Below are 144,179 nucleotides of genomic sequence, written 5' to 3' on the forward strand. Positions count from 1 at the left end.
ACTAATATTGTAAATTTATTCATTCATTGTATTCTAATCTAGATAGACCGATGTGGATCATTCATTTCGCGCCAGGCCAGATATAAACTAATTGACTTTGGACATGACTGATTTGAAATACTTAAAGAGGATTACAGGTACACGAGATGCTCTCGTATTGCTTTAGCCAACAATATACCAGCCTGAGTTACAGCAGTTTAGTGCTTTTCGTTCGTCATTGTAAGTGATTATGTGTTGAAGAAGAACTGTGACTTTAAATTATCGCTTAATATTCTCCGAAGAAAATCTAAAAGTAATCTCGAACAGTGCAGGGCGTTTATTCCTTGGGCATAAAATAAAGGGCATTCAAATGAAAGCGAAACAGTGGCAAAACAATGAGTAAACTTTCTATTATTTCAAAATTAAACAAAATGGTTCAAATCGCTCTGAGCACTATGGGACTTAACTACTGTGGTCATCAGTCCCCTAGAACTTAGAACTACTTAAACCTAACTAACCTAAGGACAACACACACATCCATGCTCGAGGCAGGATTCGAACCTGCGACCGTAGCAGTCGCGCGGTTCCGGACTGCGCGCCTAGTCAAAATTAAACGCCATAGCTGTTAAAACATATATCCCACTGCGAAACAAGGTGGTCATTGCCCTCATGGAAAAATTTTTGCTGCCGGCCTTTGTGACCGAGCGGTTCAAGGCGCTTCACTCCGGAACCACGCTGCTGCTACGGTCGCAGGTTCGAATCCTGCCTCGGGCATGGTTGTGTGTGCTGTCCTTAGGTTAGTTAGGTTTAAGTAATTCTAAGTCTAGGGGACTGGTGACCTCAGATGTTATGTTCCATAGTGCTCAGAGCCATTTTAAACCATTTTTTGAAATATGTTTACAGTTGCCAACGAAACCCCGTTTGTACCCAGGGGTACATCTTTTCGTTCAAAGCAAAGGCAGGAATATCTTTTCTACAGCTTTCCAAAAACGTGGAAATCGCCTGGGGAGAGATCGGGACAGGATAGAGGCAGCCTAACATGTTTCCAAGGTTTTTTCGACTATGCTGCGGAAGTTTCACTAGGAACCCCGGAGCCCTTACTCACACTGCATACAGTTTTGATCTGCCCCCTTTCGATTTCCAGAGTTTGGGAGCCCTGAAGAAAGACATTCGTGACCGTCGATTTGCTTAGAACGAGATAATGCACGTCTGTGTACAATCATGGTGTCGTAGCGAACCACAAACAGTTTTCTATGCAGACATTGACGGTCCTTTCTCACAGTGAGACAGATGTATTAACAGTTATGTGGATGAGACACCTGCACCTTATACCTTACATTCTTTCCATATTTCACATTTTTGTTTCGCTAATCCTTGTATTACGTCCAAGGAATGAACGTCTTGCACTGTGCGCACGAATGAACATTAATTTTTACGTAATCAGGTGAACATTTTACTTAGGGTCTACATCTTAACTGACCATTACGCATTAATTGGGATTTTTGGACCCCACTGCTAGTGGCTGGACTTAATATTCCTTGTGTGTCAAGGATGTAGTAGGTGTGTAGGTAGATGGACTCTGTAACACCAGTCATCACCTTCCAAGACTCAGAATTCAACACGGTCGAGGCCCACGCGCTTACCTACATACATCGTCCGATTACTAGCTGACAGCGTCAAGAAGGGGTTGGAAGGGGGGGGGGGGCGGGGAGTGGCCGGTGCCTCGAAATCCAGATCTCGGCTATTTGCTGGGCTGTCTAACAGCGAAAGCAAGCACCGCAAATTGGCGCAGCACTGCGTCGACGAACCACTATGTGCGTCTTGCCACACGTTGACGTAACATGTGTAGTGTTTACTACGTCGGCTGCGTCATCAACCGCGTATCTTCGGAACGATAACTGGAACACTGTTTCCTAAATTACCTTGACGCCTTGGTCGTCCTCTGCACCGCAACGCGCACTGAAATCCAGTCAGCCTTCTCCAAATTACATTTTGATACTACGGTATTACGTTCTTTGACAGAAAACAACGCTATACGAAAGAATTATCCGAATGGGACTAAATCGGTAGATGTACAGACAAACAAATGATTACAATTTCAGAAAAATTGGATGATTCATTCAAGGGAAAGAGCTTCACAAATTGAGCAACTCAGTAAAGTGTTGGTTCACTTTTGGCCCACGGCGCTGATCGATGAGTAGGTGAGTGTCCTCGTGAGAGATCCAGTCCCAAATTCTGTCCAACTGGCGCGTTAGATCGTCAAAATCCCGAGCTGGTTGGACAGCCTTGCTCATAACGCTCCAAACATTTTTGGTTGTGGAGGGATCTGGCGATCTTGCTGACCAAGGTAGGGTTTCGCAAGCACGAACACAAGCAGTAGAAACTCTCGCCGTATGCGGCGGGTACAATTTTGTTGAAATGTAAGCCAAGGATGGCTTGCCATGAAGCGCAATAAAACGAAGTGTAGAATATCTTCGATGTAGGGCAGTGTTGTAAGCTTTCCGCGAATGACCACCAAAATGTCATATGGCGAGCGACAATCAGGCTGGTATCCCACCGCTCTCCGGGGCGTTCCAGTCACATCTTCGCACGGCATCGGGGCTCACTTCGAAGCGGCAATCATAACTGAAGATAATTGTACTCCAGATTGCAGGCCGAAGACGTGTCTGGAGACTTGAGCACAGCGGCGGGATAGCACCCAGTCAATGAGATTCCAGGCCGGAGACGTGTCTGGAGACTTCCGGACAGCGGCGGGATTCCAGCTTGACTGTCACTCGCCCAACGGTCCTCCAACCATAATTGAAAATTTGGGGTGCCATTTATTTTCGTAGCAGCAACCCTCTGTTTGTCAACCACGGCACAACACTTACAATACTACGGTACGTCGACGATATTCTAGGCTCCGTTTTGTTGCCCTTCATGGCAAGCTGTTCCAGTCTTACATTGCAGCAGATAATGCCTTCCCGCGCACGGCGAGAGTTTCTACCGCTTGTGTTCGCGCTTGCCAAGCCCTACCATGGCCATTAAGGTGGCCAGGTCTCTTCAGAATTGAGAACGTTTGGAGCATTATGTACAGAACCCTCCAAGCGGCTGGGGGTTTTGGCGATCTGACGCATCAGTTGGAGAACGTCTGGGATGATAACCATCAGAAGGAAATCCAACAACTCTACCAATCACTGCCAAGTTGAATAATTGCTTCCATAAGGGCCAGAGGTGGACCAACACGTTTCTGATTTGCTCAATTTGCGAATCTCTTTCTCTTGAAAAAATCACCCAGTGTTTCTAAAACTGTAATCATTTGTTTCTTTCTACATCTACATCACATCTAGCGATTTCCGTCCGATTCGGATAACACCTTTCTTGTCCGTCGGTTTTTTGATTTAGATTGTTTTTGCCATTTACACTCATGCTCATAAATTAAGGATAATGCTAGTACGTGGTGAAACAACGCTCTGGTGGACGTTTGCGGGTTTAAATCACCTTAGTGTATGGCCATGCGGTGAATCTGACCTGTGGTCGTCGCACGGTGGCACTGGCAGCAGTCCACATACGCAGAGGTTTGTTGGTGCATGGCAGAGGACCGTGCAATGAGTAAGTGTGCAGACGTTCTCAGATATGCTAATGATGAATGTGTGTTCAAAATGGCTCAAAGAACACATATTGATGGCATTATGAGGGTTAGAATACTAGGGCGACTAGAGGCTGGTCAAACAGCAGGTCATAGTACAGGCCCTCCATGTGCCACAAAGTGTGACCTCAAGATTACGGCAACGATTCCAGCAGGCAGAAAACGTGTCCAGGCGCCACAGTACGGGACGTCCACAGTGTACAACACCACAAGAAGACCGATATCTCATCATCAGTGCCCACAGACGGCCCCGGAGTACTGCAGGTAGCGTTGCTCAGGACATTACTGCACCCACTGGAACAGTTGTCTCCAGACACATAGTCTATAGACGACTAAACAGACGGTTTATTCTCCTGGAGACCTGCAAGGTGCATTCCACTAACCCCTGGTCACAGGAGAGCCCATAAAGCCTGGTGTCAAGAACACAGTACATGGTCAATGGAACAGTGGTCCCAGGTTATGTTCACGGACGAGTCCAGGTGTAGTCAGAACAGTGATTCTTGCTGGGTTTTCATCTGGCGTGAACCAGGAACCAGATACCAACCCCTTAATGTTCTTGAAAGGGACCTATATGGAGGTCGTGGTTTGATGGTGTGGGGTGGGATTATGATTGGTGCATGTACACCCCTGCATGTCTTTCACAGAGGAACCGTAACAGATCAGGTGTGTCGGGATGTCACTTTGCACCAGTATGTCCGCCTTTTCAGGGGTGCAGTGGGTCCCACTCTCCTCCTCATGTATGACAGCGCACGGTACCACCGAGCTGCCATCGTGGAGGCATACCTTGAAACAGAAGATATCAGGCGAATGGAGTGGCCTGCCTGTTCTCCAGACCTAAGCCCCATCGAGCACGTCTGGGATGCTCGGTCGACGTATCACTGCACATCTTCATACCCATAGGACACTTGAGGAGCTCCGACAGGCACTGGTACAAGAATGGGGGGGGGGGGGGCTATACCCCAGTAGCAGCTCGACCACCTGATCCAGAGTATGCCAACCCGTTGTGAAGCCTGTGTACGTGTGCATGGTGATCATATCTCTAATTGTTGTCGCGGTACATGCGCAGGAAACAGTGGCGTTTTGTAGCACATGTGTTTTGGGACGGTTTTCTCAATTTATCACCAATACAGTGGTCTTACAGATCTGTGTCGTGTATGTTCCCTATGTGCCTATGCTATTAGCGCCAGTTTTGTGTAGTGCCACGTTGTGTGGCACCACATTCTGCAATTATCCTTAATTTATGAGCATGAGTGTAGTAAAAAGAAGCGGTTAGAGAAGGAAACCGGAAATTTCATTGCATCTCTGTCTGAATGAAGCGGCTACTTATAACTCTTTTTCTTTATAGACTATAACAAAAATTTCTAGCCACAGATTCGACATACGGAAGTTCAAACATGGCTGATGGATAAGATCCTCACATGACATTTCTACTTATTTAAGCTATAGCTGCGATATTGCTGCAAATACGGTCTACTCTTGTTGCCAGAAGAGAGGTTACTGGCCTCTGATCACGGAACACTTTATGGGGTTGGTCAGTATGTGGGAGACAAGCCACAGACAATTTGCTCACTGCGTGAGGAGTCGATGTTGGACAGCTCTCGCCATTGTTCAGTTCCAATGTAACTTGTAGTTCACAGTTGGTGTGTTCTCCTTCTATATGCAGCCCGAAATTGTCTTATCATTCAAAATAACTGTGAATTAGGATGGGGTGGAGTTCTGTGTTGTTGTATACACACAGGCGTAATCGCCCGTTGACTGTAAATAGTGACTATCGTTACCCGTTAAGACAACATTATTCTTGCTTATTTAACATTGTTGCACTGATGCAATAAATGAAAATATTATTCTAAAAATCGCCTGAGATTCACCAGACAGAGCTGCTGGATGAATATGTTCAATGTAGAACAATCCAAAAATTATCATAGGGTCCTCCAGACCGAAATGATCTGGTGTACACAACATCTCTGGAATTTTCTTTGGATATGAATCGGAGAGGAAAGGAACATGTGGAAAACACTGATAAGGAGAAGGGGCAGGATGATAGGACATCTGTTAAGATATGAGTGAATGACTTCCATGGTACTAGAGGGAGCTGTAGAGGGCAAGAACTGTAGAGGAAGACAGAGATTGGATTACGTTCAGCAAATAATCGAGGACGTAGGTTGTGATGAAGAGGTTAGCACAGGAAAGGAATTCGTGGCGGGTTGCATCAAACCAGTCAGAAGACTGATGACAAAAAAAAGTATTACTGCCCGCAGTGAGTAGCGGTTTCTGGGCTCATGAAATAAGTGTAATCTTCCTGACGCGATACATTCGTGCCTCTTACTAACTATCCAAGTTGTAGTCTACGTAAATTTGCCTACGTCTGACTACACTGGATAAACTGAACTGTAGGCTGCATTCGGTTGTTCTATGATAGCTGGAAGCGAGACCTTATTACTCCGTACCTCCTACAGATGTCTTGTTTTCCCCATTGGAGTTCTTCTCCGTTGGTCGCCGCTTCTGACATCGCTACAGTAAGTGTGATCATTGGGATCGCTACTTATTCCATTACTATGACGTTTAAATTTTGTTGATTTAATGAAAATAGATGCAACGTTATTGTTTATCTAGTTATCTGAAATAAGGAACTTGTGCCTGCTTCGGTGACCGAGTGGTTCTAGGCGCTTCAGTCCGGAACCGCGGGACTGTTACGGTCGCAGATTCGAATCCTGGAAGTGTGTGATGTCCTTAGGTTAGTTAGGTTTAAGTAGTTCTAAGTTCTAGGGGACTGATGACCTCAGATGTTAAGTCCCATAGTGCTCAGAGCCATTTGAATTTAAGAAACCTGTATTTGGCAATACGGTACCGGATCAGTAACTACAACAGGCTCTGATGTGATTATCGAGAGGCACCGAGGTAATGCGTACTGTCGTCATTCTTGAAAGAGATGTTGGAATCAGAACCGGTCTCCACAGTTTCTTTCTTTCTAGTGCATTTGCCACAGCCTTGGTCACAGGCACAGCTTACTTGCTCTCTTGCTTTGGGCCTATCCTTTTTTGTTTGGAGGCTCTTCTTTCCAGCAATGAGTTACTGCTCGAGGTGTGCTCATCCTCGGCTGTCTTCCTGGCGTACGGGAAGGGCGGCAACTCGCTGTACACCGCTATCTGGCTGATAGCTCGCCATCAGGGGACGGGCTATCATGTTTAAGAATGACCTGTATCATATTTTGGAACGCAGCGAATAACATTTAAAGGTTATACTCACTGCTTGCTAATTATCTCAATGTAACAAATGTATCAATAATGAGTAACTCAAGAGATGCCACACAATTTTTTGTGAGTAACATAAATTTAGTAGGCATATAGTTAACTTTTAGCGTAAATGTGGCAAGCGTCCTGGAAATACGTATACGTTTATTTTCAGTCTGATAGCGAAGTTTTCCAAAAGTTTATGTTACCGCCAAAGTGAATTTCTAATAGAAAAACAAATTATCACCAACTTCTCTTACACAATGACAGCATAGCTAATAGAAAATTTGTGATAGGTGGTTTCTTACGAACAGATTGGATATATGATTTCTGGACTGTTTTGGCTGTATCAGTTTTAAGACGACTGACTTTTCTTGGGAATCATTTGACATCAATCTAACGTTTGACAACAAAACTATAACTCGTTCGTTAATCACCACCAAGCACTGAGCTAGACTGTTTAATGGCCACACTTAAAGAGTTGCTCACTTACCCTCACGTGTGGCATCTCCACCGGCATCTGCCAGCTCTGCCTAGATTCGTCACGCTAATTTTTGATTATCTTCCAAAAGTTCTTTTCAATCTGTAGTATTTCAGACAGGAAACGCCAAACTGAGTAAGTATTCAGGTATGGACAGATTTGTTTTTTAATAATTTTTTTTATAAATTATCATCAATTGAATCTCTGCATATGGCCACAATTTTTGCATGGAAGTTTCTACGTTCTGTCCTAACTCAAGGACAAAGTCTCCTATGCCGGCCGCGGTGGTCTCGCGGTTCTAGGCGCGCAGTCCGGAACCGTGCGACTGCTACGGTCGCAGGTTCGAATCCTGCCTCGGGCATGGATGTGTGTGATGTCCTTAGGTTAGTTAGGTTTAAGTAGTTTTAAGTTCTAGGGGACTGATGACCACAGCAGTTGAGTCCCATAGTGCTCAGAGCCATTTGAACCATTTTGAAAGTCTACTACGACTCAAAATGCACCATACACCAGGTTCCTTGGCCATCTGTTGTACCGGAGCAGGTAACCAGCTGGCCTTCTGTGACACAGACAGCCGTTGTAGTGAACGTAAATCCGTATCGAAAATAGATTATGATGTGGAAATTAGATTATGACTGCAATGTGGCATAAACGTCACTAGTTCTCCCTCGCCAAAATCTCTCCTCGTCCTCGTCTTTCCGTAAGTACTTCAGACATCTACGCCAAAAATGCTACTCAAAACTGACACACTGACTTCGTGAATGTTCTAAAATCGAATACTAATACTTTGTCACCAGATGTGTTTTCGTGTCTTCATATACGTTGACGATTTTTAGTGGATGGCTGCATATCTTTTTTTTCTAATCTCCGGTAAGGTATATTAGGCATGAATAGTGGTGTAGATCATTATGAAGTTTTAAATTTACCTTTTAAAAATCATTCAGTCGGAAGGCTCAAACAGACGTACCACAAGTGAAAAGCCGCACAGACGCCCGTACGGAGCACATAGAAATAGGCACCCCTGGCGGTGAGAAGCAAGAAGCAACTGAAAGAGTTCTAAAGAAAAAGGTCACGTGGTCCGGATGGAAATCCAGTTCAGTTGTACGGAGAGTACTCTTCGGTACTGGCTCATTACTTAGCTTGCATCTACCGCGAGTTTCTCGCTTAGCACGAGTTCCAGAGCGACTAGAAAGAAGTTCGGACGAGTACTGCATATAATCAGAGTAAAAGAACTGATTTGCAAAATTACAATCCAATACCCTTAACACTGATCTGCCGTAGGCTCTTGAAGGTAGCCTAAGTTCGAATATAATACGTTCCCTTGGGACAGAAAAGCTTCTGTGCACAAATCAGCACTGATTTGGAAAGCACCGCTCGTGCGGATCTCATCCTGCCCATTTCCCAAATGATTTCATGCGAACTATGGATGAATGACAACAGGCAGGTTCCATATTCCTAGACATAGTGTGCTAGAACATCGCAGAATAACATTGATAGTTTCCCAAATCCAGAGATAACATGATTAAATATATAGGTATATGTGTAGTAGAAAAGAACTCCTTGTTCTCTTTTTAGCTATATTTAGTTTAAAGACCAAATCTTATGCCTTAGCAACTGCTACATTCCTCTCCTGGAACTCCTCCTAAGTGCACATTACGCAAAAGGTGATCTCATTTTTTGTTCTCTATCTTATGTAAATGACAAATACTTGTGTACTACAGTTAACACGATTGCACATCAAATATCTAAAAGGTAACTGCGTAACTTTCATTCTTTAAGATCAAGTGGACGCTCTCAATATCGAAACAACGGCAACGGATCACAAAGAGTGTTTCCTGCATTATAGATAACGTTGGGCACATATAAAATGTAACGGAAACTTTTGTTTTTCTAAATAACTTCTATTTATCCAACAACACCAACCATTTCCCGTTCAACGTAATCATCCTCAGATGTAATACACTTGTGCCACAGCTTCTTCCAACACTGCAAGCACTTATGGAACTCACTTTTCGTTATGGTGTTCAGCTCCTTCTGCGGTTCTGCTTTCATCTCATCGATGGCGGGAAAAACGACGTCAATTCATGGTTGTCTTCAGCCTCCAAAATACAAAGCACTCGCAGTGGGCCATACCCGGCGATTACGTTAGCCGTCACAGATCGACGGTTTTGTTTTTTGTCAGAAGATTGACGAACAACCATTATCATGTCAGCGGGAGCATTATGGTGACGCAATTTTCACGAGAGGCTTTGCCACAATTCTGGCCGTTTCCTCTGGACTGCTTCACGCAACGGTGCCTAACTTCCAGGTGGAATTCGTTATTGACGTACGACCACAAGCCAGGAATTCATGATGCACTTTCCCACCGTAATCGAAGAACACAGTGTGAAGAACCTCCACATCTGACTGACCTAGTCGAAATTTTTCGGTCTTTGCTCTTCCTGCGGTTTCCATTGGGACAATTGGGATTTGGTTCCAACATAATATCCGTAGACCTATGTTTCGTCACCTGTTATAACCTTCTTTAGAAGTTCTGGGTTGCTGTCGACTTCATACAGCAATTCCTGAGCGATATCTGCGCGACGTGGTTTTTGGTCGAAATTCAAGGATTTCGGAACAAACTTTGCTCAAAAAATGAGAAATTCTTGCGTCGCATGAGTCAACGAATATGCCGACGTTCTCAGTAACCTCTCTGATGGTGACTCGATCATTTTTCAGAACCATTTTCTTTACTTCTCACACACTGTCGTCAGTAATTGATGCGCTATGGCGTCCTGGGCGGTCGCCGCCTTCAACGTTTTCTCGACCCGATTTGAAACATTTATAACACTCGTAAACTCTTGTCATACTCATAGAAGATTTGCCTAAAGCTATAGTCAACATTCCAAATGCTGCACTGCACATTGTTTCATTTTTCAAGCAAATTTTGAGGCAAATTCTTCGATTCATTTTTTCGTAAGTAAATTTTATCCGACCATTCAAAACACGAATAACGTTTTCGACTGTCAATAATAGACTAAACATTCAAAACAGCTGAAAATTCGAACAAACATCAGGAACATGTGTAATAACAAGATGATAAATTTGAAAATCTGATGTATTGTTGTTGTTGTTGTGGTCTTTTCATTCCAGAGACTGGTTTGATGCAGCTCTCCTTGCTACTCTATATTGTGCAAGCTTCTTCATCTCGAAGTAACTACTGCAACCTACATCCTTTTGAATCTGTTCAGTGTATTCATCTTTTGGTATCCCTCTACGATTTTTGCCCTCCGCGCTTTCCTCCAAAACTAAATTGATGATGCCTTGATGCCTCAGAACGTGTCCTACCAACCGATCCGTTCTTTTAGTCAAGTTATGCTACAAACTCCTCTTCTCCCCAGTTCTGTTCAGTACCTCCTCATTAGTTACATGATTTACCCATCTAATCTTCAGCATTCTTCTGTGGCGCCACATTTCGAAAGCTTCTATTCTCTTTTTGTCTAAACTATTTATTGTCCATGTTTCATTTCCATACATGGCTACGCTACACTTCTTTGCTTAGAACTGGTGTTCCATCGGAGCTCTTATATTCATACAAGTGGTCCTTAATTTAAAGAATGGCACAATAAATCATAAAACTCTGTTGAAGCCAAACTTAAATTTCTCTTATTAAACCGCACTCCACTTCACTCTCTAATGTAAGACAAATATGGTTTGTTGTTATTTTTGTCATAGATTTACGTATTTCCACTGTTGTATTACTAGAGTTTGATGAGAAGCAGTGAAAACACTGCCGTAGCATGAAGGATGTGCGTCTGATGGTCTGCACGCTGTCTATATGTCATAGGAGAATGTCAGCTGAAGTAGTGTAGCGAGCGGCGACGGCTGTGTTTGAGTCAGTTGCAGTGAATAGTGACTGAAAAGTGTGTTGTGCCAGTTCAGGCGCCCTAACATTATGTTTAGGAAACACGAACAACTTGCACGAATAAAGACTAAAGTGGTTCGTGGTCGGATAGCACAATAATGTTTTCCTGGACGGCACCTTCTGGCACTGCAATCCATCATCCTTCATTACAATGCAGGATCTCGCCAGGCGAACCCTGTTCTGCAGCGAAGATGAACAAGTGCTCATAGCTATCAAGGTATGCATTTTGTGCCCTATGTTTACTGGACATTTTTTTCTTGTTTCTGTTGCACCCCCCCAAAATAAGAAAGCAATGAGCTCGCAGTAGATGAAATTTGTTTCATAGCATCCAAGCTAACATGTGTCCATAGCACTTAATGTATGGTTTTATGAGCCCATGATTCCTAGACTTTTTCCTCTTTTTACGTGAGGAATCCATTCCTCAAGTTTTGCCATTGAAAACCATGGATTCCAACCTGCGATGTTCCGTACTATTTTATCCTCTGCAGCTCCTTCGAGAACCGTCGAAACTATTTCTACACGTGATAGTACCATGTGTTTTCCGCGTACGTTCCTCCCCTTCGTCGTTTCTGTGGAGTATAACATTGCTCCTTGTTTCAGCACTCCACCTAATTCATCATCCTTTCTATAGCATCACATCTCAAACGCTTCGATTTTCTGCATTTCCGGTTTTCCCGCAGTCCATGATCAACACAATGCCGTGCACGTAACTTATTTCTCAGTAATGTCGTAATCAAATTGAGGCCGATGTTTGACATCAGTAGATTTCTTTTGGCCAGGAATTTTCTCCGTGCCTGTGCTAGTCTGCCATTAATGTGTTCCTTACCTCGTCCGTCAAGTGTTACTTTGTTTCCAATGCACCTGAATGCATTCATTTCATCTCGTCATCCACTGTCTTGATGTTAAATTTGTCGGTAATCACATTTATGCAATTCCTCATTACATTCCACTTTCTTCGCTTTACTTTCTGTTCGTATTTTGTATTCATTAGACTGTTCTTTCCACCCAACTTGTGCTGCAATTCTTTTCACTGACGACAATAATATCATCCTCAAAAATTATCATAAATACTGAAGTGTGTGTTTCTGTGCGTATGTGTACGAAAGCAAATACTATTCTCATAGGTAGTGACAAAAAAATTCACCATATTTTAGAGATATGCAGGGCGTATATTTTTAATACCCAAAAGAACAAATTCAGTAATCCGTTCTGACTCTAAAGTAAGAAGAAAATTTGTCACACAGTACGCACAGAAACACAGCGCAACGAAAGGAAGTGATGGCCTGCATATCTAATACGTATAAGTGGCACATACATGAATAACTTTGTGAATGCAGTAGATTACTTTGAACATCTATTAGGTTTCCGTTTATAGTGCAGTGGGACTTTCCTTCCCTCTGTGTACATAAATGCAGCATGAATTTTGTAAGTAGGTTGTTTATGTGTTTGTATGTTGGCAGCGCTATGTAGCGCTCTGCATTAATAAATCTGACAGCGCTGTGTGCACACTGTAAGAGACTCTGTGGCTGGTCGTATTAGCATAGGCGTGTGCCTATAAGTAGCAGTTAGAATCTTTTATTTAGCTGACAGTATCGGCGCTTGTATCGCTGTAATTCATGTAATAAAGATTTTCTGTGAGGTAAGTGACTTATGTATGGGTTACTGTTAGGATTTCTTCTTATCCAGGGCCGTTCTTTGTATTAATTATTTGAAGTCGGGTTATCATTTTTGAGCAGCCGAACTACGTTACGCTAGAATATTGTGGGTCAGTGTTGAAATGATGAGAATAAGTAAAGAGAAAGAAGGCTCTATATGTTCAGTTTCACTCAGCAGTTTCAGAATTAAACAACGTATAAGTTTCACCTTCCCAGTTGTTTGAGTCCAAGTAAGAACATAATTAAGACGTTTCAATTTTCAATGAGATCAACGGCAATCCTAGTTCGCTTAGAACATAATATTTCGTTAGACAAATTAGACGACACAACGCGATGACTCCTAGCAGCAGCCAGCTACCGAGCGTACGACGACCTTCCTCATATCACCTCCTGAAACACGTCTAGCAAACAGAGAGATTCTGTTTATTATTATTTATAATGCTCAGTGCCAACACTGTCGCCGAGTGGTGATTCGACACAATGGTTATGAATTGCTTATTTAACTATCACAATACAACATGGCGGCTTGTCAGCCTGTCACATCCAGTTAGATCAAATACATAGAATGATATGGCGTGAGTTTAACAAAAAAAGTATTGACCTTAAGGACAACAGAAAACTTTACAGCCCCTTACGGGTATTGCAAACTAAATTGAGCCTTACAAACTCAAGCATCATACTCTAAAATACGTAATGCTGGCTCATTGAGAAATTAATCTTACACTCCATGAAAAGTTAAATTCGATGAGTTTACGCTAACACTGGACAGTATAAAGCAAGAAGCAATAAAATAAGCAGCTTCCCAGCAGTTCGTGATAGCAACCTTGGAACGCCAGTTCATGTGCGGAGCCACGCGGGTCGGCTACCTACACGCGCAATAATCCAAACAAGCATTCCCAAACTATTCTTGTTTCATGAAGCTAATTTTCAACTCAGGAAGTTGGTCCCAAACAACCCTTATGCACTGCATCGTCTGCTCAATGGCGTGGACCTCGACGAGACTAAAGCGGGTGTCTTCCCAAAAGCAGAAACATAGCACATAGGGCCTCTGTACCATATCAGGTCCAGACAAGAAATGGCCAAAAGTTATGGCGAACTATTTTCAAACAAGCAAGACTATAAGTCCATCACATGCAAATGGATGCTATTGGTCGAGACAAAACCCACTCGCCAATGACACGTTAGCCTCTGTGACCAAACAAAGAGGTGAATAAAGAGCTAGTACCTACCTATATAACTGTTCAGAGGAAGCTCTCCTAGACTACAGCAGAAATAAGCATCATCATACACAAACAGACAAAATGTAGTGTGAGGAAATGAAAGTGCTCACTAAAAGGCACCTTTCAAAACCCTTTCTCCCTGCATTTTAATACCACACCTGAGCCTTTATTTGATTTTCATCATTGCTGATAGCATATTTCAATTTTCTTATACCTGCTCTAGTCGAATCACTTCGTTTTTGGTGTTTTGTTCTTATTGTTTCCTTTTTATTCTTGTACAAACTGTACGTTACCCACATTTCCCTATAGCTTGAAATGTGGTAAGCCCTTGAGATAACCACTCTTCATTTTTTCCACCTATAACTACAAATGAAGGAGAGCTGAATTAGTTTAGTGTGATTCGTGATATGACAGTGATTGTATAAACAGATTTCACATCCTCTAGTAGTATAACATGGTTCTGTATACATTTATTTCCTCTGTGAACTAACTTTGGAAGTGAGGAACGCCCTGAGTATGAGACAAGCGACGCGTTTAGATTGGAAGATCTCGGGGAAACACAAAGAGGGTTTCACTCTCCAAGGGTGCAGGTCGAATACAGGAACAACGTAGGCAGAAGAGCCTTCGATAAGACTGCCGTAAATAGTAGTAGCTTGTTGAGAAAGTACTAGAGCTCCAAGCGCCAATAGAAACCATTGTTGCAAATCGTTATCGGCACTGAAAGCTTGCCGGCAGCTGTGGCCGAGAGGTTCTAGGTGCTTCAGCCAGGAACCGCGCTGCTGCTACGGTCGCAGATTCTAATCCTGCCTCGGGCACGGATGTGTGTGGTGTCCTTAGGTTACTTCGGTTTAAGTAGTTCTAAGTCTAGGGGACTGATGACATCAGATGTTAAGTCCCATAGTGCTTACAGACATTTGAAACATTTGAACTCAAAGATGGCTAAAGCCTGAGATCAGTTCAGCTGAAATTTTTACAAAGGAGCTAACGGTGTTCAGTAAGGGTAGACTAAACACATTTGGCTGTGACGTGTTTGTTGATGTTAGAAGTACTTTATCTTGTACCGAAATAGAAATAGATAGTTTCTGTTAGTATGGGTAGAGGTCATTCTTGGCAAACGGAATAAAACAGTAGTTGGATACTTTTACCGACATCCCAACTCAGATGACAGAACTGCTGAAAGGTTCAAAGAAAACTTGAGTCTAATTTCAAACACGTACCTGACTCATACAATTATAGTTGATGATGACTTCAATTTACCCTCTATATGTTGGCGAAAATACATGTTTAAATCCGTAGGTACACATAATATATCACTCGAAACTGTGCTAAACACAATCTTTGAAAATTATTTCTAGCAATTACTTCTTGAGCCCACTCCAATAATAAATGTTTTGAAAACACACTTGACCTCTTAGCAACAGATAATCCTGAGCTAATAACGAGCATCAAAACGAATACAGAGTTTGCGAACACCGGGCTGTCGTAGCGAGATTGAACGCCGTAACGCCAAATCTACCAAAATTAAACGAAAAATATGTCCATTCAAAAAAGATAAACGAAAAATATATCCACTCAAAAAAGCAGATAAAAATTCGCTTGACGCCTTCCTGAGAGACAATCTCCACTCCTTCCATATTGTAATAAATTTCCTTTACTTTAAATCTATGGTCACAAATTATTTCGTCACCAGGCTACAGGTTTAGGTCTATAACAATCATGTTCAGATCTGCATCAAAATATGAGAAAACCTAAATATACTAGGAGATTATCTACAGCTTAAAACAATAAAATAGACCATAATGAAAAGCACACTGACATAAATGTACATTTGTCCCATTTAAGTATGAAGAGTCATACTTGTTCTATGAAAAAATGCCATAATGTACAGCAGCTATAGTGGCATTGGCGTCAGCGCGAACAGATGGCGCTTGTTATGTGCTGCAGTCTGTTTTCTTTCATTGTGACTTATTTAGCTATTTGTTTTATAGTTTTTATGTTATTCTGTGCACTCTGAAAGCTATTATTTATGTCACTATCTATAATATTGGCACTTGAGCATATGCCAATTACTGTCTATTTACTCTTCCACTTTCTAACTTTCTGACTTTTGCGTGTTTTATTTCATCGCTTTTTGTTACTGTGATACCTCTTATACCTTATAAGCCCAATACAGACTTTACCGATCGTATCCCCCTTTATTTTAAGTTGTTCAATTAATTATTGAAGAATATGTGTATGCCTACAGTAGCGACACCTCGTGAACTTGCAACAACAAACATCTTGTGGCTACTGTACGACAGTTTGTTTTGAACAGTAGTGCTGCTGACAAGATGACTATTGCATACGCTGTTATTTATATATATTTGACGATCCTGGTGATAATTTGGTGTTTAACATTTGACGATGCCATTAGGGCTGCAGTATATTAGGAGATGTTTTTATAGAACAGGTATGCCTCTTCACATGTAAAGCGTAAAAATGTACATTTATGTCAATGTACTTTCCTTTATGGTCTATTTTTTTGTTTAAGCTGTAGACAATTTGCTAGTGTATTTCTGTTTTCCCATATTTTGTTGCAGATCTGAAGATGGTCATTACAGAGCTAAACCGGTAGTCTAACAACCAAATAACTTGTGAGCACAGACGTAAAGTAAATGAAATTTAATGTATATTCGGGTCGCAGTTTTATTCGCGACCATGTCGCAAACTGTGAATGTAATTATAGGCCGGCCGGAGTGGCCGTGCCGTTCTAGGCGCTACAGTCTGGATCCGAGCGACCGCTACGGTTGCAGGTTCGAATCCTGCCTCGGGCATGGATGTGTGTGATGTCCTTAGGTTAGTTAGGTTTAATTAGTTCTAAGTTCTAGGCGCCTGATGACCTCAGAAGTTAAGTCGCATAGTGCTCAGAGCCATTTGAACCATTTTTTTTGTAATTATAGACCAGATGTGGCTTGGATTCAAAGAAATAGCATCGACAACAATTGAGTGATTTATACCAACTAATTTAACAAATGACGGAGCTGATCACCTATGATATACTAAACATGTCAGAAAACTGTTGCAGAAACAACGAAAAAAGCGTGCCAAATTTAAATGAACTCAAAATCCCCATGGTTGGCTATCTTTTCTAGAAACCTGAAATTCAGCATGGACTTCAATGCGAGATGCTCGTTATAGTTTGCAGAACGAAACTTTGTCACTACTCCTGGCAGAAAACCAGAAGTGATTCTGGTCGTATTTAAAGTATGTTAGCAGCAATGCGCGATAGCAATGGAAATGCTATCGATGACACTGCTGCTAAAGCAGCGTTACTAAGTACAGCATTCTGAAATTCCTTCACCAAAGAAGACGGAACAAATATTCCAAAATTCGAATCAAGAGCAGCTGTCAACATGAGAAACTTAGAATTAGATATCCTCGGAGTTGTGTAGCAGCTCAAATCACCCAATAAGACCAAGTCCGCCGGTAAAAATTGTATACTACTCAGCTTTCTTTCAGAGTATGCTGATGCAATAGCTCCATAGTTAACAACCGCATACAACCGCTCGATTGCCGAAAGTTGCATGGGACACACCAATAATCAAGCAAGACGAAAGGAGTAATCCAGTAAATTACAGGCCATATCATTAACGTCGAAGTGTAGCAGCATTTCTGAACGTATATTGTGTTTGAACATTATGAATTACATCGAAGGGAACAGTCTATTGATGTATAGTTAACAAGGATTAACAAAACATCGTTTTTGTGAAACACAATTCACTCCTTATCACACGAATTGTTGTATGCTACCGACAAGGGATTTCAAATTGATTCCATATTTCTAGATTTCCTGAAGGCTTTTGACACCGTGCCTCACAAGCGATTGTAACCAAACTGCCTGCTACTGGAATATCGTTTCATTTACGCGACTGGCTTCGTGATATCCTATCAGTGAGGTCACAGTTCTTAGTAACTGATGGAAAGCTATCGAATAAAACAGAAGCGATTTCTGGCGATTTCCCAAAGGTAGTGTTATAAGCTCTATGAAGTTCTTTATCTATATAAACGATCTAGGTGACAATCTGAGTGGCTGTGTTACCTAAAAATTACAATTACAGACTACTTAATTTCGAAAGAACACACAGAAAATGTTGTAGGGAAAGCGTTTTAATGGCAGAACACATAGAAGGTGCAACACATCTACTAAAGAAATTGCCTGCACCATGCTCGTCCGTCTCCTTACGGTGTAGTTCTGCACAGTGTGGGATCGTCACCAGATAGGATTAACAGAGTACGTCGAGGAAGTTCAAAGATGGGTTGCACGTTCTGTATGTCTATAAATGTCGGAGTGAGTGTCACAGACATGATACAATATTTGGGATGGATATCATCAAAATGTTTTCTTCGATGTCGAGGAATGTTCTCACGAAATTTCAATCATCAGCTTTCTCCTCCAACTGCGAAAGTATTTTGTTGTCACCGACCTACACAGGGAGACGATAATCATAATAAAAAACTGATATCAGAACTCGCTCGGAAAGATATAGGTGTTCGTTTTTTTCCACATGCTGTTCGAGGGAGAAATAATAGATAATTTTTGTGAAGATGGTTTGATGAACCCTCTGCCAGGCTCTCAAGTGTGATTTGCAGAGTAGCCATGTGGACGCAGATGTAGCTGAGCCATGGGGACCGTTGTCATGCTGATCTACACAGAAACAGAGAGAGATGTAATTGCAAGTAGCATGCCCAGCTACTTGCCAGTGACGGAAGTAGCTTTGCAAAATAGAGCAGGTGGACAGGCTCTTGTCCATTTATAGGGCCGTCTATTGGCAGCCGAGATAAAAAGAAGCAACAATATTGATGGATGGAAGGCACTGGGAGACTTTTACTGCTGTACGTGGGCAGATAAACATCTCCTAACTATCCTAAAAACCTGAGAAAACAGCGCTCGCCTATTTAACGTTGGACGCTGGAGCAGATTCGGTTGCTAGCCTCGTAGCAAATTTTTTAACATTTCACGGGAAGGTAGTTGGTGGCTGAATGAGCACCTATGGGAGTGTTAATAGTGACGCCATGGGGATGTAACATACCCTGTGAAACTTGTTAGAAAAGATGGAAAGAAATACGATTCATTGCGTTGCTGACATTTCACCGTTACTGGGCTTTAGGTATTGTCAGAGAAACAATTACGCCATTGGCGGGCTGTAACAATTTTTAAGAGGATTGGTGGTAGCGTTCTGTTGGTGAGATGACAGCAGAAAGCTACTGGCAGGAGACTTAAAAAATATGAGTTCCATATAGTCACTGAGGGTGAAGAGATGCAGAAGTTGAAGGAGTCTTGAGCAGAAGTTACGGATAGGTGATGGGGGTTAAGTTGCAGCTGTACTCTCAAGCTGCAGAGTCACTATGTTTCCAACCTGTTCACAATGCACTGGAAAGTGTGATAAGAATCACTTACACTTCCAGCATACTAGGGTACGCAAGAGTATTGTAGTTCAGTTTCAGGATAGCTATCATTGGCTCATATTTGTCAGGGCTTCCGTAGATATTTAGAATTCTTGGTTGTTGGTTCCAAACAAATAGACATTCTGATCGACTTAATCAGCTTACTGTATCTAATTCACAGAATTGGATCCGATATTTTATCCGTCTTCATGTTATCCAGTAAATTTGCTAACTCGGAGCTTTAGTTTGCTGATCTCGAAGTAAGATACATATTTGTAATGTTCCTGTCCACCCAACTGGTTTTGTTGCATTATTATCCATGTGTCTTTTATATTAATCCATAGTATTGTTTAAACCTGAGTTTATTATCTCAACCATTTCTTTTACATGGTTAATTTTATGTCAGTTTCCACCTACAGATTCACAGTTCTGGCCAATAAATTGAATCGTTAATAAATCTATTGTCTACATTTAATTCAGAGTTGGATGTCAAGGGTATGCCTGATTCTTGATTAATTTCAGATTCAGAAAGAGTCCACACTTTCACAAACATGTAGTTTTGCAACCTCACACCAATTTTGCTGACTATTTCCAATATCTTGCACTACTTTACATTGTCAAAAGCCTTTTCAGCAAATGATATTAAAGGCTCTTGATTTTTCTTAAGTCGTGCTTCGAACCGCAACTTCAGCACTATCTATTTTGTGCCTTATTTACTTTACTTATCATAAATGCAATGTGATCGTCATCTTACAAATAAATTTTCCTTTTCCTTCTTCGGTACATTATTCTTGTCAGCAACTTGATGCATGAAATGTTAAGCTAATTGTGGCATACTTCTACTGCTTATATGGTTTTGAATTTTTTGGGACTGTGTAGATGTTTTATGAAAAGTCTAATAGAATGATATCTACGTATTATGACTTATTTTATCACAGGTCCTCCAGAGCTCTGTAAAACTCATCATACAGCCCCTCCACGTTGTAGAGGTCTTCAATGTACCCTTTTACGTGGCCGCTCTCTCCTCTGGGGTTAACGGCGGGTACCTTGTTACGGATTTACTTTTGACTCCTTTGCTTTTGATTTCATCGAATTGTGTGTTCACTTTTTAAATATTCAGTCAGTCCTTCCGATGGACACTTGTTTTTGAATTTCTTCGCGTTTTTGCTGCAGGTATTTAACTTGGCTTCGCCGGCCGGTGTGGCCGAGCGGTTCTAGGCGCGTCGGTCTGGAACCGCGCGACCGCTACGGTCGCAGGTTCGGATCCTGCCTCGGGCATGGATGTGTGTGATGTCCTTAGGTTAGTTAGGTTTAAGTAGTTCTAAGTTCTAGGGGACTGATGACCTCAGATGTTAAGTCCCATAGTGCTCAGAGCCATTTGAGCCATTTAACTTGGCTTCAATACACTTAAAAGTATTTAATTCCCAAGTGAAATGTGTTTGTGTATTCCTGTCTTTCCTGCACATTTTTGTACACTCTTCATTCATCAGTCAGTTGAAGTAATTATCCTATTGTCCTAGATTACTTACCTTCCTTGCATCTGTATCCGTCAGGCCAATATCCCTGGTTGCCCTGTTTAGAGATGTCCATTTCCTGTAGTTACAGCGTCAGAGAACTTCAAACGCATAGTACTTCAGTAGTTCCCTGTCCTTCTTCTCACGCTGATTCCTCCAACGGATGCTCTTGAACCTTTGCTTTCATCATTACTAAATTGTGACCTTAGTCTCTATCTGCTCTTTTGTATGCCTTACAATCCACTGTCTCTAATCATTATGAAATCTAGGTTGAATCTTGTCATTTCTGTAGACCTTTTCCAAGCATCTATCCTCCTTTGGTGATACTTGAGGAGTGGAGTCACTTTTACGTCCTGGAATTTATTGCAGAACTCATTTCTAGTACAGAACCTCCGTTCTACAGTAACTTTACCTCCAATTCCCTCCCTTACTACAACCCCCTTATCACCCATGACAGTTAAATTTTATTCTCAGTTTAAAGGTACTAAATTACAAGCACAGTATCCTCATTCGCTTACTCTACCTCTTCGTCTTGTGACGTTAGCTTGCATACTTGAGCTATTGCTGTCGGCGTTGGTTTATTGTCAGTTTCGATGAGAAAACCATGAACCGTTGACAGTAACGTATCGTCCGCCCTACCTACCCATTCATGATGAAAGCTACAGCCATTAAACCATTGGCTGCTGCTGTTGGTATTATTCTATATTTTGCTGACCAGAAAGCTACTCCCATTACATCATTTTCTGCTGCTGTTCATATTACCCTTTTTTTCTGTTTCACTTCACTCACCCCCTCTACATCTAGACTGAGCACTTCCAGTGTCCTTTTCCAATCTTATAGCTTCCATAACGCCTTCATTCTTCTAATATTGGATGTTCTGACCCGTGGAACGTTACTCTTTCGTTGCTTATTCAATCTTTGTCTCATGTTCACCTCCCTCTTTGCCGTCCCACTGGAGATACGAATGGGAGATTAATTTGGAATCTTCCTCCAAGTGAGAGACCAGAATGACACTTTTTCCACACGCTTCTGGATACGTATCTTTAAATCACTACTTTCTATTCCCGTCAACCTCATGCCATTGATCATTGCTGATTGTTCCTCATTTTAGGGAAAGTGAACGACCACAACAGCAAGAAGTTGTCCCCGTCTTACCCCGTCTGCCAATGTCTTCAACAAAATGTGGGTGACTCCCTCTGTCTGAACTCTTCAGTTGCGGTTGCTGAGGATTTTTGAGCAGTGGTTAGTTTTTGATTACTTGTCGTACATGCTAACCCTTGACCACGGTGGCTAGTTGTGTAAGATCTAGACAGCGAAGATATGCTGTAAAGTGTGACAGATTGCGATAAAAATCAAGACGAAGAAATTAATGTTTTGTAAGTTACTTGTTTGCATTCCTTGTCGTGCGAACATTTATACAAGTGAGGGAAAATCAGATACGCCTCCGACTTTTAGTGGGGGCATTTGATGCTCTATAAGCTGGAACAAAATGTTACAATAACTTTCAATGTAAGGAAGACTGCCAGTGTGTTACAAAGAGATAAAATCATTTAGGGCTTGTGAAAATTTACCCTAAGAGGAAAGCTGCAGTGGACTACGCGGACCGTCCATAGACAGGAAAAACTGACAGTTGAGTTCGGTTATTAATTCTGACAACGTAGTTTCGTATTTAGGGACGTAGTCACCGATTCGTTACTTGTTTTATCTCAGCACTATGCCTCATGCACAGAAATCATTTAATAACTCGTGAAATAGGGTCAGTCAGTCTCTTCACGGCACGCAGATTTTGAATCAGTATTCACAAATACAATGTGAGCAATCGGCGTCTGGGTGAAGTTTTGATTGCTGACAGTAAATCCCACTGGAAATGGGACTTGTAAACTAAAATATGAGAATATCTTGACCAGATTGGTAATAATTATATGCCGTGAACGGACAGATGTTTTTCGTTTTAATACTGACGTTCCTACGCGTATTTCTCTCATAAGGTGACTGTTTAAGATGGACTCACGGTTACCAACATAAACAATAATTTACGACTGATACAAAATTATTGTACAAATAAAATCTTCAGTTGTTAAGATATGAAAACCTATAGAAAGTGTCCCTGGAGAAATGGTCAGTATTTAGGGAGAGAAGCGATCATTCGAAGCTAAACGTGTGGTAAACATGGGCTCTAGAATTCATACCTTAACAGTGATGAACACTTATTCATCATCTAAACTGTGAAACAAATCTCTTCTACCGCAAGCTCTTTGGTTTCCATATTTTTAGAGGTGGTAATATAGATCAAAACAAAAAGTGTCCGCTCAACATTGCCTGTGAAGTGCGTACCTTAAGAGCTATGAGTACTTCTTCATCTTCGCTACAGTAACACTTCTCTTCTACCGAATAAGGGCTGGTAATACTTAGTACATTCAATAGGCTTGTTCATAAATAACTCATCTGCTACCAGTCACGATTTTCTTTATTTTATTTTTCGCACGACGCGTTTCGGGAAATGATTCCCATTTTCAAGTGCGTTTTTTGTGTTCTTTATGTCATACCTATGTGAAGTTGTCGATGTGTGATATTGTGCTTCATTTTGTTGACTTTACTGAAATGTGTAAGAAAACACGCGATTTTTAGTTGGTTGTCGATCTTTCTGTGAAGTTAGTGACGAAATTTAGAAGAATTTGTACTTCAAGTTTCCTTATGGTCCATTTGTACAGAGTCTCAGACACCCTAAACATCACACACAACTTGTTGTAACTTTTAAACATCGAAAACATTTTTCATAAATAAAACAGTGACACAGATGTTCTAGCAAGTAGTCAACAGAAATGACATTATAGGTCTTCCACAGAGTATGATATGTTTTTGAACAGACGTTATTTACCTTAATAATTTGGACCATAATTTACTATTTCAAAATTAACCTTATTTATGTGTGTTACTACTTTTACTTATGTATTCTATCGAAACATCTGAAGAAATTCACTGATTCACTTTCAAATGTTTCATTTAATATTTTATCTTCATATTTCCTGTAATGTGAATATATCTTTAGTTCTTCTAGCAAATTCATTTTATGTCATTTATTTAGTAGATGGAGTAATTTAATATTTTGCTCTATTTTTCCAAATGCGTTTCCTGTATTAAGTACATGTGTTGCTATGGCTGATGTAGTGTGTCTGTTGTATGAGTAGGCTTTTATGATCTCCATGTACCTGGTGAAGAGATTTCGGCCTGTTTGTCCTAGGTAGAACATGGAGCATTCCTGGCATGTGACCTTGTATATTCCAGAGTCTGAGTATGGCTCATGCTTGCACTTCATATTGTGTATTAGTTTGTGTTGTAGTTTGTTACATATAGAAAACCCAATTTTTACTCTTGCCGTCTTCTGTGATACATTGCCTATGTATGGGATACTAGATATACATTTGTCTTTCCCTTTTTGTTGTTTGGTGCAGTTTGTACCTGGCTCTTTCTTCACTTTGTCTAGGATTGTGTCAACCATGGAAGCATTGTACACAATGGCAACTGCAATCTTTTTCACTGTGGTTATTTCTTGTTGCATGTTTTCTTGGTTCAATGGTATTTTAGTTGCTCTATGTAGCATTGACCTGTATGCTGCCTGCTTATGGATATTTGGGTGACATGAGGTTGCGGGGACTGTGATGTCAGTCATTGTGTTTTTCCTATGAATTTTGAATGTGCATGTGTTGTTGTGTCTTGTTATAATTAGGTCCAGAACGTTGATGCTTTTATTTTGCTCATGTTCCACTGTAAATTTAATTTTCTCGTGTAGATTATTGAAGTAACTTAGAATGTCTGTGATGTCTTTGGTATCCCCTTTTCACTAACAGTAGTGTGTCATCTACATATCTCCTATAAAATTCAATTTTCTTTAGGCAAGGTATTTGCCTATTAAATAATTTTTGTTCTAAGTGGTTTCTGTGTACGTCAGCCACTGCAACATATGTACATAATACAGGACACCCATTTGGAAAAATAGAGCAAAATGTCAAAGTACTCCATCGACTAAATAAATGACATAAAATGAGTTTGGTAGAAGAACTGGAGATATATTCACATTACAAAAAATATGATGATAAAATATTAAATGAAAAACTTGAAAGTGAATCAGTGAATTTCTTCAGATGTTTCGATAGTATACTTAAATAAAAATAGTAACACATAGAAATAAGCACAATTGTAAAATAGACATGAGTAAATTATGATTCACATTTTTAAGGTAAGTAACCTCTGTACAAAAACATATCATAACTGTGGAAGACCTATAATGTCATCTCTGTCAACTACTTGCAAGAACATCTGTGTCACTGTTTTATTATGAAAAATGTTTTCGATGTTTAAAAGTGTACAACAAGTTGTGTGTGATGTTTACTGTGTGTGTGTGACTCTGCACAAATGGAGCATAAGGAAACTATAAGTACAAATCCTTCTAAATTTCGCCACTAACTTCACAAAAAGATCGACAACCAGCTAAAAATCGCGTGTTTTCTTATATATTGCAGTGAAGTTGACATAATGAAGCAGAATATCACACATCGACAACATCACAAAGGAATCACATAACGTACACAAAAAACGCACTTGAAAATGGGAATCATTTTCCGAAACGTGTCGTGCGAAAAATAAAATAAAGAAAACAGTGACTGGTAACAGATGAGTTATTTATAAACAAACCTACTGTTTTCACAGTCGCAGGCTTTCAGAACCATTAGAAATGGATCAAAGCAGATTAGTACATTCATTTTAGAGCCTTAGTTTTCGTAATTGTTTTGTTCTTCTTTTGGTTCGTACACCTCCTCCCAAAATACGAGTACGTAATAGTAGATACTGCAGTAGAGGACATTTGTTTCACAGTATCGAAGATAAGTGTTTGTACCTCTTGAGGTATGTATTTTAGAGCCCATTTTTGCCAGATTTTTTTGGTTTTGAATGATCGTTCCTGTCTTAGCCATAAAGATTGTTCTTTCTCCCTGAGACACCTTGAAAATGAGGTTCAGATACAGAAGGTTATTGGAATCTGTGAAATAGAGCTACATTTCACCAAAATTCTAACACTCTCTTTCTAATATTTTCTCTCAAGTGTGGACTGATGACCTCAGCTGTTAAGTCCCATAGTGGTCAGAGCCACTTGAATCTCTCAAGTGTGAGGACAATATCTAGTGCTCATCACTCATTTAGCTACAGAAATTTATGAATGATGTCAGACCAACTGATCTGTATTTCAGCCACAAAGGTAGCGTTTTCTTACAGCTCATTTGATAGTGTTTTGCATAACAGGCTTTTGTTTAAATAATAAGAAATACAATTATGAGATCGCTTACGACGTTGTAGTGCTGTTTAATATATAGGTAAGGCTGTTCATTCCTCTCTTTTGAGTAGTGCACGTTAATGTCTATCGAGTAAATGCAGTCCATACAGACATACATTTTACTGTTTATCTTAATTCTTCCATGAAGGGATAGTTTGATAGCACTATAACATCAATCACAATAACTACGTAATTACATAATAACGTCTATGTCGTTATCCTGACGTCATTTATATAATCCATATTTTCCTAACTTTGCTCATAACTTCAAAGAACTTCCTGCAAAGAGCAGAATTCTACTTGATTCCTTTATTTTATTTCATAGTTGTCTGCAGTTTCTCTAATTAATGAATATTAGAGGTCGAAATTCTAGGTTGCATCTATCTTTTTAATTTATTGTGCAATAGGTTATGCTGAACGCAGAAATTCGACTGACATATTGAATGAATTGAGACACAACTTTGTTTAAAAATGAATTGATCCATTTGATTTGAATCTCTAACCATGTGTCGTATGCTGCTTTATCCCAACATGTGTCTTTGGTATCTAGTAGCACAGATGAACTTGCCTCCTCTGGTTTTTTTTCCTAATTAAATTGTGAATCATTTAAATTTTACAGTGACAATCATCTTGTAGTTTATATAGCAGCAGACGGAACTACTAAGAAGCCAAGCAACTACACTGCACCGTTCCCTGAACCACATTTATTTATTTTTTACGTAGGGAAAAATGGAAGAACACCCATTTTTGAGAATAGCGATACACATTTTTTATTGAACACGAATTTATGATTCGTTAACAAAACACCTGGCCGTTAAATATTTGTTTTACGAGCTCCTACCGCGCTGCGCTGTCGTTAGCAGCTTGTCCTTGTCACCATAAAAACCCGGGACATCCGGTCCAAATAAAAGTTCTAAACGGTATAATATACTGGAACTGTTGTAAAGATAAGCCCACTCACGGTGTACATTTTTGATTATGCGGTCTCGTGATGGCTATTTCCATAAATTCTAACGCATTTAAGGTAACGCTTTTTTACGCAATTACGCTTCTCCGATCGCTACAAAACAGATATATATGAACTATTGATTGCGATGAAAATTAAATGTTATTCCGCCACCCGATAACACTCACAGAGCTTAACGAGCAAATTCCTCCGAGCTAAGTACGTCATTAAATGTCATCCACAATTGTATTTTTAAAATGCTGTCCAGTGATAAAGAAACTAATTCACGTAGTACCAAGATAAACCTGCAGAATAATACAGGGCCTGACATAAAAAGGGAAGGACACAAAGCGGGGAAGGAAACAAAATTTCACGGGCTGAGAATGTGACTTGTTTCAGGGATAACAAAGTCGAGAAAAAATTGTAAATAAGTTTGGCAGTTTGAGCCTACTTATTAATGTGACATTGCTTCCTCTTCCGCCTGGATGAATAGACTGATTCGGTTGGAAAGGGACTTGTAATACTCTCATGAGGCAAGACGATTCGCAACTGGGACCATACCGGACACTATGATACCTCAACATCACGTAGATAGTTCATAGTCATAGAGACACGTATCATTTGTGGAAGAGCAATGTGCTCTTGAAAATGGCGCCACGGTACTTTTGCATCACAGGTAACTCATGAGGACGAACCAACTGCGCAAAATCATAATACAAACACCGCAAAAAATAATTTTCAATACTCCAAAAAAATATTTTTTTGTTACTGCAGAATTTAATTTTCAATATCGCTAAGTTAACCCTCGCCATACGAGGTGGGGGGTCATACTTTACGCCCGACGTTTGAAAACATTGTAGCCTGGTCATGCACTTCGCATTTTGAAAGTCTGAAAAATATTTGTTGTTTTTAATGATTTCTTATAGCAGATTCTGTAACTGTTATGAACTTTTCTGTAAAACGTAACCCAAAAATTCAGGTCTTTGTAGCTGACTTTTCGCAACAAGAGTCATTGATAACTTCAAGTTCAGAATCCCTTTTATACACCTGCATATATTCTAAAAGTACGCTGTGAATAAGATTCAACGACAATTAACGAAATCTGTATTTTGCAAAATTATTTACTGAAAGACATAAATTACTCTTTTCCTCTGTTTACACTCTACGGAAAATATGTTGCTGTTAGAGAGATCTTGCTAAAAGATATTTTCAGTTCCTGGACCATACTTATACGACCATACCTATTTAAAAATTATATTGCTAATAAAAGTTATTTATAATTAACGAAATTTGTTTACTTGTTTGTGGGAATGAAGTACCTCTACCCCCCACCACCACCACCACCTCCACTTGACCGTACGCGTTAAGTAAAATGCGTTGGTGTTGCTAGGGTCAAATTTCTTATTACATAGCACTTAAGTTTCACGACTCCATGCTTATCATATCCATATTGCACACACAACTATTGATACTTGTAGATGAATCTAGATCGAAGGTTTTACGTTGGTTCTATGGCCACAGACAAAAGTTACTTTAGATGGTACTATACGACGTAGAAGGCTATATGTTGTGCTTGGTGATGTGTTGGGTGTTTCTATGTGAATAGTCGAAAATTACTGCTTTAAAAGACAGTGAGAACTAAGTCTCTATAGTGATATCGAAATCACTTTAAGCGTTTGAAGAATGGACTTCATAAAAACTATTATAAATCGCGGAGTGGACTGTATTATTAAGGACAATTGCAAATACAGAAAGCAGCGTAATATGAGAACAGGTGACATTTTGTGGATGTGCACGGAGTTATGTTGTAACTTTACAGACTAATCAACGAAACAGTGTATTTAGAATGATCACGAAAACAAATGCGCTAGGGCTATAGAATCACGTGTTATATGAAAAAATCGCAAAAGAAAAGCGCATGACCGACTAACTTGGCAGTCCAGTAAAGCAGTACGAGCAAAATTTTCTCGGTCAATTAGCTATGAAATACAGGAAAAGGAAATAACTAATTTTCGTTTGGCAGTGTATAGAGCCAGAAGGCGGCACAGAAATTGTTTCCAAGCGTTACTTTTAAAGGCAGCTTATTAGTTCGTATCGATAAGTAATGGGTATACAGGCGGTTGCGCCTTAACTTGTTGCAGGCCGCGAGAGCGCGCTGTTGCTGATGTTCGGTGAAGAGACGTCGCGCAGCTGTGAGGAAGGAGATAAGGAGTCTGCTCCCTGAGAGAGATCGTAGATTTTGAGAGGCATAAATTTTACTGTTTGGAGGTTGCTACGCAGTGGGTAGCCACATTTAAGGTTGTCTCTCCTTTCGGCCATCTCCATGGCTGTTGTAGAACATTCGATGTGCTGGAGTCAGGTTTTAATTTCGCCACGAATGTACTGCACCCAAGTTTACTTACTGCGAGGCTGCGTGGCAGTCATCACCTTCATATGCCGGAAGTTAATGGTAAGCTCCTGTCTGCCGTATGTCTTCTTAATGGGGGAACAAATAGAATGATCTTAATGGTGAGATTCAGTGATGACATTGCTGACGGGGGTTCGGTTGCCTCAGCGCTTATGTGTTCCTTGTTCAATATTTCCAGTAACTGTATCTACGTCCTGTCTGGGTAGCACCTCACATTTGGGTGTTTTGGTGCTTAATCTTTTGTCCTGGCAGTCAGTTTATCTTGTTAAGTCATTTGCATTATTAATTGGAAAATGAAAATCGGGCAAAATTGATAACACATTTTAGATTACATCTATTTAAAATGCAGTTTTACCTATGTTAACCCTGTCACCTTTGTACTTTAAAACTCTATATTATAATACTATTCTACCCACGTAAATTGGTGGAGACAGCCTATGACTCCTGATGTGGAATGCAAATATGGGCTTCTGATCAAGTTTTCATGCCTAGCTAAGGCATTATTCGTCGGTAAATCCTCGATTGTAAATTAAACTATTGCCCCTGACAGGAGTTTTAAAATAAATTTTCTAAGTGCTCTAATCTGTTTCGAGTACAGTTGCTTGCCGTAGGGTGGCATTGAAGTTTAGGTTCTCCAACTTTTCTTCTTGCATTGTTACGTATTCTGCTTCTGTTATCAGGTTTTCTATGATTTTTTGTGACAGGTTTGCGTTTATGTTGCGTTTAGGCCCCTTTTCAAGTAATTCTCGCTTTTGTTTTGTTAAATCTATGTCATTTAAATTGACAAGTCTGTCATGGAACTGATGTTGGGCCCCTACTCAGTCTACATTATCTACTGTTCCTGTGTAAGGCCTTATTTCTTGAGTTATGTCGTCGAAATGGGTTTTTATTTCTAAGAGATTGGCTAATTCAAGGTGTATTTTGTACAGTTGAAGATTAAGCTGCTGTATTTTAGCATATTGGAAGCGAATTACTTCTTCTAACCAAACAATTTCTGCATTTCTTTTAGCTACTTGTGTTACAGGTGACTTGCTGTTTACATTGTCTTTTACAAAACGAGGGGTTATCTTATTAGTTAGAGAGATTTGGTTAAAGCTGATGTTGAGTATAGTTTTATGCAGTAGTATAGTTGTATTCATAAATTTCTTATAGAGTTTCGTGGGAAATGTTTCCCTTGGCGTTGAGATATTCATTTTACTAAAGTTTGAAGCAGAAATGTTTGTTTAGAAGAAGAAAGTCGTTTTCTGTATGCGAAAATACAGCAGCTTAATCATCAAATGTACATAAAACCCCTCGAATTGGCCAATCACTTAGAAATTAAAACCCTTTTTTATGACATAACTCAAGAAATAAGGTCTTACACAGGAACAATAGATAAAGAAGACTGAGTAGGGGCCCAACATCAGTTCCATGACAGACTTGTCAATTTAACTAACATAGATTTAACAAAACAAAAGCGAGCATTACTTGAAAAGGGGCCTAAACACAACATAAACACAAACCTGTCACAAAAAAATCATAGAAAACCTGATCACAGAAACAGAATACATAACAAAGCAAGAAGAAAAGTTGGAGAAACTAAATTTCAGTGCCAACTTAACACGGTAACTTGTAGCAGAATAGATAAACACATAATAATGGAGAACAGACCCACATCATCTCAAAAACAAACACAACAGAGTAAAATATATCTATAAAACTAAACAAAAACTCCAAGAATACAATGCAATCAACACCAGAGCAGACAAAGAGAATACTCTTGTACTGATGAATGAGGCAAAGTAAATCGAGAAAAGAGAAGAATTTACAGAACAGAACACTATCAAGTTAATCAATGATCCTACAAAGAGGTACCAAAGAAACTTTCAAAAACTCTTAAGAAGACTCACAGTCACCGTCACGGAAACTCAGGCCAAATACATGACACAAAAGAATCCTAAAGCACCCAGCCTGAATAGTTTACCACAGATTCACAAATATAACTGTCCAATCAGTCCTGTATCAATTTCAAAAATGCACCACCTTAACACCTAGCTAAACACTTACATACATTACTACAGAAATTATACACAATCGCAGACAACACAAACCAAAAAAATACCAGTCAACTAATAGAAAAGACAGAAGATATAAACATATTATCAACGAGAACCCTAGTATCTTTCGACATCAAATGGATGTACACAAATGTGCCAGTAGAAGAAACAATCAGCATTGTTAAGAAACAGCTACGGTATCAAGGGGACAAAACAAATACATACATAGAAGAATTAGAAGCCACCCTAAAGATTATATAACTGAACAGACCTCCTTACTTTCAAGCAACAGTTCTATCTGCAAAAAGATGGCCTACCAATGGGCTCATCCATCAGTGGTCTACTTGCAAACACATTTCTAAACCACACTGAAAACAAAATATTAAATGAAATCATACATCCAAAACAGTAGAAGATTATATACTGGTACTCATATGTAGATGACATCATTTGCTTTATTGATGAAACAGATACCCAAATAAAACAATTACACAGTGACATAAATACAGGTCACCCAAAAATAATATTTATCATTGAGACAGAAGAGGAAATGAAGTTTTATTTCTTAGTCATTACCATACACAGAATCAACAACAAACATAATTTTGGAATTTTCAGGATACCTGCAGCCACAAGTACAACCATTCACATCAACTCCAACCACCCACAAGCACACAAACTCTCAAGTTCCAGACACATACCACACAGGCTCAACAGAACTCCAATGGACAAACTCAACTAAACACAGGAACTAAAAACAATACACCAAACAGCCAGAGGGAATGGGTACAACACACAAATCATGATCAAACTGAACAATAAAATTAAAAAACAACTTAAATGGGAAAAATACCATCAATAAATCACCAGCCACAACAGAGAACCAAGAACACAATCTCCAGACAAACACAAGATACCAGGAACACCCTACAAATAGTATAGCATGGCACACACTAACATACAGTAACAAAAACGTAAACAGGGTGGGAAACATATTGAAGAAACAAGGGTTACAAATATCATTCCACACAAACAATACAGTACAGAAGAATTTAAGATCGAAGAACACCTCTGCTGACAAATTCTCCAAATCTAGAATATATCAGTTAACCTGCAGTTCATGCTAGTCAGTCTACATCGGTCACACATGCAGAAATTTCAAAACGAGACACTCTGTACACATCAGAGCCCTAAGAAGTGATTGTACACACTGCACTTCTGCAGACTATCTAATAGAAGAAAACCACCACCCAAAAAACATGGAGACTGATCTGAAGATCCTTAGAGAAAGCAACAGTTTCTAACAAAAACTCAGAATAGAGGAGAAGTACCACATACAAAAACCAATAATACACGGAAAGAGAGTCCTGAATGAAAATACAACACTGTGCAACAAAACTCTGTTTGCAACTCTCAATGAACTAAACAGAAATGACTACCCACAAAAACTATAAAAAAAACTTCAGTGTTCTTGGTTCTCATCCCACAACTCTTTCCTTCTCTCTCTCTCTCTCTGTCTCTATCTCTCTCTCTCTCTCTCTCTCTCTCTCTGTCTACCTATCTATCTCTCTCTCTCTCTGTCTCTCTCTCTCTCTCTCCCTCCCTCTCTCTCTCTCTTTCTCTCTCTCTCTCTCTCTCTCTCTCTCTCTCTCTCTCACACACACACACACACACACACACACACACACATTGAAAATCAGCGCCACAACAAACTCAAGGCCAACGATGAACAAGTGAGCAACGATAATAACATGACACCTTTCATTGAGTGTGTTGTCAGAAGTGTCTGTGCAGATCACATTTCGCCATACTTTGTGTAAGTGCATCTGAGTTGAAGTAGTGAGCGGAAATTTGTGATAAACTGAGTGAAAGCAATGCACTAAACAACAGCTGATTGAGACACCGACCAGGAACACGAATCAGGAGGCCGGGCGGTTCTAGGCGCTACAGTCTGGAACCGCGTGACCGCCACGGTCGCAGGTTCGAATCCTGCCTCGGGCATGGATGTGTGTGATGTCCTTAGGTTAGTTAGGTTCAAAATGGTTCAAATGGCTCTGAGCACTATGGGACTTAACATCTGTGGTCATCAGTCCCCTAGAACTTAGAGCTACTTAAACCTAACTAACCTAAGGACAGCACACACATCCATGCCCGAGGCAGGATTCGAACCAGCGACCGTAGCAGTCGCGCGGTTCCGGACTGAGCGCCTAGAACCGCTAGACCACCGCGGCCGGCGGTTAGTTAGGTTCATGTAGTTCTAAGTTCTAGGGGACTGATGACCTCAGATGTTAAGTCCCATAGTGCTCAGAGCCATTTGAACCATTTTGAACGAATCAGGACTGAAAATGTAAGTACAGAAACGTACGTAACCTCTACCCTCGAAACAGCTTTCCACAAATACGTAACAATTTTCTTCATGGCTAGTTTGCAGATGACGTGCTCTCAAATAATCAACGAAAACGAGCACTAAAATCGATGTATAATAATACAGTTCAGGTAGCGATGTAATTGTAAGGTGAGTGTCCAAACAAAACGAAGCAAATTCCAAATACTGTATTCCTTATGCCCACAGTAGTCAAATTATTACAAATGTGATATTGTACTTTACAGTAATAAAGATTTGTCCCACAGAAGATGACACATGGTGTCGATTCGTGTCTGGGAAAATATAAAAAATAAAGTAATTGTGTTTGATTAAGGGTGATTTCCAAGAGCAACAAGTCTTTAAAATCTTACTGAAATTACACATCGTGAAATCTCCACCACGTAGTATCAAAAAAGGCACACAATCTTAAAACTTAACCTAAAAGAAAAGTAGAAGAAATAAAACATGTACAAACGAGAAAAGTTCACACTAGCATTCCAGTTAATAGAAAAGCCAGACAACTGAATTTTAAACTTGGGATGGCTGGAGCAACGAACTTGCTACACCACGAAGCGAGGACAGGAATAAATTACTACCTACAGAAAAATATACTCTGAAAAATGCAATAATTCGACAATCGAACTTGAAAATGAACTAGCAGATCACACGCGTATATCTTTTGGAATAGCTGCACACCATCACACATTAACACACTCACCATCGCCAAGTCGCTCTTAAGAGTACCGTCTTCATTCACCAAAGGACCAGTCCCGAGTGCTGAGGGCGCGCTCTCCCTGCAACGAACTTCCACCAGGTAGCCTGAAGAGCCCAGAGTGGCCCTTTCTCCTACCAATTTAACTTCTGTCGAATGGAAAGGTTATAATCTCTTTCCGTTGATTGAGAAAGCTACGTTGGCTACAATTTTGCTACCACAGCAGACAGCCAGATGGTGTACTGCTTCCATGTATAAGACAAATTCAGCGCACACACTAACTCATTCATTCATACAGATGCTAAAGAGAGGAAGGAATTTTGGGAGCACAAAATGTAGGAAATGTACATAGGAATAAATACTTACTGGAGAAACTGGTACTTTAATGCGATTGTGCACCACTGAAAGAGGGCGAACACGAAGTACAAAGTTAAAGCTAACTGAGCGTGACAGCACGAAATGTAAGTTAAACAGTATGGAACGAATGTAATAGAATCGTTTCACTGTGTGGAAAAAATTTAGTAAATTACCAAGCCCACTGCTGGTTTGTTCAAAGGGCGCCTATTGGAAATACTAACCGAATATTGGGCAGTATTATGGTTACCTATTAGACTGCAGAAACAGGACGATGCGTTGCAAATTCAGCACCGGATTGTATTCCCGTTTATTCCGGTTTATTTATCCATTATCGGTCTGCCGAGTAAGGGCTAATGGCTGCAGTTCTTCAGACCGTTGGCTCGTAACGTGAACTCATTTACAGTGCAACTTTTCATGATCATTTAGAGCAAATCAGGCAAGTGTTAGGGCGCCTGAGGGTGGCGGGATTGACTGTTACGTTGTCGAAAGGTAATTTGTCCCATATCAAAATCTTTTATGGCATGCAGTGTCAGGCAGGAGAATTAGTATATACCACGCTCGTGCACGAGCTATTTACAAGTTCCCGTCACCGAAGAACAAAAAGGACTTCGCCTGATTCATCAACATGTTGAATTTTTTTAAAGAAATTTATCATAAATGTTGCCCAACTTGTGGCCCCGCTCAAACAGCTGTGTCGCAAAAATGAGAAATAGGAAAGGGGTGATACTCAGCAGGCAGCCTCTGATGCCCTGAAACATCGTTCGACAATGTTCCAGTTATTTCACCGTTTATTGTGGAAAGAGACGCATCCAGATTCGTTAATGTCAACGTTTTGTTACAAGAAGATAATGGAGAGCGGACGCCTTTGGCGTATTCTTCGAGAGCTTTGTCAGGTGTGTAAATAAATTACTGTGTTTACGAGCTGGAAGCTTTGGCCGTTCTTTTCGCCCTAAAAATGTTTAAGTACTACCTGGAGCGTAAGAGATTCAGATAACTCGGGGCTGATTTGGGTTCTTGGCAGCCCTCATGAGACCAGAAGCATTACGCAATGAGCGGTCTTAATATCAGCCTTCCAATCTGAAACAGTATGCGAACCATGAGTGACCCGACAGATGTTAATACGGTAAACGAATTCTTGCCATACCCGTCCCAGCATGGCCTCCTCGACTGTGGCAGTCGATTCCCGTATTCTTTCCCGGAGCTCTGCTACATGGTAGAGGCGGTACATACACCAGATTTTTAATGTGTCCCCACAGAAAAAAGTCACACGGAATGAGATCTGGTGATCGGGGAGTCCATTTCATGAAACAAGTGTCCCCTACCCTTCTGTAGCACGGCCGATCCATCGATGCGGCAGCTCCGTGTTCAGGTAACTACGAACTTCACGATGAAAATGGGGTGGAGCCCCGTCCTGCTGAAAGATGAACGGAGAGTCCGAATACATTTGAGGCATCATCCATTGCTGCAACATGTCCAAGTCTTTCGTACGCGCTCCACATTCACTTCACTCAGACTAGGACGTCCATTTCTCGTTTGCCAGGCACAAGCAACCCGTCGTAACGAATTTGTTGTTCTAGTGGTAAATGGCCTTCATTGTTGGTGGCTTGTTACATTACTTAGTTCCAAACTTCCGTTGCACAGCTGTAGTACACTTCTTTTTGTCGAAATCCAACACACAGAATGCTCACTCCGCACCTGAACTCGCCATATTTGCGACTACCTCTGGCTATCGGCAAATTACCAATCTACGCTGTGGCGGTGAACATGAAAACAAACTTTCAGGGGTTCTCTTCAAAATGACATATATATGATATCTGTAAAATGTTTGGTTCTTATGCAGTAAATAATTGAAAGTGTTCCCGGACTTTATGTACACCCTGTATATTAGGGGGCAAAAAACCAAGTCGTTGATGGGATTAGTCGCATGTTTCAGGAGAACGTCGTGGAACCTGAAGATGAAGCATACGGGCTGGGTTTTCTTGGTCCATGCAGCTGTTTGTTGATCTTAAGGAGAAACACCAATAAGATAATGAGTCGGATGAAATTCGGCGAAAACTGGAGGAGGGTTACTTGCCAGATGGCTATTCTTTGCTATATTACCGTGCACGTCAGGATAAGAAACGCCTGTCTCAGGCACTGTCGTTTTCGGTTATTTTCATTGTTTGTTGCTTGGAGGTGCATCTGACCTCTATAAAACCAGAATGAAAATTAGAGAAAAGCTGACTTGGAAATGCATGAACTCAGAAATTATGACGTTAGCTGGTCAACGTCAGGAATTAAAGACCGTTAAACCTAACACTAACACTTGAAAGATTTCTTGCAGTCCGCTAGAGAATATCAGCGTAATTGTAAGCTTTTTACTGATTACTTGGGGAACTTCCACGTACAAGTGGCAACAAGGATATTTTAGTGGTGGTTGACGCCTTTGCAATGTTCATATGGTTGATGTCTTGTAACGGAACGAGTGACTGCAGTTAGTTTGCAGCACTTCAGTGTTACATTCACAAGTCTTGAACCAGTCTTATAATTAACTGACAATGTTCCCGGGTTTACGTCAACTGAATTCAAAAAAAATTTTATGTAATAATGATATTTTTTCTGTCTCCGCTGTCTGTTCAAAATGTATGTGAAATATTATGGGACTTAACTGCTAAGGTCGTCAGTCCATAAGCTTACACACTACTTGACCTAAATTATCCTAAGGACAAACACGAACACTCATGCCCGGGGGAGGACTCGAACCTCCGCCGGGACTAGCCGTCTCCGCTGTCTTTTGCGGAAGACATTAAGAGGCAATTGAAATATGCCTGAATAATTTATCATTCGTAGAATCGTTGGGATAGTTCAGTGAATTGTCTTAGCCTTGCCTTTAATGCAATCTGCCATGAAGCACATAAGATAACGTCTGCCACATTAATTTTCACTTTCTCTCTTAATTCACCACTGAGAAATATGTGGTCGTTGAATGAGCTTCCACCGGAACGCATTGACCCTGAGAATGTACAATCGAGGGTGAAGAGTGACTTCAGTGACGGTGGGGGATATTGACTATCTGAAAATTTTCTGGAAATAAGGTAAAGGTTGAGGATCACAGGTGAAATGATGCCCCGATTTGGGGGCCATGTAAGGTCATTAAGAGTTTGTCCCCTATCAACGTCTTGGTACAATAACTCAAAAATCATAGGAAAATCACGGGATAGTTGAGTGTTCCCCAATTTTTAATATATGAGAGGCGGGATGGGGAGGGTGGAGGGGAACGAGCTTACTACGTTCCTGTCGACGATATATATTATATATATATCGACGATATATATATATATATATATAATAAATTAAATAATATAAACGGGCGGCAGTGCTTTATCTTGGAGGAATAGAGCGCTATTGCTGACGTTCCACGCAATTGCGGGAAAAAACAGGTGGGGTGGGCTATACAGGGGGACGAGTCTGCTAACAGCCAGCAAAACGTGAAGATGGCCCAGGACAGTGGAGACGGTAACGGAAGGCAGCAGCATTTCCTCTTTGGAGGTTGGTGCGTGGTGGGTAGCCACATGTAAAGTCTTTCGGCCACCTTCATGGCTGTTGTAGAACGTTCGATGTGCTGGAGCCAGGTTTTAATTCCGTGTCGAATGTACTTCACCAGAGTCTACCTACTGCGGGGATGAATTACAGTTACCACCTTCATATAACGAAAGTTAATGGTGAGCTGCCATCTGCCGTATTTGATCTTAGTCGGGGACCATACTGAACGAACTTAATTGCGAGATTCAGCGTTGACAGTGCAAGCAGGAGTTCGACTGCCTCAGCATTTAAGTGTTCCTTTGTTTAAAGTTTACGTAAGAGAGTGCAAGTGGTTGCTCGTGTGCGCCTCGGTGTTTCTAGTAACGCTAACTATGTATTACTTCTGCCGATAGTCAGAGGTGGTCGCAAATATGGCGAGTTCGGGTGCGGAGCGAGCATTCTGTGTGTTGGATTTCGACAAAAAGAAGTGTACTACAGCTGTGCAACGGATGTTTGGAACTAAGTACGGTAAGAAGCCACCAAGAACGAAGGCCATTTACCACTGGAACAACAAATTCGTTACGACGGGGTGCTTGTGGCTGGCAAAAGAGAAATGAGGTCTAATATTCTGTAGGTAAATATGCATGTGTAATTTTGTGATCGTGAAATACGATGTTTTGCGGTAAAGCTAGCCTGCATTGTGGAAATTCATTCTGTTGTCAGAGTCATTATCAGTGACTCCAGGAATAGCACAGCTTGGAATTATGGGACCTCTCCTCTCTGCCGTATCAAAAAATCGCGATTCATTGCTGAACAAAATGTGACACCCCACATTAGACCGTTTTTTCCCCTGGCGATCAGTCTTGTTTGATAAATCCATTTCCATTTTTAATAAATAAATGGAAAAAGGGAAAGAATTGGTATCTTATTTGAGATTATTTATTTAAGATGCAGTTTTAAGTATATTAACAACGTAACATGTCTGTTTAGAGCTCTAAAACCTAACTACAATCGAATCATGCAAATTGTTGAAGACTACCACTGGCTCCAGACTCCGGCCTCTGGCCAAATTTTCAGGCTGATCGTTGCCGTTCTTTGTTGGTAACCACCGGGTTGCATTTTAAAGTATTTTGCATTACTGAAGTTTTCAACTAATTTTTCTAAATAGTCTAATACGTTTTAGGCACCTTTAAATGTTGTTTGATATTGTCACTTATTCGCGCGTCTAAATTCTCATACTTTTCCTGTATTTTCAAAATAATTCTCGTAAATGGTTTAATTTCATTTGGTCGCCTTTAAAAGTTTTGATATTGTCGCATGTTGGCGTCTCTGAATTACCTTGCTTTTCTTGTCTTTTCAAAATTATTTTGCTAACGAAGGGAACACGGCAAGTGCCATAGTCTGATTTCCCAGAGACTTTGCTCAATGAAAGAGGGGTCAAAATGCGCCGACATGGGTCTCGCCTTATCCGTAGATACTCCACAGTTTCTGAGGAAACGACGGTCAAAGTATTCGACGTAATTGGTATGCCTTTCCGCGCGCGCTGAGCTCGACCGAAGTTTTCGTGTGGTGTGTAGTGATGCGGCCTGATACTTTTGGGTCCCGTGCTCGTGACCCGATTTTTTTTTACTTTCTTTTAGGTTTTCCTTTTATATACACAAGTGCGTAGAAATTTGCTACACCAACGTCTCTTATCACGTTAGGCGAAAGGGGGCGATATGTTATATGAAAAATTGCGATTGGGGTTCACAATACATGTCATAGTGTCTTTTTGTAATGTATATATGGTATTTTCACGTGTTTAAATTCTAATTATATTTTATTTCGTTCTTATATCAATACTTATATTTAATTCTGATGTTTTTATTCAAGAATATTTGCTGCATTCTCTTGAATGACACCATTATATAAACATTCGAAACATAGAAATTCCGAACGCTATGAGCACCGCGCGAAGGTGCGTTAGTCGCACTTACATTTCTTCGTATGAATCTCACTAGGGAAAGAAACACCGTTAACAATGCTGAAGAGTTCACGGTTTGGCAATTATTTCGTGGCAAATCACACATAACGGAGCATTTTCCAAAACTTTGCTGTACAAACAGGTTAAGCATCAATATATTAACTTTTATTGTGATATCCCTGAGCTTTCTGCATATTTCGGATGAAATGTTTCATTTGCCGGTAGAAGTAGCGTATACGTTACAGGTTGGACAGAACAGCGTACACATATGAGGACTTACTTTCAGGGAACGGGTTGGTATTACATCTTCATCGAAGAATTTCTAGTAGTGTGAACAAAGGAGCACTCCCAGAGATAAATGAAAAAAAGAAATAAAAACAACAACGAGGTTTCGAGCACGGAACAAGTATTAATCCGCGACGCTACCCGCTGTGCACCACTTCGCCTGAATTTTTTTAGGCGCTGAAAGGCATATAATAAAGCCTTGGAAAACGCTGACTGTTGTTTTCCCAGAAATAGTCGAATATCTAAAAAATGGTTCAAATGGCTCTGAGCACTAGAAGACTTAACATCTGAGGTCATCAGTTCCCTAGAACTTAGAACTACTTAAACCTAATTAACCTAAGGACATCACACACATCCATGCCCGAGGCAGGATTCGAACCTGCGACCGTACCAGTCGCGCAGTTCCAGACTGAAGCGCCTAGAACCGCTCGGCCACAGCAGCCGGCTCGAATATCTACCGATAAGCCGAGACATATGTTCGCTTATTTTGACCGCCATTCCACTGAGGAGAGTTGCTGGGAAATCGGATTTGGCACTCGCCGCCTACTCCTCGTAAGCGGTCAAATCTGCTTAGAACACATTTAAATGATTTTTGATATTGCCACTTTTGACGGCTCTGAAATATCTTGCATTTCTTGTGTTTTAAAATAATTTTGAAAAGTGGTCTAATGTGTTGGGTGCATTTAAATATTTCCTTACATTGTTCCTAAACGGCGCCTTTGTAGTATTTTGGCTTTGGACGCGTTACAATGGAGTTATTGCACTACTTTAATAAACGTTCTCAGGCTACCAGTGTGTATTTGACATACATATATGATACTGAAATAAAATTGTTTAATTTTTGTGCTGAGTCTGGGGATAGGAATTTACCACTCCCGGATTCCCGCCTCCCTTTATCAGTTCAACTGCAGTTTTTCACTTAGGTCAGGCATCGCTCCGAAAGACAATCGAACTTCGTTCTTTGAATACCAGTCGACAATCAAAAGTCGGGAAGTATGTGTAATATATGTTTGGTTTAAGATTTCTGCCTCCAGGCATGGTAGAGGATGCTTTCGACGAGATGGTAAATTTCCCCCTAATATATGAGCTAGTGTACCAACAGATGAAAGAACTACAGATGATGCGAAGTCGTTTCATCGTCATTTGAAACAACTGTTTTACAAACCCCATCCTTCTGTCCATGAGCTTATGCAAGTTTTAAAGCACCTGCAAAGAGAAACGTATCTGTGGTTTAATATACTACTTTATAAAAGAGAAAGAAACGTGACCTGAAAATCAACGTGTTGGTGATAAACTGCTGGACAAATATCAGTGTGGTGAATTATCTACACTGGAGTACTTAACAAGAACGGCACATATCATCCATCCTGCCGGCCGCGGTGGTCTCGCGGTTAAGGCGCTCAGTCCGGAACCGCGCGACTGCTACGGTCGCAGGTTCGAATCCTGCCTCGGGCATGGATGTGTGTGATGTCCTTAGGTTAGTTAGGTTTAGGTAGTTCTAAGTTCTAGGCGACTGATGACCACAGATATTAAGTCCCATTGTGCTCAGAGCCATTTCAACCATCCATCGTATCGCACTCTAGGATAAGTGTTTCAATTGGCTAAAAGCCACTGTACGCATTATATTTGCGTTAGTGATGTCTAATATTTTGTGGTAGATGTATGTGTGCAATTTTGTGATCGTGAAATACGATGTTTCGCGGTAAGGCTAGCTTGTATTGTGGAAATGCATTCTGTTGTCAGAGTCACTATTAGTGACGGCAGGAACAGCACCGCTTGGAATAATGGGGCCTCTTGTCTCCGCCATATCGGCCGGGATAGTGCAAAATAGCGATCTATCGCTGAACAAAATGTGACACCACTCATCAGCACGCTTTACTTCACTGTCACGAGACCACTCCAAAAACAGCCGTTTGTGTCGTGCTTTTAACGGCAGCCTACGCATGAGACGATAATTCCATTTTCTTGCTCTGCTAGTCTTCGACAACTCATGCAGGATGGTACAGAACGTTGCAGGGCGTTCGTTATTTGCTCTCGAATGGTGGGCGCAGATATAAAGGATTTACGATGTGATTGGTGCAAAATAAGGTGAGCCTGTTTTGTGTTGGTCAGGTGCGCTCGATGGAAGCCTTCAGGGGGAATGTTCCTGCCCCTCAGGTTCCCATGCAGGCCAAAGTGAGGCCGCTGTCACATTCGAATTCACTATGATCTGTATAATACACGATGAGTCCAGCAGGCCAAATGGACACTCACAATGAGGCTTGTTTCGAACTGCAGGTACTGATAACGCTATCTCCAACGAGTATTTCCTGCACGACGATCATTCACCTTTGAGGCTTTCGCTTTCATTCGAAACCCCAGTAGGCCTGGTAACAGCACCTATCACGGACACAGTAATGCACTCTGGTGACCGTTCTGCACATCACAAAGAATTTACGTTCTCGCCGATGGCGTGTACTAAATCATATTGACATCCGATCATGTCTTCCGGGTGTATAAATTTTTCTGTCTGACAGTTTATGAAGAGTTGACGATTGTAGTAACGATGTGGGAAATGCTTGCGCACTAACGATGTCACATTTCAGATAAGTGAAAACAATCTGCTTAGAAGATGACATCCCTAACATCCCTTCGTTATTCATTTGCATTATATATTTTAAAAACTGTAGATGATGCATTACGGTGGAAGTAGGGCGAACAATAATTTAAGCTTGACACTTCATTATCGAATTAGAAAACGTCCTCATATGGAAAACGTAGCAAATATTGTCGCCTGGCCCGTTTTCAACAATAGCTAGAAAATTACATATCGGTACTCCGAATTCCTCAAATTGTACCGCAGTAGTGTAATGAGAATATTCAAACAATTTCTTTCACCCAATAAAGCGATAATATTAACCGCCGTACTAAATATGAAGTAACTATGAAAAAAGAGTGTGGCACTTATGAGTCATATGACCGGAAATGTGTAAGGCACATTACATATTTTCGAGGTAAAACCAAAAGTGTAGATCTAACACCCGAACATCCATATATCAGACACTCAGATCTGTACCAAACGTTGTGTGTCGATAGAGTATCAACCAAAACTCCGATTTAGTTCCTACTACGTGCTGTCGTCCGAAAGGACGGCCCTTAACGTTAATTAAAAGTAACACAAGAACTACGAAGCGTAGGAAAACCATATCTGTGAGGAGTTGACATTAATGGCTGCTGTGGCTGAGCCGATAGAGCGTTAAGTCGTCTAACTAAGGATCCGCGGTTCAGATCTCTCCGACGACACAGCTGTTTACGCGTGGAACTGTTATATGGGAGAATATTTTCATGTCATGTAAAAAGCCTTTTCGATGTTCGTAGAAATGTTCTTTTGACAGCTTGCTTTCGCTTCGTTAGTTGAAAGTAGCAAACTTATAGCGTACATTTTTATAGATGGGTGTGGTGTTCTGTCGGACGTGTGCGACAGAACAGACACCACACGTGATGTTGCATAGCGACTGTTGTGTACTTACAACGGAAATAACTGAAGATGAGAGAAAGTGTGCAGCATTCCTACCGGACGCAATTGATCAGTGGAATGCGTCGAACGTCACAGAAGAGGAAACATCAGATATCGACAAGCGCACACGAGGTGGAGCGGAATCGTTCGCTTGTGATCAAGTGAACGGACTAGAATCGACATCTTTGATATCGTCGCCAAATGGGTCCTCAAGCGATGGAAATGAAGAGATACAGCAGAAGGAGAAAAGGGTAGTATTTTATTAAAGAAATGAGAAAATCGAAATGCTTAAATATTGGCTTAAAGTCAAAAAGCAACCGAAACCAACACAAACATTTGCAGATCACGTGATGTCTGCAACGAAAAACAGATTTCGCACTAGGTGTCCTGCACGGTGTATGTTGTATGAATCGAAAAGGCAGCGGCAATATGGATAAGTGGAAAAAAATAGTTCAAATGGCTCTGAGCACTTTGGGACTTAACATCTGAGGTCATCAGTCCGCTAGACTTAGAACTACTTAAACCTAACTAACCTAAGGACATCACACATATCCATGCCCGAGGCAGGATTCGAACCTGCGATCGTAGCAGCAGCGCGGTTCCAGACTGAAGCGCCTACAACCGCTCTGCTTTGCTGATAAGTGGAAAGTGAAAAAGAAGTACAAGCATATTACAATGCGTGTGATGCAGACCTTCAAACACCGCCGCCAGGAAGGTCGATGTGTTCACGATGGAGACATTAAATTGTTGGCGAAAACAAAAACGAGACAGTGACATTTCCTAGTATTTCACGCCAGTGGTAGTTGATTCTTGCGCTGGAAGAGTAAAAACAGTACTGTAAGCTGTAAAATCAAATCTTTTGTTAAGGTGATAATGCACCGTAACAGAAACGCCATCCAGAAGACAGTAGAGCACTGGCAACAAGTAACTCTTGTACTCGTGACAACCTACACACACCCAAATATACGCCGACGAAAGTGGATTCAACATGATGTCTGCGGCCCGCACTCTTGCAGCCAGATATTCTAAAGATATTGTCGGGGTTGTACAGTCTCTTCACGCGACACCACATACGTACACAGTTATTCCATTGCCTTCCAAGACGGGGAAACATGCTCCAAAGCAGTTTGTTGTCCTTCAAGACTCTCGTTCTTTGAGTATTCATACATGTAATCGTCCTCTCTCACTCCTCCGGCAAAATGACTAAACAACTGTCCAGGAAATTTCTAAAGGAGGCTGTAGTGGAACAAATCAGGGGAGAGATACTTCTGCTAATACTGGATTCTTACGGGCCCCACAAAGACGCTAGTGATCAATAAACAACCAGAGGACAAAATCACAGTTCACATAATTCCAGCAAACACAGTCTCCATTTATCATTGATCTCCATTTATTCAGAATGTAGAACCATGTGATTCGTTAAATACCCGATGCAGCTCGAGAATCTTCGGAAGAGATCAGTCTACAAGAATGGTCTTAAGCTGCAGTCTCTCACATACAATCAGTTGTGTTCTCCACGTTTCTATAATTCTCACCGTTATGGATGGATTAGGGCCTCACTTTTTGATAAACCCAGACCCTTTGAAGCTTCGACAAAGATCTGTTTCTAACACAAGCTTTCATTCTGCAATCTGCAGGGTCGATGCACAAATGTGGGATTAATTAAATTTGCTAGGAGTAGGAAAGTAATTTGCTTCACACACTTCTTTGTTCCTGGAAGAATAACATAGTGTTTGGGGAGGGGGTCGTTTTTGCCTTAATTTTTGAACATTATGTACTTATTATTAATCTTATTATTTCGTTTATGATTACAACTATTGGTTTTATTATATGTATTATTGTTATTGTTATTATTATTACTTCCGTACGTGTGATGCAATTCTTTCCTTATTTTTCTGTGCTGAGGTTTACTACTTTCAAAGCCACAAAGCGAAAGCAGACTACCAAGAGGACATTCCTGTAAACTCCAAACAGCCCTTTTGCATGTCATAAACGAGTTGTCCCATATAATACTTTCATGCATTATACAGTAAAAAAAAAAGCCATCATTGGACTAGAAAGCCGGACTTTTGATACGACGACCTATCGCTGTAACTGCTCACCCACGTTAGTCACACGTATGAATCACTCACAGATACACTTTTCCTATGCTCTCGTAGATATGGTGTTACTTTTAATTAACCTTTACGCTCGTCCTGCTAGACAACAGCACATAGTACGAACTAAATCGGAGTTTTGGTTGATTATCGACATACAATGTTTGGTACAGATCTCAGTGTCTGGCGTATGAAGGATCCCATAGAAGTGTCAAGGAGACATGCTCTGCGATAATCTGATGTTTGAGTAGAACGAGTACCCGTTTTTGAGGGGTAATACTAACAACATACCCAGAAAATTACTATTGTGTAAGTGACCAGATTCGAACAGCATGATTATTAATTTAAGTACTAATTTAAATGCTAATAGGTACGCACTGAAGACGATCACAATGAAATGTGTCGCTATTTGCTGATTTATAACTTTTTTCTTTATTCTTTTGTTTTGGGAGAGGGGGGGGGGGGGGAGGCTGACTTGTTTCATATTTCATATGCCCACAATCATAGACCACTCCCTGCATTTTGAACAGCTGCAACCAATAGCTTCTATTATTTATTAAGACATTTGATTCTCAAATTGGGAATACTTGTCTTCATCCGCACTGTTTAGCAGTGACAAATGAAAATTTGTGCCGAACCGGGACTCCTACCCGGAATTCCTGTTTAACGCGAGCGATCACTGTAACCACTTTGGATGTCCGAGCAAGCCTCCAGAACCGACCCAAACTTCTATAGGTCATACTTGTCCACGTCTCCTAACGCTGGCAAACACACATTGTGATTCCCGCCAGAGACGGACAGCCGATGTGATCTTCGTTGTAACCCATTGAGGCATGTAATACTTATTACGTTATTTTACAATGTCTGTGTGGACAATTCACATTATACAACGTTCCTTCAGACTAGCACTAAGCGGGAAATCCGGGATGGAGTCCTGATCCGGCACGTATTTTCATATGTGACTGATAAATAGAACAGCTGAAGCCAATTTGGATTCACAGTTTTCGAATCAAATTCACAGGATTTAATGGGCAGTTGTGGATAGCCGCGCAGTGTCTGTTCCCTCAGACACTCGTACATGTCTGAACGAGCGTTGTATAACGTGAATTGTCATCATAGACATTGTACAATAACATAATAAGTGTTACATTCCTCAACGGGTTGCAACGACAATCACTTCAAGATTCCCTCTCTGGCAGCAGTGTGAGTTAAGGAGCATTTCGCTCTCATTTAAATATATGGCCGAAAGAGTTAGCCTTCAAGAATTGTGAAACGAACCATGTCGTCCAGGACGGTGTGCCATAAAGAGCGCAGATTCGGCACGAGATGGTGAAATTCACAGACGTCTATTGTGCTGAATTAGGCCTAAGTGCTGTACTGTGCGAGTGAGACAGACGAAAACCTACGTCGTAGGGAAAACCCTTAAAATCCGTTTGTGACCGGGGAGACATAGCAGTGTTAAATATGGCAGACCTAACACCGGCCATAAAGGGAAACATTTATGAAAACTATTTAATTCTTTAGTAATTCAGGGAATGAAGAGACAGTAATTTTAATCTACCATCCTTCATAAATTTTCATGGTAATCCCAATAAAACTTGAATATTGTTCATATTTATAATAGTTTAGGATTTAGTGCTAAGGCGAAATTAACAAGTTTTCTAACAACTCAGTGCTAAGATCGAACGCTTTGGTCGATCTTAGCGATCGATATGTCATATATAAGCGCATCATTAAAATGACAAACGTTGTAAATATAAACGTTGTAAATATAAACCCTGTAACTTTATTTGTTTAAAAGATATAGTAAATTTAAATTATCCGTATTTTCAGTTACACATCAGATCATCATTTCCTCCATACAAAACACATTGAATGATGACAGAATGACACCCTGTACATCAGGTAATAGAATATTTGTTGTGACGTTTAATGCATAATAAGTACTTTTGTTCTTTATTTATTTATCAGAAAGCACATTGGTGCAAGGTTACTGGCCTTGCTATTCAAAGCTAAGAATGAAATTGTATTGGTTTTATGTAAAATTATTTAATGTTGATTATGTCAAAGATATTATTGTTACTTTATTTAGAATGTGAAATATTGTTTAAATATGTTAAAATGTAAAATAATGTAGAATAAGCTGCAGCCAATCCGATGGACGGCTTCAGGAAAGGGAACTGTTTACCAGCAGCTTACAGAACGTTGGTGAGGTTGATGGGCCGATAGTTATCCACATCAAGCGGGTTTTTACCGGGTTTTAGCACCGGAATGATGGTTCTCTCCCACCATTGCGATGGAAAGACGCCATCACACCAGATCCAGAAGAGGGTGACGAGGAGATATCGCTTGTCGTCAGATGAGAGATGTTTAATCATCTGACTGTGGATCCGACCCGACCCAGGAGCTGTGTTGGGGTAGTGTGCAGGGGCGCTGAGGAGCTCCCACTATGTAAATGGGGCGTTATAGGGTTCACTGTGGCGTGTAGTGGTGGACTTTCCTTTCCATCTACCGTTTGAGGGTGCGAAAGGCTGGGGGGTAGTTCTCGGATGCAGAGGCTTCAGCACAATGCACAGCAATGTGCTCATAAATCGCGTTTGCGTCGGTAAAGAACACGCCACTGATGTTAATGCCAGGGACACTTTTTGGGGTCTGGTACCTAAAAAGACGTCTGATATTCGTCCAGACATGGGAAGGTGACATATGGGACCCAATGGTCGTCGACACGTACCTCTCCCAACACTCTTGTTTCCGCCGTTTTATAAGCAGGCGCACGCGGGCACGGAGACGCTCAGGGCTCTAGGAAAGGGTGCCGCATATGTCTCTGTAGAGCTCGCCGACGGTCTTCAATTGCCTCAGCGACTTCCAGCGACCACCAGAGGCTTGTCTCTCGCCGGGGCAACCTAGAGAACGACGGATCGCGTTTTCCGCGGCAGAAACGTTCGTAACACGACGGCTGTTCGGAAAGTAAGGTCCGATCGGTCGCGAAATGAAAACCACTGTGAAAATAAAAAAATTTTATTCGCAACATTTAGCCACACTTTCGAGCTACCTCTCCTAAGAGTCGCCGCTCCTACTTAGACATTTGTCGTGGCGTTGTAAAAACTTTACAGGACCCTCGTCACAAAAAACAGCGGCATGTGCCTTCCGCCAATTCCCTGTGCTGGTTTGCCTTTCGTTCTTTGTGACAAAATGTTGTCTTTGCAGCCAACGGTTCAAGTAAGCAGAGATGAACATCAGAGGACGCCAATTAAACGCTGTATTGTGGGTAATCAAAAACTTCCCATCGGAAACGCTGCAGGAGCGTCTTCATTGCCCCTGCAGAATGCGGCTGAGGATTGTTTTGAAGAAATAAACGCATGACATTTATGTTATGTGGGCTGCATAGCTTCAGGCGAAATCTCTCACCAGATCCACAATCTTTGTGGGAGACAATGTTGTTTTGAGCATTTATATGTGATCACTTTCCGCTCTGTCCTGAAAAGAGCGATGCGAAGCGATCGACAGGCACACTATAGACACTACCCATCACATCTGTGCAAGGTCCCATCGGATGTTAACAGTTGTTTTCATTTCGCGCCTAATCAGACTTTACTATCCGAATGCGCCTCGTTGGGCAGTCTCCCACATGTCCCATGTGCAGTGACCCAGGACATCTTCGAGAAAACTCCTAACGACTGGTGTTTATTCTACTGTTTACCCTGTGACATCGAACAAGATTAGAGACACTCAAACCGATTCCCTCAAGAAACGCAGCGTGCAAGTCCTAGTTTACACCCATGGAATCCACTGAACGGTCCTGTAATTTAGTTGCAGAGGATTTCCCACCCTTGAATAAGAGACCAGTAAAAAATGAAGTACGCAAGAAATCAAACAACGATCATAAGGATGAAACTGAAAAAGACCAGTCTGCAAAGGAGTCTATGAAATGACAGTTCAACGTCAAGAAAACGAAACAGACGTGAAAAATTAAATTCGTTCTCGTTCTCATCCAAATTAAAGAAAAAAAGAAATGGTCACTAGAAAAGGTCAATATGAACTCCAAAGAAGATCGTGAAGTGAAATCGGACAAGATGCCAAGGAAACAGAAATCCAGTAACGTTACATTAATACCAATTGTCCCTCCAAAGTCGGCAACGCGAATCGATACCATGGACAAGGCTCTCTGCAGTCCGCACGGATGTATGCGAGGTACTCAGAAGACCACGCGTCTCTCTCAGCGACAGCAACACCCTCACGTTGAGGTCAGTATTGTTTTGAGAATGGAAGAGATTTATCCATTTTTCCACCTCAGCAACAGCAGTCAGCATCATAATACACGACCAACGACTGGTTAAAGTTAGCAGTGAACTTGTAGTGTTGTTAATGTCGAACGTTGTACTTCTACAGGACAGTTTTATAATTAGTGCACCAAGTGATGCTTTGCGAATCCATGGTAGTTGAAATTATCCAGTACTCCTGTGACAAAAGAGTATGTCAGAGTTAAGTAATTTTTTTATTCGTGTATGTAATTAAGTCAACTAATATTTCATGTCATATTTTGGTGAGCCTTCTCCCAGAGCAATCAAAAAACCCACAGTTGTTGCCGAGAAAAAGTAGTTTCAACTGGTCACAATGAACGAGACATGGCGAGCATTTCGAGCCATCCACAGCAGCAACCGATGCAGGAAACAATACGCCAGGCATCAACACAGAAAAAGATGGGTGAAATCACAATAGCTGTAACTAGAGTTGTAAAAAAGGGAGGTAAAGTAGAAGATTATACTGTTCCAACACGATGTACAAAGCACATAGCAGAGTGAAGAACTAGCAAGCACAAGGCAATACGATCTCAAGGTGCGAGAATTCAGAAAGAGTTAAAGCCAAACTAAATATAAATGTGGCATGAAGAAAAAATAAGAAAGGTGTGGAAAGGGAAAACCAAGACGGCAAGAAAAGAGAAATAGAAAGTGAAATTACTGGAAATGAATCCGGACAAGCCTAGGGGCATATGAAGAGACAAGACAACTGACAAATAGTTTGCAATGGACGGTAGCAGAGTGCTTGCTCTAGTCACTCTACTAAATATGTACGGAGTAACAAGTGAAAACAAGATCAGGATTCTGGGGAATTTCTTACAAACAAATGACGTATACATTGCTTTCCTTCAGGAAGTAGCTTGCGAGGACATGAACCTGCAGCAGCAGTACAATGTGTACAACAATTTCGACTCTAGCGGTAGGGGTTGCTACATTTTAACCAGAATCGGTGTGTAGTTAGAGAACTTAGAAAAGCAACCGACCGGACGCTTTATCAGGGCCAAACCAAACAAAATTTTTTAAACTATTATGCGTCGTCAGGAGTAAATAATAGAAGTAGCAGAGAAAAGATTTTTTATAAAATCCGCACAGGGTGATAAAATAATGAGGGAGATTTTAATTGAGTTTTAAGACGATAGACACGACAGTATCGACCCCAAATTTCGTAACATGAGTCGAGGACTAAAGCTGACAGACATCACAGACCAACTAGCCATTCCGCGAGCCCATTATACGTACGTTATCTTCACAATCAGCCTCGAGACGGGACAGATTTTATACCGCGACAGGAATAGATGTACAGGACCAGAAGGTAATCCCTGTCAGCGTCTTGAACCCCCACGCAGTTATCTTCCAAAATAAAAGGTTTACCCCTGGAAGTTAATCAGTAACCTGCTCAAAGTTGAGTAGGCGAAAACAGAATTCTGTGACTGTTATTGAACATGGGTTCATCGAAAGCGGTTCATGAGTAGTGTTCTTGAAAGTTTGGATAAACTGGTGAAACCTGGATTTCGAAAACCGTTCAGAAACATAGCGTATAGGATGAGTGACACTAGAAGGAAAAACATCGAAGTCTAGTACATGATTACTCTAGAACTCAAAGTAAATGTGTGTGACGAGGAAGACCGATCACACGGATTGTAGAAATTAATAAAGACGATCTTAGAACTACAGGAAAAAGAGTTGGAAGGAAAAATAATCATTTGCAAAGGTAACGGGTACATTCCAGACGGACAATGGAGCATCTACCGCCTCAGCAGAGACCGGAAACGGCTCAGACAGAGATTTATCTTTAATTTAATGCCTTGCGACAGGGGACAATACTGCTAGTATGGAAGATATCAAGGATCCTTTCCAGAGTGTGTTCGGAGAGCAATAATCAGTAAGTTCGCTACAAACCTGCACGACTTACCTCACCAATGAAAATGTCATTGTGTTGATAGAGCCCCTATATTAAGAAGAAATTGAAGACATCATAAAGCACTTGTCACGAAATGGGTGTCCGGCCATTGACATCATACGAAGCCTTCTGGTTGGTTATCAAAATGGAATTCACGGAGCTCATGACAGAAAAACAGAGAGAGGGTACAATATATTCAGAAAATGAGCCTGGCTATAGTCCATGTACCCAAAACTTCGAAACCAAGAAGAATAACAGATTACTGGCCAATAACTTTGTTACGAACAGACTGAAAAGTAATGGCGCTCACAATAGCAGCAAGGCGAAAAGAGACTCTTCCAGAGATAATCGGGCCTCGTCAAACGTGCAATGTTTCCAACAGGATTATCATAGATAGAATTTATACTGTGAGTGGCAGAACCTTCCTCTCATAGATGTACCAAAACGGCGCTATAGGATTACTGAACATGGACATAGAAAATGACATTTCCAAACTCTGTCATCAGTATCCAAGGAATGTGTAGGGACACTATAATTTCCTACAGGCAGCAATAGGTATACTAATACCATACCGGACTCCAGTGGCCTCCAAAATAAAAATAATCGGTCACTTCACAGGTGAGTTCTCAATCCAGCGCTCAGTTCGTCAGGGATCCCCGTTATCCAAGACGATATTCACAATGTCCTTGGAACCTGTGATCCACTCAGTCATCAACCAAACATCTGGACTATACGTGGGTCTAAAAGGTTCACTGTTAATGCTTCCGCCGACTATATAACAATTTTAATCACACAGCATCAAGACGCTAGGAAGAGATTACAAATAATGACTAACTATAAGGTAGCATCAGGAGCAGCAATAAACAACAATGAAAGCCGACTCCTTTGGTCGAATGAAAATTCACAACTCACGCCACACCTCTACACAGAATGTGACGAAATTGAAGTGATCGGCTTTAAAGTGAAGAAGAACACGAAGCAAATGGTTGACGTTAATTCAAAGCCAATGGTGGAGAAGGTAAGAGCACCTTAATAGCGATTAGCACTTGGAACTTTTATTAGAAGGATGTAGTACGTCAATATGCTGGTAATTTCAAGAACTACGGTATACAGCTCAACTAACACTCATTGAGTGAAAATATGTAGCTTCAATATGTTATGACTTCCTTTGCACGCTAAGTAATTCTTTTGTGGGTACATGAGCGTGGAATAAATGCCGTTCATGAACAGATAATTCAGATATTGATTTATTTTGCATCTAATATTAAATAGTAAAAATTATACATAGGTTTTTGGCTGAAGTGGCAGTGTCAGTTGCTAACAGTAGCTTTTAATGTAGAAATATATACAGACGCAAAGGATTTATACATCTGCCACTCTTGAATACACTCTCTACTAAGAAGATGTGAGCTCAGGCTATTATGAAAGTCTAACAATGTTGTTCAACTGGCGAACACACAAAATGGTCTCAGTGCATGTATATTTGAGCTTACTGCTGCACGATCGCCGGAGAGGGGATGCTTACTTCTCACCGGTGATATCGTTCGTGGCAGCGCCTTCGTCCCGTTGGGGATGCTGGCTGGCGGTTCGCGTATTTGAAAGACCGCCAACCGGATAGCGGCCGATACTGCACAGTAGAGAAGTATGTAGGACAATTCATCTGGAAAGGGATGTTATACATTGTAACTAGAAACAAATTAACAAAACCGTCAACTGAAAGTGGAATGGGTTTAATACATTGTGAGAAAAAAAGAGGCGACCCTCATAGTTAAAAATCGTGTAGAATCCATGAAATGACCAACAAGTCTGTAGAATTTATTCAAAGCCGCATGGAGACGTAACGCAATAAGTAGAGCTCAATAATAGACACGCAATTATGTATGTTATTGGCACTCCTAAAAAACTGGACTTCAAAATAAAAAAAAATAAAAAAATAAAAGAAACACTTCGCTACGAAAAGGATTATGGCAGAATTATAGAAGGAAGCAGTACACGCCATAGTCAGCGAAGTAAAATATAAAGATATTAACTGTAGGCTAGTGTGGTCTAAGTTTCCGGATGCGACTGCAAGTTCAGCGCTGTGCCCGGCCGCTTATGTAGACATTGTGGCTTGACTGACACAGCTCTGCACAGAACAGGCTTTTGAAGATTCTAAGCTTAAGGAAGTGGATTAAACTTAAATTTATATTTGAGCGAAGGGTGAGTTAGTGTACGTGAGGCTGGAGTAGGCGAACGGTGGGTTAGGTTCGGAGCGGGGGTAGGATAGATTCGGTTAGGTTCAAAAATGGTTCAAATGGCTCTGAACACTATGGGACTTAATAGCTGAGGTCATCAGTCCCCTAGAACTTAGAACTACTTAAACCTAACTAACCTAAGGACATCACACACATCCATGCCCGAGGCAGGTTCGAACCTGCGACCGTAGCGGTCTCGCGGTTTGAGACTGACGCGCCTACAACCGCACGGCCACACCGGCCAGCTTAGTTTGGGTCAGAAGGGGTGTTGGGTTAGGCAACGGTAGGTTAAGGTTCGACAACAACGACTGAAGTTAACACCAAGAAGGTAATTTATACGGATATCAAAACTTTCCCGGCTTCAAAGACGAGAAATATGTTTTGATTAGGCTAAACATTCCTATATGAACTACGTCATCAACGTTGGAGGTGAATCTGCAACTGAATTCAGACTGCACTTCAAATAAAAAAAGAGACAAAATAGTCAGCAGCAACTAGTAAAAGGGAAAACTTGGCCCTTTCACACATTTTTTATAAAAATAATGATCTTTTAAGAAGGGAAACATAAAATTACTTTTCAGAAGAGGTTAAGAGTTTAGTTAGAAGTGTACCTTAGTTCCATCATTTCACATAAAGTGAGGACATAATTTTAATTCTTCTAAAATGCCAAAAATAAAATAATTACATGCACTTAAGGAGAAGAAGGATTTGGATTTAATAGGAAACACAAACAGATTGGCACTTATAAAGAAGAAAATTTAGTTACTTAAACCTCGGACACTGAAGGGGAAATATGTTGTATATTTACTAAACCACAGTAAATTTTACTAATCCATATTTTACTTACAGACATCGTACCTCATAGCTTACGCTCTATTTAATTAAAATTATAAGGCATCCGGTGATGTGCGACATACAAAATAAGTGCAAGGTGTCCTGTTTTACGCCTTGCACTGACGATACCAGATCGGGGGCAACCGCGAATTGATAAAACAGCAATCCTAAATTTTTCGATTGTTTAGTAATCTGAGACTAAGAAAACTAATACAGCTCAAGGCAGCTAGCCGATGAAGGCATAATTTCGAGAGCGCCAGGACGGGCTGTAGTGGTTGATGGAGACCCAAAAAAAAAACAAATATATATACATTGCATGTTAAGACACCGCTTCGGAAACCGGGAGGTACGCGTCCCCGAATCGTCTCATCTGTCTCCTGGCTTATTAATGATGAGGTTCGGTGTGCCGTCCAACCTGGATGTCCGTTTTACGCGGTTTCCCACATCCCACTAGGTGAATTCAAGGCTAATGCCGAAGTCCCGCATCAGCTACATGATTCGCAAACACTTCAAAAACCGCAGTTCACTTTCACATGGCTAACATTACAGCTTGGGTCACGTATTTTGCCACATGGCGTAAGGTGGCGGCGACAGGAAGGTCATCCAGCCACCCCTTATGCTAACCACACCAAATCCGTAAATAACAATGCCGATCCTGCGCCGATGGGGCACAAAGACACAAACAAAAGCGACTGAGAGCTAGCAAATGATTCAAATGGCTCTGAGCACTATGGGACAACATCTATGGTCATCAGTCCCCTAGAACTTAGAACTACTTAAACCTAACTAACCTAAGGACATCACGCAACACCCGGTCATCACGAGGCAGAGAAAATCCCTGACTCCGCCGGGAATCAAACCCGGGAACCCGGGCGCGGAAAGCGAGAACGCTACCGCACGACCACGAGCGAGAGCTAGCATGCTACTCGGCTGTGCAGTTAGGTGCCTCCCTAACCTTTCATCGCTTATATCTATAAAACCTATGCGTGGGACAGTAAATTTTCAGTAATGGTTCCAAAAATACGTACAGAAATAATAAATAATTTCCATTGTGTAATACGAAACCAACTGTTAAAAAATTCATTTGGCAGTTTCAGTCAAAAGGATGATAAAAATATATGTACCTGTGAAGAGACAATATGACACATGTGGTAGTATTAAATGTGGCAGGAATGAAAAGGAAGGAAACGATGATCTTGAAAGATGACTTACGTTGTTCTGTCACCAGCACCGAAGCCAGTATGAAAAGAGTAGAAAGAAACTGCTCCAACCGCCTAACTGACCAAGGCGCTGTCACTCCGATGGACTGAAAATAGAAAGCGCGGAGTGGAATGACCGCATAAAGCACATAGGAGCAGAATCGGAGGCCAGTATGAGATTCACGGGGAGAGAAGGAAACGTAATTCACTCGCCATAGAGGTGTCTCACAAAACACTTGTAAGATTGTTGCGTATTGCTGAGCAACCTAGGGACCTTACAGTGTTGGTTTAACAGAAGATGTAGAGAAGATCCAACAAAAAGTAGCACCGAGTCGTTTAGTTGTCGCGAGAACGTTACCGAGATGCTCGAGCAACTCCAAGCAGATGCTACAACAGAGGCGTTGTGCAATATGTTACGGAGAAGGTTACTGTTGTAATTCTCAGAACGAACGCTCCTCTCAGAGACGGGTAATATATTACTTCCTCCCATAGGCCTCTCGCCGAATTATCACCAACAGAAGACAGAGTAGATTAGAGTTGATTATGGAGGTTTGCCAACATTAATTCCTCCTATAGGCCGTTTCCAGTTGGTACAGGGACACCAGGAGTAGATAGCGATGCCAAAAGGCCGCACTGCCACACGCCGTTATGTAGATTGCGGAATACAGAGTACTTCTTGGGTTAATGAAAAAGACGTGTAAAATAGTTAATGTTATTTGTTTGAACGAATATTAAATATCATTCAGTCAGTTTAAAATATCTGAATGTTCACCTTCATTAATTTTATTGGTTTTCAGTTACTAGCCCTGAGCTTAACACCAAGCAGACAGTTCATTAGCATATACGGGGTGGTCCATTGATAGTGACCGGACCAAATATCTCACGAAATAAGCATCAAACGAAAAAACTACAAACAACGAAACTCGTCTAGCATGAAGGGGAAACCAGATGGCGCTATGGCTGGCCCGCTAGATGACACTGCCATAGGTCAAACGGATATCAGCTGCGTTTTTTTAAATAGGAACCCCCATTTTTATTACATATTAGTGTAGTACGTAAAGAAATATGAATGTTTTAGTTGAACCACTTTTTTAGCTTTGTGATAGATGGCGCTGTAATAGTCACAAACGCATAAGTACGTGGTATCACGTAAAGTTCCGCCAGTGCGGACGGTATTTGCTTCATGATACATTACCCGTGTTAAAATGGACCGTTTACCAATTGCGGAAAAGGTTGATATTGTGTTGATGTATGGCTATTGTTATCAAAATACCCAACGGGCGTGTGCTATGTATGCTGCTCGGTATCCTGGATGACGTCATCCAAATGTCCGGACCGTTCGCCGGATAGTTACATTATTTAAGGAAACAGGAAGTGTTCAGCCCCATGTGAAACGTCAGCCACGACCTGCAACAAATGATGATGCCCAAGTAGGTGTTTTAGCTGCTGTCGCGGCTAATCCGCACATCAGTAGCAGACAAATTGCGCGAGAATCGGGAATCTCAAAAACGTCGGTGTTGAGAATGCTACATCAACATCGATTGCACCCGTACCATATTTCTATGCACTAGGAATTGCATGGCGACGACTTTGAACGTCGTGTACAGTTCTGCCACTGGGCACAAGAGAAATTACGGGTCAATGACAGATTTTTTGCACGCGTTCTATTTAGAGACGAAGTGTCATTCACCAAGAGTGGCAACTTAAGCCCTTATGGCGGGTCATGGCCCATCGAACATAGGCCGGTGTGAGGTGGAGCATACACCATTAAGTTAAGTAGTGGTTTGGACTTTGTACATATGTACTGTTTGTGTTTTCCTTTTTTTTCGTTTATAAATGTACAGCTATGGTGTTCTTTTAATCATTGGCAAAGGTCTTCTTAGGCACTTGTGGGTTTTATTGTTCTGAAGAAGCTGTAGTTATCTACGCCGAAACTTAGGTTAACACTAGGTGCTTATTTCGCAATCGAGGCGGGTTTCTACTTTTTTAACACACACACACACACACACACACACACACACACACAGATTGCAGAAAAAGTATGCATCATACATAGTTACGAATTGTTTCACACAGTCCATGGTTGTTATGTGTTAGTCTTAGATGCATATGCCTGTGGCAACAGTGAATCTGTGCGTCGTGTTGTCAAGTCTGTGAACTGGTGTTGCTAACAAAGTCATCATGCAGATTGGTAACGGATGGCCACGCTTCCCATATTTAAAAAGGTTATAGAACTTCCATGTAGTCCGAGGTACCCCACGAAGGGATATTCTGTATCCTCTTCTTCCCCACAGGAGCAGAATGGAGTGTGTAGGAAGTAATGACTGTGAAGACATTCATTGAAAATTCGTGGTTAAAGTTGAGTTTTGCTGTTAGAGAGACGAGATGTCGAAGCATTGGATATGTATAGGATTTGCTTGCAGGATATGTACAGAGATTTGTTAGTGATCAAAAGCACGGAGAAAAGTTGGGCGAGGCGCCTGTCATCAGTGCAAGAAGGTTGCGCAAACGGGCCTCGCATCTTCCAACTTACATCTGTTTGGTCCAATGAATAATGCACTAACCGGGAAGCAGTACATGGGTGATGAGCAAATTACTATATATTTCGTATAAGTACTACAAACAATTTACAATAAATTCACACATTATAGAATAATTTGTCCTCTATCTCACTCTTCCAGACGTCCACATATGCCCTCGCTGTTTCAATGCACGCCATCAGGTCTCGGGCCGTGCACGCTCTTGGATGGTGTACAAGCGGACATTGAAGCTGGTGGTTCGTTGTCTGGATGTTCCCACACGGACACAAAGCACTTTCACTAATTCCCCACGTGTGCAGATTTTTGTTACATCTGCCAATTCCTGAACGCAGTCTGTTCAGGGTTTTCCATCTCTCCCACTCAAGTTCTGCACCTGGTGGCAGCACTTCCTCAGCATCGTGGGCAGATTCTTGTTGTTCCTGCCACAATCTTTTTCTAGAAGTTTTTGGTGGATCTGTGAGTGGTTCGTTTGAGTGGAGAAAAGTACTTCTTGACTTAAGGCGTTTTGGTACCATTTGGTGCCCATGTAGCGAATGACGTTGATCTTGAACCTGTTTTGTTTGTTCAGTTCTGCTCTGTATTGAGCGTCAGACTTTTGGCGGACCAATTCCTCGTAAGGAGTATAGATGTTCTACTCTTGTTGGCTTAAGACATCCAGTAATACGTCTACACGTCTGGTTCAGGACAGTGTCCAGTTTGTCATGTGGCATGACCGCCCCCAGACAGGAATTGCAAACTCAGCAGCGGTGGTTCGTAAGAGCTTTGGATTAGCTCCCCATTCTGATGTTTTTAGCTTGCCAAGTAAATTATTCTGTGGTTGGACTTTTGCCCTGCTCTTCTCAGTGTGCCGCTTGAATGACAGTGTCCTGTCAAGAGTAACTCCCAGTACACTAGGAAAGGGCAGTGTGTTAATCTTGTGTCATTCCACCAAACATTCAGTTCTAGCTTCGCCTCTCTGTTGTTAAGATGGAATAGGCAAGTACGGGTCATACTTGGATTGGGTTTCAGCTGATTTTTATTGTAATAGTTGATGAGATTTTCCAGGTCCTCAGCTAGCAGTTCCTCAATATCCTTGTAGTTTGATGCCTGAACTTCTATTGCCATATCATCAGCATAAAAGATAGATCTAGACCAGGGACTGATAGGTTGGCCATTTGTATAAATATTGAATAACATCGGGGCAAGAACACTGCCTAGGGAAGCCCATTTTTTTGTAGTCGTCATCTGCTCTTGTTACGCTGGAACGCAACAAAATATCTTCTGTTAAATAGAACTGATATGAGTACAGCAGTTAGTTGAGGGCTTTTTGTTGTTTTTTGCACTTTTGCAATGAGATTTCTGAGATTGGTGGTATCATATGCTGCCGTCAAATCTATAAACACCACCCCTGTAGCTAGTCCTTCCTTAAACCCATCATCAATATACTGGGTTAGGCTGAGAGCTTGACTGGTACAAGATTTGCCAGGCCGACATCAGGCTTGCTCTTTTATTAGGATGCCCTTAAGCAGCTCTTTTAATCTGTTTAGTATCAGTTACTGATGCAGCGAAACGTTGCCCACGACGTCGACCGGTACAGTGGTACCATGCAGGTGTACATGCCTTCCCAGTAAGGTGGCGTAAGGCCGTTGCATTGAATGAAGACTTTGTTGGAAATATGGTGTGTTGGAATCGTCAATAAAACAAGTCTGCTTTCAGAGATAAAGTATTGCATAATCTACTGAACGCCCTTCGCAAATTTGAAGCCCCTAATTCGAAGCTCCCGGGAGCGACGACTTATTTCCTGATAATATGGAGTACAGTTACAAGGAAACATGAGAGTGGTGCGGTAAGAGCCGCCCATGTGCACGGGGGACCGTGGTTAGCGGGGCGGCAGCGCGCCTTCTCCATGGATATGCATGCGGCCACCCCCACCCCACACGCCGGGCCTCAGTCCGCGGTGGCCCATTGCGTGGGGAGCCGACTGTAGCATTATGCGGGCAGTGCTGGGAGGCGGCCGGCGTTTAACATGCAGTAGCCAGAGCTAACAACACCCCCGCCTCGAACAATGACCGCCTGTTCTCAAATGAACTGGCCCGCCCTACCTACAGACGCGCGCTGCGGCCCAAGTTACGCGGCAATGAATTATTAATCTTTCTATGCTCCTTCCTCCCTCTTCCCTTGTCCTACTATGTGAGCAATGAATATTCAGTGTTTGCGGGTATCGTTTCGTTCCTTTTTTTAAGAAAAAATATGTTTAGTATCGTGGGAGATGACAGGGTTGCTTACTTGCTTGTAACACTTCTGCCTCGAATGTTTTTTTCTTTCTTTCCATTATTTATCATTTAGTTCCCCTGACTCCACTTGTCTGTTTCGCCCTAATATCATTTCAGGTATTAATAGGGCTTTTAAATTCTAAGTCAAAAACCCTCTTTTGGGTCATCAGTCTTGTGACCAGTTTGATGCGGCCGCCACAAATTTCTCTCCTTCTCTATCCGTCTTCAATTCGGCTTAGCTCTTCCACCTTATGTTCCACTTATTTGTGAGATGCATGCAAATCTCTGTTTTCCCTTACAGTTCTTACCCTCTACGGCTCTCTCTACTATCATAGACTTTATTTCCGGAAGTCGTAGCACATGACCTGTTATCCTGTCCCTTCTTCTTGTCAGTGTTATCCATATGTTCCTTCTTTTGCCGATTCTCCTCACTCGACCCAGCTTTCAACATTTTCCTACAGTACCACATCTGAAACAGATTCTCTTCTGTTCCAGTTTTACCACATCTATCATCCACTACCATTCAGTGCTGTACTCCAAACGTACAGTCTCAGAAATTTCTTCCACAAATTAAGGGCTGTGATTGGTATCAGTAGACTTCTGTTGACAGGAATGCCCTCTTTGCCTGTGCTAGTCTGCTTGACTGTGTTCCTTGCTTCGTCCGCATGGGTAATTTTTCTTTCAAAGTAGCAGTAATCCTTATTTTCATCTACTTCGTGACCATCAATTTTGTACTACATTCCTGCTACGTCTCATTACTTTCGGCTTTCTTCAGTTTACTCCCAATCCGTACTCTATACAGATTCTGTAAATCTACTTCACCTTCACTGAAGATGGTGATGTCGTTAACATATCTTATAACTCATTTCTTTTCTCCTTGAACTTCAATCATATTCTTCAATCTTTCATTTTCATCATTGCCTCTTCGACATACAGACTGAATTATATGAGTGAAAGACCGTGGTGCCCTCTTACACCCTTCGCAATCCGAGCTCTTGGTTCCTGGTTCTCCAGCCTGATTGTTCCCTCTTTGTTCTATTATGCATTGTGTATTACCCGTCTTACTCTTCCGAACATTTTGCACCATTTTACGTTGTCGAACACGCTTTCTGCGTGAACAGTTCCTGTGAGCCTGTCTTGACTTTTCTTCAGTCATTTTTCTATCATCAGGAGCAACACAAGAACTCCTACTCTCGATGCCTTTACCTTTTCTAAAGTCCAATTGATTGTCATCTAAAAGATCCCCAATTTTCTTCTCCATTTTTCCTTGTACAGGGTGACACAGAAAATCTGGAGCATTTACACAATCCAATACAACTAGAAGTAATGAAGGAAAGAAATTGCATTCATAGTAGTTGAAACCTTACAACTTTGCCATTTACGAAACAGTGATGGCATTTATGATTTTTTTTAAAAATTACGTCCCTTAGACGCCGTCCTACTGTACGAATACATTCTTGAAATGTTGAGATTCCTCAGTGACTGCTGCAACATCTCAGCTGGGATACCGCAAATTGCATCCCGAATTCTCTGTTTTAACTCATCCAGGGTTCTTGGTCGAGTGGTGTAGACTTTGCTATTGAGGTAGCCCCACGAGGAAAAACCACACACGGATAAATCTGGTGATCAAGGGGGCCAGGCAATATTACCGAATTGTATGATCAGACGGTTGCAAACAGTTCTCGCACATGTGCCATTGATTGCCGTGCAGCGTGTGATGTCGCTCCGTCCTGCTGAAACCAGGCTTCTTGAACTTTCGGAAAGTTGTTCAATGCAGGTGTAACGAAAGTTCGTAAAATCTCCACGTAACGATCGGAATTGGCGGTTATTGTGTTTCCCTGTTCATCTGCGTTAAAATACGGTCCGAGAATCCCATGCGATGAAACGGCCCACCATACTGTCACCTTACTAGCGTGTAAATGTCGCTCATGAACATCATTACCATTTGTGTTTGCCCAGTAGCTGTGGTTCTATTTATTCACATAACCTGTGAGATGAAAATGTGCTTCATCTGACAGCCACATATTGCTTAGAAATACATCGTCATTATTTATTTTTGTTGTAATTTGTTGACAAAATCCTAATAGTAACCGATAATCGTAGTCCTTCAATTGTTGCACCATTTGTTGTTTGTAGGGATGAAATTTTAACACTCTTCCGGGACATTCCAACCACTGCTGCTTGCTTATGAACTGAACTGAACGCCGTGGGCTCTGTAAGACAGACTCGCTACAACATCGATGTTCGCTGGAGACGCAAACTTCTTTGTCGTCCTGTTGGTTTCTTGTTGAGGGCAGATCCAGTCTCTTCAAAGTTTTATCGCGTGTTTCGACGGAACAGCATCATGACGTCCTAAATTACACGAACGTCGGAACTCCCGCTGCGCCGCTACCAAACTATCTTTGTTTTTATAAAACATTTTTGTGGCCAGCGAACTGATTCATGATTACTGAAATGGCTCACTGTTTACTCGCTACCTGACACGAACCCGCAGTGTTGCCACCTGCTCATGGCTGCCACTACTCATTTCAAACATTCTCATTATTCTGTGTCACCATGTATTATTCTTGTCAGCAACTTTGATGCTTGACCTTTTGAAGCTGATTGAGAGTGTGTTCTCGCACTTAACTGCTGTGTTACCTTCGGATTTGTGTGGAAGATGTTTTTTGGAAAGTCTGATGGTACGTCGACCGTCTCATAGATTCTATCCACAGATCTGAATTGTCGTTTGGGTACTACTTTCCCCATTAACTATAGAAATTCCGGTGGAACATTATCTATTGCTTCTGCTTTATCTGATCTCAGGTCTTTCACAGCTCTTTTAAATTCTTTCTGTAAAACAGTATCCACTATATCCTTCATATCCACTCCGGTTTCTTCATCAGACTAGTCTTACCTCTCATAGAGGTGTGTTCTATTTGCTGAATCAGTCCTTTTGACTATCATTTCTCCTTTTGATTTTTTTCACTTTTTTCCTGCGGCCATCTAGCCTTAGCTGCCCTGAACTTCCAATTTATTTCGTTCATAAGGGATTCATATCGCTCTATTCCTGGTTATTACACTTTCTTTAGTTGCCTACTTCTCTTCAGCTGAACATCTTAACCTGGGAACTCAGTGCAATCCAATATCTGATTTCGGAATTTCTGTCCTACCATCATGAAATTCCGCTGGTATCCTGCCATGTCTCCAGATAGCTTGCAAATATATGAGCTCCTCTCGTGATTCTTGAAGCGTGTATTCACTATTACCGTATTGGGGAACTCAATTAGTGTTTCTCCACTCTCGTTCCTACTGCCATATATATGAAAAGAAAAAGTTTTGCATCACCCCGGTTCTCAGAACTTCTGAAGATAGACGTTGACTTTGGGTATTGTATCACAGACACAGTCCCTTGTAGTATTGCCGGCTGAAGTGGCCGAGCGGTTCTTGGCGCTACGGTCTGGAACCGCGCGACCGCTACAGTCGCAGGTTTGAATCCTGCCTCGGGCGTGGATGTGTGTGATGTCCTTAGGTTAGTTAGGTTTAATTAGTTCTAAGTTCTAGGGGACTGATGACCTCAGAATTTAAGTCCCATAGCGCTCAGAGCCCTTGGCTATTCAGGGATGTCATTAAACCCGCCCAAAGATGTAAACAATCATGCATGAGCAGCGCCTATTAGACGGAGGGCGTCCCACAGTCGATCAGTTCCAGTTGTAGAAAGGAGGTACATGGCTCGTGTTGTCGGTAGTTCAGCCATGCCTAGACGCTCAATAACGCTGTTCGATCGCGGCGACATTGTTACTTTGTGCCAGGAAGGTTTCTCAACAAGGGAAGTGTCCAGGCGTCTCGAAGTGAACGAAAGCGATGTTGTTCGGACATGCAGGAGATACAGAGCGAGACTGGAACTGTCGATGACACGGCTCGCTGACAACAACGCCACCATGTTGAATAATGCTGGTCCTGCAGCCACAGGACTTCGTGTTACGACCGATAGTGCAACCATATCAGCAGAATATTGGTGAGGCATTTGTCTCCATGGACGACAATTCGCGCCCCCATCGTGCAAATCTTGTGAATGACTTCCTTCAGGATAACGACACCGCTCGACTAGAGTGGTCAGCATATTCTCCAGACATGAACCCAATCGAACATGCCTGGGATAGATTGGAAAGAGCTGTTTATGGACGACGAGATCCACCAACCATTCCAAGGGATCTACGCCGAATCACTGTTGAGGAGTCGAACAATTTGGACCAAACGTGAGTTGATGAACTACTGGATAGTATGCCACGACGAATACAGGCATGCATCAATGCAAGAGGACGTGCTACTGGGTGTTAGAGGTACTAGTGTGTACAGCAATCTGGACCACTACCTCTGAAGATCTCACTGTATGGTGATACAACAAGCAATGTGTGATTTTCATCAGCAATGAAAAGGGCGGAAATGATATTTATGTTGATCTCTATTCTAATTTTCTGTACAGGTTCCGGAACACTCGAAACTGAGGTGACGCAATTTTTTTGGTGTGTGTATATTTCCTTCTCCATCCAGATATTGATTCATCCACTATATAAGTCTTCTATCCCTTTATCTTCTGCTTGCGAGATACATTTCTGAACTGGTCAAAGACCAGGCATGTTGTCTCCATTTTAATGTTGGCTTGGAAAATGTTAGGAGAGATGCAGACCTGTTGAGTAGCTGTACGACCTTTTATAAATCAGTGTAGATACTCCCTTATGTCACTGACAAAGATAAAGTTGCAAGAACTCGGAAGGCAATGGAGGAGACATTAATTACCGTTGAGCAGGCCAATATGACTATGTGACTGGATATGAATAAGCAGGAAAGAAAATGGGAAAGAAGACAAGGAGAACATGCCATCCTCAGTAAAATTGGAAAGTTATATATATTGCTGAGAGAGTTGAATAGTTAAAATATCTAGGATCTACAAATACTCAGTCAAATGACACCTCTTATGAAATGGAAATTAATAGCAGCCGAAAGAGCCTATTTTGCATTGAAGAGTATTTTCCTCGAGGCTCTTAACTGCTGTCATCAAATTATCCATTTATAAAAAGCTTGAAACATCAATGTTTATGTATGTCTCAGGAGACCAGTTCACTAACATTGGAGGATATTCTAATGCTTCTCAGAAAAAGTTACTTCGAAGAACTGTTGGCCCGACCTGCGAAAGAGGAAAATGGAGGAGGATGTGCAGCCTTGATGTGTACACAAAATATGGAGATCCAACTAGACTGTGATGGGTAGAGCACGTGGCACAGATGAGTCATACGGAAGCAGCTATTAGGATATTAGATGGGAATTCAGGTGAGGCGAAGAGGACAAGGTTGACCGAGAACCAGGTGGATTCATTGAGTCGTCGAGGATCTGCAGAAAATGATTTGCAAGAGGATGGAAGGGTCGCGCGTTGGATCGTGTTAACTGGTGAACTCTTGATGAGGCTAAGATACAAAAGGGACTGTGTGGCCACAGAACAAGAAGAGGGAGAAGACGTAGCTTCCGAATGTTATGTTAACTCGTTTCGGAAGAAAACTGCAAAACATGGTCTTGGACGCCATATCAAAAGAGTACATCACAGACGGGAAGAACTTTCGTTCTCAACCTGAGTAGTTCGTAAGTGTTGGATACCTTTGTTATACTGTTAGAATAGCATTCCCTCTCAATAATGAAAACACACTCTTGGGTGCTCGCAGAGCAGAAAATATCTTTACAGATAAAAGGTACCAAAAGTTCATTCTTTTTATTTAAATCTCTTTATATTTAAAAAAAAAGAATGAACTTTTGGCTCCTTTTGTTCGCTATCACTACAACTGTAAGACCTATAACGAAACTCATGAAACGTAATATCTCTCCGCTACTAATGCATATTTTCCTAGCATGACAGGACTTAATTTTATATTCAAACTGGACTGTTTAAATGATTGGTTCTCTGGAACTGATTCATACCGCTATCGATTCTCGGAGTTCGGTTATCTGATTGAACAGAAATGAAATTGTTTTAATGTGTATCGCATAGCACAGAGACTGATTACCGTAGCGTTACAGCCTGACATGTCCAATACATGTGACGTGATGAATGAGATCCATTTAATCGGCGGCATGTTAGGCCGACAGGCAATACGTAGAAGAACAGAACAGTGGTGTGTAGGTGGAGATGGCTTCTCTACCGCCAAATAACACGTAGTGAATCATTGCACAGTATATTGAAGACGAAGTTGTTCTCATCATCACCCAGTTCGAACATGTCAGCCCAGAGATCCAGTTACATTCGCAATACATTTCTACAGTAGGCTGTAGAGTACATTACAGATGAGCTTTAAGTATTTACCCGAGTTGCTGATTCTGTTTTGTGCACACTATTTCGGCGATCGACCAGTCTCCTTCAGCTGTTGCGAGCTTTGTTGTTATGCGTTTTCCTTGCCTGGACTATGTACTAGGACTGTTGAATCTTTTAACAATAACGGAAATCCGATACATCGGCATTTAAAGAAAAATCATTATCGACTCTTGATATATAGAAAAAAGTATCGATATATCGGCGGAAAAAATATGGGCGTATTGGCCTACAAAACATCGATTACACATTGCAAATGTACTGCCGGTTTTAGAGCTGCATATCTGCTTAGCGCTCGTAGAGCAAGAATTGAAGTAGAAAAATAAAAGTTGTCCGAGGGGTTCATCGTTCGGTTTCGCCATATATCGGATTTGTCCGGAGCACTTCATGTCGACTTCTCTGTTTTCCATTTCTGCGAACGCCACCGACCTAGCAGTTATGCTATGAAAATTATATGGTGAAATTAAATGTTACAGTTACTGTTGATATCGCCGATCTCCAACCTAGGTCGGCATTTCCCCTCACACGTCTCCGAGACAGCCGCAGAGACCGATCTTCTCGTTCAAATTTTTGTTCATCATTTACAGCAACTGTTTTTGAAGAATGCCGATGTGAAGAAATAGCACACTAGTTGCGTAAAAAATTTTTTTTAGCGGAGTTGGTGTAATTTCTTCACATCGGAAATCTTGTTATTCCATTCATGCCATCACCTCTCAGAACAATCTGACTACTACTTTTGTGCCACCTATACTTGATTCTCACATTCAAAAAGAAAGATTATACCTGATGAAAGCTCAACAAGAAGTAAGACTCCTTCACACAGTGAAAGTCAAATTATGTTTCCTACAATTTCAATAGACAAACTTCAAATATTTACTGAAAATTGTGAAATGAGATAAAATAAAAATTTCGCAGTCCATATTGCCATTTTGATATCGATAGATAGAAGAAACGGTACCAGTATATATATATCGATACCATTTTTAGGAAAGCACCGATATATCGATATTTTTCTTAATAGCGCTACTGAGAACTGCCGTTGGTACAGCGGCAGTCCTCATAGCCAAGATCGACTACTGGCGCCAGCTTCGCACATTGATCATTGATTTGACCGGTATTCTGTGAGATATAGTGATATTCCCTGTTTAAACTGAAAACCGCCGTCCCGATTTATTGGTTTATGCGGCATCTCTGTTTCGCTAGATATTTATCACAGAAACTCGACGTTTGTACGACTATATTGGTGTCGTATTTTATTTCATGATTACATTCGAGGCAGTGCTCGGTGCAGATGATTTGCATGGTTATTTTAATCGGATATGTCGCCGAGTTTCTCGATCTCTGCTGGACAGGTCTGCCCCACGTAAGACATACTATATACGCGTGGAATGTCGTACACACCCGGTTTTTGGAGATTTTTGACGTCTTTAATATCACAAAGATTATCTTAACTTTGCTGACGACAGTGAAATACTCTGGATCCCATGTTTCCGTGGCACAAGGCAGACAAGCGATTCTTGGCTTCTGCTTTTGTATCTCATTTTTAATTTTTTACTTGGGCTTGTTGATTTCGAGTGCAGCGCTCAGTCAGTTTTTGCACTCAAAAACACACCATGAATCAGTAACGCCTAGAAAACCTGAAAGACCAGAGCACAGCAAATTTCACTGTTCGTGAAATCATTGCTAAATCAAGTACTAGGTCGGACGAGGTCCCGCAATATGTAATCCCTAATCAGGTTTCATTTAAAAAGGAAGAAGAAGTCCTATAGTTGATTATAATTTTAGTAATGGTATGGTTATGTATACTACAGTCTGAATGAATATTTTGAAGAATAAAGATAAAAGACGTTAGTAAAATGTACACAGAAAAGTAAAAAAAAATGGCTCCAATGGCTGTAAGCACTATGAAACTTAACATCTGAGGCCATCAGTCCCATAGACTTAGAACTACTTAAACCTAACTAACCTAAGGACAACACACACATCCACTCCCGAGGCAGGATTCGTACCTGCAACCGTAGCAGCAGCGCGGTTCCATACTGAAGCGCCTACAACCGCTCGGCCACAGCTGCCGACACAGAAAAGTCTGTGTGTACACTAATCTCCATGAATATAGCATGTAAAGTCTTGAGCTGATTGAGGCGCATTGAGAACACAGAGCAAGTTAACAAATGTAAGCGTAGGCTTTCGCAGCCGTTGTCACTGTGAATAAAACTTTTCAGGTATGTGACAGCATTGTCAATATGTAAAATTCTTTGACGTTTCGACCACTGTTGCAAATGGCCTTGGTGAGGAAGGTATTCTGCAACACAGGCCTAAACGTCGGAGAATTTTGCATATTGACTGTGCCGTCAAATATCTTGAAGAATTTTATTGACAGTGGAAAATAGTTTTATTAGGGAATACATAACCCAAAAAGCTTCTTGGAGACAAGTTGATCATAACAGTTTCTGAAGGTTCGTAATATGCTTTGAATTTATACGAGGCTGAACTTGGGCTGACAGGTGCAGTCAATAATTCAAGCCAGAGATTCGCATAATAGCGAACAGTATAAAGCGATGTAAGGTTGGTGACAGATACCAAAAGTCTTTGCTAACCCCGATGTACAGACCACATCCCAGTGGTGGTGATGACAAGCCGCTAGTGGCTCCTTCGGTCGCATGGAGTCACAGTGTGCGAAGTTTCCCGGAGACTCGATGGAAGTCTGCTCGGACTGGCTCTGTACTGGCCTGAATAGCCAGGCAGCGCTCCAGTACTAGAGGAACTTTTACAATCACGTAGCCCGCAGAAGCAAACAGGTGCACGGGGCGAGTGACCTCTAGCAGCATTCATGTGGCCGCCAGCTGGTGCAGTCAGCGTGCTCGATTTTGACTCTGTCATCTGCTGATGTAGCCCCCTCCAGCCTAGGCTGCCCACACACCACAGATGTGTGGGGAGTTGCTGGTATGCAGGGCGAATGGTCCGTACACGCCCTCCTCAGTGCAAAGTGGGGACAAAGAGCTGTATGGAGTAATTCTATTTGCAAATAACCTCCTGTGACTTTCAGCAGAATACTGAATCGCCAGTTTAAAGGAGGAAGTGTTTAAGACTCCCTCAGTTTTCCAGAAGTACTACAAGTAAGATAAAATGAGTGCTGCTGCACACAGAGACATATGCCTTATGGACAAATCAGACAAAGAGTACTATGTAACACATTATTTGATCTTTCCAAAAACTTTACATTGGACTGTGTGCATACCTTCATCTCTTCAGACCACTCGTAGGACCTTGTTTCTTTTCAGTTAGTTCTGATTCTGGACATATTTTCCATCATAAATCACTTCATCCACATCTATTCCTCTTGCCGACAATTTCAGTTCAGGGAATTCATATAAATGTCAGTATTTTATCCCATTCTAAAGTAAGAATCGACTGAACCTTCAGAGAAGCTGAGTAAACATGAGAATTTGAGCAGAACCCACACGCCCCTGCCGTCTCATGGGGTCACGTGTAGAAGCTCACGATCAAAACTGAGAGCATTAGAAGGCGACGTTACCTATCTTTTGTACCCACCGCTGTTGTGACGCGTGCAGTGTTTGACTATGCTATGAGGTTATAAAAGATCGTACACTATCTCATGTTGGGGGTTATAAATTAGCCATGTCCATGTTTAGAGGTAACTTACTGCCAATTGCCTTAAGGGATTTAGAGCAACAGCGGAAAACTAGAATATTGATGGCTGGACAGGAATCAGAGCACAAATACTGTGACTTGTGTGCGCAAATGTGGAGTAATAATAATATTATCAGTAATAATTACTGAATCTCTGTCTGAGATTTCTAGTTACTTTACTGCAAGTAATTTATTTTCTAAAACTCAAGAGAGATGGTACTAGATATTAATGCAGTTATAAATCAGGAACCACTATCAGGAGATAAAAGGTCATCCTGCGTATACATCTACATCAAAATTCACATACAAACACCGCAAACCACTGTGAAATGACTAGCAGTGGACACTTATCATGTTAGCAGGTATTACGTCTTCTTCCCGTTCCATGGAGTCTCGGAAGAATGACGGCTTAAATACCTCTGTGCGGGCTCTGATTAGTTTGTCTTGATAATCCTTAGGGGAGCGGTGAATAGACGCTTAAAAATAACTACACAATCGTCAATACTGTTTCTTGAGACTCTGTAAGTAACTAAATATTTATAGACTACAAGACTATTAGAATTCTGTATTTGGACGAATTCAGATTGCTCCAAGCACTATGGGTCTTAACATCTGAAGTCATCAATCCCCTAGACTTAGAACTACTTAAACCTAACTAACGTAAGGACATCACACACATCCAAGCCCGAGGCAGGATTCGAACCTGAGACCGTAGCAGCAGCGCGGTTCCGGACTGAAGCGCCTAGAACCACTCGGCCACAGCGGCCGACTGTATTTGGACGGCTTAAGGAATTTCTAAAATCACTGGTGGATGTAGAAAGAAGACGACTACTCACGTTGGTGCGTAGCATGTATGAGACTGGCGATATACTATCACACACGATTCCAAACATAGTAAAAGAGAACTATCGCGAAGTTAGCTTAACATCTATGCATGCAAGTTGCTGACAAGAACAATATGCAGAAAAACGGGAAAGAAAATTTGAGGATCTGTTAGATCACTTTGACTTTAGGAAAGGTGAAGGCACCAGAGAGGCATTTCTGACGCTGTTATTGATAATGGAAGCAAGACTGGAGAAAAATCAAGATACGTTGATAGGAATTGCGCAGGCATTTTAACAACTCATGCATCCAAGTTGCAAACAAGAACAATACAAATAAGTACAGAAAAAAATTGAGAATCTGTTAGATGATGATAAATTAGGCTTCAGGAAAGGTAAAGGCACCACAGAGGCAATTCTGAAGTTGCGATTGATAATCTAAGCAAGACTGAAGAAAAATCAAGACATGTTCATAGGATTTGTTGACCTGGAAAAAGCGTTCAACAATGTAAAATGGTGAAAATCTTCGAAATTCGAGAAAAATAAGGGTAAGATATAGGAAAAGGCGGGTAGTATACCAAGAGGGAACATTATGACCGGAAGACGCGGTGCTCATTTTAAGAAGAACGCAAGGCATGGGTGTAGTCTTCCACCCCTACTGTTCAATATTTACAGCGAAGAAACACTGAGAGAAATAAAAGAAAAGATTATGAGTGGGCTTAAAGTACAGGGCGAAAGAATATCAATGATAAGATTCGCTGATGAAATTGCTATCCTTAGTGAAAGTGAAGAATAATTGCAGAATGTGTTGAATGAAATCAACAGTCTAATGAGTAGAATAGGGTTTGAGAGTAAATCGAAGAAAGACGAAAGTAATGAGAAGTAGCAGACATGAGAAGAGCGAGAAACTTAACATTTGAATTGGTGATCACAGAGCAGATGTAGTTAAGAAATTATGCTATCTAGGCAGCAAAATAATCCGTGACGGTCGAAGCCAGGAAGACATAAACGTAGTCTAGCACTGGCAAAAAGGGCATTTCAGGTAGAGATAAGTCAACTAGTATCAAATATAGACCTTACTTCGAGGAAGAAATTTCCGAGAATGTACGTTTGAAGTACAACATTGTCTGGTAGTGAGAAATGGTCTGTGGAAAACCCGGAACAGAAGAGAATCGAAGCCTTAAAGATATGGACTACATAAGAATGTTGAAAATTAGATGGAACATTAAACGGAGTTAGGACGTTCTTCACAGATTCGACGAGGAAAGAAACATATGGAGAATACTGACAAGGAGAAGGCGCGGGATGGTAGGACATCTGTTAAAACGTCAAGGAAAAACTTACATGGTAGTAGTGGGAACTGTAAAGGATATAAACTTAGAAGAAGAAAGAATTGGAATACCTCCAGAAAATAATTGAGGTCGTAGTTTGCAAGTGCTACACTGAGACTAAAGTGTTGGCTCAGGAGAGGAATTAGTGGCAGACCCCATCAGACCAGTCAGAAGACTGATTAGTAAAATAATATACCCTACAGCTGGTACGTTGTCAATAATGAGTACACTGTGGTGGTATACTTGAAAAAGACCCTTCAGACATGGGGTGATAATAATTAGTCACATAGAGACTTCAAAACCAGATACTGGGTTGTAAAGCATACCCAGCAGCCAAGAACTCTCACTCGGTAGTTTATAGGGGAAGGGAGGAGGGCTGCAGCTGGAAGTATGGAGCGCTTTTAGGAATTTGGAAGGTGAGTGGTGACATGTAAGCAACCATAAAAAAGTTTTAATTCAGACACTGTTAAAAACCTGCGTAATACAAACTTTTGAGCTAGGAAGGTGGACCATACTTTGCTCTCAGGTATCGACGCCCTTGCCACGTGTATATACAGACTCGGATCACAATTTAGTAGTGATGACGAATAAGCTGAAGTTCAACAGAATTGTCCGGAAGAATCAACGTGGAACGAAGTTGCATACTGAAATATTGAAGAATGATGAGGTGCGTTTGAATTTAGCTGAGGAGGTAGATACTGCGATAATAAATACCGCAGTAAGAAGTTTCTCTGAAGAAGAACACATTTCTGAATTGTGAAGTCGTAGAACGTGAACAGACGCATATGAGTACAACGAAGATAACTGCGAAGAAAGTATAGGTAACAGATGAAATAGTTCATAACCTCGACGAGAGAAGAAATTGCGAAAATGTTAAAGAAAAGAAAGGTGTACTGGAATATAAGTCACTTAGGAATGAAATAAATAAAAAGTTCACTGAAGCCAAGGTGACATGGCTGCAGGAAAAATGCGAGAAATCTTAATATAAATAGTCGTCAGAAGGACTGATTCAGCTTATAGAACAGTCAAAACAGCCTCGAGTGAACTTAAAAGCAAAGGTTCAACATCAAGAGTGCAATACCACTTCCACTGTTAAGCGCAGAGGAGACAGCGAACAGGTGCAAAGATAACGTTTAGCACTTCCACTCGGGTGAGAAACTATGCGATAACGTGATAGAAGGGGAGGCACAGTTTGTTAAGGAAAACGCAGGGGATCCAGTATTATGGCGTTTAATAGTACACTGAAAGACTTGGGCTCAAATAAGATATAGCTAACATACTCTCTTTCAATGTGTGAAGGTGGAGGGGGTCAAATACAGGGAACGGAATTCTATTTACAATTTGTACAGAAACTGGATGGCAGTTTTAAGAGTCGAAGGGCATGAAAGGGAAGTAGTGGTTGGGAAGGGAGTAAGACAGAGCTGTAGCTTATCCCCAATGTTAATCAATTTGTATATTGAGCAAGCAGTAAAGGAAACAAAAGAAAAATTTGTAGTAGGAATTAAAATCTATGGAGGAGAAATAAAAATCTTGAGGTTTGCCGATGACATTGTAATTCTGTCAGAGACAGTAAAGGAGCTGGAAGAGCAGTTGAATGGAAGAGACAGTGTCTTGAAAGGAGGATATATGATGAACATCATCAAAAGCAAAACGAATATAATGGAATGTTAGTCGAACTAAATCATGTGATGCTGAGGGAATTAGAGTAGGAAATGAGATACTTAAAGATGTAGATGAATTTTGCTATTTGGGGAGGAAAATAACCGATGATGGTCGAAGTAGGGAGGATATAAAACGTAGACTGGCAATGGCAAGGAAAGCGTGTTTGAAGAAGAGAAATTTGTTAAAATTGTGTATAGATTTGTCAGGAAGTCTTTTCTGAAAGTATTTGTACAGAGTGTAGCCATGTAAGGGGGTGAATCGTAGACGATAAATAGTTTGGACAAAAAGAGAACAGAAGCTTTAAGTGGAAACAGTGAGAAGTAGAAGAGATATGGTGATAGAATATGTGTTAAGACATCAGGGAGGCCGGCCGGGGTGGCAGAGCGTTTCTAGGCGCTTCAGTCTGGAACCGAGCGACCGCCACGGTCGCAGGTTCGAATCCTGCCTCGGGCATGGATGTTTGTGACGTCGTTAGGTTAGTTAGGTTTAAGTAGTTCTAAGTTCTAGGGGACTGATGACCTCAGAAGCTAAGTCCCACAGTGCTCAGAGCCATTTTTTAACATCAGGGAGTAAATTTTGAAATACTAGAGAGAGCATTACAGAGGAAAAATGGTAGGGGAACACAGATATTGGAATACATCCAACTAATGCATAAGGACGACGCGTGTAAGAGCTACTCTGGAATGAAGCGGTTGGCACCTGAGAGGAAGGCGTTACGGGAATCATCAAGCCAGATACAGGGGAAAAAAAGAGAAAAAAGCCTTTCGTGGGATAATTGGCGTCTTTCTTCTATGGTCTGTCAATTCACGTTTTTCGGTATCTTCGTGACGCTTTTCTGTGCGTAAAATAAACCTGTGATCATTCGTGCTGCCCTTTTTCTTATATACCTTCATTGTCCTCTGTTACTCTTATTTGGTGTGGGTTCCACACACTTTAGACTTACCTATGCTGGCACACAAATGGAATTAGTACGATTTCCTTTGTAGACTGACTGCATTTTCCCATATCCTCCTAATGAACCACAAAAAGCTTGCGGAGTGCCTTACCTATGACTTAGCAGACGTGATCACTCAATTTGGAAGCCTTAGGACTTGCTACACCCAGGTAATTGTAGGAGTTGTCCTACTTCATGGTGACCCATTGATTTTGCCTTCATATGATAGTACCATTTGTGATGTGTACGAGTTCATACTACTGAATAATTAAATCAGGAAGTCAATATTTGCACCATTTGTAAATCTGATCGCGATCTGACTAAATACATCAGCATTCTTGGGTAGTGCTTCCTTATACCTAACATCATTTGCTATAACTTTGAGGAAACTGTTAATGTTATCCGTCACGTCCGTGATGTACGACGTGACCAACAACAATCCTACTACACTTCCCTGGGGCGCGCCTGAAATTACTTATGCTTCTGTCGATGACTGTCCATGCAGGATAACATTCTGCGTACTCCCTATAAAGAAGTCTTCAGTCCAATTAAATATTTTGTGTGATAGCACATACACTCATATTTTTGTCAATAAATGTTGATGAAATACTGCTCAAATGCTTCACGGTGTGGCGAGTATATGGTTAAAGGGGTGGAGGGCTGGGATTATTTCACTGACACGGTTAAGCTGAACTTCCTTTGTTCAGATTTCGTGAAAACAGTAGAATGTATGCTAGAGTTTCTGGAGTGTCTACATCCTAGAAGCGAGGGATTAACAGCACCGTATGCAGCCAGCTCTGATAAACTTCCGCCACAAGAACCAGCAGTGTATTCTGAAACAGGGTTCCGCATGTCACAAGCCCTTGACTGGCAGCGTCAACAGCAGTTTATTTTCTGGCGCCTGCCGTAAAACGAGGCAGGCTAAAATCGTGAACTAAAGACGCTGTGATTTACAAACCTTCGATTATTGGACAACGATTCTATCTTGAGCTCAGAACTCACTGTTACAGTAATGAAGCTTCAGAATTCTAAACTGATAGAGGTATATAAATCTGAATTTTTGGAAACTGAAATAAATTTATTACTTTAAAATTAATTCGAAGTCTACGAATAATGCTGTAGTTTAGAAAGGAAATATACAGACGGAGGGCATTAAATAATATCATCCTCCAACGATTTTAATTATTTTAAACTTGTTACGACTTGAAACTTGACAAGCAAACCTAATTAATAATTGGCCACTACTTTACATGTATACATATGGATAGCAAACCTTACGAATCACTGGGTACAAGGCAGTTTTAGTTTTTTGGCACCGGCCTTGATATTAAAAAGAGCTTAAGCATGTAGTAACTTCCTTAGTATAGGCCGGAAAACACGCAGTATGTAATCCATTATTGGTAATCCGTTATTTGCAACTAAAGTAATTCACCTCTGAGAACTTAACACTGATCATTAACTTTAGCCTAGAAGTACGGGGTCACTCAACGTCTCCGAGTGTTGTCACGCTACTGGTAGCGTGAACAAGAAAGCTGGCGCTTTATTACGTGTAACCAGTACAAAAATCGTAAAAAACAGCTATTAACACCGTCACAGTAGCCAACGCTATCGACATATATCAACGTTCAGACACAGACATAGAGTAGCTCTCCACAGCAACGACCAGCACAACATTCTGCTTACAGATGTCTTAACAGATTTCACCAACACACAAGTAATACTGACATCAGTATTCAAACATAAATACTCATCGTTCACGAAACGGAGAGGCACAAGCAAGTCGCATCAACAGCCCACTAGTGCGGATTGAACTAAAGTCACTAGAACAAGAGCGACCTAGAAGCGACTACTTCGTAGCCATGTTAGCAAGACAACTACAGAGAAGGGGAAAACCGCTAACTCAGTGCAGAGGCGAATTAACATGGACATACGCTCCATACTTACGTCACCGTGTAATAACAAGTAATATAAATCTTACCTGTGATGGCCCTTGGCGCTGAGAGTTACTCTTTAGATCGTAGTTATATTGTTGTCTGAGTAGGGAAAAGGTTTATGCAGAACATCATTGTTCATAGCTGTGACATAATTAGCAAACCCATCGTTCACAACAAGACAATACTTCGTTGTAACAGGAAGGCACCGGCACACATAGCAGACAACTTAATTAACAGTTAACTAAGCGACTGCGCAATGCAGAAACCTCCTCAGAACGACATCCATAAATTTATCCGAATAGACGTGACACCTGAACCTGAGCGAGTGTAAACCATGCAACCAAAGCATCGACTCGGATCCCAATTCAACAATGTAATATCAATAGCAGCTTACACTGGTAGCAACCAAGGTGAACTCTAAAATAATACCCCAGATTCAGTTTCGCTGCTCGCTCTATTTAACAACGAAGTCACTGAAACATAGGAATGGGAGAAACCGACTGGTTAAAACCGATACAGGTATTTTACTTTTGAATAACCGTTATTTTTTGGTATTTGCCTCGTCTGGGTTCTAACAGACTTTTTTTGTTTTGTACTGATAAATGAGTTAGAAACGGAAATATCAATGAGTCATACAAGCACTGCCAAAATTTTTCGTTTTTAATCAAAGGGTTCTTTAACAAAGGTGTAACTTTTACTCGTAAAATTTGCTTTGGTTTGAAATATTGTGTTATTGTAGAAAACAGGAAAAGCCATCAGTGCTATGTTGAGAGAAACGAGCAGCAAACACAAGGCATAAGACATAAGAATTGGTACAACACTGCTGAGACAATGATGTCCCTGTTGCCGTGTGTCGTGACTTAAGGTACGCACGTGTGTGCAGTGTGCAAGACTTGTCCCCCAGCTGGTCTACACGTCAGTTGTTCGCTGTCGCCGCCAAACATCATACGAATAGCAGAATGGCACCAACCCTGGCATGGAAATATTTTTACGAAGTGACGTAGCAGTAATATCAATAGTTCATTTACTTTGAAAGATTAAAGATTTGCCTGCCATTTCTATGAAGTAATAAAAGAGGATGGGCATTATGATACCAGTAATAATTTGAAAACTTGACATTTCATTCGTATTATACAATAAAAGTTAAAAGTAGCTGATTTGCTGCCTCTGTCTACATAAAACGTCTTTATCTGTTTGTACCACCTGGAAACAGACAAATTAACAGTCTCATGTTTTTTCCTTTTAGCACTGATTATTCGTATTGCCCAAATACTGGTACGATTCCGATTGCAACATAATGCTTGAGCAGCGTTTAAAAAATTAAACCAAACTGGAGAATACTGGTGATCAAGTTTCGAGAAAACCATCTAATAGTGAACGGACTAAGTTTTATTTTAATTGCCTATTTAATTTATATTTTGATTCTTTGTATCTTAAAACTCAGTTAGTCAAAATAATTCCATGTTTCTTCTATTTACGTTTAGTACAGGAAATAATGAAATTAAAGAAACGGAGAATCGGTTATTTCAGAATTGAGTGATTTTAGAACTTAGGTTAAACTGGCGCGGAAGAAAATGATACAACCTAAAACGTTTGTTTTAGCGATAACCGCCATCCACACCGCAAGACGCAATTATCCATCTTGTTCCTAAACAGTAGTAATCTAACTGCCTATGCGACATCCCAACTAGAAAGACCTAGTGGTCGAACGAAGCCACCTCTGCCACTCACTACAACAAAACTGACCCTGACCTGCAGGAACTGCATCCCTTATCACACCACGCGACGAAGAGAGACTGCCGCGCTTGCTGACCGTACCACCTCAGTCCCGAGCGCTGATCTGGCGACACGGAACTGCGCCATGTGAGAGACGCATCACCACAGAAACAGCGCCGCACTCCGCAACCGCGGAGATTCAGACTGCCGAATAGATGAACATCCGGCACAATGAAAGTCAAGAAATACGGCATACACGAGCTTACCTTTTTCCACGGCATTTATATCGACTGCTATCATTGTAGGCAAAACAACCGCTTCCTTCCGCCTCCTTGATTTCTATCTCACCATCTATGGCCGTCCTATCACCCTCACTCCCACCCTTAAGTACCTTGGCGTCACCCTCGACCGTCGCCCCTCCTGGACTCCCCATCTCCGGACAATCCAAGCCAAGGCATGCTCCCGACTCCGTCTCCTCAAGCTCCTTTCCGGCCGTACGTGGGGTCTGGACCCCTCCACCATCCTCCACACCTATAAATCCCTCATCCGCCCTATCCTTTGTTACGCCCATCCGGCCTGGATCTCCGCCCCCCCTACCTTTTATAAATCCCTCCAAATCCTCGGACGCCATGCTCTCTTCCTTGCCTATCGCATCCCTCCCCCACGCGGATCCTGCCTGATCTCATCCCCTTCCCCCACCTCCTCCTCTTCCTTGAAAGGATACGGATCCTGTACACCTCCCGCCAACTCTATCCTCCTTATCAGCTTGTCTCACCCATCCTCCCCCACCCCCGCCCGCGGCCACGCCTGTATTCCCACGTCCCACCCGGTCTCCATCTCTCCACCCTCCTCACCCTCTCCCAAGGTGGCTTCCGCCAGCTCCTCCTACCTGATGATGTCCTCCTCCCCTCCATCTACCCCTCCTATCAACTTTGATCCTCCCCCCCCCCACTTCCTGTGTCCTTTCCTTTAGGCACCCTCCCTCCCTTTCCTTTTCCCCAATCCCCTCCCTCCTTCCCTCTTCGCCCAGGCTTCCCCTCCACCTTCCTCCCCTCCCCCTATCTCCCCAACCTGTGGCATCTGCTCTCCCCTCTCCCTCTCCCACCCCCCTTCATCCTCTCTTGGCAGGTCCCTGGACTCGTACACGCTTAGTGAACATTCGCGCGCCGGAGATCAACGCCTAGTGTTCTGTGTGTGCCGTCGTTTTGTGCTTAAGTGCTTCAGTGTTTTTCGTTTTGTGCAGCTATGTTCACGTGTAACAATTTTCGTCTCTGTCTGTGTCCAAGTGTATGACGAATTTTATCTTGGACTCTACGCCCGTCAACGGCCCCTTGTATTTTAAAAAGTGTTTGTCTCCGTTTATATGTCCACCATGTTTTTTTCTCTAAAATTCATTAGTATATTTGTGTTTCTCTGCGGCCAAAGAGCGGCGTAGTATGCTGCTGCAGGCCTGCCTGTAATACACGTTTCAAGATCACAATAAAGAAAAAAAAACACTGCTCAAACAGGCGATCATTGTAGGCAAAACAACCTCTTCCTTCCGCCTCCTTGATTTCTATCTCACCATCTATGGCCGTCCTATCGCCCTCACTCCCACCCTTAAGTACCTTGGCGTCACCCTCGACCGTCGCCTCTCCTGGACTCCCCATCTCCGGACAATCCAAGCGAAGGTACGCTCCCGACTCTGTCTCCTCAAGCTCCTTTCCGGCTGTACTTGGGGTCTGGACCCCTCCACCATCCTCCACACCTATAAACCCCTCATCCGCCCTATCCTTTGTTACGCCCATCTGGCCTGGGTCTCCAACCCCCCTACCTTTTATAAATCCCTACAAATCCTGGAACGACATGCTCTCCGCCTCGCCTACCGCATCCGTCTCCCCTCCCCCACGAGGATCCTGTGTGATCTCATCCCCTTTCCCCACCTCCTCCTTTTCCTTGAGAGGATACAGATCCTGTACACCTCCCACAAACTCGATCCTCCTCATCCGCTTGTCTCATCCATCCTCTCCCACCCCCTCCCGCTGCCACGCCTGTATTCCCACGTCCCACCCGGTCTCCATCTCTCCACCCTCCTTACCCTCTCCCAAGGTGGCTTCCGCCAGCTCCCCTCCCTGATGATGTCCTCCTCCCCTCCATCTACCCCTTCTATCAACTTTGATCCTCCCCCCCACTTCCGGTGTCCTTTCCTTTAGGCACCCTTCCTCCCTTCTCTTCCCTTCTCTTTCCTTTTCCCCCGTCACCTCCCTCCACCTCTCTTCCCCCGGGCTTCCCCTCCCCCTTCCTCCCTCCCCCCATCTCCCCTGCCCATGACATCCCTGCTCTCCCCTCTCCCTCTCCCACTCCCCTTCCCGCTCCTCCTCTCTTGGTAGGTCCCCAGACTCGCACACACTTAGTGAACATTCGCGTGCCAGAGATCATCGCCATCAGTGTCTCGTGTGTGTGCCTTCGTTTGTGTTTAGTGTTTGTTCCCCATCATGCCACCACTGTTCACGTGTACCGTCGCCATCATCCGTGATTTGTGCGCCATGTCAACTAGTGCTAGTGATGTTTCTCGTCCAGAGTGAACGGCTCCATGTTTTTTGTTTTTTAGTGTCTACATTTTTTGCCCGCTGTTTTTGTCTTCTCTGTGCCACCTCTATGTTTTACTTATTGTAAAACTAAAGGCTGAAGAGCGGCGTACTCTGCTGCTGACAGCCCGCCTTATGTAAAGGAAAAAAAAATCAGACTGCTCAAACCCGCCACCGGCAATTACAACGACACATCCGCTACCTGCTTACTGTGAAGAAACGCTGCGCATGGCGACAGACATGTACACAACTCAACACCACGCTCCCAATAAAGTCTTCCAAGTACTGGTCTGCTTTCCACCGCCTTACTGGGAACCGCCCCACCCCCACAGTACTCTCTCCTCCTTGATGATCGACCCTTTCCTGACAACCTCAGTAAGGCCAACCACTTTGCCTCTCACCTATCTGATGTTTTTTCCATCCCAGATGATCCCCAATTTGATTATTCCCTCTTCCCTGACGTCATCGACCATATGGATACCTCTGTTCCTCCCCTTGCTCCTAGCTTCCAATACTTGGGCCCCACACCACCGCCCGAACTTAACACTCCCATCACTACACAGGACATCAGCCTCACACTCCGCACTAAACGCAACACTGGTCCCAGCCACGACCGCGTTACCTACCACCACCTCAAACATTGCCCTCCCTCCTTCCTTGCAGTCCGTGCCACCATCTACAACGTAATCCTTGACACCGGCTTCTACCCCCTACATGTGGATAAACTCCCGTATACTGATGTTCTCCAAACCCAACAAGCCTCCATCTGATGCCTCTTCCTATCGCTCTATATGTCTCACCTCGGTGTTCAGCAACCTCTTGGAATCCATCCTTACCCAGCGCATCCATCACCACCTCCATCAACACCACCTCCTCCCCAACACCCAATGTGGCTTTCGACCTTCCTTCTCTGCTGATGCCCACCTCCTACGCCTCACTCACCTCCTCTCTCTCCAGCTTAACTCCCGTCACTCTGCCATTTTTGTCTCCCTCGACCTCGCAAAGGCCTATGACCGTGTCTGGCAGCCCAGTATCCTGTTTCAACTCCAGACTTACGCCCTACCTGTCAACTACATCCACTTGTTTGCCTCTTTTCTCTTCTGTCGCTCCTCCTATGTTACCATCCTTAATGACGATTCCCGCACCTTTTACCCCTCTGCAGGTGTGCCCCAGTGCTCTGTCCACTCCCCTCTCCTCTACGTCGAGTACATGCAGATATGCCCCAATCCCCCCCCCCCCCCCACCAGTACACCTCCTGCAGTATGCCTATGACACCACATTCCTTGCCCTCCCTCTTACCCTCCAATGGTCCCAACGCCTTCTCCAGAATCACCTTGATCTTTTTGCCACTTGGTGTAACCAGTGGATCCTGAAAATCAATACTCTCAAGACCCAGGCAATCATCGTAGGTCGTACCACTCGCTCCTTCCAGCTCCGTCCTGTCCGCTTCTCCCTCACCTTCACCTACTTCGGCCTCACCATTTGCCGCCACCTCACCTGGATCCCTCATCTCCACTCTAACCAATCCAAAGCCCACAACTGCTTCCAACTCCTCAAACTCCCCTATAGTCAGACATGGGGGTTGAACCTCTCTACCATCCTCCACATCTACAAATACTTAATGCATTCCATACTCCGTTATGCCGGTCCCGCCTGGATATCTGCCCCCTACCCAAATTCTCTAAGTTCCGCCAGATCCTCGAGTGCCATGCACTCCACCTCACCTTCCATATAATGCCTTCCCTCCCCCACGCGGATCCTCTATGACCTGATTCCTTTCCCCCATCGGCTCCTACTCCGCAAACATCTTCTTCTTCTTCTTCTTCTTCTTCTTCTTGCGTTATAGCCTCTGTAGGACCACAGGTAGCCCCTTCGTGGACTGCATTCTCCTCTTCTTCTCCCAGAACCTCTTCATTCTTTCTCTTCTTCCCTCCCTCTCTTCTTCCGAGATCTTCACTTACCGTTTCTCCTGTCGGCTCCACTGGTGATACTTTAATCTTTTCCTGTATTCCTCTCTGTCATTGATTTCCGGCATATTGGTTGGTGTATATTTGTTCCTCCAATTTTCCTTTCCTTTGACCTTGATTCACAGTTCCAACCAGTCCTTCCAAAGTTCAACAACCAACTTGGTTCCTGTCTTTCTCCTTGTCCTCCCTGTTGTTTCCCTCACTCTCTTCGTCATTCTGTCCACACTCATCCTACCTACATGTCCAGCAAACCTTGCTGTAGAGTCTGATTTCCCTGGATATTGTTCTCATGTTCCAGTACAATTCTTCCCTAGATCTTCGCATCCACCTCTCTCCACCTCTTTTGGGACCTAGTATTTTTCTCAGTATTTTTCTTTCTCCTTTCTCTAGTTGTTTTGCCCCATTTCTTCCTAGTGTCATCGTCTCAGCAGCATATAATACTGCATTCCTCACCACTGCCTTGTAGTGGCTTATCTTTGCCTCTATGGATCTATTCTTTTTATTGCGTATCTCTGTCGTCATGCAGAAGGCTGACCTCATCTTCTTTATCCTGTTATTCCCTCCTTTCTCCTGTTCCTTCCTGTTATAAATTCTTCCAGGTATTTAAATTTGTCCACCATTTGCACAATGCCTTCTGGTTTTCCCAGTCTGCAGTGGTATTTAATGTCTTTGTCTTGTTATTGGCGATCCTCAGTCCCAACTTTCTGGCTACCTTACTTAAGTTGTCGAGTTGTGTCTTTGCGTCTTCTTCTGTCTTACTTACTATTGCTATGTCATCTGCAAAGGCTAGGCAGTCCACTTGAGATTTGTTGTCCTTTTTGCCCCCACATGGGTCTTCGGTATTCCCATTTCCACATTTATTGCTCTCCACTGCCTGATCATTTCGTCCAGTGCTATATTGAACAACAATGGTGACAATCCATCTCCCTGTTTAACACTAGTCTTGATCTCAAATTCTTCTGACAGTGCTCCTCTGAATCTCACCCTTACTTTTCTGTCTGTCAGAATTTCTTTTGTGCATTCTCGTGTATTTTGTAACGTCTAGAGAAACAAAAACAATATATTATGGAGTAATTAGAGAATTAGATGTATCATATTGTGTCATTGCATAAAATTATGTATTTTTTTTTTATTATTTATTTCTGAAAACGTCTGCGTCGGCGAGTAATAAAACCGACACAGAAGATAAATGTTAAACAGAGATTAAAAAAGGAACTAGTATATAATACGTGTTGAATATGAATGTCTTTGTCGTCTTAATTTGGAAGTTGTGCGAGTAAGATCTCCTGTTGTTGTCGTAGAGAACGCCAATGTAGCATTCTTTTGTCGAGACTAAGCAATGTACGCCATTACGTGTGAATTCACAAAGGTCTGTAATCACTGAGATATTTAAAGGTTTTAATAGAGGTGTTTAAATGAAAACTTGTATTATTTATTGTTAAGCTTGCTTGCGTATTATCCCATCCTGTTGAGACATTTTTCAGTTATATAAACATTATCTGTGGTGCTGAGCTGCGTGGAGAACGAAGAGCCGCTGCCGCGGCGTATTTAAACGACTTACAATATAGTCGAGCATACCGCAAGGAAGCGGTAAAATAATAGTAAAATAATATTATTTCTTTTAGCTCCCAGACTGGCAGTGAAGATCAGCAGATTTTATGATGTGTTGCAGATTGACGCGGGCTGCTGATAGGATATAATTTACAGTGAAAAAAATTTAATGTACCTTCAGAATCTGATAGGAATCTTGCTGTGCTCCGTTCTGATCTGGCAAACTTTATAGTGACAACGTATTTTTTAATGAGAGTCTCATGTTCTTGGGCTAGTCGTGGTATGAAATAGCATTTTAACGAGAAATAAAATCCACTGCGAACTTGTGTTTTTGAACGATCACACGAACTGTAACATCAGTGTTCATAACAAAGTAATTTCAACTTTTAATCACTATGAAGTAGGGAAGATATATTGATTCTTAGCATGAGTTGCAGTTATGAAAAATCGTTCCTTAAATTGTAGGCCAGATACAGAACAATAAGACTTCCATATATACATTTTATTCCGCTAAAAGGTAATGATGATAAAGAAAAGCAAAGCACAGCATTGCTAAAAGTATTTCACGTAACTCTTTTCGTAAATGTGTTGTTACAAAGAGAATAAATAAAACATAGAGTAACAATTTTACAATCCGCGAGAGAGTTGGACGTGAAACTGGCGCCCAAAAACGCGGGGCCCGAATTTGCAGTGGCCACAAATATAAAATTTTATGTATTTTTCTTTCAGTGTTGATTGTTATGTATGTGTAGATATATATATGTATTTAGTGATAAATGTATGTATGTATATCATGATCAATGCTATGTTTTAATGAATGTGTAAATACTTTTTCATGACAAACCGTACTACTGCAAACGAGTCTGAGAAGACGATCCTGATAGTACTGAGAAGCTGTAACGACTACGTAATCCGGGGGCAGCCGAACCCCGAGATAAGATAAACTAAAGGTAAGACTACAGTGTAGTTGTCCTATTTGTAGAAGTCGAGCTCCAGTGAAGTGATCTCATTTCGCTAGTGGTGTGCATATTGTGCGTAGTTTGATGTTAGTGTTTGTGACAGGACAAAGTTGATGGTAGATAGTAAATTTTAGTGTGCAGTTAGTGTAGATAAATTAACGTATTTTGTGTGCAAGGGGCAAAACTGTCAGACTTTGTGGTTTAGTAAGCAATTTATGAATATGGTTAAGTTGCGTAGTCAACGTCCGAGCAATATGGATACTGAGGAACAACAATTAGTTAGTGCAGGAAATGTGGAACCGGGTACCTCAAGTAGTACTAGTACTCTCTTTGAGGATATAACATGTGAGAATGTGGGGGCAGGGGCACAGGAAGTGGTGCCACCGCCCATTAGTCCTCAAGGGGATGTAGAGAAAGAAGTTGTACCACCACCAGAAAAGCAGGAACCAGAGAGTGGTAATCTGCCTGGTGGGTATTCGCATCAGGCTATATTAGAGCGCGTGCTGAATTACCAGGCAGAATTTACGCAACAGCAAGTCGAGCGAGACCGCCAGCAAGCTGAGCGAGATCGTAGGCTAGCAGAAAATTTACTTGCCCAGCAAGCTGAGCGAGATCGCCGGCAAGCTGAGCGGGACCAGCAACTTGTGCAATCGTTAGAAAACATGAAAAAAGAGATTGCAGATATGAAACAGAATTATGAGTCGATACCTAAGGCCGTGCAGGAGCTGACTGAACAGGTCAACAACCTGCAAGTAGCAAACACTAACAGGGTAGACGAAATAGGTGTATTAGCCAATCGAGTAGAAAAGCTAGAAACAGATTCCACGCAGCTTGTAGAGCAGAAGTGGAACGAACAAGCAACTAAAATTGAAACAGAATTCAACTCATGGCTAGAAGTGAAGGAGTGTGAGATTGACAAGAACATTAATTCCAAAGTACAAGCAGCCATAGCAAATAGAGGATCCGAATCGTTCAGTACCGCAGTGAATAGTCAGGTACAGAACGACGTGCAAACCATCAAACAAATACTCAGTGAGGATATTCCGCAGTGGCAAGTGAATATGAACAAACGGATATCCGACCTGGAGAAGGGTTTAGCACAAAGCAGAAAACATTTGGAACAGGAACCTCTGTCGCCAACAGCCCATGGTTTTGGCAACGCACAAACTTATATGCGATACAACAATGGGGAATCTGTAGTCGATAATGCGAAGAGCTGTAGCTTCGGTTCGGAGCACACAGCATATGTCCAAGGAGCAAAACCATGTAGTTCAAAAATATTAGTGGAAGAAAGTTTAATCAAAAATAGACAATTTCAAACGTTTACTACTGAACGGAAATCAGTACACCCAGTAGTATTCATAAAAAGCTTTAAAAATATCTTGCCCAGTGTGTGGAACGAAACACAGAAAATTCAATACGTAATGTCGTACATTCAAGGTGATGCAGCGTTGTGGGCTACAGAAGTAGCAGACAGCTGCATGACATATGAACAGTTCGAAAGGGCATTTCTATCGAAATATTGGTCGCCTTGTATACAAGAGCGGCTAAGAAAAGAAGTATATAATCCCGAACCGTACTCACCTCGTCTGGGGAATTTGAGACGGTATTTTGAAAAATATATAAACAAAACACGCTGCTGGGACGAGCCTATATCACCAAGAGACATAATAAGACTACTAAAATCACATTTACCCATTCATATCAAAGAGAAATTAATACACGTACCAGAAAGCGATATGGAAAACTTCCTGTCTGTTCTAGATTCTATAGACTTGATACAGGAAGACGCAAAATCAGCGTGTGATCACTCGCGGAATAATGGGTCAGGATGTAAACATGACAGAAATAGTAGTGCACAAAACCACAACCATGGAAATGGTGGGGGTGGTAACAAGCGGCAAGAACATTCGCAAAATGGTAGTAATGGTAGAGGCCAGAACGGGTATGGACAAACAACCTATAACAAAAGGCGTCGATTTGACGACCGGTACGAATCTGGAATGTCAGGGACCAACCGCTGGAAAAATGCGCGAGGTCAGTGGCAGAGCAATTATAGTGATAGTAATCGAAATTGGCAGCAAAATCAGCGAAGAAGCCCAGAGCGACAGGGTAATGACCGGTATGACAACAATAGACCACCGCCGCAAAACGCGCCTATTGCGCAGCCGTGGCGGCCGACAAATCAGAGTGTACATATAGTGGAGGTCGCGGACAATAGCCTTCCAAGTACTTCACAAGCAACTAATTCAACAAACTAGAATCGGCCTCGATATGCTCTCCATCGATGGCCGAGGGATGGAGTGAGAGCAACACGAGTGATAATAATATACCTGGGATACGTATGCTGCGATACAACGATGGTGTCAGTATGGATAAAGATCTACTGAACGAACCACACGAATGTAAGAAAGATAATAACGAAAATGTGCAAGCTATTATCGAAGCGAAAATCAATGATGTTGCAGTGAATATAATCATCGACACAGGTGCCTCAGTAAGTGTAATGAGTATGGAGTTATTTAAGGCACTGGGAAAAGGACATAGCATTCCGACTTTCCCGGTTAATAATTGTAAGGTGTCTGGAGCCATTGGTGCACAGAGCCAATCAGTTAAGTACCAGGTGCAGGTGGAGATTTGTAAGGAGGGCGAAGCCATAGTGAGCTCGTTCCTCGTGGTTAAAGGATTGAAGGTGGCCTGCATTCTGGGAGTAGATTTTCTCCGTGAGAGGGATGCATTGGTCGACCTCTCCTTGGGGAAATTAAGCATAGTTAATAGGGGTAGGAGGATTGAGTTATCTATGATGAAATCGAAGGAGGTACTTGTGCCGTGTTGTAATCGAATCAATATCAAGGGTAGGAACCCTTGGGTACTACACCTTGATGATTTGTCACATGCAACAGACCTCTATTACCCGAATTTAGAGGATCGAAATTTTGAAACAAATGTTGAGGCATTTCAAACCAAAGTGCAGGAATCTGAAGGTTTAAGCGATAAACAAAAGCAACAGTTGAAGCAGCTGATATCGGAATACACTATGGTATTTACCGACCGACCAGGAATAGTCAAAGGGTACCACTATCACATAGAGGTGATCCCCCACAAAACATATTGTCGCGCAACTTACTCCATCCCTTGGTCGAGGAGGGAATTAGTAGCTAATGAGATTCGGAAGATGTTAGATTGGGATATCATTGAGCCCTCCTTCTCTCCATACAGTAGTCCTCTTGTAGCAGTGGCGAAAGCCAATGGAAAAATCAGGCTAGTGTTAGATGCGAGGGACATTAACAAAATTATCATACCTGTCCGGACTCGCCCTGAGAATTTAGATGAGCAGATACAACAATTTTATGGAGCACAGTACTTGACCTCGGTCGATCTGAAAAGATCATATTGGCAAATTCCCCTTACACCGGAATCCAGGAAGTACACAGCTTTCATATTCGGAGGGCGGAGTTACCAATTCAAGGTACTTCCCTTCGGATTGAATGTGAGTGCTGGAGTGTTTATTACTGCACTAGATACGGTACTGGGTCCAGACTTATTAGAAAAAATCACTGTATATGTTGATGATCTGGTAATCGATACTGCTACTTGGGACGAACATATGGAATTGTTGCGTAGAGTACTAGAGAGATTTAAGCAAGCAGGTGTGACAGCAAACCTAGAAAAGTCAAAATTTGGACGAAATAAAATTAAATTTTTAGGCCATCTTATTACACCACTTGGTATACGCCCAGACAACAAAAAACTAGAGGCGATCCGAGAATTTCCAAGCCCCCGCACTAAGAGGCAATTGAAAGCGTTTCTTGGGCTCACGTCTTTTTTCAGAAGGTTCGTGCCCAATCAGTTGTTAAATGACGCGTCGCTACTAAATCTGCTACGAAAAAGTGTGCAGTGGGTTTGGACTGACAAATGTCAACAAGCTTTTGAAGCGATTAAAACCGCCCTACTGAATGCAAATATTTTGCAGCACCCAGATCTGTCAAAAGATTTTTGTCTTGCGACGGATTCATGTTCCTATGGCCTGGGAGCGTGCTTATGTCAGTGGGAGGAAGGAAACGACCCGACAACAATAAAGATTATCAGCTTCGCCAGTAGGACTTTAACTAGCTGCGAGAGAGCCTACTCGGCGACCGAACTGGAAGCACTTGCAGTAGTCTGGGCTGTGAAAAAGTTTAATTATTATTTACAAGGGAAGGAGATTAAAGTGTATAGTGACCACCAGGCGTTAAGTTTTTTGATGTCATGCAAACTATTCCATACCAGACTGAGGAGATGGATGCTTGTCTTACAAGAATACCGGATAAAGATTATGTACATAAAAGGCCAAGATAACGTAATAGCGGATGCTCTGTCGCGACTGCCGGTAGGATTACCGGATTTAGCAGAAATGTTAGAGCAATCCGCGGAGTATAAAGTGCTGGTAGTGCGTGACAATACTTACATGAAGGATTTTTTATATATATGTAAAAACATGTGCGAATTACAAAGGGCAGATCCGATGTGGAAAAAAATCATTAATAATATTGAAGAGGGTGTTAACAATAGAGATGAGCAAGGTTTTAAAATAGTGAACCATATTTTGTATCATAAACTTAGTACGAAAGAAGACTGCTGGGCAGTATGTATACCTAACCAGTCGGTAAAAGTTATGATATGGCACACGCACTTGGCATGGGGCCATGCAGGGATTGGAAAGTGTGCAGAGATCATGGCGAGATACTGCTACTTTCCCCGTATGAAACACCAGATTCAGGCAACAGTTAGAACTTGCGTGATATGTCAAAAAGCAAAACATTATAATAGATCCACTAAGTTTGAGCTACATCCCATAGTTCCAGTCAGGCCGCTTCAAACAGTATCTGTGGATGTAGCCGGTCCTTATCCCATGGCCAGAGGAGGTATGAAATATATACTGGCCATGTACGATATTTTTTCCAAATACTTGGCAATTTATTGCATAAAATCAGCTACTGCCAAAACCATGGTCAGGCGGATCAGTCAAGAATACTTGCCTCAAGTGGGAAAACCCGAAGCCATAACGACTGATAATGCTTCTTATTTCACGGGTCGAACTTGGAAAAATTACCTACGGGAACAAAATATACAGCATATTCTGGTATCCCGGTTCCATCCCGAAGCCAGTCTAGTTGAAAGAATATTCAGAGAATTGAATAAGTTCCTTAGAATCTACATAGGGAACCAACATACAAAATGGCCAGGGCTAATACCGAAATTTGTAGAAATACACAATTTAACACCCCATTCAAGTACAGGCTATCCACCGGTAGAGATACTGAAGGGATTTAGTGAGACACCGAATGAATGGCTCATGCCTTTGCCGAGACTACCAGTCAAGGCAGAAACAAGGGAGGAAAAGATGAAAAAGATATGGAACAGACTAACCAGCTGTGCGGCAAAGAGGAAAAGGAAGTACGACCGAGGTGTAACTAACGAACAGAAATATAATGTAGGAGATCTAGTACTTATTCGTAACCACGCTAAATCCTCAGCCACCTTAAAACAGAATAGTAAGTGGCAATTGCTATATTCAGGGCCTTTTGAAGTAATAAGCGTGCCGCACGAATGTAGCTATTTGTTAGCACATCCCCATACGGGGAAGATCAAAGGATTGTATCCACGTAAAGATGTGAAGTTATTTATTCAGTGACATATCACATATAATGAGTAATAGTTGTAAGAAGATTTTAATTGTGTTTTAGAATATAAGTATGTTAGTATTAAGAAAGAAATTTGTGTGTAATGAAACTTGGAGGAAGTGGATTCAGAAAGTAGGCAATAGCTTACACGGGAAAGATTTTGTTTACAGACAATTAGAGCCATTTAAAAATTATAGGCTCATTAAGCAACGAACAATCTTCTTGTTGATAAAGTGAGGATTAATTTCTCGAATCATTATACAAAGGATTAATTTCTTGAACCATTTTCTATGTGTAGTATGTAAGTGCAATTAATGATGCAATCTAATATAGTAAGGTAACTGTTGTAATTGTATTAGGATAAGGAACCCTGAGAGAGAGAGTCTTGACTAGCCAAACATGGACTCTGTAATATGCAACAATTATGTGATGTTTGCTGCCAGTAGTGATATGAGAACGAATGTGTAGTACAATGTGCGTGTGACGAACCTTGAATACCAGTGTCACAATGCCACAAGAAACCTGTTATCACGCCAAACCATCCTGTGCATACCAGTGAAGCGACGGCTTACTGAACAATAATCGCTTTTAACAAGTTGCATCTTCTTCCACAGCTAGTAATCTGTGTCCTTAAAGGCAGTACACCGTTGTGGAATGTTTGTTTCATGCACTACAACGGGGAGCCATGTGGAGAAGCCGAGACGAGTGCCGTGCCGCCAGCCAGCCGGTCGCGGTAAACCACTGCCACTCACCGACATCGGCGAATGGTTCGCCGCGGTTCGCGACTGCTTGGGCGCCACGTCAGCACGACGTCGCTGTTACTGAGAGCAGGTCGTCGAACCCAGCGGCCGTCGGCACGCGGCGTTCCAGACGACGCGACTCAACAATTGCTTCGCGCCGCCAGCTCCGTACAACATTGTTGTCATTCAAATGAACTACCAAATATGTGTTTAATGCACTAACATGAATAGGGTTTAGTGGACACGAAATGACGTGACAAACATTTGTTTTTTTTTTCTTGAGTTATTCAATACGGACCCAAAGTATTCATTGGTTCAGTGATATATAGATATAATATGTTTTCGTCATGTTAATGAAGTATACTCGCATGAATGCTAGACATTTTAAACCAATTGTCGCGAGTAAATGCAAGGACGATTCATGATACTACTGTAAAAATGTGTAATAAGTGACTTTCATTACAATCCAAAACACAAATATTATATGGGTAACAAAGAGACTAAAGGTTTAACATGCTCTCACAAATAGCCTTTGTTATATGTGAACATTGGATAGAATCTGAACTTTTTGTGATCAAACTGGGTATTAAAACAAACCAGACGAGATGACCATGGCTCCGGCGCAGTTTTCCCAGGTTTTCTGATCGCACGTAGCCCGAATGGAGGAGCCAAATAAATGTAATGACCCTGGGACTAGGTTGACGGTCACCTCGCAAAGTGAAAGAACAGTATAAAATGTGTAATTAAACCTAGAGTGTAAAAGAACTAAAAAGTGTAAAGTGAATGACCCAACCAAGGTAACAGACAATAACCAAACAGACGTTAGTGGCAGCATATTGCCGAACATTTCCAACGTTAGTCAATTGCTGCCAGGGGGCATTGTAACGTCTAGAGAAACAAAAACAATATATTATGGAGTAATTAGAGAATTAGATGTATCATATTGTGTCATTGCATAAAATTATGTATTTTTTTTTTATTATTTATTTCTGAAAACGTCTGCGTCGGCGAGTAATAAAACCGACACAGAAGATAAATGTTAAACAGAGATTAAAAAAGGAACTAGTATATAATACGCGTTGAATATGAATGTCTTTGTCGTCTTAATTTGGAAGTTGTGCGAGTAAGATCTCCTGTTGTTGTCGTAGAGAACGCCAATGTAGCATTCTTTTGTCGAGACTAAGCAATGTACGCCATTACGTGTGAATTCACAAAGGTCTGTAATCACTGAGATATTTAAAGGTTTTAATAGAGGTGTTTAAATGAAAACTTGTATTATTTATTGTTAAGCTTGCTTGCGTATTATCCCATCCTGTTGAGACATTTTTCAGTTATATAAACATTATCTGTGGTGCTGAGCTGCGTGGAGAACGAAGAGCCGCTGCCGCGGCGTATTTAAACGACTTACAATATAGTCGAGCATACCGCAAGGAAGCGGTAAAATAATAGTAAAATAATATTATTTCTTTTAGCTCCCAGACTGGCAGTGAAGATCAGCAGATTTTATGATGTGTTGCAGATTGACGCGGGCTGCAGATAGGATATAATTTACAGTGAAAAAAATTTAATGTACCTTCAGAATCTGATAGGAATCTTGCTGTGCTCCGTTCTGATCTGGCAAACTTTATAGTGACAACGTATTTTTTAATGAGAGTCTCATGTTCTTGGGCTAGTCGTGGTATGAAATAGCATTTTAACGAGAAATAAAATCCACTGCGAACTTGTGTTTTTGAACTGTAACATCAGTGTTCATAACAAAGTAATTTCAACTTTTAATCACTATGAAGTAGGGAAGATATATTGATTCTTAGCATGAGTTGCAGTTATGAAAAATCGTTCCTTAAATTGTAGGCCAGATACAGAACAATAAGACTTCCATATATACATTTTATTCCGCTAAAAGGTAATGATGATAAAGAAAAGCAAAGCACAGCATTGCTAAAAGTATTTCACGTAACTCTTTTCGTAAATGTGTTGTTACAAAGAGAATAAATAAACCAAAGAGTAACAATTTTACAATCCGCGAGAGAGTTGTACGTGAAAATTTCCATCAAGTCCTCTGTTTTTCAGTATCCTAACAAGAGTTTGTCTGTCGATGGAGTCATATGCCTTTGTGAAGTCCACGAAGGTTATTACTGTCTTTTTGTTTTTTAAGGCCCTATGATCTATCAGTTGCTTCAAGATAAATATCTGTTCCATACAACCCCTTCCTGAATCCCGATTGGTAGTCGCCAACTGTACTTTCTACCTGTTCTTCTACTCTCTTGAGCAAGAGCTTTCACAGCACTTTGTATCCGACCTCTAGTAGCAATATTCCTCTGTAATTGTTCTCATCTCTCTTGTTCCCCTTCTTATGTATTGGTACTACAATTGCATTCTTCCACCCTTATGGCAACTTCTTTGTTCTCCATATCTGGTGAATTATGTTGGTCATGTTGTCTATTGCTTTGTGGCCTCCCCACTTTATCATATTGGCTGCTATACCATCTCCTCCAGTTGCCTTATGATTCTGTAGATCGCTTATGGCATGTGCGACTTCATCCCTGTTTGAAGGGCGTGTCTCTCTCTCTTCTGTGTCAGTCCCCTGTTCCAGCTGTTCTTCAGGTGGTTCACAGTTCAGCAGGTCGTGACAGTGCTCTGCAAACATCCGACAGTTCTCCTTCACACTGACAGCCAGCTCCCCTTTCTTATATCTTATAAACAGTTCTCTATCCTCGTATCCAATCAGACTCTTTTTGAATTTCCCGAAAAAGTGTCTGGTGTTGTTTTTCCTGAAGTTCTTCTCAATCTCGTCCAGATCCTGCTTCATCTTCTGTCTTCTGGTCCATCTTATTGTTCGGGCTGCTTCATTTCTTGCTCCTAAGAAAACTTCCCATTTTTCCGGGTCCTTGTTGCTGCTCCAGTCTCTCCAGGCTTTCCTGCGAGTCTCTACCGCTTCCTCAAATTCCTTGTTCCACCACCAGTGCTTCCGTTTCTTTTCTTCCTTCCCCATAGTTCAGCCTGTTTCGCCATATTTCGCTTCATGTCTTCCCATTCATTGAATGATTCAATTCCTTCCTCATATCTGGATCGATTGTGTCTTAATTTGTTTCTGTCTACCTTTATGTTTTCCGTTCTTCTATTCGTCTGTGGTAGTCTGTTCCTGTTTGTAATCCAAAGGCACTTAACTTCTGTAAGATAGTGATCCGATTTTATTGTTGTGTTCTTCCTCACCTTTGTCTTCATGATCTCTTTAGCATTTGTCCAGCTGATTGCTATGTGGTCAATTTGGAATTCCCCAAGGTGGGTGCATGGGTTTACCCATGTCTTTTCCTTACACGGTTTGGCCCTGAAGTGTGTCATCAATCTCATTTTGTGTTCTCGACACAGTTCAGTTACTCTTTCTCCATTTTTGTTTGTCCGCTGGTGTGCAGGGTACTCGCCCACTACTCCTTTATGTTGCTTCTCTCTTCCAGTCTGTGGATTATAATCTCTTATGAGTATCTTTACATGTCTATATGGTAAGATTTTCAGTGTATCATCTCTTCCCAGAAACTATCTGCAACTTTCTTGTCTTTCCTGTTCTTGTCATTTGTAGGTGTATGTCCATTTATTATTGTATACTTTTTGTTCCTTGCTTGAAATGTCAGTGTTGATATCCTTTCTCACCTGCTCTTCATTTCAATTATGCCACCTTCGTATCTCTTGTCTACTATGAACCATGTACCAAAGCGTCTAGGTACATGTCTTTCCTTTCCCACTTTAACTCCTGTTTTCCCCTTTAGTATTATGAAGCCTTTTGACTCCACTGCATCTTCGTCAGTGTATCCAGTCTCTTGCATCGCTAGTATTCCAGTGCTTCTCTCTTTCATTTTATCTATTACCTGTTTAAGTTTACCAGTCTTAATCATTGTCTGTACATTTATGGATCCAATTCTGAAAGTCTTTTTAGTTTTAATCTTCTTTGAGGTTCTTGGGAGCTCCGACTCTTCCCTTATGCACTTTTTGGCAGGTCCCCCAGAATCCGAATACCTGCTTGCGTCCACCTTGGTCAAAGGGGGATTGTCCCCCTGGGGTGATCTCGATTCCATAGTGCCATCCATTCCATGAGCTACAAAATTTTTCAGTTACACAACTGAGGTTGTTAGCCCCAGAAGATATGTTCAGGCTGCCCCTGACATGGGGACACAGACGCCTTTGGTAGCCGCCCCTAACATGGAGTACAGCCGCTTAGTGATGGGGAGCTCGTGAATGAGTCATTCAAATGAACGCTTCACTCCAGTGAAGTGTGAACTAACCACTCAAATTCAATGAACTGGTACTTCAAACTCTTCACAGGTATCACACTCTACACTTTTTACTAGTTCACTCACTCTCTTCCGCTCTCCCTCACCCGCTATATCGGCGCTACGTCATTCATCCTCGCTTCACTTCAGTCCTCCCTCTACTGCCTGTCGACGAATCGCGCGGTGTTTGTGGGGAACGATAGGTTTACAAGGGGTTGGGGTGGTGAGGGGCGAGGGTAAGGCAGCGTCAGCTGCTACCTGCAGTGCTGACATCACTAACTGTGACTATTTGTGCAGTTAAACTTCGCGTCTACGGGTAGCCTACCGTTGGCAGCGCTTGCAGACAACTGAATATCAAAGATACAAACGAAGAGGCTGGCTGTGTGAGCACGCACAGCCAACATGAATATAAAAGGTTTGTCAATAACACTGAAAGAGGGATTTTACCTGAAATCGTACCAATGACTACAGGTGTCAGTTTACGTTTTGAATCTGGTGGGTTATTATTCTCAACAAAAATAAAATCTACAGGAAAACTTCTGAATAATTACTTAACGTAGGTATATAGACTTTGTGACAGTGGTAAACATACTCAATCTATTTTTGATTAAATCTTAAAAGGAACATAATATTGGACTCCATTTCGTTGGTAGCCCTATTTTTCAGTCCATGAATACTACAAATAATGTTTCATTTGGCAGATAAAGACTTTTTTGGGCGCTTCATGAGAAAATATCGAGGAAGATTAAAAGTAATACCTTCTTTATATGTGACAGGCTTCTCTGTTTATCTTTCCTTTGTCCCCTTTGACCATGCTCTATTGAAGTTAACTCAGACGCTGTAAGAGCGTAAAACGTTGCCTGCACGTTACTAGAGAGCCTGTATAGGGAGAGAGTGGCCATAGGTGAAGTTGCCCGTGATTGGTTGATTAGCTTTGGCAGAAAAATGGCGCCAAACGACTCTTGATCTTCCTATGTTCGCCGTGCTTTTGAGTTGAATTGAAGTTCAGAGGACTTTTGGAAACGATTAAAAGGTATTTGAATTATTGAGAGACTTGTTATGCGTTGTGCATGCATGTTCGATTTAGTTGTATATCGTTTTTAGTACGTAATTAGCGTTTGCGATCTTAAATACGAGTTGGAATAATGAAGCGTTTTGTGATGAAGTCGGTAGGCCTACATGTTTGAAGTAAACACGTTAGTAATTGTACAGTACTGTTTTTGACATCTGTAATTCGTTCTGCAGACGTTCGTAAACGTTGCTAGGTTGTTCTGCATTTGGTTGTTCCAATAGAGGCGAAGGTGGATTTCGCATGTTAGCATTTCAACGCAATGAAGAAAGACGAAGGCAGTGGGCAGTCGCAGTCAACAGGGCTGACATAAATCAAACAGGAGCCTTGTGGAAACCAACCAAATACTCTTATCAATGCGAAGTTAGTCGTTTTTGCTTTTTACTACATATAAAACAACTTGCAATATACATAGTTAAATTTGGAAACAGACCTGTAAATTGGCTGTGTGAAAATTATTATAACACATTATTCTTATAAACAAAGGCATTTAACGAATGATTTCGCCATATTGTCTTGTGCTTTTGATTCGGTGAGTGTGTACTCCACTACTCCACTACTGGCCACTCAAAAGTCCCGCCCGCAGTTTGGCAGAAAAATGGCCGCCGTATCGTCCGATTGGCCACTCTCTCCCTATACAGGCTCTCTACACGTTACTGCATAGTTCGGCCATCTGTTGGTAAAATTATGAAGTATTACGAAGCTTTATTGTACGAGCGAGGCGAAGCGAGCGTAGCAGCGGCTGAGCGGCGAACTGGGCAACTTCGCCAGGCTTCCGTACTTCACGAATGAACTACTTCATTTGAACGCTTCACGGCAAAGAGTGAAATGAATGAAGTAGTTCATGGGAATGAACGAGTTCGACCCATCTCTACAGCCGCTACCTCATATGTTTCAGTGGCTCTTCCACTCTCTCTGCCGTTGGGAAACGACGTTCCTCTTCCTCCTTTGAGACCGTTGGCCTAGCTTCGCCTGTAACTCTAGGTAGGGACCTTAACTGGGTGCTACCATCCGGAGGTAGATGGACCCAGATTTTTTTACGAGGTTGTTACTCCTCCCCTCCTCCTTCCCCATGACTTGCGAGATGGGGCCCAAGGCTTGGGACCGGCAATGACGGAGTTTCCTCAAACATAACCGCATACACTACATCTCCTGCCGCCTTGGTCCCCCCATCCCCTGGTTGCTCTTCTCCTCTCCAACCCCCGCCCTCTGCTGCAGATTCACTGTTGTGTCCCCCCTACCCTCCATCTCCACACCCTACATCTCCTTTCCCAAGGTGGCTTCCGCCAACTCACCCTCCCGGACGATGCCTTATCTACCTCTATCTATCCCTCCTATCAACTCTGATCCTCACGTCCCCCTCCCTTCCTCTGTCCATTTCCCGGGCTCCTTCTCCTCCCCTTCCATCCTGTTTTTTCCCTGCCTACTCTCTCTCTGCCTCTCCTGCCCAAGTCCTTTTACATTTCCCTCCTCTGCCTTCACCATTCCCTCTCACATCTGCCCTGCTCCCCTCCCCCTTATGAGTCCTCTCTCCCCGTCAGTCCCCCCCCCCCCCCCGCCTACTTCGCTTTTCCTCTCCACCCCTTTTTTCCCCTCATCTGTCCAGGTAACCCCCCTCCCCAATCTTCCAATTTTTAAGTGCAGTGTTTCCAGTGTTTGTTACGTGTTGTACATCTTTTCCAAAGTGTTGCGAATGGACATCATACTGTCGCTGGGTGTGATTTTTGTATCTCCTGCGAAAAGAAATCAGACTATCACCGTGTTTTTTAATTGTCTGTCTACTATTGTACCTGTCTGGTTCCTGTGTATTTTATTAGCATCACCCCCCCCCCCCCCCTTTGTTTTATGTTTTAATTTTCCACAAATTTCCGCCGTTTTAAAATTTAAGTCACCATTACATCACTGTTTTTAATGTATCTTATATTCTTATGTTTTAAAAATTCTGTAGGCTAAAGTTCAGCGTACTAAAGGGAAACGAAATTAAATAAAGGAAAAAAAGTGACTGTTCAAGGACTTAGCCGATGTGTTTTATTGTACCGGTGCTTCTTCACGCAAACAACTTTGTTCTTTTGGTAAATAGGTACGTAGTGTGGGCTACCTTGGGTGTAGAACTTTTGTGGCATTCTTGTTCATGAATAGAGTGTTAAATACATACATCAAAAAACCTTTTACATCACCCCGGTTCCCAGAACTCCTGAAGATAGACGTTGACTGTTGATATTGCATCACAGTCACAGGCCCTTTGACTGTTCAGAGATGTCACTAAGGCCGCCTACAGATGTAAACAACCATGCATGAGCAGCGCCTATTAGACGGAGGGGGTCCGACAGCCGATCAGTTCCAGTCATTCCACCAGGATGGAGGTACACAGTTCGTGTTGTCTGTTGTTCAATCATGCCTAGACGCTTAATACCGCTGTTCGATCGCGTCCGCATTGTTACTTTGTGCCAAGAACGGCTCTCAACAAGGCAAGTGTTCAGGCATCTTGAAGTGAACAAAAGCGATGTTGTTCGGACATGGAGGAGATACAGAGAGGCTGAAACTGTCGATGACATGCCTCGCTCAGGCTGCCTTAGGGCTACTACTGCAGTGGATGACCGTTATCTATGGATTATGGTTGGGAGGAACCCTGACACCAACGACACCATGTTGAATAATGCTTTTGATGTAGCCACAGGACGTCATGTTACGACTCAAATTGTGCGCAATAGGCTGCATGATGCGTAACTATACTCCTGACGTCCATGGCGAGGTCCATCTTTGCAACCATGACACCATGCAGAGCAATACAGATGGGCCCAACAACATGCCGAATGGACCGCTCAGGATTGGCATCACGCTCCCTTCACCAATGTGTGTCGCATATACCTTCAACCAGACTATCGTGTTTGGAGGCAACCCGGCCACACTGAAAGCCTTAGACGCACTGTCCAGCGAGTGCAGCAAGGTGGAGGTTCCCTGCTGTTTTGGGGTGGCATTATGTGGGACCGACGTACGACGCTGGTAGTCCTGGAAGGCGCCGTAACGGCTGTACGATGCGTGAATGCCATCCTCCGACGGATAGTGCAACCATATCGGCAGCATATTGGCGAGGCACTCTTCTTCATGGACGACACTTCGCGCCCCCATCGTGCTGATCTGGTGAATGACTTCCTTCAGGATAACGACACCGCTCGACTAGTGGCCAGCATGTTCTCCAGACATGAAATCTACCAAACATGAGTGGGTTAGATTGAAAAGGGCTGTTTATGGACGACGTGACGCACCGACTCTGAGGGATCTAAGCCGAATCTCCGTTAAGGAGTGGGACAATGAGTACCTAACAGTGTCTTGATGAACTTGTGGTAGTATGCCACGACGAATACAGGCATGCATCAGTGCAAGAGGTCGTGCTACTGGTTATTTGAGGTACCAGTGTGTACAGCAATCTGGAGCATCACCTCTGAAGGTCTCGCTGTATGGTGGTACATCACGCAATGTGTGGTTTCATGCGCAACAAAAAGGACGGAAATGAATATTATGTTGATCTCTATTCCAATTTTCTGTGCTGGTTCCGGAACTCTCTGACCCGATGTTATGCAAAACTTTTTTCTATGAGTGTATTTCGTGATTTACGGCCATGCATTCGCAAAACCGTTTATCAGTATACTAGTTGGGGCTTTCAACGCATTCAGTAATACTTTCAACTGATCTACGTTACTGGAAGAAACAGTTAAACAGTCTGAAATTGTATCTCATTACTAGTATCATTATCATTTATTGTGCGGCCGAGCGGGGTAGCAGTGCGGTCGTAGGCGCCTTGTCACGGTCCGTGCGGCTCCTCCCCTCGGAGGTTTGAGTCTTCCCTCGGGCATGGGTGTGTGTGTTGTTCTTAGCATAAGTTAGTTTAAGTTAGATTAAGTAGTGTGTAGGTTTAGGGACCGTTGACCTCAGCAGTTTGGTCCCGTAAGACCTTACCCCAAATTTTTAAAAGTTTCGTTTATTGTGTCAAAGATTATATTAACTATTTCTCTCACTGGTGATCTTGGGATTTTAACAAGTTTGCTGTGTTTAAAATTGTAATAAATAGTAGTTGTTCACAAGAATGTCACACCTACTTCCTCTTATCCCCTCCGCTCCCAAGTTATGTTACAACGTCTTCGACGATTTTTCGTTGAAAGGATTTGTCTTTAAAATGGAAATTACACTGCAGATCAATCAGTTACATCTGCACATCCACATGGGCACAGTCAACTGAAATGAAAAATAGCCACGAGAACAGCTCGATACAGATGTAAGATTGGCAGTATCCTGAAAACGTTTAGAAAATTATCGTCGTATTTCTTTCAAGGCCACAAGGAATTTTCAGGCCCTGTGTATTCGTTAAAGCCAGATTGGGGAACTGGACTGAATTTGTCAGATTTCTTCCCTTCTATAACGCGATTTTCTTTTGTAGTGTATCACCATCAAATCAGATCTCATTTTGCAATGTCTTACTGTGGGCAGCGTGCAGTCAAATCCACTTAAAATTCCACATGTTCTAATTTTCTTTCCTGCTCTTCGTTTTTCTTTATAAATTCAACAACAGCGGGTTTTAAAACGAAAAATCGTTACAGGCATGCCCCTTGACTTAACCAACGTATTTTATAGTAATTTATAAAATCTCTCTACTCTTCATTCACTTCTATCGAGACGTGTTGCAACTCGAGAGTGGAAGAATGTATGCGACTTCAGAAATATTGCAATTCACACCACCAGTTTCATCATACGCTCCATCCCTGCAAACATAGCGCAAAGTGTTTTTTGATGTACAGATAAGTGAATCCAGCCTACTGATGGTCGTTATTTTTTGCTCGATGGTTGTCAACTAAATCTTTAAATTCTTTCTACATGGTATTGTGATGCACATGTGTAATGTAAATTTGCGACATCCATCGATTATGTGACTCCCTAACACATATTGAGAATTCTCATCTCTTTTGTCTGAAATTCCTACCCGTTTTTAAAGGCTTGTAATGACGCATTGGTAGACTGCCATATTTTGAGCAAACGGACATTGGGACCTGTGAGTGTCCTTCATACCACGAACAAACAGAGAAGGGTAAACAGCACTGACACCACGATTCTGCCAAACTGAAGAGTGTCCTGGTGACCTAAAACTGACACGTCGTAGTATAAAATGAAATGTCTTGCTGTACCGGGCACTATCGAGAAGGACCGAGTAAAGCCGAGACACGCCGAGCCTCGGCCCGCACGTGGCCCACAAATCCGGGTCGTGTGCCGTTTGGAACGCCGTGGCTGGCCATGCTTTAGAGAAACACCTCCTGCGGTTGCGGTCCTCCTTTGAGCATGCCACAGTCTTGCCCCACACCTCGGTAGCAACCGTCGCCAACTCGTATGCGTTGAGCAAACTGGTTCCGAACTGCTCGTCTTCTTAACAGCTACAAATGAGGTAAAATAAGCTACTAACTTTGTCAGCTCTAATAAAGGGAATTATTTCTAGGCACATCCTTCTTCAATAACTGAGGCTCTGTAGTAAATTCAAATTAAATTCTTAATGCATCTGGAAAATTAATTTTACAATTGACTGTATGAAAGAACATTAACAGATTTACATAAATAATGAAAAACATGGAGTTTCAGAGACGTATTGTCAGAAGTTATCATTGCTATAATTGATACAGAAAAGTAAAAAGAAAAAAAAAGACGAAAAATGTGGAAATTTAAATTAACAGGAGCATTAATGCCATTTATCTGTATGATGGTTTAAATCAATTCTTTTTGCAGATGTTAGTTCCTTAAATACTATTTCTATATGAAACAGCATAACTATTTAGAAAAAATGTAATACATATATTTTTCTATTCAGAATTACCCAGCCATGTTATTCATTGGCACTATCGATAAGAGAAAGGCCAACTATTATTACGAAAGCATAAATTCAAGCTAATGTTGAGAATACTGTTTTTTAGAGCTCTCTTCTGATGCAATTATCATACTCTATTGTAAGTGGCAGCTATGAGGTATTGACCTGCCACTACCGAATTATTTCTTTAGTCTTTCTGTGTTTCTATTGTAACGTTTAAGGCAATGGATTTTCCATTCAGGAATAGCAGTTCATCCACATTTAATTTTTGAATGGTTTTCCTAAACGCTTAAGACGAATACCGAAATTCCAATCAAGAACAACTGCTAAGATGAGGAACATAGAAGTAGATATCCTCAGTGTACCAAAGCAGCTTAAATCACTTAATAGAGGCAAGGCCTCCGGTCCAGGTTGTATAACAGTCAGGTTCATTTCAGAGTATGGTGATAAAATACCACCACATTTATCAATTATGTACAACAGCTCGCTCACTGTAAGCTCCGTACCTAAAGACTGGAAAATTGCTCAAAGATAGAAATAGCAGTAATCCGCTGAATTACAGGCCCATATCAGTAATGTCGATTTGCAGTAGGGTTTAGGAATATATACTGTGTTCGAACATTATGAATTACCTCGAAAAAACGATTTATTGAAACATAGCAGGGATTCAGAAAACATCGTTCTTGTGAAACACAACAAGCTCATTATACTCATGAAGTAATGAGTGCTATCGACAGGGGATGTCAAATTGATTCCATGTTTTTAGATTTCCAGAAGGCTTTCGACACCCTTCCCTCTTCCAACCAAACTGCTTGCCTATGGAATATCGCCTCAGTTGTGACACTGGATTCACGAACTCCAGTCAGAAAGGACACAGTTCATTGTAATAGACGGAAAGTCATCTAGTAACACAGAAATAATATCCGACGTTCCCCAAGGAAGTGTTATAGGCCCTCTATAGTTCCTCATCTATATTCACGACATAGGAGACAATCTGAATAGCCGTCTTAGATTGTTTGTAGATGATACTGTCATTTCCCGTCTTGTAAAGTCATCAGATGACCAAAACGAATTGCAAAAACATTTACGTAATATATCTGTATGGTCCGAAAAGTGGCAGTTGAACCTGAATAAAGAAAAGTGAGAAGTTATTGATGTGAGTACTAAAAGAAATCTGCTAAATTTCGATTGTACGATAAATCACATAAATCTGAAGGCTGTAAATACAACTTAATAGTTAGGGATTACAGTTACAAACCTAAATTGGAACGATCACATAGATAAAGTTGTGGGTAGAGCAAACCAAAGACTCCGATTCATTGGCAGAATACTTAGAAGGTGCAAGAAGTCTACTAAAGGGACTGCTTGCACCACGCTTGTCCGCCCTATTCTGGAGCATTGCTGAGCGGCATGGGATCCGCATCGGGTGGGACTGATGGATGACTTCGAAAAAGTTCAAAGAAGGGCGGCTTGTTTTTTACACTCACGAAATAGGGGAGATAGAGCCACAAACATGATACGTGAATTGGAGTGGCAATCAATAAAATAAAGGTGTTTTTCGTTGAAATGGTATCTTGTCATGAAATTTGAATCACCAGTTTTCTCCTCCGATTGCGAAAACAATCTGTTGGCACCCATATACATAGGGAGAAACGATCATCACGATAAAATAAGAGAAATCAGGGCTCGTACAGGAAAATTTAAGTGCGCCGTTAGAGAGTGGAACGGTAGTGAGACAGCTTGAAGATGGTTCATTGAATCCTGTGCGAGGAACTTTGTTGTGAATAGCAGAGTAATCAGGTAGATGTAGATGTACATGTACGTATTCGCATCTGGGAATAAATTTCAAGAGTGGCTCCAGTTGATGAGTTAATAATTTCAAAGGTGCCAAGGGCATAATGCAGCCTCGAATAGGACTGTAGCTAGTAAAGTGCTGTGCTATTTAAAATTATCTTCCGGGAGATGACTATTCCTTTATGATACAACAGCAGTCAGATCGCTTTTGTTTATTTTAACATCAAAAGCCGGATACGCACGACGGAGCGTTATATCATCAGCAATTTACTTGGTAGCGGAACTCTGCAAGTCTTGTATTAAACCAGTCACCAGACTCAAAATTTATGGGTAGGTTTACTGCCTCAGAATCGGTACTTTGAGTGGCGCATTCTTTTTACCTTTGTCACACATGTAAAACAGAGGAAAAAATTTCTATACAGGGTGATTCAAAAAGAATACCACAACTTTAAAAATGTGTATTTAATGAAAGAAACATAATATAACCTTCTTTTATACATCATTACAAAGAATATTTAAAAAGGTTTTTTTTCACTCAAAAACAAGTTCAGAGATGTTCAATATGGCCCTCTCCAGACACACGAGCAATATCAACTCGATACTCCAACTCGTTCCACACTCTCTGTAGCATATCAGGCGTAACAGTTTGGATAGCTGCTGTTATTCCTCGTTTCAAATCATCAATGGTGGCTGGGAGAGGTGGCCGAAACACCATATCCTTAACATACCCCCATAAGAAAAAATCGCAGGGGGTAAGATCAGGGCTTCTTGGAGGCCAGTGAAAGTGCTCTGTCACGGGCTGCCTGGCGGCCGATCCATCGCCTCGGGTAGTTGACGTTCAGGTAGTTACAGACAGATAAGTGCCAATGTGGTGGCGCTCCATCCTGCTGAAATATGAATTGTTGTGCTTCTTGTTCGAGCTGAGGGAACAGCCAATTCTCTAACATCTCCAGATACTGTAGCCCAGTTACAGTAGCACCTTCGAAGAAAAAGGGACCAAAAACTTTATTGGCTGAAATGGCACAGAAAACATTCACCTTAGGTGAGTCACGTTCATACTGAGTTGTTTCCCGCGGATTCTCAGTGCCCCATATACAGACATTGTGACGGTTGACTTTCCCGTTAGTGTGGAAAGTTGCTTCATCACTAAACACAATCTTTGGAACGAAAGATTCATCTGTTTCCATTTGAGCAAGGATAAAATCACAGAAATCGATTCTTTTAATCTTATCAGCTGCAGACAGTGCTTGAACCAATTTCAGACAATAAGGTTTCATAACTAATCTTTTTCGTAGAACTCTCCATACAGTTGATTGTGGAATTTGCAGCTCTCTGCTAGCTCTGCGTGTCGATTTTCCTGGGCTGCGAACAAATGCTTGCTGGATGCGTGCTACATTTTCATCACTCGTTCTCGGCCGTCCAGAACTTTTCCCTTTGCACAAACACCCATCCTCTGTAAACTGTTTGTACCAACGTTTAATACACCACCTATCAGGAGGTTTAACACCATACTTGGTTCGAAATGCACGGTGAACAACTGTCGTCGATTCACTTCTGCCGTACTCAATAACACAAAAAGCTTTCTGTTGAGAGGTCGCCATCTTAGCATCAACTGACGCTGACGCCTAGTCAACAGCGCCTCAAGCGAACAAATGTACAACTAAATGAAACTTTATAGCTCCCTTAATTCGCCGACAGATAGTGCTTAGCTCTGCCTTTTGTCGTTGCAGAGTTTTAAATTCCTAAAGTTGTGGTATTCTTTTTGAATCACCCTGTATAGTGATTACGTTTTTAGCCGTGAAGAGACGCTTTCCTTGAATACGTTTTTAGAGCTTATCGATTCCTGAGGGCTGCAAGAAAGGAACAAAAAAGAAGAACGTGCGGAGGGGAAGGAATGCCGGCGTTTCCGCTGAGGCACTCTGTGGGCGGCCTTGAGCTCAGCTGTGTCTCCTCTGTTACTGCGGCCTGTAGGCGGTACACCGCTGGTAAGGCGCAGCTTCCACCGGTTGGAGCGATAGAGAGAGGCCGCGGGTTGGGGGTTGGGAGGAGAGTGGGTGGGCACGAGCCATGGGTGGGTGGGCTGAGGCCGTGGAGGCGGCGGGCGGAACACGTGCCGTTCTCCTGCCGCTACTGCTGCTGCTACTGTTCGCCAGGGCCTGCAAGCGTCCTCACACGGGACACGATAATCAACGTGGACGTGGTGCTGGTCGATTTCTGTGACGTTCGACGTGAAGTATCACGTTGCGAAGTTTTACGAAGCGCGATAAACGGAATCGGACATTTTAGATACGTTTCTAGAGGAGAGGAACGTGGTCAGTAACATGCAGGATTGCTTTCATTACAAGCAGAACTTAGGAGATACCGTACTGCAGTACGTTGTTTGCAGTTGAAGACAGAACTTTATGGTTTTTAAGTTGCTACTTATGCGCCATGAATGTACACTGGCAGAAAAAAAAAATCTCAACACCAAGAAGGAGTAGTGTGACATAAACGAAAGTTGGTACGCTTGTTTCTACATCTGAAAGATAATGTCTACTCAAATTTCGCGCCAGTTGCGTAAGAGTGGCGCTAGTAGTGCCACAACGATGATAGATATCAGGATTGCTTTAATACCCATTGTTACGGTTGCGAGCGTTAAAGATTGGACGTGATGCGTTCATGTTAGTCAAGAATGGATTCAAGGCGCCAAAGACGCCAGTATCAACACCTTACTGAGTTTAAAAGAGGTCGTGTAATGGGGCTACGAGAAGCTGTATCTTTCTTCTGCGATATTGCAGAAGGACTTGGCAAGAATGTAGCATCTCTACATGATTGCTGGCAGCGGTGGTCACTAGAACGTACAACCACAAGGCTGGAAGACCATCATGTTCGGCATATGGCTCCGTCGCATCGCACTGCAGCGACAATTTGAGCAGCAGTTGGCACCACAGTGACAAAATGAACTGGTCCAAGGACAGTTCCGAGACAGACTGCAGGTAGCGTGCGTATCCCCGATCCCAAACCACCACTAAGTGTGATCTAAGTTGTGTAAAGTAAGAGCCTATTCGGGGGCAGCGTGGGGGAGAGGGGGACGGGGCAGGATGCGGAGGGCTTTTGCGTTTTCTGGTGGGAACTGGTTCTGCCTCGTTGCCAGTGATGCCCGTGCGTTGATTACGAGGAGGCCAGTTGAGGGCCTGCAACGAAGTTGCCTGCTTGGATCGGATCTACGCCTGAAGTTATGGCCTGGTGTGTGATTTCGTATGACAGCGGGAGCAATCTCGTGGTTATATCAGGCACAATGACCGCAAATTTGTACGTCAATCTGGTTATTTGACCTGTAATGCTGTCATTCATGAACAGCATTCCAGGGGGTGATTTCCAACAGGCTAGGGCTCGCCCATATACCGCTGTTGTAACCGAACTTGCGCCACAAAATGTCGACATGCTGCTTTGGCCTGCTCGGTCACCGAACATGTCTCCGATCGAGCACTAATGGGATATCAGCATTTCACGTTGTGATGCTATTGTAAATATAATACTGCCATTAATCTGTATATTTTAAAATTTTTTTATTCCGCAATAATTTTGAAAAATTAAGCAAATACTATAACGAGAGTAAGCTTTCGTTAAGTGTAGTTTATCTGTTTAAAATAACCTCTTTGACGTAGGTGGAATAAATGTATTAAAACATATTTTGTAAATAATTATGTAATATTTCAAGTACAACTGTAATTAATTATGTCAGTTTTGTATGTATATGCTGTCATACGTGGGGTTTTTGTAAGCAGAAGTGTAAATTGAAAAGGTGTAGGGATCATAGGTAGAACGGAACTCTGTTCTGTGGTGGAATGGAAAAGGTGGTGTGGCGCGCGAGTGAGAATTGGCGCGCAAGTGGCTCAGACAGTTGGTAGCTGCCCTGCAAATTGTGAACACGCATTACGTTGATCAAGCACTAGAGGCCCCGAATTTACCTGCAAGACTGGGTTTTGGCCTCGGAAGTGTTCTACATGATCGACGCAGTATGGCAATAAACTAATAGCTCAGAAATTTGCAATTTTATCGTCGCCACCAAGAGGAAGACAGAGCTACGTATATCAAGAGACGTACCTCCCCAGTGTTACTACGCAGCACCGCCTCACGCTACCTTCGATATCAGTAACAGGCAAAGTACTTTATTTAGAAGTGTATCACAGTACGAACCATCCATTTTCAATCAGTGGAATATAAGTGTTAAATGTACCTTTGTGTTTAACCGTAATTTTCCTATTTCATTTACCTCAGTAGGGCAATATGGCAATATGGCAATATGGATGGAAAGAGGCAACGAAGCAAGAGTTAATGAAGGTTGAAGAGAAGGAAGACAAAAAGCAGTTCGTCCAAAAGGAGACGATACTTGCTAATGTTATAAATCAGGAAATAATAGACGCCGCGCAAAGATCACGAGTGGTGCACATAAATTATAGGAAAAGAAATAAGGAGGAAAAAGTAGACGGGATATTTGAGTATGTTTTCGATGAAGATGACAATTTGCTAAGCGTGACTAAACTCGACATGGAAGCCACTCAATATCCTCACGATCGGAAAGTAAATGAAATCCATGCATATAATGTAACAGGAGAAAATTAAAACATAGAATCATCGACATATGGGAATATTATACAAAGTTTGAAGTGAAAGCGGAGGTTCATAGGTCGTGAAACTCAGAGGATGACGAAACAGAAACAGCTCTGAAAGAAACTAGCCTGGCTGAAACAAGTAAATCAGATATTATATTGCCAGTCAAAGATGTTGAAAATGAAACAGGTTTCGAAACGGAAGAATTGGAGGACAATTTCAATCATGATAGATCAGGTGATGAACAGGTCGCAAAGGAATTTGCGATCGGTAAAAGTAAGGAACCACCTGATATAATACAGGTTCAGGGGCATGTCGCCAAAAGTCATTGCTAATCCCACAGAGAAGAAACCACCCGATATTGACGAGAAACGAATAAGCAACATTTCTTGGGAAGACCTAATGGTTGAACAGGATTTGTTGTGGGAGGAACAGGAAGGCTTCGATAAGAAGAGCATTAAACAAACTGTTATACGTGTCAATATTTACAACTGTAAAGTACAGGTTTTGCTAGACAGTAGTTCTCAAATAAGTGCCACATCGAAATCATTTTTCGAATACATCAAAGACCAACAAGGGCTAGCCATTATGCCTATCAAACATCAGATACTTGCTGAATTTAGCACTGAAGGACAGATTTTCGAATACGATTTCCTAATAGTACCGGATCTAAGTACTGAAATGATTCTGGGGTTTGATTGGTTGATTAAACAGCGAGTAACTATTGAATACGTGAATGAAATCGTGAAGATTAATACAGGCAAAGGCTTGTTAGAAGTTACTTTCGAAGAGTCATCTAGAGATGTAAATAACACCCATCAATCATTGAAGGTAGAAATCAATTCAGAAAATAATAGTTTATCAAATGTGCATGAATGTTACCACGTTAAGCAATTACGTGATGAAGACGAACTGAAAGACAATTTGAAAGACATGGTATTGGAAATAGCCGATATAAATGAGGAGCAGAAAAGAGGATTAATTAAGACCTTAGAGGAGGACCAAAGTGTGTTTTCTGATCGACCTGGACTAGTGAAATGCTTTGTCTACCAGATTGAGACGTTGCCACATGTACCATTTTTCATACACCCATATTCAGTACCGATTGCTAAGAAATCAGCTGTTCAAAACGAAATAGACAAAATTATGGAATGGGGCATCATTGAACGCAGCAGTAGTGAATATAATAACCCGCTCCTCATTTTTAATAAACGCGATGGCGGCATCAGAGTGGCGATTGATGCACGAACTCTGAAAAAAGTAGTAAAAAGGGAAGTGGATAGACCAGAAGGTTTGGATGAAGTGCTTCAAAAATTTCATAACGTGCAGTACTTAAGTAGCCTCGATTTGACTGCCGGAAATTGACAAATTTCCCTCGCCCAAGAATCTAGGAAGTATACAGCTCTCCTTTTCGGTGGAAAGTGTTACCAGTATAAGGTAGTCCCATTTGGACTGAACACTTCGGTATCTGTTTTTATTAGAGCCCTAGATTATGTACTAGGTAGGAATTTAACCAACAGGTTGACTATCTATGTTAATGATTTATTAATAGCCACACAGGAATGGCAAGAACATATTGATCTCTTAAAAGATGTCTTTGTAGCACTAATTAAAGGAGGTACGACAATGAAGCTAAAGAAATGTTAATTCGTGCAGAAGCAAATAAAATTTTTAGGACACATCATTGCCAATTGAGGAATTTGCAAATATCCTGAAAAACTAACAGCAATAGAAAATTGTCCTCCACCTAAAAACAGGAAGCAGCTCAAAGCTTGCTTTGGCCTGTTCGGATTTTATAGAAAATTTGCAAAAGGCCAACTGCTCAATAGTCCACATTTGAATAAGTTACTGAGAAAAAACCGGGCTTTCATTTGGACGCCGGAATGTCAAGAAGACTTTGACAGGTTAAAAGCTGAATTAATAAGAGATAGTGTACTGCATCATCCGGTGCTATCTCAACCGTTCCATATGGGAACAGATAGCAGTTTTTAAGGCATTGGTGTCGACATATTTCAGGAAATTCAAGAGTCAGGAAAAGTTTTACATAAGACTATTGCCTTCGCTAGCAGAGCTCTGACGCAATATGAAAAGAACTATACCATCTCAGAAAAGGAAGCATTAGCAATTATATTGGGTCTTAAAAAGTTGAGGCATTTTCTATGGGGACACAAGGTAGTCATTCATACAGATCACAAGGTATTAAGTTATGTGAAAGATTGGCACGTTGGGCGCTATGTTTACAACAGTACGATTATGACATTCATTACGTAAGAGGAGAGGAAAAGGCAGTTGCAGACGCTTTGTCTAGGTTACCAGAGGATGCGGATTCTGTCCCCAGAAAAAACCCAGAAGAAGGGAAGTTTCAGATATTCTATCTTAAGGTTGTACCTGGTAGGAAAAAGATTGAATCCATTTGTAAAAGTATGACGCATTACCAGAATGACGATGAAAATTGGAAATCAGTAAAAGTCAAATTTGATTCCGCCCAACGTTCACAGGTAGCCAAATTCTATAAAATACACAAGGGCATACTTTACCAAAGGAAAAATCTGACAACTGAAGAGTGGCGAATGTGTTGGCCTTCGCAATTTAAAACTGAAATAATTGGTTATGTCCACTTAGCGTTAAGTCACTGTGGAAGTAAGAAATGTCTGGAAAAATTGTCCGATATAGTAGTAATTTTAAACCGAGCAGCTAAAAAGGTAGCAGACAGGTTGAGATCTTGTGATGTTGGTCAGAAAGCCAAAGTTCCCAATCTAATAAGCAGAGGGCCAATGCAAAACATCATTCCGCAGGATACCTTGGAATTACTTTCTGTTGACTTGTACAGAACCCTACCGAAGACATCCAGAAACTGTACCTGTATACTAGTAGTGCTGGAAGTATTTTCAAAGCACATAAAGTTGTATCCTTTGAAGAAAGCTAGTGCAAAAGCCGTTTTTAACAGAATGGTTGAATATTTTGACAAAATCTGAAAACCAAATTTGTAATGTCAGATAATGGACCCCAGTTTATTTCAAAGATTTGGAAAGAAGGAATGGAACGTTTAGGTGTACAAGTAATACATGTTTCAGCGTAGAATCCAACCAGGAACCCAGTTGAATGTTGTGACAGAGATTTAGGACGTTTATGTAGGACATATTGCCACCACAATCATAGAGCCTGGGGCAAGTTTGTGTCCAAATTTAAGGCAATTATCAACTCTTTGCCTCACGAATCTACAGGGTTCTTACCGGAGGAAATCTTATCAGGTAAAAAGGAGTGTGGTAGAAGAGATGTTAGAATACCCTCCCGGTAATGAATTAAGAATAGATGAAAAGAAAGAGTTAGTGAGAGAAAGAATGAGGAAAAAAGTGGACGCCAGAATCAAAAGGAACAATGCAAAAGCTAAATTTGTGAAATTTGACAAAGGTGACCTGCTCTTAGTTAAAACTCATGAAAAATCCAGTGAAATTAATCATGAGATTGCCAAATATACGTTCATTTACCATGGTCCCTTTCTGGTGGAAAATGTTTGTCATAACAACGCTTATTATCTGGTGTACCCAGAAAGTAAAAGACAATTAGGGTTAAGAAACGTCGTAGACCTTAAGCCCTATATGGCTAGAACCTAATGTGACTGTAATCCCTACTATGACTAGTATATGATATCTAGATTTTGCAAAAATTAGTGTAGAAAATTAATTATGTCAAAATTTCTAATACTGGTATATCCGTTTCAGGTTGAATGCTAAATATGTAACGAATTAGTCATTACTATTTGGACCTAATGACATGAAACAAACAGTACAGAATTCTAAAATATGGATGGACTCCCAAAGATTGCCACAGGCAGCGAAGTAACTAAATGCATTAATATGCATATGGTGTAGTACCCAATGGACTGCAGAAAGCGGCGAAAAAGGTGGTACCAAGTGTCTTTGTAATGGGAAGTGGACTTCACTGCGCAGTATAATGTAATTGAATTAGGAAATAAATTGTTTTGCTTTTATGTGTATGTGTAATTAAAACTGACTGCACTGTGCACCATAAAGTTGAAAATTTTCTAAAGTAGTTACTTGTTTATGAAGAGAATAGTTAATGGACTGCATTAATTTTTTCATGTTGCAGCTGATGTTACTTATGACATATAATGAGATTACTGAAATACAGTTGAAACTAGGGTATACATAAAGATCTGGCATATAACTGAAAGTTACGAGGAAAAAAGTAGGTTAGTAAAATTCTTGGAAAATGATTACCTGCTGTAGGTAAAAATTTGTGTATTTAATGGTAAATGTATGTTATCAAACTTCATTTGTAGTTGTTATGTTGGAATGTATGTATAATAATTTGTACGGGTTTAGGATTTCTTGGTACACATGTAAATGTTATTTTTATTTAACATTACTGTTGAACACCAGAATTTATAATGTGTAAAAAAACGTTTATTGCAACTGAAGAAAAATAACTGGGTCCACTATTCCTTTGAGATGTTTATGATGTTGTTGTTGTTGTGGTCTTCAGTCCTGTGCAAGCGTTTTCATCTCCCAGTACCTACTGCAACCTACATCCTTCTGAATCTGCTTAGTGTATTCATCTCTTGGTCTCCCTCTACGATTTTTACCCTCCACGCTGCCCTCCAATACTAAATTTGTGATCCCTTGATGCCTCAGAACATGTCCTACCAACCGATCCCTTCTTCTGGTCAAGTTGTGCCACAAACTTCTCTTCTCCCCAATGCTATTCAATACTTCCTCATTAGTTATGTGATCTACCCATCTAATCTTCAGCATTCTTCTGTAGCACCACATTTCTAAAGCTTCTATTCTCTTCTTGTCCAAACTATTTATCGTCCATGTTTCACTTCCATACATGGCTACACTCCATACAAATACTTTCAGAAATGACTTCCTGACACTTAAATCTATACTCGATGTTAACAAATTTCTCTTCATCAGAAACGCTTTCCTTGCCATTGCCAGTCTACATTTTATATCCTCTCTACTTCGACCATCATCAGTTATTTTGCTCCCCAAATAGCAAACCTCCTTTACTACTTTAAGTGTCTCATTTCCTAATCTAATTCCCTCAGCATCACCCGACATAATTAGACTACATTCCATTATCTTTGTTTTGCTTTTGTTGATGTTCATCTTATATCCTCCTTTCAAGACACTGTCCATTCCATTCAACTGCTCTTCCAAGTCCTTTGCTGTCTCTAACAGAATTGCAATGTCATCGGCGAACCTCAAAATTTTTATTTCTTCTCCATGAATTTTAATACCTACTCCGAATTTTTCTTTTGTTTCTTTTACTGCTTGCTCAATATACAGATTGAACAACATCGGGGAGAGGCTACAACCCTGTCTTACTCCCTTCCCAACCACTGCTTCCCTTTCATGTCCCTCGACTCTTATAACTGCCATCTGGTTTCTGTACAAATTGTAAATAGCCTTTCGCTCCCTGTATTTTACCCCTGCCACCTTTAGAATTTGAAAGAGAGTATTCCAGTCAACATTGTCAAAAGCTTTCTCTAAGTCTACAAATGCTAGAAACATAGGTTTGCCTTTCCTTACTCTTTCTTCTAAGATACGTCGTAAGGTCAGTATTGCCTCACGTGTTCCAGTGTTTCTACGGAATCCAAACTGATCTTCCCCGAGGTTGGCTTCTACTAGTTTTTCCATTCGTCTGTAAAGAATTCGTGTTAGTATTTTGCAGCTGTGACTTATTAAACTGATAGTTCGGTAATTTTCACATCTGTCAACACCTGCTTTCTTTGTGATTGGAATTATTATATTCTTCTTGAAGTCTGAGGGTATTTCGCCTGTTTCACACATCCTGCTCACCAGATGGCAGAGTTTTGTCAGGACTGGCTCTCCCAAGGCCGTCAGTAGTTCCAATGGAATGTTGTCTACTCCGGGGGCATTGTTTCGACTCAGGTCTTTCAGTGCTCTGTCAAACTCTTCACGCAGTATCGTATCTCCCATTTCATCTTCATCTACATCCTCTTCCATTTCCATAATATTGGCCTCAAGTACATCGCCCTGGTATATACCCTCTCTATACTCCTTCCACCTTTCTGCTTTCCCTTCTTTGCTTAGAACTGGGTTTCCATCTGAGCTCTTGATGTTCGTACAAGTGGTTCTCTTATCTCCAGAGGTCTCTTTAATTTTCCTGTAGGCAGTATCTATCTTACCCCCAGTGAGATAAGCCTCTACATCCTTACATTTGTCCTCTAGCCATCCCTGCTTAGCCATTTTGCACTTCCTGTCGATCTCATTTTTGAGACGTTTGTATTCCTTTCTGCCTGCTTCTTTTACTGCATTTTTATATTTTGTCCTTTCATCAATTAAATTCAATATTTCTTCTGTTACCCAAGGATTTCTGCTAGCCCTCGTCATTTTACCTATTTGAGCCTCTGCTGCCTTCACTACTTCATCCCTCAAAGCTACCCATTCTTCTTCTACTGTATTTCTTTCCCCCATTCCTGTCAGTTGTTCCCTTATGCTCTCCTTGAAACTCTGTACAACCTCTGGTTTAGTCAGTTTATCCAGGTCCCATCTCCTTAAATTTCCACCTTTTTGCAGTTTCTTCAGTTTTAATCTACAGGTCATAACCAATAGATTGTGGTCAGAGTCCACATCTGCCCCTGGAAATGTCTTACAATTTAAAACCTGGTTCCTAAATCTCTGTCTTACCATTATATAATCTATCTGATACCTTTTAGTATCTTTATGTATAAAATGTTTATGTATAATGTTTATGTATAAAATTTAATCTAATAAGTTTTAAAGAAGTGGCCCCTTTATGGTCAATAGCATTTGGATGTTTTGCTAAGATTGTCTTGACAGAAATAATTACCAAAACTGGTGCATATGTAATGCTATTGTAAATATAATACTGCCATTAATCTGTATATTTTAAAAATTTTTTGTTCCGGTAAAATTTTGAAAAGTTAAGCAAATACTATAACGAAAGTAAGCTATTGTTAAGTGTAGTTTATCTCTCTAAAATAACCTCTTTGACGTAGGTAGAATAAATGTATTAAAACATATTTTGTAAAGAATTATGTAATATTTCAAGTGCAACTGTAATTAATTATGTCAGTTTTGTATGTATATGCTGTCATACAATTCTAGACGGTGCATACTTAGGGTTTTTGTAACCAGAAGTGTAAATTGAAAAGGTGTAGGGATCATAGGTAGAACGGAACTCTGTTCTGTGGTGGAATGAAAAAGGTGGTGTGGCACGCGAGTGAGAATTGGCGCGCAAGTGGCTCAGACATTCGGTAGCTGCCCTGCAAGTGGTGAACACGCGTTACTTTGGTCAAGCACTACAGGCCCCGAATTTATCTGCAAGACAGTTCTACATGATTGGCGCAGTACGGCAATAAATTAATAGCTCAGAAATTTGCAAATTTCTCGTCGCCACCAAGAGGAAGAGAGAGCTACGTACATCAAGAGACGTACCTGCGAATTTTACTACGCAGCACCGCCTCACGCCACCTTCGACATCATTAACAGGCAAAGTACTTTATTTAGAAGTGCATCACAGTATGAACCATCCATCTTCAATCAGTGGAATATGTGTTAAATGTGTCTTTGTGTTTAACCGTAATTTTCCTATTTCATTTACCTCAGTAGGCTCATAGCCTAAATGAATTTATTCCGAGTATCCTGATGTTTATTGAAGCTTGAATAATAGTAAACTGCTGACAACAGTGTTCTACCACTGTAAAGACGGAAGATCCGCGATTCGGAATGTCAGAACTGTGTAGTAAGTAGCGGCAGGAGCACCACTACAAAATTACACAGCACTAACACTCCAAACCATCGACTCTCGGAGAGAGATTTTAACCGTGTTCATCATAATGGTAAAGTATCAAACTATTTTTCTCCGAATCATACAGTTTGTGGGAAAAGCAGTGAGAATAATTACTTTTGGAAACCTTTAGTCAGACAAAGCCTGTTATAACAATAAATTGTTTCGCTTAATAAAACGGCCGCCAACCCAAATCTGGCACAGTGTCTACACAAAAAGATGAAGTCAATTTTCAACACTGAATAAATAACTACTTTCACTTACTACGTAATTTAAACACAACCACTTAATTTCCATTTACTATGGTCACTTGGCAGTAAGTACTATTAATTCCACTTTCTGTTACTTATGTAGTTTATCACTATACTTCAGTAATTATTTAAAGAAGACACACACATGTTTCAACATGGATACAAAAAAAAATATTAAACTTATAGCTATCATTCATATGACCCGAACTATTATTTAACACGACTAAATTTCATTTCTTTAGGACTATTATTTGTTAATGCTTTACTAACACCAATATTTGTATGGCTTTCTTTGACATGGAGAAGCAACACGAACATTTACTGTTAAGATGGTTGTAGTTAAACAATTATGTTACTTTACTTTCAGAAATTCTATTGAAAACTTATCCTCATGGTCACGCAAAGCGGTGGATATTAAACTGATACATGCAAACTTTAGTATTTAATAATGATTTTCAGAATTTACTACCAAAACAGTACTATTTCCAGTAATTAACTATTATTCAAGCTTCAATAAACATCAGGATACTCGGAATACATTCGTTTATATAAGGACCCTACGGAGGTAAGTGAAATAGGAAAAGTATGGTTAAACACAAAGGTACATTTAACACTTATATTCCACTGATTAAAGATGGATGGTTCATACTGTAATGTACTTCTAAATGAAGTATTTTGCCTGTTACTGATGCCGGCCGGTGTGGCCGAGCGGTTCTAGGGGCTACAGTCTGGAACCGCGTGACCGTTACCGCCGCTGGTTCGAATCCTGCCTCGGACATGGATGAGTGTAATGTCCTTAGGTTAGTTAGGTTTAAGTAGTTCTAAGTTCTAGGGGACTGATGACCTCAGATGTTAATTCCCATAGTACTCAGAACCATTTGAACCTGTTACTGATGTCGAAGGTGGCGTGAGGCGGTGCTGCGTAGTAACATTGCGCAGGTACGTATCTTGATGTACATAGCTCTGTCTTCCTGTTGGTGGCGACGATAAAATTGCAAATTTCTGAGCTATTAATTTACTGCCGTACTGCGCCAAACATGTAGAACGCGTCTGAGGCCAAAACCCAGTCTTGCAAATAAAATCGGGGCCTCTAGTGCTTTACCAACGTAACGCGTGTTCACAATTTGCAGGGCAGATACCGAATGTCTGAGCCACTTGCGCGCCAATTCTCACTCGCGCGTCCCAGCACCTTTTCCATTCCACCACAGAACAGAGTTCCGTTCTACATATGATTCCTACACCTTTTCAATTTACACTTCTGGTTACAAAAACCCTAAGTATGAACCGTCTAGAATTGTATGACAGCATATACATACAAAACTCACATAATTAATTACAGTTGTACTTGAAATATGACATAATTTTTTTTTCTTTCGAGTAACTTTGGCTGCTCTTCATTGTATTAGATTTCTTCAGTTTCCAAATTTCCTTCATCCTTTTAGAGTGTTGTTCCCTTTCTTCTTGAGTCCACTTTCGTCTAGTTATTTTCTTTCTCTCCTGAAATTCTGCTTTTGAACTGCCTTTCTGAAATGCGTTCTGTTTTCTATTGTGTCTATTGTAACTCCAGCATTTTCAATGTCCTTTTCAGTCTCTGTGAACCATGCTGGCTTGGATTTGTGGCTATTGAGTAATGTGAATATCCGCTTGGTTAGTCTGTTGTTATCCATTCTGAATATATGTCCAAAAAACTGTAGTCTCCTCTTCCTCATTACATCAGTTAGTTTCTCCGTTTTCAGATAGAGCTCTCTGTTTGGTTTTAATCTGTATTCTGCATTATCGTTTCTTTTAGCTCCCAGTATTTTCCTTAAAATTCTTCTTTCGACCTTCTCTAGTTTCTCAAGATCTCCATTTCTTGTTAGTTTAAGTGTTTCTGCCGCATAGAGAGCTTCAGGTCTGTCCACTGTTCGGTAGTGTCTTAATTTCGTGTTCCTGGACAAGGATTTTTTATTATAAACGTTTTTGGTCATATGAAACACTCTTTCCATTTTGTGCACTGTAGTTTCCATAGCTATCTTTTCTTTGGCATTGTATGTAATCCACTCTCCTAGGTATTTAAAGGAATCTGTTTTGTTTATTGTGTTGTCAACTGCAATATTTTGAGGAGCATCACAGATGTTTGTCATAAACTTTGTTTTTTCATAGGATATTTGTAGTCCTACTTTGGCTGCTTGTTTTTGTACTTCTCTTATTTGTTCTTGGGCATTGTCTAGTGAATCTGTAATCAATGCCATGTCATCTGTGAAGGCTAAACAGGCGACAGTGATCTTGTTTGGATTTCTCCCTAGTTGAATCCCTTTAGTATTGATGGCCTTTCTCCATTCTCGAACTACCTTCTCCAAGACACAATTGAAAAGCAGAGGTGACAGACCATCTCCCTGCCGAGCACCTGACTTTATTTCAAACGATTTTGAGAGCTCTCCCCTAAATTTTACTTTCGATTTTGTATTTGTCAAAGTACCTTTAATTATTGCAGTTGTTTTAGCATCGAGTCCCAATTCTTTTAAGATATCAAGCAGTGTATTTCTGTCAATTGAATCATAGGCTTTTTAAAATCCACAAAAGTAATTACATATTTTAAGTTCCTGATTTTTCTCGTTTCTATTATGTTCTTTAAATGTAGTATTTGTTCTGGACATGACCTTCCCTTCCTAAATCCAGCCTGATACTCTCCTAGCTGTTTGTCAAGTATCTCTTTTGCTCTTTTTAAAAGCGCCTTAGACAAGATCTTATAGGTCACTGGTAAGAAGGAGATTCCCCTATAATTGCTAGGATCTGTTTTCTTCCCTTTTTTATGTAGTGGATGTATTAATGCAGATGTCCAGTCTGGTGGTAATCTGTGTGTTGTCCAGATTTCTTTTAGTATTTCTGATAGACACTGTCTCATGTTGTCACTAGAGTACTTCCATAGTTCAGCAACTATATTATCCTCTCCAGAGGCTTTATTATTTTTAAGCTCTTTTATGATTTCTTTTATTTCTTCTGTGGTTGGCGGCTTGGGGTCTAGTGGTGTTGGGTTTACAATATTGAAATTAAATTTTTCTTTCCGTGGATAACAGTTATGTAGTTCTTCAAAATATTCAGAAAGTATTCTACAGTTCTCTATGCTATTGTATGCAGTTTTCTGCGTTTTTGGGTCCGTGAAAAATAGACTAGGAGGGGAGTATTTCTTTAAGTTACTTTTGAAAGTTTTGTAAAAGTCCCTAGCATTGTTCTGTTTGAAGTTGGAGTCTATTGATGTTAGTTGGTCTTTTATGTATTGAACTTGGATCTTTTTAAGGCCTTTTGAAGCTTGCTTCCGGGCTTCTTTTAGGGAGTTCCTATTTTTATCATTTTTGTTGGCATTCCAAATGTTCCAAGCTCGTTGTCTTGTTAGGATTAGTTTGTCACACTCATCATTCCACCAGGCGTGTTTCCACTTTTTGGTAAGGAGAATGGTTTCTTCTGCTGTCTGTACTATATCTTTTTGAAGTTGTTCCCATGTTTTAGGTGTTTTCTTTTCCAAAAGTGTCCTGAAATTGTGTTCCTTGGTTAATTTCTGAGTGTCAAACTTTTTGGGTTGATATTCGCTCTTTCCTTTATATATTCGTCTAATTTTGAATTTAACGACAGACAGATAGTGATCTGAATCTAAACTTGCACTCTTAGCAACTTTTACATTGAGTATCTCTGATGCAGACAGTCTGCTTATAGCAACATGGTCAAGTTGTTTCTCCCCACAGACTGGATTCGGGGATACCCATGTAGTTTGTTTTCTAGGGAGTTTTTTGAAATATGTAGACTTTAGAACTATGTCATGTTCTCTGCTTAAACTAATAAGTCTTTCTCCATTTACATTGGTTTTTTTATGTGCAGGGAATTTGCCTACTATGGATTGGTGATGACGTTCTTTGCCGATTTGAGCATTAAAGTCTCCCAACAATATTATTGTGTTATTCCACCTACGTCAAAGAGGTTATTTTAGAGAGATAAACTACACTTAACAAAAGCTTACTCTCGTTATAGTATTTGCTTAATTTTTCAAAATTTTAACAGAACAAAAAATTTTTAAAATATACAGATTAATGGCATTATTATATATACAATAGCATTACAACGTCTGCAACTGCTTATCTCACGCTTACGTTAACCCGTGATCTTCCAATTTTAATCAGTTAAGCGTGTTACCTGGACGATTGTATTACTGTAATTTTATTGCTCAATATTAATAATTTTTTGGTGTTGCGATTTTTTCCGTCAGTTTATGAGGATCTCTGGAAATGTGATTTTGGTACCGTTTGTTGTAATACAATGTCGGGATGATGATGATGTTTGGTTTGTGAGGCGCTCAACTGCGCGGTAATCAGCGCCAGTACAAAGTCCCAATTTTCACACAGTTCATTCTTTATTCTTCACAATCCAACCTAGTCATTACAATGTCGGGAAAGCGAATTGGGAGTAAAAGGCTTTTCTGATTGGGTTCTTTTCTTCTTACATCGTGGTCGCTATGAAAGTATGCCGGTTCCAGACAGTAGTGCTTGCAACGTTTATCATTTCTGGTACGAACTGTCACATTTGAATGTCAAATAATGTCATGTCTACGGTTGAAGCATTGGTTCACATCCTGATTTCTGTAAATATCTTTTTTATTTATCTGCTGCAACCTAAGAGATTTGGAGGCTTTCATATTAGTTAATACAAATGTGTTCTGAAGTACTGGATGTTACATGGAAATAAGAGCTCTTTTCGTTCATGAGTGATTTTGTTCTCTTTTGTCAATATGCCCGTGAACGAGGACCGATGAACTGCAACAGTGCTGTGTACGCCACTGGCCGATCTCTCGCTATTCGAAACACAAACTACAAACGAAACGACTCTGCTAGCATGTCCACAATGGAGCAAATGTCCTTTTTAATAGACTCAGTGAAATAGCAGCAGTGTTTATGTGCCAGTAAAAGTACAATTACCACAATAAACATTGCCGACCCGAGGCGCTTCACCGAGTATTTGAGAAGCCACAATGCGTTAGGTCGGATTTAATGAGTACACAGGAAAGCCAAAGCAAAATTTTAAACTTGTGCAACAATTTACTGTTCAATCAACTGGTGTGTCCACAAACTTCTTTGTGATTTTCTCCTCTCGTCTTCGACAACAGCTTACAGAACTAACGTTGCCATTTTATACGCTTTAGATTGCGTAAAAAGAGTGCGTGTTTTGTGCACCGCATTTAGCAAGAAACTGCCGCTTGAAAAGATCGCAGTGACAAAAGTACTATGAGAGGCACGTCCTGTATAATACAGCAGCTCGTTTCTGAGCGTACACCAGCCTCGGCGAAAATCAAGTTCTCGATGAGGAATACGTCCCATGTGAGGACCTCTTAAGTCCTGCCTCTCCTCAAACACCAACGCAGCTCTTCATCGTAAGGTGATTCTTCTATAGGAAAGTTTGAACAATAAATATATTTGGAGGATTCCGCATTGACTACTCATATGTACCGACGTAGCTAAAACATTAGATTGCATATACTATGACAGACAAAAACTGCCAATTAAAAAAAGTTTAAGTGTGGCTTCGTGACTTGATCTTCGATATTGTGCTAGAAGGGACAAGTGATACAGTGTTACTGCTTAAAATGTAACAAGCAAATGATATTATGTGCAATGTTGGCAGAGGATAGGTTGGGAATTATGCGTGGTAAAAGTTATAGTCAAGTTTAATATAAATCAGCGATAGGGTTGAAAAACCGTTGGTAATACAAACATGTGGTGCATTACGAAAATAAAATTCCCGTCTTTAGCAGCATGGGACCTAACGTTTAGTAAACTTTATATATTATTGTCATGTTTTAATAGCTATCTTCTTTCCTATCAAGCCCTTTTGTGTAACAATAACAAGCAAGTATTTACTTTCAATGCTTTTGCAGGATATGGTGCCCCACATTTAATAAATGTCGTACTACCGTGCTGAGCTGCTGGTAAAATACTTTATTTGTACAATTAGTTTCAGTCGTCTGACCACCATCAGGTTCATAAAATTATTCACAGCGTCATGTCAGGCGAAATACAAAATCGTTATCGTCAGACGGTAAAAAAATGAATAATACACTGTCATTATGTCGTTATATAAATTACGTCATCAGTCTACAAAAATGTGCTGTAGGGTGTACTAATTCATTATCATCATTGACTACGAAGTAATGTATAGTACGATATGATAACAGTGTATTATTCATCGTTTTACCCTCTGACGATAACGATATTACATTTCGTCTAACGTGATGTGAATACTTGTATGAAGCTGATAAAGTCAGACGACTGAAACTCGATGTGTGAATAAAATGATTAAGCAGCAGTTGAAAGCGGTAATGCGTCATTTTTCAAGTATTTACTTCCAGCTGAAGACATTCAAGGGAGTCCCTGGTGATTAGAGTAGCATGCCTCCCCTGCATAGTGATGGTAGCTTTGTGAGCAGGGAAATGCTCTGTCCAAGATTTCTCAAATGATAGGCAGGCTGGTAGATCCCTGGCAACAGCTGTACTGGTAAGAAAACGTAGTCGAATATAATGAAGTGCTTTACTTTCGACAATATCCGACTGTGTTAGAGTACTTAATCCTAGAGCTGCGATAAACAAAGGAAGCGTCGAAGGCAGCAGTGAGAAAAGCAAGACGTGGCTGTCATGACGAAGCTTTGACAGCAGCTTCGAGCTAGACGTTTCTGTTTTGGAAATCTAACACCGGGTAGTCCCCAATTTTTCACGTAAACTTCTCCCTTTATTTCATACTACAGTAACCAGTGAAGTAAACGACGTGCCATTGACAATATTTTACCCCTGAAAACCACAATGAACAACCATAAAATGCAATAAACTGAAAAAAGTAATACTGATTTTTTTACTGATTTTCTTCCAGTTAGTTTCAATCGTATTTCTACTGGTTAATCTTTTATCAATTTAGTTTTCTTTTCGTGCTGAACATGCACCTGTTGCGAAAACGATAAGAGAGGGAACGCAAGTGCTATGGGAAGAATGTCAAAAGTGAAATTTACAGACGTCGATGTTTTCCGAAAAATAGTGACTGACTGCTTCACTATATGGCTTTCAAAGTGCAGATGTAGAACGTATTCAATTATTTTCCTTGCACATTCTTCCTCCATATCAAAAACTGAAGTTATAAAGGTCTACTCTGTTAAAAAAACTGGTTGATGCTCATTGTCAATTCATAAATGTTGTAATTCTTCAGCTTCTTCCGGCGTACTTCATGTCAAAGTAGTTCACAGGTGAACTGCCAGATGTCAGTGTCCAACGGGCACAATGTTTCGGGGAACAACTGCGTTCCCATCCTCAGGTACGTTGACGAGCTGACTGATAGGGGCCGGCACCGCGCTTTTATGACCTATCCCTCTCGCTCTGATTGGCATCCCTGCCCTCACTCCTCCTCGTACTAGGTTCACGCAGGTGTGCTCGTGCTGGCGACGCCTCTGCTGTTTCTCCACCTTCCCTCGAAGTCAGTTCGATGTCTGGTATCCATCTTCGCGTCTTGACCTTTCTAATAGTGGGATCCTATGCCTTACTAAGGTTGTGTTCGCTATCATAATATTTTAGGATTCCCTTACTCGAATCTCAATAGATTCCTTAATCACATAGTTCCAGAAGTCTGTGCAGAACCTCGGTATGGTAATAATCGATTTCATGTGATACTGTCAGGCTACATTCTGCGACTGCCAACTTAAGAGACTGCTGCAATGTAGTGTGCTGTTGTGTTCGCGGCAACGACCTTCGACAGTGCGCACCGTCTGACCTACGTAAACGTTATCAAATTGGCAGGGTATCCGTTAGACACCGTAGCTTAAGGTCGTTCTTCAAACGACCTGGCAGAGGCTGTGTTTTGACTGGTGGGCGGAAGATCGTCTTCGCTTGGTGCTTATGGGGAATTCATACTGTCTTTCCGGATAACGCGCCTAAAAAGGAAATAAATGCGATGGCGGCGTCCTCATGAGAAATCTTACTTCTTCGATTATAGCATGTAGGTCTCTCCGAATTTGCCACTTCTTGTAGCGTTTTGGGAAATCGCTCTCGTATGTTGAAGTTCTTGGTTAATACTTTCGTTGTCAGGCAGAGTGCGAGTGCTATGTACAAAAGAATTGAGCACACCGTTCCTCTAAGTAAGGAAGTGGCAGCTGTCCGCATGGAAGTATACCGGTACACGTTCTGGACCACAGTGCCATTCGCTATTCTTTAAAAGTATGACATTCAGAACGTGGAGCACTTCATCTCCTTCGACTTCCATGGTAAAACTAATGTTCTAGTGTGAGGAATTGAGGAATATAAGGAATTTCAAATGGTTCAAATGGCTCTGAGCACTATGGGACTTAACTTCTGAGGTCATCAGTCCCCTAGAACTTAGAACTACTTAAACCTAACTAACGTAAGGACATCACACACATCCATGACCGAGGCAGGATTCGAACCGGCGACCGTAGCGGTCGCGCGGTTTCAGACTGAAGCGACTAGAACCGCTCGGCCACCCCGGCCGGCCTATAAGGAAGTCATTCAGCTTGTCTCTTCCATGTGGGCATGTCGAAAGAGTCATCTACATAACGGAAGAAGCAATCAGTTTTCCATTGGGCAAATTCCAGGGCCTCCTCCTCGAAATATTCTCTATACATAGTGGTGACAGCTGGTGAGAGTGGACCTCCTAGGGCTGTTCCTTCTGACTGCTCATAGTAGCCACCGTCGAAAAGAAGGTACGTCGACATAAAGACTAACCTAGGAAAATTGATCGTCTCTGCGTCAAATTTCTGGCCAGTAGTTTGTAAGGATTCTTGTAAAGCCACTCTGGTGAAAAGCGAGACGATGCCAAATTTCAGAAGAATCAGAGTAAGAGGGGGAGGAGATAAATGTGCGGTGCTGCTCCGCCCCTTCAGTCAGTTCATCAGGGCACCTCATGAAGCCAGTTTATAGACGCTCCTACTTCCTGGTGCAAAGGATGTCTAGTGAATGAATAGAGCATTATGATCGTATTTTGTACAGATAACCATATTGCACTGACAATTAAACCCTGAGAAGTGCCCTACAGATCGTCAAATACGGAAAGACCCTTACTCAATTACACTGGTCTCCCACTGAGGATAGGAACTTCAATATTAGAGCGCAAAACAGATCTCCAACACAGTTATATATTATTGTGTACCGTGTGGAGGTAGTAAACATGCAATTTGTATCCTGCGCCATACCAAATCAGCCCTTTTGTTTCATTCCTACATATACCGCGATGACAGACAATACCGTATACACTCCTAACAACACTAGATATTGCCGTGCGAATTCGGCGGTCATCCAGCCCCGACAGGTGACCAGAGCGCTCTCAGCGGACCAAAGTCACTCTCAGAACTATTCGACAAATTCGTACTCGTTCCGCCCCGGCACAAACGCGTTGCTGCTTCTTGTCCGGACCTGCTTGCTTGCTTGCTTTTTCTACACCCGACTCTGGGATTACAAGAACACATGTATTTTTGTATTGGTTTGCCATAATATTATACCATTTGGGCTGTGCTTCTCGATATCAAGCACGCAGCAGAATCCTACCGATGGCTCGTTCAACATACTTCTGAAGATATCGACTGGAAAGTATTTCTCTACAAACCCGAAATTTTAGCTAGGTGGGGCGTGCTGTAAGCCACTGACTAACTAGAAACTTGTCACATCTGCGAAGACATTTAGGCGGAAACCCGAAAGAAAATAGGGAAAACTGATATTTCCACTCACTAATACCGATGTCCATGATGTAGCTGATTCCAAATCATCCCTATAATATACAAGGTCAACTAAGGTGTTTCTCATGTCTAGAGAATCGGCAAATGTGTCTTCCACATGCTACATGCACACACCACAATCGATCTTCTTTCAACTACATAAAAGAGCGAAAGGTGCAGAAGCAGTCAACCAAACAATTTATGTGGGAGGGATTAACGGTCCAGCACAAACACACACCTCCATAATCAATCTTCTCAAATTTCCACGCGATCACGAAAGCTATCCAACACATACTAGGTAGTCATCCACTATTCTACAAATTCGGGTTCGTTCCCCCTCAGAACAAACGCGTTACTGTTTCTGGTTCGGACCTGCTTGCTTGCTTTTACTACACCTATCTGTAGACTCTGGGATTACAAGAACACATGTGTTTTTGTATTGGTTTGTCATAATACAGGGTGATTCAAAAAGAATACCACAACTTTAAAAATTGTATTTAATGTAAGAAACATAATATAACCTTCTGTTGTACATCATTACAAAGAGTATTTAAAAAGGTTTTTTTTCACTCAAAAACAAGTTCAGAGATTTTCAATATGGCCCCCTCCAGACACACGAGCAATATCAACCCGATACTCCAACTCGTTCCACACTCTCTGTAGCATATCAGGCGTAACAGTTTGGATAGCTTGGATAGCTACTGTTATTTCTCGTTTCAAATCATCAATGGTGGCTGGGAGAGGTGGCCGAAACACCATATCCTTAACAAACCCCCATAAGAAAAAATCGCAGGGGGAAAGATTAGGGCTTCTTGGAGGCCAGTGATGAAGTGCTCTGTGACGGGCTGCCTGGTGGCCGATCCATCGCCTCGGGTAGTTGACGTTCAGGTAGTTACGGATAGATAAGTGCCAATGTGGTGGCGCTCCATCCTGCTGAAATATGAATTGTTGTGCTTCTTGTTCGAGCTGAGGGAACAGCCAATTCTCTAACATCTCCAGATACTGTAGTCCAGTTACAGTAGCACCTTCGAAGAAAAAGGAACCAATAACTTTATTGGCTGAAATGGCACAGAAAACGTTCACCTTAGGCGAGTCACGTTCATACTGAGTTGTTTCCCGCGGATTCTCAGTGCCCCATATACAGACAGTGTGACGGTTGACTTTCCCGTTAGTGTAGAAAGTCGCTTCATCACTAAACACAATCTTTGAAACGAAAGATTCATCTGTTTCCATTTGAGCAAGGATAAAATCACAGAAATCGATTCTTGTAATCTTATCAGCTGCAGACAGTGCCTGAGCCAATTTCAGACGATAAGGTTTCATAACTAACATTTTTCGTAGGACTCTCCATACAGTTGATTGTGGAATTTGCAGCTCTCTGCTAGCTCTGCGAGTCGATTTTCCTGGGCTGCGAACAAATGCTTGTTGGATGCGTGCTACATTTTCATCACTCGTTCTCGGCCGTCCAGAACTTTTCCCTTTGCACAAACACCCATTGTCTTTAAACTGTTTACACCAACGTTTAATACACCACCTATCAGAAGGTTTAACACCATACTTCGTTCGAAATGCACGCTGAACAACTGTCGTCGATTCACTTCTGCCGTACTCAATAACACAAAAAGCTTTCTGTTGAGCGGTCGCCATCTTCGCATCAACTGACGCTGACGCCTAGTCAACAGCGCCTCAAGCGAACAAATGTACAACTAAATGAAACTTTATAGCTCCCTTAATTAGCCGACAGATAGTGCTTAGCTCTGCCTTTTGTCGTTGCAGTTTTAAATTCCGAAAGTTGTGGTATTCTTCTTGAATCACCCTGTATTATACTATTTCCGCTGTACTTCTGGATATCAAGCACACAGAGCACAACACGCTTAAGTTATCTACATTCCTACACTCCAACAGGCCTCTCCATTTGGACAGCTCCTAACGTTAACGGGAAACATGAATCATCTCCACACAGGTCACTGGCGTACAACGCGTTGTATGCCAAGCACGTACATGTAGAATCATCATCCTAAGAAAACGGTCACATATATATTTTATCCCTGTACTAAATGCTACTATCGCAGTCTCAGTTGAATGACTGGGGGAAGGACATGGATTTTGCTACTGCATTGTGGTGCGTCCCCAAACTACAAGCAGGTACTATAGCTCCACATCCCTCAGACCCCATTCACGTCTATCACCCCAACATTCTATCATCGTTATTCCATTCCATCCACCAGAGAAAAAGTACGAACTATAAAAGCTCCACTAACTTCATCCGATAGAGAACTCGTTAAGGTTTCTGCTGCGTCTCTCTCCTTCCATATATCGAAAATAAATACCGCATGCATGCTTGCATCGAGCACATTTGACAATCCTATTAAATATACTGGTATTGATCCACTCCACAGACCAGTTTAAAGTTTCATCACCTGTAATGTAGGAGGATGACCGCATCCCGCACATCATACTGTAAGTCGCAAGAGACGCTCCCTGTGACCCTGCGACTTTGTTTGAAACAATGTTTTTTTTCTGCTGTAACACGCTTTGTACACTGCCACACCTTTTGTTTTTCAGTCATGACTTAGAGGTCTGTGTCAGGTTGTAAAGTGACACTGACACATTCTGATTCATTGCCTCTCGCAGAAAACTAGACGTCACATGGTGTAAATCATCTTGTTACTCCAACTACGATAAAACAAGCACACAATGGATGATTTTAAATAAAAGATAGTTACAACAGAAGGAAACTAGAAGAGTTTGGCGGCGTTGTGGAGAGTTTCCAAACTGCTATCCGAAAGTGATTGGCGACCCTACATTTAAACTCATCTTTCACAGTGACGGAATAACTGATGGCACTGCATTCTATTTGGACTGATTCCTCATATTGCCGTCATGTCTGCGATCACTGTTTCGGAGCTATCCATCCCCAGACGGTGGTGTCCCTCCACCAAAGCTCTTTCTTCAGCCGGCCGCTGTGGACGAGCGGTTCTAGGCGCTTCAGTCCGGAACCGCTCTGCTGCTACAGCCGCAGGACAAATCCTGCCTCGGGCATGGATGTGTGTGATGTCCATAGGTTAGTTAGGTTTAAGTCGTTCTAAGTCTAGGGGACTGATGACCTCAGATGTTAAGTCCCATAGTGCTTAGAGCCATTTGAATCTTTCTTCAACTCAAAAAAACGAAGCAAGTCAGTCATTATGTGGTAACCAACAGCATACCAGTGAACGGATGGGATGGAAAAGAAACCTCCGATGTACTGAAATAATAGCTACCACAGTTGATCATATGAACAATTTTACCAATTTTACAATAATTACAACACCGACCAGTGATGTGACAGCATGTTTCCCAATTTCACTATCATAGCTAATTCACCTCCCCCCCCCCCCACACACACACACACACGCACTGCAAGATGGGGGCAAGGTATGCACGGAAAGTTCTGAGAAAGGAAATGTTCAAAGACAAGTTGAAGAAGACCATCCATCTTTGGCAGAAATGCCGTCACTCATCCGCCACTGTGACATTAGGACATCTCCAGACCTGTAGCTGTAGGATACCGAAAATTCCGGCCATTTATTTCCCTCTTCTGTAAGACAGTGCTTCGGATTCTGTTTAGATAATTGTTCTGATATCTCCCCGCCCCCCCCCCCCCCCCCCCCATCCATGCTTAGAGACTGCTCTCTTTAGAAACAACAAGAATGCTTTTTTGATTAACTGTGTTTTCGTGAGTGTGCTCAGGCTTTTTGTGGTGAGAAAGTTTAACGTTTTCTAACATTCTGCGTGGTGTATGTTGTTCTACATCATGTCTCCCTACCAATTTCGCGCAACGACGCTCTGAGCGTGTTTCTTAGGGAATTGACTAGCTTGAACCTGGGACCTGTTGCTGGCAAGGAGACGCCAGACCACACATGACATGTAGAGTTAAGAAGAGTTCAGTGAGACTAGCGAAATAAATGATTTCAGCGTCATCTCCACTGCACTCCCTGAAAAAGAATCTTAACACTAAGTAAATGTAGTGGAAGCGGTTCAAGGCTTTCCTATTTTTAGTTAGCTGGTAAAATAACGTCGAAAAAGCAGTTAAGTTTACCATTGGAAATTTTATTCTACTCACAAAACATTGTTTATAAATTGCACTATTGATAAAAGGAAATGTTTTAATACAGGATGGTAAAAACCAACTGCGTTCAACAAAAATGTGAAGGAATATTCCCTGAATGAGCTTCCAAGTTCTACAATGGATTGAAGAATGACCTATGACATATCACATCTATAATCTAGGTTTAAATTAAATTTCACAAAAGAGAAAACTATCAAAATGGTCTACAGTGACCCTCAATTATCTATTATTACTTATCTGTCTTGTCGTAAATTACAGTGGCTGATGTGGCTTCACAATAACTATATAACAGAAAAACAATCGCGTTTCGGATATTTACTTCAAGTGGCAAATGTGAACACCATGAGCTTCAATTGACGATCCTACACTAGTATTACGCTAAAAGGGGGTGTAACAGATGAGACTTCTGCAGTTCTGAGTGAAGCTTTATGCGCTGTTATGCGGCATCACTTGCGTTCATTACCTTGTCGGTGTTCGTCAGGGGGCGGCGGGCAGCACAGCACCGCTCACCTCGCCGTCTCGGAAGCAACTCTCTCCTAACTTCTCCTTACTACAATTTACCGAAGTTGGTTTAAAAGAAACTATCTGGCTGTGTTTTCATCTGACCAATAAGGGTCTCAACGTTAACCTTAAGCTCTGCCTACAAAAATTCTGTCTATCCAATGAGAACCGTTATACTTTTCGTGGTGGGGCAATGTTTTTAAAGTTTGCAACATCACAGAGACGTGAAAAAGTCTCACGCTAAAACTTGCAGCTGGTGTGGTCCTTTTAGCGTTATCGTAAGATCTATACTGTTCTTCTGGAGGGCTCTATTTTTAACATAGGCTGGGGGTGGTCCTGACGTAACAGAGACGCGAAAAAGTCTCACGCTAAAACTTGCAGCTGGAGTAGCCCTTTTTGTGTTATCAAAGGATCTATACTGTTCTTCTGGAGGACTCTAGCTTTTAACATGTGCTGGGGGGTTGTCCTAGAAGTTAGCTATCGATGTGGGTGTCCGTCCCTTATCATAGGGCCTTCTAACTTAACACAGTTCTGGTCTCGGCTTCTGTTCTCGTTTCTCCCCTCGGAACTGTGTCTGTCTCATGGTGGGAATGTATGACATGCATTTAGGCATTCTTGTGTTAGTCTGTGGTATTCCATTTGCTCACTCGTGACTTGTATTACTTTGGTTAATTTAACGTCAAGATTTATTCGGAGCTATGTGACATACTACTGGATTTGCTTATCATGTCAGGGTTTTCATGGAAGGTGTTGGATTTGCCTGACACCTTACATATCACCACCCTTCGAACTTAATTTTTGCACTGAAGTTAGGCAACGATTGAATCGTTGTCTAAGACAGTCAAAAATTATTCCGTTATTTAAATTTTGTTGCCTACTGTTCAGCCACGTTATTCTGTTCTATGCAAGTTTGTATTACTAATTTATATTTTTACATTCATCCATATTATTATCAAAAATATGGTTATATTGACAAGGGAAGAATATTTTTATTATATTATAATTATTGTTTTTTTAATTATTTTCTTTCTTTATTTAATTGTGAAGTTTGTTTTTCAAGAAGTTTTTATCGAAAGTGAGGAGTCTTTCACATCGATTTTCTTAGAAATATTGTTTTTTATAAATGTAGTAATTAAGTAAAATCTATTCCTAACACATTTTCTAAATATCATTTACAAGTAAAATGTTTTTGTTTCTAGACACTCATTTCAACATTGTTACACTAACAAATAAGAATTATTTCCAAGAATTGCTTTGACAAAGAAATACACATACACTAGTATTGAGATATTATCCTAACAAGTGGTACAAATGTTAAAAAAAAGGGAAAATATCCAACAAGATAATTTTTTATTCTTTGTTTTTATAAGGAGAAAATAAGTAAAATATAGTTATTCTTTTACTTTTATGAGGAGAAAATAAGTGGCATATATTTTTAGTGTTTATTACACCTTACTTTTGTTCTTTATATACTGTCCATTTCAGTACTAATGACCTATTTTTGTCGATAGTCTATTTTTTACTAAAGTCCATAGTCAATGACTGTTATTTTGTAGTTTCTTAACTGTCTGGTGTGCTTAACTTATTTAGTTTTTCACACGTTTCTTTTGCACAATTCCTACATCACATGATTTGATTTCACACATTCACACATGAATGTTTAAGCATGAGGTTGGTGAATGTTTCTGCACGAAGGTGATGGACTTGAGCGAGATGGATGTGGGCAAGTATTTGCTGTACAGCTTCGTTCGTCATTCCTTGTTGGCTTTGCAAGTGTGTGTTGCTGTTGTGGAGGTCCCATAATGGAATGGAGCTGTGAGTGCAGAAACTCGTGGTTTACTGGCTTTGTATGTGTGAAAGCCATCATTATGTGTCACTGAAAGCAGGCGGTTTTCGTTGTAATACTTCGCAGACGACTAGTTTACAATAGGATAGGGATTTGGGAAGGTATGTCGTTTATTCTTCACCCATCTTCTTTCTTGGTCTCAATCTTGTGAATGTTTAACTTCTTCCTGCTTTTTCTGTGCTTCTTACTTGCTTCTTGGTTCTTCTCTGAGCATGATATGGAAATATTTATTGATAACTAGTTGCTTTGAAGTTCTCCTCTTAGTAACAGTTTGATAAATTGTTTGGGAGTGTCATTGTTACTTTGTGGAAGTTTTCTTCAGTTTCATGCATCAGCGTGCTGTTTAATAGCAGTAGTGTGACTCATATTTTTTTGCCAGTGGTGGTTTGCCCAAACGGTTTTCTCGTCGGGCCGTTTTTTGCTCGCTCCACTGAGTGGGGGCATTCCGAGACCCTTCTGGCGTTTGGTGTCCTGTCGTGTCTCTGCAGGGTTCCGCAACTGTGTGGTTCCATGTTCTCCCCTAGCAGGGTTCCGTTTAGCGGGCAGATTTATTGCCCAATTCTGATACAAGGGCATTCTGGTGGTCTCGCTGTCCTTTCCTTTCTCTCGACGCTTCTGCCTTGTAGGAATAGTGTCTTGCTAATTACGTCCTTTTCTTTCTTGATACTTCTCTCGTTGCAACTGGTGGGCCGTTGCATCTCGTCCTTGCTGGAGTTTATACAATGGTTCATACAAAAAGTTTTACTTATAATCATCTAACATACGTCTAGTACCTACATTGTTTTAAACCTTCTTAAAAAGCTTTACAAATTTCGGCGCCCTTTCCATGTTACAATTCTAATGTATTTTCTTAACTTCTACAAAAAAACATCTAATTCGTTTTTTTTGTATTTTTTGTGTAGTGTCATAGTGTATAGCATTTTAGTACTTCATGCTGTTAAACTATCTACGCTTTATCCCTTCACCTTAATCTGCGGTACTATTGGTGTTATTTTTGTTTTCGTTTTTATTGAAACTACTTTCTTTTTCCCTCCTTCCTCTCTCTTCATTCTTCTTTCTCCTGACGATCTTATCTGCAACATAATCTTGAAATATTGTGCTGATTATTTACCAGTAATAGAATTAATCTTCAAACTTTTTGATATGGCTCACAAGGTGAAGTCTGAAGGTTTTGGCTGTTTTTCTGTTCATTAGTTCCACAGCATTATCATGAGCAATTCGCCTAATTATGACAGGTCCTTTTCATGCAGCGTAAAACTTACGTACTTTGTGTTTCTGTTTGCTGGAGAGATGGTGTGTTTTTACAAATACTTTCTGGCCTACTGAGAATGTTCTTTTAATTGCTGTTCTATCTCCTCTTTCTTTTCTTTTAATGGCTGCCTTTCTGATGCTGGAGAGTGCTGTTGCTGTGACTTGTTTGTGCTGTCTACATGGTACAATAGGAAATCTAACATTTTCTCTGGTTATGTTTGGGGGTTCAATATTTTTAGGTACAGTAACTGGAGGTAGTAGTGTAGTGCTATGTGGCATTTCATTTATTACATCTTGAAAATCTTTAAGGTATATATCCCATGTGTTGTGTCTTTTGCCTGCATATAATCGGCATAAAGTGCCCATGTCCTTCATAGATCGTTCTGCTGGATTTACGCTAGGTTTGTACTTAGATATGTAGATGGGTTTTATTTTGTGTTGTTTTAACATGTTCTGCCATTGCACTGATTTGTATTGTGGGCCATTATCCGAAATTATTCGTTCCATTCGACCTACTTGTCTGAGAAAATCTTGTCTAAATGCTTTACTTATAGTAAGGCCTGTTTCCCGTGTTAATGGTGTCAACGTAACATATTTAGAAGTAAGTTCCAAAACGACAAATATGAAAATATATCCATTTTTCGTGCGTGGGAGGGGCCCCATCAAATTTGTTGCAGCTATTTGTTTTAATCTTTTAGGGATTATTGGAAACATAGGTGGTTTGGTTTGGAAAGTGACATGTTTAGCCCTCATACATTTTTTGCATTTGACTAATACTGTTCTAATTCGTCTTTCCATATTAGGAAAATGCCTTGTTTGTTTTATTTTTAAAAAGCATTTCTTTGTTCCAAAGTGGCCATTACTTAAATGTGTATACCATATGTACTTATTAATTAGTTCATCTGGGATATAAATTAACCATTCGTTCGTTGCAACATTTCGTCTAAAAAATAAAACATTGTTTTTTACGAGATAGTGCTGTCGAATGTCTGGAAAATCCTTACTTCTCCACTTGTGTTTGATTCCTAGTATTTCGGGATCCTTGTCCTGTTCTTTGCCTATGTTTTTCAATGCTGTCGTAATGTAGTTTTCGAAAGGTACTTGTTTCATATAGTACATTGTAAACTGGTCTTCTCCTGCTTCCAAACCTATGTTATTGGATGCACCCTGTGGACATCGTGATAAAGCATCTGCTAATACTTTCGCTGGTCCTGGTATGTGTGTAATAGTGAAGTCAAATTCTTGTAGTATTAACATCCATCTGGCTAACCTCCCATGAGTTAGTTTGGCGGATAACTGAAATTCTAATGCTTTGTGGTCAGTGTATACTTTTGTTTTTCTTCCGAATAGGAAGTATCGAAAACGTTGGAAGCCCCATACAATGGCCAATGCTTCCAGCTCCGTGACTGAATAGTTTTTCTCGCTTTTTGTGAGTCCCCGACTGGCAAATGCAATTGTTCTATATGATCTGAAATTCTAATGCTTTGTGGTCAGTGTATACTTTTGTTTTTCTTCCGAATAGGAAGTATCGAAAACGTTGGAAGCCCCATACAATGGCCAATGCTTCCAGCTCCGTGACTGAATAGTTTTTCTCGCTTTTTGTGAGTCCCCGACTGGCAAATGCAATTGTTCTATATGATCTTAGCCCTGCCTGTTCGTATTCTTGGAATAAAACAACTCCTAAACCGGTTTTCGCGCTATCAGTGGCCATACAAAAATTTTGTGTTAGATCAGGATGTGCTAAAATCGGTGCTGTTGTTAGTGCGTTTATCACTTTTAAAAATTCTTCCTTGGCTTCTTGATCCCATACCCACGGCGTGTTTTTTCTAGTCAATGCACATAGGCGTGGTGTTGCGAAAGAGTCGATCAAAATTAATTTTTTATAGAATCCGGTGGGACCTAGAAATCCTCTGATAGTTTTCTTATTATATGGAGTACAGAATTCTTTGATTGCCGTTAGTTTTTCTGGGTCGGGCATTACCCCTTTCTCGGAAATTATGTGTCCTAGAAATTTGACCTCTCGCCTTCCAAATTTGGATTTTGTTATATTTACTGTGACCCCACGCTCTTTCATTATCTGTAAAAACTCATTTAATGTGTCGTTGTGATGTTCCCAAGAGGGTTCTGCTATAATCACATCATCAACATAACATGTAATTTTTTGTACAATTTCAGCACTGAGTATAGTATTAAATCCCCTAATAAACGCTGCTGATGATATGTTTAAACCAAATGGCAATCGTTTAAACTGGTAACATCTACCGAATACGATAAATACTGTAAATTTTCTACATTCTGGAGCCAATTCTATTTGCCAGAAACTACTCCATAAATCAATTGAAGAAAATATCTTAGCACAGTGACAGCTTTGTATAAATTCCTCTAATTTTTCTGGGCGATCTGTCTCAGTGATTATGATCTGTCTGGAATCAAGCACTAACCTGATGCTCCCATCTCGTTTTTGTACAATATGGAGCGGGCTGTTATATGTGGAGGTAGCTGGTTCAATAATATCGTCATCTAACATTTTAGATATCTCCTGGAATACTTTATTCCTGTAGCTTAATGGGATTGTATAGGGTGGCACTCTAAATGGTTTGTGCTGTTTTACTTCAAACTTGTACTGAAAGTGTTTAATACTGTCAGTCTTAGGTAAAAATACCTCTGCTTTATCTCGTAAAATACCCTCTAATTCTCTTTTACTGTGTTCCGAAATACCTTGATCTTCTTGCAATTTTTCGTCGATTTCTTTAAGGACTTCTAACATGAGTTGAGGCGATTGCCCCTTTTGTGCATGCCATTCTAATTCTTCATCCTCTTTATCTCGCATCATTCTTAATTGTTTGTTTATAACTGGTATTTCTTCTAATTTTAGCTTTTGCTCAAAGAGAAGTGTGACATTCCAGAATTTTACGCTACCTTTCCCCATATCTATTATCGCTCGTCTCTCATTTAAAAAATCTGCACCTATAATCAAATCTAGTTAGTTTAGGTATAATCACGTAGTTGGCTTCGATCTTTTGACATTGACACGAAAGAGTTAACCTTGTTTGTCTCGTAACTTCCGCAGCATTGTTTTTAATAGGACCTCTTACCTTAATCTTACGTGTTTTCAGAACTGGCAATTCCTCATTGGCATTACACTGCATGCATAAATTTTCTCCGATCGTAGTCAGTTCACTTCCGCTGTCAATTACTATATTGACTGGGATATGCTTTACCATGGCCTTCACAATTGGTTGAATTTGAAAGGGTTGGTTCTGTTCTTCTTCTTCTTGCATTAACGAATCCTCCACTGAATCATACATGAGTCTTTTTAGGAATTTCCCTTGTGAATTCGAACTTTCTGTAGGATAAGCTTCGACTGCTACATCTCTCTCCTTTATTTCCTCTTCTCTATTTCTTCCTTCATTTATGCTTTCTTCAACATCCTCTACTTTTTCCTCATCCTCGTCTATCTTCTCCTTCTTCGTCGCTACTTCCACATAATCGCATCTAAATGCTCTAATTATCGCTTCATAACTTCCTTCATTATATACGTTGGGTTGTGTGCCCACTCGCAACTTATTTTCAACTTCTGTCGACTGCGCGTTATCCTCATTCAATTCGCTTTCCTTGGTTTCCATCTCAAATAGCTCTGCAATACTCATTACTTCGTCCTTTCCTCCTACATTCGTTGTGCATGCCTCTGGTAAATCATCTTCCTCGTGAGTATTCTCCCAATTAATTTCGTCCCAACACGATATTGTTATTTTCATGTCTTCGTTTTCATCTGGTCCTGCGGAATTGTTTCTTCCTTCTTCTCTTCTCGTGATAAGATTTTTACCTCTCTGTTCAAGGTGCTGCAATTGTCCTGAGTCGGCACGTCATTCTCTTTGGCATGGGCGCTTAGCTGTCAATTCGAACGTTTATCGGGGTTTAGTGGTCTTACCTCCACCTCTTCTATCTGTATTCTCTTTTCTTGTTCAGCTGGTTGATAGTGGTTTCTTTGTTGATAATTTGTCGGTCTATTGGTTCTCCAGTACCCGTTCCGGTTGTCGTTATTCCCTCTGTAATAGTTGTTGCCGTTCCTGGATGAATTATAGTTATTGCCATATTCTCTTCTAAATCCATAACCGGTTCTTTGTTGAAATCTATTGTCGTTTCTGGGTGCGAAGTTATCACATGGTTCGTAATTATTGTTTCTTCGTACTGTGTCTTGTGGATTCCACTGCTTTTTGCTTTCGTTTTCACGTGCGCTTCGTCTTTTTCTTGCGTCATCTTCCAAAAATATGAACTCTAGTTCCCTTAGAATACCTTTAAATGCTTCGACGTCATTGCCTCCGCGACCTACTAATGAATGCGGGTATTTCAATTTAATCAACTCTCCGTCACTGTATGGTACATCTAAGCATTGATTTTTCTTTGCCATTAATTCGAAAAATTTCACGGGACTCTTCTCTCCTGAATTTTCAAAATATGGTTTCTGTAATAATTCGTACTTCACTCTGTTCTGTGCTTCGCTGGACCAATATCGTGAGAAAAACTTCTCTCTGAAGTCTTCGTACGATCGGCATGTCGCTGCAACATTCTGCATGGTTTCTGCGACTGTTCCTGACATGTGTGCACATATAAAGTCTAATTTGTGTGCCAGCGTCCAGTGTTCTGGTAATCCTACTCGGAATTGATCAATAAAAGTTCGTGGATGTAATGAGTTTCCTTCTCGAAAGTGTTGAAATTTTCTGACTGTGAGGAAATGATCGTTGTCGTACTTCGTCATAGGTCCATATGAAATTCGCGATTGTTCGCCACTTTTGTTTCTGATCATTTCTCCCGTCGTTCTTTCCGGTTGTGTTAGATCCATTGGATATTGTCCACTGTAACTTTTGCCTGTCCTTGCGTAGTATCGTTGGAGTGGTACGCAATAATTTTCTTCCATTGGTTGTGAACGTGTAGCTGAATGCATTGGACTGTACTCTTCGCGACCTGGCTTTGCATTGTCAGATATTGGTTCGGTATCTTGTCTGGCTAACCTTGCTACTTCATTGCACGATCCAAACTGTCTTGAAACATACATTTGTGGTTCCGCATGTGTTTGTGATGACGTTTGTTCATAAAGAATTTCGAAACGTGTTTGTTGCTGTGCAGGCTGTCTGATTTCACGTATGTTACTTTCCGCCTGTGACTGGAATCGCAAATGCGTAATATCTTCGTTAATTGCTTGTTTTTCCGGTGCTGTTGCAGATACGGATGTGGTTGCAGACTCTGTGCTTGTTCGACCCTGCTCACTACGCTCTTCAATGGTTTGCAACAACTCTGTTCGCAATTTCTGAAATTGTCGCTTCGTTTGCGCTTCTATTTTGACTATGCGGTTATCATATCTTTTCAGCGCTGCTCTTGTGATACGTTTGTGTAACACACTGTTTTCAACAACTTCACGCGCTGTACCTGCTGCTTGTCTAACAATTTCGTTTATCTGTTTCTCTAGTTTCTTGACTTCTTCCTGGGTGTTGTTACGTAATGTTTTGATCTCGTCCTGAATGTCATTACGCAATGTTTGTACGTCCGCTTGTACCTTGTCAGTGTCTGTTCTCAATTGATTGTGACCTGTTATTAAGTTTCGTATCACTTCTCGAGATTCTTTTGCCTCGTCTTCAATATGACTTACGTGTAATTGAATTTTTTTGTTTTGTTCTTTAATCTCACGCATTTGTCTCGTGGTTTCTGCCTTCTGAATTTGAATTTGGTTCGCTATGTCTTTATTTTGCCTTGTCATGGTTTCCGTAATTTGTTGTAATAATTCTGCCAGATTGGTGGGTCCTATTGCGTTTTCTTCCGACGTCCTAAGCTCTGTGTTTTCCCCCAAGTGTTGGTTCGCAACCGATTGCATTGAACTGTGCTGTGACACGTTTCTGCTCGCATTCCTTGTACTCTGTGGTGAGGGAGCTCTGATTACTTGTACTATGGGTTCTACGTACTCAAGACGCAAGTTAGAATCCTCATCGACTGTCTCTCTACTTTCCTGCTCCTCTGTCGTATGCTGACTTATCTATTCTATGCCTTGACGTACATTATCCTCGTTATGGTGCGTTATATGTCCTATTTCTCGCGATACTGCATTGTCTGTTGTACTGTTCTCTATGCTCCGTCCATTTTCATGCTGGGTCTCTACTTCAATTCGGTCAAGGTCTCGATCTGCCATTGCTAATCTTTCCGAATCCCTTATTTTCTGTTATAAAAGCAATTCACGCGCCCTACTTCGCGTCAACATGCGCTCATACGACCTCACGCGTTTCATAAACTTTTTGCACACACGACTTGACAATCCATTCACTTACTTGTTGGGTCAGAACCAACTTGTCAACGATGTATCCGCCACCTGTGCGCTTGCATTGAGGAGAAAACTTAATTCTAACAATTTTTAAAATTCACAACTTAATTATGCTATAGTCTCTGCTAGAATGTCTCACTTTTATTGAATACTTTCTTACTATCTATCGCTGCAGCTACTGTTTTCGACTATTTATAACGTTCAAAAAAATTTTATTTTATTACGAAAATTTTTCAACAGGATATTTTTCTGACCTAGTTAGGCATGTGGTCGACCTTCAATCATGGTATTTTACCATCCTGGCAGGGTCGCCATTTTCTAACATTCTGCGTGGTGTCTGTTGTTCTATATCGTGTCTCCCTACCACTTTCGCGCAACGACGCTCTGAGCGTGTTTTTTTAGGGAATTGACTAGTTTGAACCTGGGACCTGTTGCTGGTAAGGAGACACCAGACCACACATGACATGTAGAGTTCAGAAGAGTTCAGTGAGACTAGCGATGATATAACCAAATACTTAATGATTTCAGCGTCAACTCTACTGCACTCCTTGTAAAAGAATCTTAATACTAACTAAATTTAGTGGAAGGGGTTAAAGGCTTTCCTATTTTTAGTTAGCTGGTAAAATAACGTCGAAAAATCAGTTAAGTTTACCACTGGAAATTTTGTTCTACTCACAAAACATTGTTTACAAATTGCACTGTTGATAAAAGGAAATGTTTTAATACAGGATGGTAAAAACCAACTGAGTTCAACAAAAATGTGAACGAATATTCCCTGAATGGGTTTCCAAGTTCGATAATGGATCGAAGGATGACCTATGCCATATCACATCTATAACCTAGGTTTAAATTAAGTTTCACAAAAGAGAAAACTATCAAAATGATCTAAAGTGACCCTCAGTTATCTATCATTACTTATCTGTCTTGTCGTAAATTACAGTGGCTGATGTGGCTTCACAATAACTATATAACAGAAAAATCATTGCGTTTCAGATTTTCACTTCAAGTGGCAAATGTGAACACCATGAGCTTCAATTGACGATCGACACTAGTATTACGCAAAAAGAGGGTGTAACAGATGAGACTTCTGCAGTTCTGAATGAGGCTTTATGCGCTGTTATGCGGCATCACTTGCGTTCATTACCTTGTCGGTGTTTGTCAGGGGTGGCGGGCAGCACAGCTCCGCTCACCTCGCCGTCTCGGAA

Source organism: Schistocerca americana, chromosome 4, assembly GCF_021461395.2.
Source record: "Schistocerca americana isolate TAMUIC-IGC-003095 chromosome 4, iqSchAmer2.1, whole genome shotgun sequence".
NCBI lineage: Eukaryota > Metazoa > Arthropoda > Insecta > Orthoptera > Acrididae > Schistocerca > Schistocerca americana.